General features: G+C 46.4%; 5 protein-coding genes, 2 long non-coding RNA genes and 3 other non-coding genes across 12 annotated transcripts; 7 read left to right on the forward strand and 3 right to left on the reverse strand.

The window, feature by feature from the left end:
* Positions 1-6857: 6857 nt before the first annotated feature.
* On the forward strand, positions 6858-35562 carry CALCOCO2 (calcium binding and coiled-coil domain 2). The gene is made up of 13 exons (XM_059147737.1): positions 6858-6969; positions 14454-14643; positions 20813-20915; positions 21062-21195; positions 22209-22334; positions 25594-25682; positions 26467-26536; positions 27135-27257; positions 27521-27607; positions 30096-30191; positions 32722-32857; positions 33944-33972; positions 34502-35562. Exons 2-13 carry the CDS (start codon positions 14464-14466, stop codon positions 34676-34678), a joined length of 1350 nt encoding a protein of 449 aa, XP_059003720.1. The 5' UTR covers positions 6858-6969; positions 14454-14463; the 3' UTR covers positions 34679-35562.
* LOC131817297 (U2 spliceosomal RNA) lies at positions 17355-17539 on the forward strand. Its single transcript, XR_009348480.1, has one exon. It is a non-coding gene; the product is annotated as a U2 spliceosomal RNA (small nuclear RNA).
* Positions 28566-29436, forward strand: LOC131815784 (uncharacterized). The gene is made up of 2 exons (XR_009347849.1): positions 28566-28988; positions 29263-29436. It is a non-coding gene; the product is annotated as an uncharacterized LOC131815784 (long non-coding RNA).
* Positions 34230-43843, reverse strand: LOC131815785 (uncharacterized). The gene is made up of 3 exons (XR_009347850.1): positions 43687-43843; positions 36962-36998; positions 34230-34319 (listed from the first exon to the last, which is right to left on the reverse strand). It is a non-coding gene; the product is annotated as an uncharacterized LOC131815785 (long non-coding RNA).
* Positions 43844-67987: 24144 nt separating this feature from the next.
* LOC131817300 (U2 spliceosomal RNA) lies at positions 67988-68169 on the forward strand. The gene has a single exon (XR_009348483.1). It is a non-coding gene; the product is annotated as a U2 spliceosomal RNA (small nuclear RNA).
* A 686-nt stretch (positions 68170-68855) lies between these two features.
* Positions 68856-71617, forward strand: ATP5MC1 (ATP synthase membrane subunit c locus 1). 2 transcript variants are annotated; one of them, XM_059147231.1, is made up of 5 exons: positions 68856-68960; positions 69504-69551; positions 70353-70430; positions 70919-71100; positions 71452-71617. In XM_059147231.1, the coding sequence occupies exons 2-5, from the start codon at positions 69513-69515 to the stop codon at positions 71564-71566; spliced, it is 414 nt and encodes a 137-aa protein (XP_059003214.1). In that variant the 5' UTR covers positions 68856-68960; positions 69504-69512; the 3' UTR covers positions 71567-71617. The 2 variants fall into 2 exon arrangements, with proteins under 2 accessions (XP_059003214.1, XP_059003213.1); XM_059147230.1 differs by having other exon boundaries at positions 68910-69030.
* Positions 70961-95112, forward strand: UBE2Z (ubiquitin conjugating enzyme E2 Z). Its single transcript, XM_059147226.1, has 8 exons — positions 70961-71100; positions 79824-80679; positions 82655-82727; positions 84643-84830; positions 87215-87326; positions 89812-89924; positions 90683-90773; positions 93062-95112. The coding sequence occupies exons 2-8, from the start codon at positions 80357-80359 to the stop codon at positions 93230-93232; spliced, it is 1071 nt and encodes a 356-aa protein (XP_059003209.1). The 5' UTR covers positions 70961-71100; positions 79824-80356; the 3' UTR covers positions 93233-95112.
* Positions 95113-96437: 1325 nt separating this feature from the next.
* On the reverse strand, positions 96438-105467 carry SNF8 (SNF8 subunit of ESCRT-II). 2 transcript variants are annotated; one of them, XM_059147228.1, is made up of 8 exons: positions 105312-105467; positions 104899-104949; positions 101393-101531; positions 100403-100507; positions 99636-99708; positions 98553-98694; positions 97660-97734; positions 96438-96667 (listed from the first exon to the last, which is right to left on the reverse strand). In XM_059147228.1, the coding sequence occupies exons 1-8, from the start codon at positions 105363-105365 to the stop codon at positions 96530-96532; spliced, it is 777 nt and encodes a 258-aa protein (XP_059003211.1). In that variant the 5' UTR covers positions 105366-105467; the 3' UTR covers positions 96438-96529. The 2 variants fall into 2 exon arrangements, with proteins under 2 accessions (XP_059003211.1, XP_059003212.1); XM_059147229.1 differs by lacking the exon at positions 97660-97734.
* Positions 105468-110446: 4979 nt separating this feature from the next.
* GIP (gastric inhibitory polypeptide) lies at positions 110447-115452 on the reverse strand. The gene is made up of 6 exons (XM_059149016.1): positions 115370-115452; positions 114610-114712; positions 112830-112976; positions 112243-112332; positions 111438-111539; positions 110447-110593 (listed from the first exon to the last, which is right to left on the reverse strand). Exons 2-6 carry the CDS (start codon positions 114693-114695, stop codon positions 110584-110586), a joined length of 435 nt encoding a protein of 144 aa, XP_059004999.1. The 5' UTR covers positions 114696-114712; positions 115370-115452; the 3' UTR covers positions 110447-110583.
* Positions 115453-127079: 11627 nt separating this feature from the next.
* Positions 127080-127186, forward strand: LOC131817193 (U6 spliceosomal RNA). Its single transcript, XR_009348384.1, has one exon. It is a non-coding gene; the product is annotated as a U6 spliceosomal RNA (small nuclear RNA).
* The last annotated feature ends 12443 nt before the right edge of the window (positions 127187-139629 follow it).

Consider the following 139629-nt stretch of genomic DNA (forward strand, 5'->3'; position numbering starts at 1 on the left):
GTGGACACCTTGTAGGCTGCCTGCCTCTTCTCCCCATAGTCCACTCCCCTGTCACTCAGATGCTCCAGATACGCACCAGCAAGGACAGTGAGCATGTATGTCTGTTTAAACTGCAGTTTCAGGAGCACCTGGGTGGCTCAGTCGGTTAAGCATCGGACTCTTGAATGGGGCTCAGGTTATGATCTCAGCGTCATGAGATTGAGCTCTGAGTAGGGCTCGAGAACAGGCAGAACTCTGCTTGGGATTCTCTCCCCCCTCCCTCTTCTGTCCCTCTCCCTGCTCGTGCACTCTCTCTCTCTCAAATAAATAAATAAAATCTTTTTAAAAAATAAATTTCTGGGGCACCTAGGTGGCTCAATCGTTAAGTGTCTGCCTTCAGCTCAGGTCATGATCCCAGGAACTTGGGATTGAGCCCTGCCTCGGGCTCCCTGCTCTGGTAGAAGCCTGCTTCTCCCTCTCCCACTCTCTCTGCTTGTGTTCCCTCTCTCGCTATGTCTCTCTTTCTGTCAGTGGGTTAAGCCACTGCCTTCGGCTTAGGTCATGATCTCAGGGTCCTGGGATCGAGTCCTGCGTCGAGCTCTCTGCTCAGCGGGGAGCCTGCTTCCCTTCCTCTCTCTCTGCCTGCCTCTCTGTCTACTTGTGATCTCTCTCTGTAAATAAAAATCTTTTAAAAAATGAATAAGATCTTTGGAAATAAATAAACAAGTACATGAGTGAATTTCAGTTGAATAGAGAATTTCCACGTCTGTTTGGCTTCCCCATACGTACATACATATCCTATTAAATCTGATTCTCTCCCGTAAAATAAATTTAAACTCCATAAAAAACCCAGTTCCCAGTTGCAATAGCCACATTTCAAGCACTCGGTAGCCACATGTGGTTAGTGGTTACCAGATCAGATAGTGTAGGTAAGGAGCATTTCCGTCACTGCAGAGAATTCTACTGGACAACACTGCTGTAGATGACTATTCCCTCCATGTCAAATTTTGTTCCCATCCCTTTTTCTGTGGCCAAGCTTGTTATTCAAGTAAATCAAATGTCTCCTTTGATAAAGACTCTCTCTTTGACCAAACTTTAGTCACTTGGGCTCCTCTGAGCCCTCTTCTGGATGAGGTCTCAACCTTGGGCTTCTGTGTCTGTCTTTGCCAAGTCTGCAGCTGGGGTCCTGGGGTGCAAGGGCACTGGGTTCTGGGACCCCCCAATAGACCTGGTGCTTCCACTTACCACTGACAAAATCCAAAGGCAGAGAGACAAGTCATGGAGAAACAAGAAATTTTATTTCAGGGAGGCCAACATGAGGAAGTCAGTGCACAGTCTCAAGGACTGCCACCAAAGTCCTGAAAATAGTTAGAGGTTTAGATAGGGAAAATGTGAGAGAAAGGTTGGTGGTACAAACAGGTGGGCAGTAAAGGTCAGGTCGATCATTGTCTTGGGGGTTAGCCCTGTTGGGTGCTGCTGGCTCTGGGTGGTCCTTGTAGCTTGGAGAGGGGTGGGGTAGTTTCAGTTCCCATAGCGGGATGCTTTGCCTGCAGGGTCTTTTGCCTGAGTTAAGAGATAGGTGGGAAAGAACTTAATTAGAAAGTACAGACTGAGGTCAAAATGGAGGTAGTTGAAATCCTCTTTCAAGTCCAATTTCAGCAAAAATCAGCTTAGAGAGAATCCTTATTTATTTATTTATGATTTTATTTATTTATTTATTTGACAGAGAGACACAATGAGAGAAGGAACACAAGCAGGGAGAGTGGGAGAGGGAGAAGCAAGCTTCCCAAGCAGCAGGGAGCTGGATGTGGGGCTCCATCCCAGGACCCCACGATCGCAACCTGAGCTGAAGGCAGACGCTTAACCACTGAGCTACCCAGGCGCCCCAAGAATCCTTATTCTTGAAATTTGATCAATCCTTAGTCTGCCTTCAGCAAGAATCCTATTAAACCAGTTCAGGAAGAATCTCCCATTCTTTTTTTTTTTTTTTTTTTTTTTAAGATTTTATTTATTTGGGGTGCCTGGGTGGCTCAGTTGATTAAGCAACTGCCTTCAGCTCAGGTCATGATCCTGGAGTCCCAGGATCAAGTCCCACATCGGGAGTCTGTTCTCTCTTTGACCTCTCCCCTCTCACACACTCTCTCTCTCTCAAATAAATAAATAAAATCTTAAAAAAAAAAAAAAAAAGTGTTCTGGAGGAAAAAAAAAAAAGATTTTATTTATTTGTCAGAGGGAGGGATAGAGAGCACAAGCAGAGGGAGCAGAAGGCAGAGGAAGAAGCAGGTTCCCCCTGCCAAGCAAGGAGCCCGATGCCAGGACTCAGTCCCAGGACCCTGGGATCATGACCTGAGCTGAAAGCAGATGCTTAACCAACTGAGCCACCCAGGCGTCTCAGAATCCCCCATTCTTGAAGTCTCCTCTTGTAATTTTCCGTCCATTGACTCCCTCATCCTCCCTAACGGCTGTAAATCCCCACTTGTCCTCATTTTTTTGGGAACTAAGCACAGTCTCTCTCCCCTTTTGTAATGTTCTTATTGCAATCATCCCAAATAAAATTTTCCTTACTGTTTTAATAGGCTTCAGAATAATTTTTTCTCTAACACCTTTTTTTGAAACTTTAAAATTAATGCCATGCTACCTTAACACTGTGTAATCCCTCTTCTAAAGCCACTATCATGTGGCATCATACTCATTTATGCCCTGGTCTTCCCTTATGGATTACTGAACTCTGGTACAAAGAGTCTAGTGAGTGTCACGATTAGGACCAAAGTGGCTTGGATCAGAATGCTTGGTATAGAGCCTACTGATAACACTAGCCAGGTGAGCCTGTGCAAGTAACTGTACATCTCCAAGCCTCAATTGTCTCATCTGTGAAATGGGGGTAGTAAAAGGGCTTCCCTTATAAGGAGTAAATGAGAAAACCCACTGTTTCAGGCACAGAATAACTACTCCCAGCCCCAGTCTTTGTTTGTCTCCATTCCTAACACTTGAAGATAGAAATGGAGGTATGAGTATGAGTATCAATTCCCATTTCTTCACTATCCAGTTGTACTTGTAGCTCTCCCTTGACACTCCTATCAGAAATAAATCAGACTAATTTTTTTTATTCTATGCTATCAAATTTAGCTTCCCAAAGTATCACCAAAACAACCTTCTGATAAGACAAAACTGAGGGACGCCTGGGTGGCTCAGTTGGCTGAGCACCTGACTCTTGATTTCAGCTCAGGTCATGATCTGAGGGTCCTGGGATCCAGCCCTCTGTTGGGCTCCACGCTCAGTGGGGAGTCCGCTTCAGAATTCTCTCTCTCCCTCTGCCCCTCCCCTCCTTGAAAATATAAACCTTTTTTGTTGTTGTTAATTAACATATAAGGTATTATTATCCTTAGGGGTACAGGTCTGTGAATTGTCAGACTTACACACTTCACCGCATTCACCATAGCACATATCTTCCCCAACGTCCATAACCCAACCACCCTCTCCCTATCCCCCCAACCCCCAGCAACCCTCAGTTTGTTTTGTGAAATTAATAATTTCTTTTTTTTTAAAGATTTTATTTATTTATTTGACAGAGAGAAATCACAAGTAGTCGGAGAGGCAGGCAGAGAGAGAGAGGGAAGCAGGCTCCCTGCTGAGCAGAGAGCCCGATGCAGGACTCGATCCCAGGACCCTGAGATCATGACCTGAGCCGAAGGTAGCGGCTTAACCTATTGAGCCACCCAGGCGCCCAAATTAAGAATTTCTTATGGGGGACCTGGCTGGCTCAGTTGGTTAAGCAACTGCCTTCAGCTCAGGTCATTATCCCAGCGTCCCAGGATCGTGTCCTGCATTGGGCTCCCAGCTCCACAGGGGGGTCTGCTTTTCCCTCTGACCTTCTCCTGGCTCATGCTCTCTCTCAAATAAATAAAATCTTATATCAGGGAGATCATATAATAATTGTCTTTCTCTGACTGACTTATTTTGCTCAGCGTAATACCCTCTAGTTCCATCCACATCGTTGCAAATGGCAAGATTTCTTTTGATGGCTGCAATATATATATATATATATATATATATATATATATATATATATCTCACATCTTCTTTATCCATTCATCTGTTGATGGACATTGGACATCTCGGCTCTTTCCATAGTTTGGCCATTGTGGACATTGCTGCTATAAACATTTGAGGACACTTGCCTCTTTGATCACTACATTTGTATCTCTAGGGTAAATACCCAGTAGTGCAATTGCTGGGTCGTAAGGTAGTTCTATTTTTAACTTTTTCAAGAACCTCCATACTGTTCTCCAGAGAGGCTGCACCAGCTTGCATTCCCATCAACAGTGTGGGAGGGTTCCCCTTTCTCCACATCCTCACCAGCATCAGTTGTTTCTGACTTGTTAATTTTAGCCATTCTGACTGGTGTGAGGTGGTATCTCATTGTGGTTTTAATTTGTATTTCCCTGATGCCGAGTGATGTGGAGCACTTTTTCATTTGTCTATTGGCCATCTGGATGTCTTCTTTGCAGAAATGTCTGATCATGTTCTCTGCCTATTTCTTGATTGGATTATTTGTTCTTTGGGTGTTGAGTTTGATAATTTCTTTATAGATTTTGGATACTAGCCCTTTATCTGATATGTCACTTGCAAATATCTTCTCCCATTATGTCAGTTGTCTTTTGGTTTTGTTGACTGTTTCCTTTGCTGTGCAAAAGGTTTTGATCTTGATGAAGTCCTAGTAGTTCATATTTGCCCTTGCTTCCCTTGTCTTTGGCGAAAAAATAAATCTTTCTTAAAAAGACAAACCTAAGATTATTCTTACCTTAGTGAGAATACACCATCTTGGCAAAGTTATAGTACCAGCTTGGGGCAGAAGGACAAAACAGTGGTATTTATTGAGACTTTGAAGTTTGGTTTGGGGAAGGGGTGGATCTTTCAATGTGAGGGTAGAGGCAAAAGTTGAGTAGGATAGGATAAGAGTCATGATATAACAGCTTGGGATTGGTGGGCACAGCCAAACAAGGATTTTGAGGCCAGGGGTTCTAAGAGTCTTGAAAAGTATAGAGCTATCATCATGTGATGCTTTCTATTGAAAAATTGGTGGCTCTGGGATGCCAAGGTGACTCAGTCAGTTAAGCGTCTGCCTTCAGCTCAGGTCATGATCCCAGGGTCCTGGGATCAAGTCTCACATCTGCTTCTCCCTTTCCATCTCCCCCATGTTTGTGTTCCCTCTGTTGCTATCTGTCAACTAAGTAATCTTTTTTTTTTTTTTTTTTAAGATTTGACAGAGAGACCTAGCAAGAGAGGGAACACAAGCAGAGAGAGTAGGAGAGGGAGAAGCAGGCTTTCAGCGGGGGAGGGAGCCCAACATGGGGTCAATCCCAGGACCCTGAGATCATGACCTGAGCCGAAGGCAGACACTTAACAACTGAGCCACCCAGGCACCCAAAAATAAAATCTTTTTTTTTTTTTTTTAACTGGTGGTTCTTCTAGGCGACTTCTAAAATGCACAGTGGATTCATTTGCATTTTTAACATCCAGGCAAAAAAGTTCCATGAAATAGTTGTATTAATATGGATGGTATGGTGTGTGGGTGTAGGAGATGTCAATAATAAGGGCTTTTTTAAAAGCTAGTAAGTAGGGTCCCTGGGTGGCTCAGTGGGTTAAGCCGCTGCCTTCAGCTCAGGTCATGATCTCAGGGTCCTGGGATCGAGTCCCGCGTCGGGCTCTCTGCTCGGCAGGGGTCCTGCTTCCTCCTCTCTCTGCCTGCCTCTCTGCCTACTTGTGATCTCTCTCTGTCAGGTAAATAAATAAAATCTTTAAAAAAAAAAAAAAAGCTAGTAAGTAAAATTAAAGGAGATATATCCAGGAGACTGAGGACACTTATCCCTGTAGACAGAGTTTAAAATGGAAGAGCATAATTTTGGTGACACAGAAGGTGATTTGAACTTTCAACAAAACCCCCAGTCAAAGTTTGCTGGCTTACTATTTTCCGCCATCCATTCTTCTCAATTGAATGCCACCAATTTTGTGCTAAGGCAGTATAAGGAATGCTTATTCTTCTGCCTGAAATGTAAAATGTCTTCAGGGGCATAAATTCCCCAGTTAGATGGCATGGAAAATTTCTTTCCAGAATTAGATGGATACTACACCTTGGAGAAGAGGCACTTCTAACCACCCATAGATAGCAATTGCAGTGTTAAAGAAGTAATTACTCTGACACTTGTTAAACCACTAAGAGAGGCTTTATCTAGGAGTATTGCCATAGGAACATTACAATAGATAAAGATTGCACTCAACTCCAAATACAATAAGGACAAGTGGGTGGAAAATTACTAAGAAAAGACATCAAGGGTGGGGGAGGGGGATTCCTGCCATATCGACTTAACAGGATACTTGTTGAAGACAGGCCAGGGATTGATCACTTATCAAGGATAAGGCATTCCCTCTAATGACTTTATTCTTATTGTATTTAAGAACATTACCTTGGCAGAGTTAATGCTAAAAAATAATTTCTTTATAGGAAGGGAAAGATGAAACACAGAAACAGGGGCATCCAGGGAGATTGCTGGGTCTCCTTTAGGAGCAGGTGAAGTATGACTAAATGCCAAAGAGGGTCTCATCTGTAGGGCTCTTAGTGAAGTGCTATGTAGAGGCAGGAGAACAATGAAGATGACCTCCAGATGGCCCTTTCTTGTTCAGGACTGAAAGAAATAAACTTCTGTTTTTTTTTTTAAGGTAAGTAAACGGCTCATTCTAGGGGAAGAAATAGGCTCCTTGGGGAACTCTTCCGGATGAACGAAAACCACATAGTGCAGCGAAGCACCCGTGGGGCCCAGTCACCTGAGCACTACAAGTCCCAGCAAGCGCCGCTGCAGGGGCGGGGCTTGGTAGCCGTTGTGACGTAGTGGGCGGGGCCAGATGAGATCGGCTCTCCCCTGGGCTTTTAGCCCCGCCCCTGTGCCTTGCTCTGCCCTGTTGCTGTTGCGCCGACGCCGGCTGCTACCCCAGGTGAGTCCCTGGAGTGAAGGAGGGCAATTAGGGGCAGTTGGGCCTTCGGGTTCTCCAAATTCAGATTTCCACTCTTCAGAAAGGACCTTGGGCAGGCAGCGGTGCGGCTGGTTTCGGTTTTCACTTCCTTTCATCCTTACAGGGTAACAGTGTGTGTGTGTGGCGTCATGGGGCCCCTGGAGCCCCTTCCGCGGCCTTGGAGGGTCGAGGGCCAGTTTTCTCCCGAGGAGGGCAGAATTTCAGTGCTTGTGGCCGAGTGGCAGGCTCCTTGAGCAGAAGGGACCCCTCTGACGGGGGTCGGGGGTCCTGACGTCACGGCGTCAACGCCTCCCTCCCCCCCGCGGCCCGAGGTCTCGGTAGTTACTTAATCCCTGTCCTTGAGAGCATCAACATCGCTGTTTGCTACGAGGCCGAGTTACACGCTAGGCAAGTTCCCGTCTCTTTGGGCCTCAGTTTCCCTGTCTATTCCCTGATCGCTAGGGTCCCTTTCCTTCAGAGGAGGCCTTCTCTAATCGGAGATATTCTAGGCAGAACAAAGAGCAACTGGAGAGTAATGACCTGCTTCTTTACCGCTGATCTCCGGAAGCCCCTCCCCACCGCTACCGTGAGCCCAGTTTGGGGGCTAACGTTCCCCCATTAAGATTTCAGCGCCTTCCGGGCATGTTAACTTTTTTCTATCACTTGGATTCTTCGCTCCCGATGCAAGCCAACAAGTGGTCATTGCTGGTGCTGAGTAGAATAATACAGATGCTGTGTATTATAACCTACTTCCCTGGTTGCAAAAACCATCAAAAACCGAGGACTTTCAGTGTCTTTGTAGATTATATGTAGAGTACATGATTAGGGACTATCCAGGTGCCTCACTTTCACAAATATTTCCAAAGGGCCTCTACCTGAAACTCTACCTTTTAGCAGGTATGACAGCTGTGGAGTGAAAAGGACCCCAAGAAAGGTGATTAGAGTTACATAGCCCTAACAGGTATTATCTTTCAAGTCAGATAGTACCTCTAGGGCTCTTTAAACACTTTGTGCTTGTTGATACAATGCCGTGGTTCCTTATTTCCTTAGATGAAAGGAAAGACTGTTAAAACAACCTCTTTCACTTTCTTTTTCTTTCACCTAGGATCATCATTATAGCTGGAAGGTTTCTTGGAGGTTTTCTAGCCTGATCCGTGCGTTTTACTGATGAGGATACTGAGGCCTAAAAGGAGGTTGTGCGACTTAGCCAAGACGTCAAAGCTAGTTAGTGGCAGACCTAAGATAGGAACCCAGGTCCCTTGGCTCCCAGCCTGGTTTCCCTTTCCAAGGCACTTCAAACCCGTCACCGCCCATGTGACTTCAGCGGTTAGCCCTGTCACCCCTTTTCAAGGAAAAAGTGTACCATCTCAGTTAAGTTAAAGAGAGGATTAGAACACAGCGTTGAGGCTTTCACACAGTTTCTTCTGGTTGCCCACATCTCATATCCCATGACTGTTTTTCTTTCCTTCTCTCCTCCTGCTGGTACTGCTGGCGTGGGATGTCAAACAAGCGGGGGCAACCAATCCCAACAGTTGTTAGTGAGGAGTATTACAGGCCTCCTGGAGGTATACACGTTCTCTAAGGCACTCTGAAAGATACTAGGTAAAGAACTAAAACGAACTTGGAAATTTGGGTTTAGAACAAGTAGCTCAAGGGGTGCCTGGGTGGCTCAGTGGGTTAAGCCTCTGCCTTTGGCTCAGGTCATGATCTCAAGGTCCTGGGATCAAGCCCCATGTAGGGTGCTCTGCTCAGTGGGGAGCCTGCACCACCCTCTCTCTCTGCCTGCCTCTCTGCCTACTTGTGATCTCTCTCTCTGTCAAATAAATAAATAAAATCTTAAAAAACAAAACAAGTAGCTCAAGAATTTAAAGACAAGGGACGGTGGGTCTTTGCTTTTGCTCAGGGCCTTAGGAGCTACTGTCCAGGTTCTCTGAGGGTGGTTTTGAGCAAGCATCTCTTCCAGGGCCGGGAGGAGTGAGATTCAAATCAGTTCATCCGTTTTGCTAATGGCTACTAGTTTAGAAAGTTACATCAGCAGGATGAAGGAATTAGATGAAATGCGGTTTGGATTTTTTTGCTTATCTTTTGTTTTTACTGTTCCCAGATGAATTTATTTGCATTTCTTTCTTGGCTGTGGGAACATTCGGTTTCCTTCTGTGAACTAATCCAGATAAACTACTGATAGTCTTTGATTTCTCTAAAACATGTGCCCACAGGCATAAAAGGCTAAGGTAAAAATGTTGAGCATACTCTACTGTAGAACTTAAGTTGTTTTTTGGGTTTGTTTTTTTTTTTAAGATTTTACTTATTTATTTGACAGAGATCACAAGTAGCTACAGAGGCAGGCAGAGAGAGAAAGAGAGAGAGGTGGGGGGCGTGGGGAGCAGGCTCCCTGCTGAGCAGAGAGCCTGATGCAGGACTCAATCCCAGGACCCTGAAATCATGACCTGAGCCAAAGGCAGAGGCTGAACCCACTGAGCCACCCAGGCACTCCAGAATCAGTTATTTTTTAATAAGATTATTTCCTCTTCGTGGTTCACACAAAGGGGAAAAACTTTAGGAAAATTGGTGAATTGACTTGGTCGTGTATTTGCATTGTTAGAACCTGAACCAGGAAGGTTTATAATATTTTTAAAAATTTTCTGCTAAAAAGCATATTAGTATATTTTACAGATTGGCTCCGAGCAGAGGCTGAATTAGCTGTTCCTTTTCTTCAGGAGAATGTGAGAGAATGTCTGCCCTCATGGAACAGTCCTGGGACTAGTATATTAGGCTTGAAAAGCTCATTAGATGAAAATGTGTCAGGTTTTCATAGAAGCCAGAAGCCGGTTCGGGGGACTCATTTTAAAACATGTTGCCTGTTATTGCATACATCCTCTGAGGACCCTAATCCGTTTGGAAACTGAGCTGGAAAAAAAAAATCAGAGTCCGAGTAAAGTGCTTCTGACAGTCCATAGACTCTCTGCATTATTTCCCCCTACTCAGTGGCTTGCTTTTGGACATCCCCGTTTGTTTTCCCTGATCACTCATGTGGCTAGTCTTGGGCATGAGAGTAAGAGGAGGGAATTAGGTTGAATACCATCCCATGATTTCTAGGGGGCCTAATTCATCCCCCTGCTTTTTTATGACTCCATAGCTCTCCAGGCTTCTAAATTTAACTTTTGCTCTTTTCCTACTTCTTTTCATTTCCCTCCATGGATATGGTCAGAACTAGAAATGGTTGGCAGACAGGTTCTATAGTGGAAGGAGCAGTTAAAGAAGGGGAAGTTGAGGGGCGCCTGGATGACTCAGAGGGTTAAGCCGCTGCCTTCGGTTCAGGTCATAATCTTAGGGTCCTGGGATGAAGTCCTGCATCAGGCTCTCTGCTCAGCAGGGGGCCTGCTTCCCTCCCCACCCCTCTACATACACACCTCTCTCTCTCTCTCTCTCTCTGTCTGCCTCTGTGCCTACTTGTGATCTCCGCCAAATAAATGAAATCTATAAAAAAATAATTTAAAAAAAAAGAAGAAGGGGAAGTTGATGCTTAAGTCATTCTGCTTTTTCTTCCATATCCTCTCTGTCCCCTCCACAAATGGTCCTTTCTGGACTGTTTTGACAGCAAGGTGATTTCCCCAGCCATTGTCAGAACCTATTTCCCCCAAAGAATCTGATACTGGGAGGGAGGAAAGGGTTTTAAGGGTCACTGACCTTAAAAATTAATAGTAGATCCCTTCCTTCCAGGAAAAGTTAAATGAGGTAACTCCTCACTGACCCAGTTCAGATTAGCTTGGTTATGCTTGTGGCCTTTCACCCTGTGGCCTTTTCTATTTTCAGCTTTGGTAAGAAGCAGAGAAGCAAAGCCATGGCTGCTCTCCACTCCCAACTCCTCAACCCCTTCCCCACCAGTCTCAGTAGAAGAGAGTTTCCTATTTCAAAAACAATTGAATTCCAAATACCTAGAGAGCCACTAGGTGCCCTCTGAGTCATCCCAGGAAGGTGATGAGATCTCTGAAATGGGAAACTTCATGGAATTTTACTTTCTAAAAAAATTTTTTTGGGAGCACCTGAGTGGCTCAGTGGGTTAATCCTCTGCCTTCAGCTCAGGTCATGATCCCAGGGTCCTGGCATCGAGCCCCACATCGGGCTCTCTGGTCAGCAGGAAGCCTGCTTCCTCCTCTCTCTCTCTGCCTGCCTCTCTGCCTACTTGTGATCTCTCTCTGTCAAATAAATAAATAAAATCTTTTAAAAAAATTGTTTTTTTAAATTTTTAAAGATTTTATTTATTTATTTGATGGGGGGGGCAGGTCCCCACTGAGCAGAGTGCCTTGACCTGAGGACCCCGAGATCACAACCTGAGCCGAAGGCAGAGGTTTAACCCACTGAGCCACCCAGGTGCCCCGGAATATTACATTTCTAATAAGGAACCAAGACAGTGGACTTTTCCATATAGATGATTAGGTGTTCAGATGGATGAAAAGAGCTAGTTTCCACTGGCTATACCTACACTCAGGCCTCAGAAAATGAGCTCTTTTGTGCCTGTGTGTGTGTGAGTGTACGTGTGTGCGTGTGCACACATGCGTGTCCTTTCTTCAGTGTTCTGTTCATGAGCTTATAGATTGATTGTTTTTCTAGTAGGAAAGAGGGTATACGGAGCCTTCATACCCTTGGCTGGTCTTGCCTTTGAGAGTAACATCCATTTGCAAAACAGCTTGCCAGAGTTTGAGTGTGTAGAAGGTGGGTAATGGAGTGTGAATTTTATGGGTCCTTAAGGAAATCAAATCTGTGCCTTTTGTTTTTTTGGCACTGTGCCACTCGAACCAGCTATGCCAGCTGAACCAGCCATACCAAGAATTGACATAGCACTTGGAGATTATCATCTCTTCACTCTATTTTAGAGAAGAGAAAGCTGAGAAACAGCAGCTTTTCCAAGGGTATCCCACAAATGAAGAGCAGGGCTTAAAAAAGAATTAGCCCCATGGTTATTCCCACCATTGTTTACCTACAAAGCCCCTTCCTTTCACTTTTTGATGAATCCCATGCATTTCACTTATTCTGTGAATAGTTAATCAGCAATTACTATGGGCTAGGCATTATGTCATGTATCCAGGAGTGATCCTGTTAGGAAGCAAAAGAAGGGAGAGTTGGGCACTTAGGTTAATTAAGAGACAGGCCCCGAAGCCACTCTTACCTGAGTGTTCTTTATGATCCACAGACAACAGATTAAGTCATTTTACAAGCTCAGATGAAAACTGCTCTGTGCTGAGGACAGAGGGCTATGCTGACCTCAGTAAGACTTGAGACTCCTAGGAAAGCGAGGGGTCTGCAAGCTGAGAACTCTGCCTACCCTCCCTTAGCATCCAACAGATCACACAAGCAGCTGCTTATATGAGGAACTAGTTCTGACCTTGACTGGAATGTGACCACCCCCTTCCTCGGAAAAAGTGATCTGAGGTTTGAGGTTAAGGATGTGGCAAATTGTCACAAACCAGAACGCTAATACATTTCTTGGTTCCTTAGCTCAGTCCCAAGAACAGATAGTTCAGTGCCACCAAAAATCCCCTTGCCTTCTCTATGAGAAAATTGACTACTAGGGGAGTTGGAAGAGGAGGCCTGGTTGCTTAGAGTTCGAAATAAAAGCAAGAAATAAGTAGGGTCAGGCAGGACTAAAAGGGCTGTGTTTTTTGGTTGTACTTATTTTTTAAAAAATTGAGTTGTATACCATCTCCCAACATGTTCCAGCAGCCGAATTTGTAAGGGATCACGTGGTAGTCCCCTGTATGCAGCTCTCCTTCAGCCTCTGTATAACAGCCACGATATTGTTTCCATTTCCCCATGAAATCCTGGGTTGAGGATCCTGGACTCACTAAATGTTAGACTCAGGGAGCATTTAGAAAATGGAACACGTGACTTTGAGAGGCAGGAAGTGTCAGATCTCAGCAATTCAAAAGACTTTATTTCTTTTCTATATTGTTTTTACCTCCCCGATAGTTTGCCATCCTTGATCACGTTCTATCTGTACTGTGACCTGCAAAATACAGGTTATATCCCCAGTGTTACAAATAGGAATCCGACTTGCCTGCTGTGCTCCAAACATGGGCAGCATCTCTCTCTCTCTCTCTCTCATTGCTTTTATGCATGCCATTTCACTCACCTGAAATTTCCTCACCCCCAAATCCTAAGGCTCATCTTCCTTGAGGGCTTTATCCAGGACTCTTCTCACCCCTTAAAGTTCTCCGTCATTTTCCTAGCCAGTTTGCATCTCTCCCTCTTTTGAACCCCAGAGCACTTTGCATTGATTCCATTCGTTTGCTGGTCACTCATTTTCTCATCCAATGGCCATATTGCATCAGGACCCTTCCAGGGCGAAGACTATGCCAGAAAACAAAACAAAACACCCCACAATGTTAAGAAAATCACTAACATCTGGCAAGCCCTTTCTTCTTGCAGACTCTGCTCGTACGTTATTCTATCATTCTATGTGTTTCTGCTTTGTGTGATTCTATGGCAGGTAGTGATTTAAAGGCCTGCCCACTTTACATTATTTCAGTTAATGTTCATGAAAAACCAAATGACATAGGTGTTCATAGCCCCGTCTTGTAGATGAGGCAGCAGGCAGAGAGCCCAGCTGATGACGTGAGTTGCTCAAGCTCATGCGTTTATAGGTAGTGAGGCTTGAATTTGAACTTCACCATTCTGGTTTCAGAGCCCATGCTTGTCTGATATGCCTGTGCATATGAGATAATCTCTCAACCCTCCCTTTCTTCCTGCACCCATGCCCAGCTCCTAGCAGAGTGCCTTAATATGTATGTGCAAGGACTCGATAGTTACAGGATGAATGGAACTGAAGGTAGAAGCCGAAATGTAGAGCAACTGATATTCAGAAGTCACAGGACTTGATGAGATAAAAAATCAAGACTCTAGGTCTTACTGTTCCCAGCTCCTAGGCTGCCTTGCTTATTTAAGGCATTAGAAGAAGTGCCACAGGGCGCCTGGGTGGCTCAGTGGGTTAAGCCGCTGCCTTCGGCTCAGGTCATGATCTCGGGGTCCTGGGATCGAGTCCCGCGTCGGGCTCTCTGCTCAGCAGGGAGCCTGCTTCCCTCTCTCTCTCTCTGCCTGCCTCTCTGCCTACTTGTGATTTCTCTCTGTCAAATAAATTAAAAAATAAATGAAATCTTTAAAAAAAAAAAAAAAAAAAAAAAGAAGAAGTGCCACAAACAGCCATGAGCAGAGGGTATGTGAGGTATGAGAGGGTGGTGGGGCCTGTGGCGGAGATCAAAGACATTCTTAGAAAGTTCTTGTAGCATAGGAAGCTATGAATGCAAACTGACTCAAAGTGAAACAGAAAGCAAGTTGTATGGTCTCAATCCCTGTCAGGCTTTTGCTTTTCCTGACTCGCCTCGAATGGAATGTTCCCTGGGTGAGAGCCCAGAAATCTCCCAACATTGCAGACAACTCTAAGCCTTATTCTATCCTGTATCTCATAACAGGACGCCCACCATGGAAGAGACAGTAGAAGATCCCCCCACATCAGCTGTCTTGCTGGATCATTGTCATTTCTCTCAGGTCATCTTTAATAGCGTGGAGAAGTTCTATGTCCCTGGAGGGGATGTCACATGCTATTATACGCTCACCCAGCATTTCATTCCCCGCCGAAAGGATTGGATTGGCATCTTTCGAGTAAGTGGTTAATTTAGTACCAAGTGACTGGGAACTAGAGGTGACTCTTCATTCCTGACTGTATGACTGTCTGTGTGTTATAAGCATTTTGCATCTTCTGTCTAGTCTTTTTTTTTTTTTTTTTAATCTATTTATTTGAGAGAGAGAATGAGAGTTTTGGGTGTTGCACAGGGACAAGCAAAAGTCCCTGTTGATCAAGGAGCTCGACACAGGTCCTCACTGAGATCATGACCTGAGCCAAAGTCAGATGCTTAATTGACTGAGCCACCCAGGTACTCCCCCCACTGCCTTTTTTTCTGGTCTGGCCATTTAAAAAAATTTTTTTTAAAGATTTTATTTATTTATTTGACAGAGAGAGTACACAAACAAGGGGAGCAGCAGAGGGGGAGGGAGAAGCAGGCCTCCGCTGACCAGGGAGTCCAACTTGGGGCTCGATCCCAGGACTCCAGGATCATGACCTAAGCCAAAGGCAGACGCTTAACCCACTGAGCCACCCAGGCATCCCTGGGCCAATTTTAAAATCCTAAACTAAATTCCCTGTTACTTCCCTACTTCCACCTTCACACACCAACATGTGCTGTGGGACTCAAGTTTTAATTTAACTTTAATTTTAATTTAAAGACCAAATGTAAATGTTTTAAAATTATCCTATTTTGAAATACTCATCTATGAATTGACTAGGATGAATGGCCCCTTATGTAATTTCTGTGACCTTAAACATTGCTTTCTTACTTAGAAGAATGTTTAACTTGTTTTAATATGAGTACTACAGGGTGCCTGGGTGGCTCAGTGGGTTAAGCCGCTGCCTTCGGCTCAGGTCATGATCTCAGGGTCCTGGGATCGAGTCCTGCATCGGGCTCTCTGCTCAGAAGGGGGCCTGCTTCCCTTCCCCTCTCTCTGCCTGCCTCTCTGCCTACTGTGATCTCTCTCTGTCAAATAAATAAATAAAATCTTAAAAAAAAAAAATGAGTATTACATATCTAAAAAGGAGGTTAAGAAGTTACTGGGTTTGACATCCTGCATCTAAGAAGTTTGTTCCTGAATAAGTATGACTTGTTTCTTTGTAAAGATTTCCATGGATAGAAATTTTCTGAGGTCCCTCAGGGACCTCTCCTAGTGCCTAACACCCTGCCAGTTCAAGTACAGAAATGGTACTTTGTTTTAGTATAGTCAGCTTATTCTCTGCCTCCCTTTCTTTCTCCCCCTATCTGTGTCTCTCTCCATCTCTCACGTCACACACACACACACACACACACACACACACACATAATGATAGATCTTCCTATTATATCTAGAGACAGGAGATAAAGGTCAAATTTAAGTAATTTATACTGCTGAGTTCCAGCATCAGTGACCTTTGTTTTGATATCTCCGTATGTCATGTGATTGTTTGCCTTGTTGTTCATCCTGAAACCAGACATCATTCTTGATTGCACTGTGGAGGAGCTCATGCTCGTTCCATCCCTCATAGAGTTACTTTTCCATAATTGTTTGGAATTCTAAGCTAACTAATGGAACCGTGGAAGCTGGCATATAGAGGCAAGGAGAGCAGACAATCAGAGACCCACTGGCGAGTATCAGGGACACCTCCTGAGACTCAGGATATGGACTCGTTAGACTAAAGGATGTCCTGACACACTGGACTGTTTCCTATTTTGGAAGATGATTCTTGTTTTTTTTTTTCTTCTCCACATGTAGCAAAACTGTCCAGTAGAACTTTCTGCAACGGAGCTGTCCTTCACTGTCCGGTACAATGGCCTCTAGCCGTTTGTGGCTGTTGAGCACTTAAAATGTGCCTAGTGAATTAACTAAAATTTAATTAATTTAAATTTAAATGGCCTCATGTGGCTAGTGGCTATCATTCTGGACAGTGCAGATAGAGATAATTAAGAAAGAGGACAATTTGAAAATTGCTTGTTTGCCTTTGAAATGTAATCTTAACCCCCCCCCCAACAATTATATTTCTGTTTTGTCTAGACTGGTTGTACTTTCCAGCGACTTAGCAATTTCCAGTGAGGACTTGACCATAAACCAGATGAAAATCTTACGCTTTTTAAAAACAAATGTTTAGGGGCGCCTGGGTGGCTCAGTGGGTTAAAGCCTCTTCCTTTGGCTCAGGTCATGATCTCAGGGTCCTGGGATCGAGCCCTACATCGGGCTCTCTGCTCAGCAGGGAGCCTGCTTCCCTTCCTCTCCCTCTGCCTGCCTCTCTGCCTACTTGTGATCTCTTTCTTTCAAATAAATAAATAAAATCTTTAAAAAAATTGCTTCTCGGGGCGCCTGGGTGGCTCAGTGGGTTAAGCCGCTGCCTTCGGCTCAGGTCATGATCTCAGGGTCCTGGGATCGAGTCCCACATCGGGCTCTCTGCTCAGCAGGGAGCCTGCTTCCTCCTCTCTCTCTGCCTGCCTCTCTGCCTGCTTGTGATCTCTTTCTGTCAAATAAATAAATAAAATCTTTATTTTTTTTTTTTAATTTTTATTATTTTTTTTTAAAGATTTTTATTTATTTATTTGACGGAGAGAGTTTACAAGCAGGCAGAGAGGCAGGTAAGAGAGAGAGGAGGAAGCAGGCTCCCTGCTGAGCAGAGAGCCCGATGCGGGACTCGATCCCAGGACCCTGAGATCATGACCTGAGCCGAAGGCAGCGGCTTAACCCACTGAGCCACCCAGGCGCCCAATAAATAAAATCTTTAAAAAAAAAAAAAAAAAAAAATTGCTTCTCAGCCTTTTGGCTAAGATCAAGTGTAGTATCTGTTCTTATCAGTTTAATATCTGATACATCCTCTATCTGAGGACAATATATTAAATGGATTTTTGGAGTAGGGAGTTGGAGCTTGCTCTATCCACTTCACATGTCGGCCTGGCATTGCAGTACCTCCAGGAATAGTGCACCCTCCCCACTAAAATAGTAAGTAAAAGATTTGTTCAGTAAATAAATTAAATTAAATGGAAACAAATGTTTAAAATAATTTTTAAGGGGCGCCTTGGGGGCTCAGTGGATCAGACTTCTGCCGGCTCAGGTCATGATTCCAGGGTCCTGAGATCCAGCCCTGCATCGGGCTCTCTGCTCAGCGGGGAGCCTGCTTCCGCCTCTCTTCTCTGCCTGCCTCTCTGCCTACTTGTGATCTCTCTCTTTGTCAAATAAATAAATAAATCTTAAAAAAAAATAATTTTTGAAAAATGCCTCTGTATTTGGAGTGCTTTGTGCATTTCAGAGACAGCGCAGTGATTCCATAAAGAAAACCATTAATACAAAAAGTGGCCCCTTGTGTTCATTATCCGTAAAGCTATTGACCTGAGCAGCTACCTAGAAGCCTGAAAGAAAGTGTTAGGAGAACTTAGTAACACAAATTTTTATCTTAGAACACAAATTTTTAAGAACATATGATGCGCCATGTCTTTGATGAGGTTTTCTGTGTGTGTGTGTGTGTGTGTGTGTGTACGTGTGCGTGCGCGTGTGTGTGTGCTCACTGAGCCTCATGATCCAGCAGCACCCTCAGACTGGGGGTGTTACCTCGTGCACAGATGAACAAAATGGATATACTCAAGGTGGTGACTTTCCCAGTGAGTAAGTAGTAAATGAGTTTGTTTCCTAAACCTCGGCTTTTTTTTCTCTTCTGAATTCATCTGAACAGCTGGTAAATTAGAAAATTAAGAACTGATTTAAAGTGTTATCTTCCGTATCTCCCTTGGAAAGCTCACCTGTGTAAGCTTTTTATTTTTTTAAGATTTTATTTATTTATTTGACAGAGACACAGCAAGAGAGGAAGCAGAAGCAGGGGGAGTGGGAGAGGGAGAAGCAGGCTTCCTGCTGAGCAGGGAGCCCGAGGCGGGTTGGGCTGGATCCTGGGATCCTGGGACCATGACCTGAGCCAAAGGCAGACACTCAACAACTAAGCTACCCAGGCGCCCCTCACCTGGTGTTGTTATAGTGCAGTCTCTCTCTCTTTTTAAAGGTTTTATTTATTTTAGAGAGAGAGAGCGAGAGCAGGGGGAGGAAGGGCCAGAGGGAGGGAGAGAATGTCAAGCAGACCACACGTTGAGTGCAGAGCCCGGTGCATGGCCCAGTCCCACGACCTGAGCCAAAATCAACAGTTGGACACTCAACCAGTGGAGCCACCCAGGCGCCCCTCTTTTTAATTTTATTTTAAGTAAACTCCACACCACACATGGGGCTCAAACTCACAACCCAACCCCGAGATCAAGAGTCGCACGCTCAGGGTGCCTGACTGGCTCAGTCGGCAGAGCTGCACAATCCTTGATCTCAGGGTTGTGAGTTCAAGCCCCACATTGGGGGTAGAGAGCACTTAAAAAATTTTTTTCTTTCTTTCTAATTAAAAAAAAAAAAAATTGTGTTCTCCATCAGCTGAATCATTTGCAGTGCTGGGCTCAACCATATTCTTTAGCTCCTCAGCAGTCCCAACACGGGTCCTTCCTGGTACCAGGCAGGCACTTGTGAACTGGTTTTGAATGTGCTGTGCTTCGTCTTCTCGATACAGTAAAAGCTACCAGCAACGATAGAGCCTAAAGTAGGAGATACCTTTCCTGCCTTTAGTGCACAGTCCTGTGCTCCAGTTACCCTTCCCCTGGACATTTAAATATTTCGAGGGGCTCCAAGAGGGGACGTGTTGTGCCACGACAGGCCTGCCGGGCCCAGGACCACGCAGGTGGAAGGGCCAAGGGCAGAAGTTGCAGGTGCCCAGAAGCTGTTTCCCTATTCCAACACTGCAGTAATTCTTGGGCCTTCCCATATGATATTTTGGTCACAGTGCATTAAGAAACTCCAGGATGTGAATGAAGACTCCATAAAATTCCCGCTTCCTGTACCACCACAGGCCGCGGCGGCTGTGAGCTGCTTACAGCAATGGGGTGTGTATTAATGAGACACTAAAACATGCCCCGGTATGTTCTCAGGCGCTTTCAGTGTAGCCTTTTCAACCCTGCACTGATTCCTTCATATATAAAAATGGAATTTATTTTTAGTTCTTGTTCCTCCCACTGAGCTCAGGCAGGGTCAAAATATGGCAATAAATGCAATTTTGCTTCTCATTTGCTGAGTGCTCTCCCCTCGAAGACACAATGGTTCCCTTTCTAGTCTCTGGTGTGCCCTTATCTTCCAGATATGGCTGGAGCCATCTTTTACCCCTCTTCACATTTACTGAGAGTATTTTCCACTTAACTAGCTTTCTGCTCTGAGGCATATTTTACAGTATCCTTATATCGTGACTTACTGCATTCAAGACCTGGAAGAGGCCTCTGTGACCACCAGATTGTTGTCAGTATCTGCCACCAAAAAGCCTTCATTAAGGTCACATTAAGAAAAATACTGACGTGGGGCGCCTGGGTGGCTCAGTTGGTTAAGAGACTGCCTTCAGCTCAGGTCATGATCCCAGAGTCCTGGGATCGAGTCCTGCATCGGGCTCCCTGCTCCTTGGAGAGTCTGCTTCTCCCTCTGACTTTCTCCCCTCTCATGATCTCTTTCACTGTCTCTCTCTCAAATAAATAAATAAAATCTTTAAAAAAAAAAAAAAAAGAAAGAAAGAAAAAGAAAGAAAGAAAAAAAAACTGACGAAAATTCTATAGACTGGACTGTTATCTGGGACCTACCTCATAATCTAAAAACCCTTTTGCCCCTCCACTCCTGCATGCACATGATTCAAAACCAGCATTTTTAAAAATGCATGAGTATAACCAGGTCAGTGTGGGTGACAAGACTGGCCGGGACACAGGAGAGGACTGACCCACAGAGACAGCGGGTCAGAAGGGCTTTCTGATTAAGAAGTTCTAAGAACACTGTTGGGAGAACGTAGTGGGATCAGAGTCACAAGCCCAGAACTGTCTTCACTGTGTTCCCCAGTCACTCACTGTGCTCTTGTCTGAAGTGGTGACAGGATTTTTGGAACCTTCGTCCTGGGTGTCGTGTCAGTTTTCATTTCCTTCTGAGCCAGGTATTCTGAATGGGGAGTATGTGTGTGTGTGTGTGTGTGTGTGTGCGTGCATACACGTGTGCACATGTGTGCCAATTCCTAGTTGTATCATAAGGGACTCATTCTGTTGTATTTTCAACATAAACAAATGAAAAGTAAGTGCTTTTTAAGGAGACCTCGCACAAATAAGGGTTTTCCCTGGAGCACTGTCAGATGCTGAGTGAGAGCCTTCTGTCATTGCAGGTGGGGTGGAAGACAACCCGTGAGTATTACACCTTCATGTGGGTCACTTTGCCCGTTGACCTAAACAGTGAATCAGCCAAACAACAGGAAGTCCAGTTCAAAGGTGAGAAAAATCCTGGATCAAAGGTGTTTGAAGACAGCCCCTAAGACTAATTGAGCTGAAGCTTTCTGGGGCAGATAAAAGACTGGCAGACTTTTAGTTTTCTTAACAGACCTTATTTTGGTTTAAAAATCATTTTGTATTTTCAGCTTATTACCTGCCCAAGGATGATGAGTATTACCAGTTCTGCTATGTGGATCAGGATGGTGTGGTCCGGGGAGCAAGCATCCCTTTCCAGTTCCGTCCAGAAAATGAGGAGGACATCCTGGTTGTTACCACTCAGGTCTGTAAATATCTCACCCCCATCCTTCCTGCCAGTAAGAGTAGTAATTTCAGGATAGGGTGGAATTGGGATCAATAAAGCCTTTATTAAATGTCTTAACAGATACTATGGGGAGAAATGCATACAGTACCCACTCAAACCTACTCAGGAATAACTTAGGAACGTTGAAAAGAATCACAACAATAAGTGGTTCCTCCTTTCTCAAAAGCTGCTGTAACTCAGTTGGCATTCAGTTATTTCCTTAACTTTGCCAGTTGCTTAATTTTGGTCATCTGCGCATATTACCACCACAGTAAATTATAAGCTCCTTTGGGGAGGGACGCACCAAATATGCCTTGTATCTTTCAGTTCTGTCTTTATTTTTTTTCTTAAGATTTTATTTATTCAACAGAGAGCACACAAGTGGGGGATGAGGGAGGGGGAAAAGCAGACTCCCCACTGAGGAGAGAGCCCGATGTGGGATTGAGATCTTGACCCCGTCTGAAGACAGATGCTTAACCGACTGAGCCACCCAGGCACCCCATCTCTCCATTCCGACACAGAGCCTGTCCTACTCTGAGTATTAGATCCATTTACTTACTCAGTTATTTCACAGGACACCCTCTTTCCGTCCAGCACTGTGGTAGGCAGTGAAGAATCAATTAAATCACTTGGTTGTCTTGGCCTCTAGGAGCTAAGTCCATTAGGAGAGACAAACAGTAGTAAGTGTTTGCAAGAAGAATCTACATTCTTCTGTTATTCCACCTTTTAACTCTTTATGGTCTTAATTTTGTTTGTCTTTCTCTCTTGGTAATGACAGGCTCAATGTTGCATTTATATGGACGCGCCTCCATTATCCCCTATCCTACATACTGAGCAGGTGCTCCCATTCAGGGGACACAGATGTCGCTGTTGAGTGGGAATCCACCAGACCCTCAGCATCCCAGCCCATGGGAATGTTCCACTAGAGGGACTTGAATATTTTATCAAGCTATAAAGGGTCAAATATGAATTCATGGGATGCTCTTTCGTAGGGTGAAGTGGAAGAAATTGAGCAGCACAATAAGGAGCTCCGCAAAGAAAACCAGGAGCTGAAGGACAGCTGCGTCGGCCTCAAGCAGCAGAACTCAGACATGCAGGCTGAGCTCCACAAGAAGGAGGTATGGCTGCTAGTGAAACACGAACCTGAAAACAAACAGACAAACAAAAAACATGAACCTGGACCACAGAGGTCAGAACTGGATGGTGTCTCTTATACAGCCTCACCTCTTTTGCTTGTGATCTTACTCTCCTATACTAATATCTTTGAATAGGCACCGTGTTAAAATTTTTATATGGATTACTCTATTTAAACTTTGGATTAGGTACTGTTATTACCCTGATTTTACAGATGAGTAATCTGAGGCTTAGAAGGATACATAATCCCTTATATGGCTAATCTGTGATGGAGCCAGGATTCAAACCAAGCAGTCTGACTCCTGCTTCCTGGTTGCTATGTAGAATGTAATCTCTTCGCTTTGGTTCGCTAGACTGTGGACCTCGAGAGAGTAGAGAGTATAAAAGCAAGGCTGCAGGTTATCCAGACTCTTGGCTACTTCTCTTTTGAAACATCCTTCCAGTTAACAGGTGGTAATTGAGAGTTGATAATGCAAGGAGCTTTAAAGAAAAGAGTCTTCTCTTGGGACTATAAACTAATTACACTGAGGTCGTACCTTTTAAGTTCCAGAACATGCAAACCTTGGCAGTCACCATCTGTAGAGCCCTTGATCTACAGGTGAGCAAACTGAGACCCCAAGGAGAGTGGAAGAGGTCAGGTTAGTGATCACACTGGGCTGGGACCCACTTCTCTTGACTCCCAGACAGACTGTTTTTTAATACGTTGCTGTCACACAAATGCCTTGTGTGATGTCCTCAGCCCTGGGCTGGTTGAGAAGTGTGGGTAACAGGTCCAGGCTACAGATCTGGCCTCTTCCAGGCAGTTAGATAACAAACAGGTGGCAGAGGTACAATTCAGTCTGTCTGTCAAGAACCAGTATCTGGCCACGAGCCCTACAGCTCACCTGCCAGGTTCTAGCCAAGGAATCAGAGGGTCTGGCTTCTCAAGTTAGCTCTCCTACCGACTTGCTACAAGTTATGATAACACAAGCCAGTATTTATTTAGTACCTACTATGTGTACTACTAGCGAGGCACTGTAATTAAGCAGATCGCTTCACTTAATCCTTAAAACCATCCAACAGCTCAGAGAGGTTAGGTGACTTGCCCAATGTTACAGTCAGCTCATGACTTTGAAAGGAGCTTGGATTTGAGCTCAGACTTCTCTGATATTAAAACCCATGTTTTGGGGCACCCTGGTGGCTCAGTGGGTTAAAGCCTCTGCATTTGGCTTGGGTCATGATCTCAGGGTCCTGGGATCGAGCCCCGCATTGGACTCTCTGCTCAGCGGAGAGCCTGCTTCCCTCTCACTCTCTGCCTGCTTCTCTGCCTACTGGTGATCTCTGTATGTCAAATAAATAAATAAACTCTTTTTAAATAAATAAATAAAACCCATGTTTTTTAGGAATTAAAATTAAAAACAAGAATGGGGAAGAAAACCCATGTGTTTTAGAGCCAGGACCATTCACTGGTTAAGAACCCCATCTTTGGAGTCACACAGACTTGTTCTCCCACTTAATGTCTGATGAAGCAGTGGAAATTTTTTAACATCTCTGAACTTCAGAGATTGATGAGCATAAAAGAGAAATTGATGATACTTGTTTTCTGAGAGACTAGTACACGCATGTTCATAACACCATCTTTCCCAACAGCTAAAGGGAGGAGGCAGGTGTCCAGTGACGGATAGAAGGATACACGTTGTTTAGCATGTAGATAACAATGGAATGTTATTCAGCTTTAAAAAGGAAAGAAGTTCTGACACATGCTACTAAATGGATGAACACCAAGGACATTAGCTGGGCAAAATGGGTCAGACACAGGGAAACAAATAGCATGTGATCCCACTCAGGAGGTACCTGGAGTAGCCAGCTTTGCAGACACAGGAAGTAGAGTAGTAGTTGCCGGGAGACGGGTGGGTGGGGAGAACAGGGAGTCAGTGTTTTCACAGGACAGAGCTTTGACTGTACACATGAAAATAGTTCTGTGGGTGGTTATAGGGCCGGTCATACAACAGTGTGCATGTGCTTAATGCCGCTGAACTAGGGGCTTAAAGTTGATGGAAGGTGGGAAATTTTATGTGCATATTCCTACAATTTTTTAAATTATTATTATTATTATTTTTTAAGATTTTATTTATTTATCAGAGAGAGAGAGAGAGAGAGAGAGCAAGCACAGGCAGACAGAATGGCAGGCAGAGGCAGAGGGAGAAGCAGGCTCCCTGCGGAGCAAGGAGCCCGATGTGGGACTCGATCCCAAGACGCTGGGATCATGACCTGAGCCGAAGGCAGCTGCTCAACCAACTGAGCCTAAATTATATTTTAAAAGGATGATAAATGTATAAATCTTAGAGCTAAAAGCAGGGAGTTGTTATTGATGCACGAGGCTGGCTTTGGTACAGAATGGAGTTGGGGGGAAGAAAGCAAATGTGTAGCCCTAGTGCCAGGGCCGCTAGCCGCCTCTGGCTCTCCCAACACTTGAAACATGGCGTTTTGTGATGCACCATAAGCATAAAGGGTATATCGGATTTTAAAGACGTATTATGAAAAAAGTTAAAATATTTCCCTCTTATTTACATATTGAAACAATATTTTAGATATATTGGGTTAAATGTACTATTAGTAAAATTAAGCATAGCTGTTTCTTGTTGCTTTTTATTTTCATATATTTATTTTTTTTTAAAGATTTTATTTATTTAACAGAGAGAGATCACAAGTAGGCAGAGAAGCAGGTAGAGAGAGGGGAGGAAGCAGGCTCCCTGCTGAACAGAGAGCCCAATGCGGGGCTCGATCCCAGGACCCTGAGACCATGAGCTGAGTTGAAGCCAGAGGCTTACCCCACTGAGCCACCCAGGCACCCCTCTTTGCTTTTTAAAATGTGGCTCCTAAACTTGAATTACATATGCAGCATCCGTGAATTTCTTGGCCAGCACCTTTCCAAGAGAAAACCCACTTTATTTCATTTGCTGCTGTGTCTGTAGTGCAGGAACAATGCCTCATATGCACTCCTTAAATATTTGTTTAATGAGTTAATGGACAAATACAAGCTCCAGTGGAAGAGAAATTAAGGTGAATGCATTGTGTGGAGAAAATAGATTAAGAACAGTTTAATATGGAAACACCTTTCCTTGGATATTTCAATCACCGTTGTGTCATGACATTGAATAAGGGCCTGAAATATAGTAAATGCTCAATAAATACTTGTCAGCTGGCCTCGGTACTAAAAAGTGTCTTAGAAATGGTCTGTTCCTTTGATGTCTCAATCTGCAGGAGGAGCTGGAAACTCTGAAGGGCACCAATAAGGAACTGGAACAGCAGCTGAAGGTGCAGAAGGACCACTGGGAGACCGAGCTGCTCCAGTGAGTGATTCCCAGAGCGGGGATCTGCTGTGTTCCTGGGTGTCACAGATGAGATCTCCAGAGCTCATTAGACAGTCTTCCTGTTAAGGCAGTGATAGGTGCGATTCTAGGTTGGAGCATTAATATCCGAATGGTAAGGTGAAGTAACCTGAATTCAGTTATTAATGTGAAATGTCCATTACATGTGGCTTGAGGTCAGGAAGCCGAGAAAGGACTGAAGAAGAATGGATTTTTTTTTTTTAAAGCTGGTGTTTGGGCGCCTGGGTGGCTCAGTGGGTTAAGCCGCTGCCATCTGCTCAGGTCATGATCTCAGGGTCCTGGGATCAAGTCCCGCATCGGGCTCTATGCTCAGCGGGGAGCCTGTTTCCCTCTCTCTCTCTGTGCCTGCCTCTGCCTACTTCTGATCTCTCTCTGTCAAATAAATAAATAAAATCTTTAAAAAAAAAAAAAAAAAAAAAGCTGGTGTTTTGTTTTCTTTTTAAAGATTTTATTTTATTTATTTGACAGTCAGATCACAAGTAGGCAGAGAGGCAGGTAGAGAGAGTGGGGAAGCAGGCTCCCTGCCGAGCAGAGAAGCCAACCCGGGGCTCCATCCTGGGACCCTGAGATCATGACCAGAGCCGAAGGCAGAGGCTTTAACCCACTGAGCCACCCCGGTGCCCCAAACAGAAAGGATTTTAAACTAATTCCACAGCCTTAGGGCCAAGGCAGCCTTCACTCATTGAAGGCCCAGGGGATCTGACCCGGAATCAGCCTATCTTTCATGCAGTCCTCTTCTCTACAGACTGAAAGAACAAAACCAGAAGATGTCCTCAGAAAATGAGAAGATGGGAGTCCGAGTGGATCAGCTCCAGGTGGGTAACGAAACCTTTGCCCAAGTGTATCATCTTACTCTGCCCGCGCTGCTCCGTGAGTTCCGCTGTGGGGGTGCCTAACGGTCAAAGCGCTAGTCTGCAGGTTCACGGAGTTTTCTGTTCTGGACCCCCCCTCCCCCCACACACATACCGTTACTCTTAAAGTCCCGGCCCTCAAGAACTGAATAATTCGTTCAGTTTATATTTATCATGAATTCTTAAGATGGAGCACTGTCACCTCTACCACTGCTTTTCTTAACTTTTTTTCTTTTAGCTACAAAATCTCTTCAAAGTCTTTCTCAAAAGCCTAGAATGAAAAAAAAAAAAAAAAAAGCTGGAATGTAAAGCAGATACCAGCTGAATCACTATTGGTTTTAGGAAGCTGTGCCTTAAAGAGGGGTGTGTTGACTTTTCCTCATTTGAGTCTTGGGCGCAGGGTGTGAGGGAGAGCTGAAAAGTGGGCGTTCTAGGGATATTTGGCAGTCAGGAGTTGCCAAGGAGTACGCATTTCTTTGTGTGAGTGTACATTAAACAGCATTGTTACTGTTCAGTTTTCTTCCTTTTATATCTTGATTATATTCGCTGTTTTTTGCTTTAGGCCCAGCTGTCAACCCAAGAGAAAGAAATGGAGAAGCTCGTACAGGGAGATCAAGATAAGACAGAGCAGTTGGAACATCTGAGGAAGGAGAATAGCCAGCTCCTCCTCACTTTGGCTCAACAGGTAGAGTCACAAACGGAACCAACATTTTTAGGCATTCGCGAGAAAATACGTACATGGTTCTTTGTTTACTCTGTCACATACGCCTACCATTGGTGGCTGTGGGAAAGGTCTCAGAGGAAGCCCTCTGAGATGAGGGAGCTCATGGCTCTTCTCAGAAACCTAGGAAGAGACTTGCCTCTCTCTCTGCGGGCTGCTCGCTCATTAGCTCACGTGCGCGTGCCTGTGCTGGCCCAGCAGTGGTCCTGACATCTGTTTTTGTGCAGAGGGAGCACCAGAAGAAGCTGGAGCAGACCGTAGAGGAGATGAAGCAGGAAGAAGCAGCTGCCAAGAAGAAACAGCAGCAGTTAACGGCACGTCTGTCTTTGGATGGCTTTGTGGGAGGGAGCCTGCGGGAAGGAAGGGATGGGTCTATTTTCAGGTGGCAGAAAGGATAAAAAAGACAGAGGAGAATAGCATTTACCCCTGGACATCGTCCCAGAAGGACAGAGAATTTGTCATTTGCAAAACGTTGAAGGAGAGGTGGCCGTTCCTACTGTGTGATGAATGGCGGAGGGAGATTGAAAGTACTTCGTGACAGGTTGTCCAGTAGAGCCTTGAGCCAGGAATCACCCAGAGTCACCCCTAATCCTTTCTTATCATGGGGGCAGACAAATGAATAATGATAAAGTCAAGCTCTATGGTTAGGAAATATTACAGCAATCAAAATTTTTGTTACAATTAATATAATATTAGCAATTATCATTCTAAATTCTTCCGAGCTATAGTAATGTAGTAGTGAAAGCCTAATTGATAAATTTCTAGAATAGCTTGTTGGAAAAGAGGCCTCGTGGTGATGACAGGTGCCAGGAAGCCCCATTTTCTGAATTTCGCAAGGGTATGAGAAACCCTGCTGTCTGGATATCCAGCTGTTGGGATAAGTCATATCATTCACTCCCTTGGCCATTACTCAGTCAGTTAGAGGCGTCCCTCCCATATGTAAGCTACTAGATACCATCGCATGAAAAAGAGGAGAACAAAGTTAGAAAAGCAGCTGCTCACAGGTTGAGTTTGGCCCCGAGAAACTTGTTATTTAGCCTAGCTGGTGTTTTTCAAAAATCGAATTGGTTGCCAACAACTAAAAATGGGAACACTTCCCATTTTTAAAAAAATGTGTATTTCTAGCTTCTTGAAAACTTGGGGGGCTCTGGCAGCCCAGAGCCCCCATTCCCACACAGCAGCAGTGCCCAGCCTGGGTGGCTGCGGTTCCCTCTAGATGGGCCCCATGTTCTCCCCTCCCCCACTGCCTCTACCGCCGCCCCCCCCCCCCCCCCCCGTGGCCTTCACCTCCGCCTCTCAGCGACGTCCCGGGCCTGGCCCCCCCCCAGCACACCGCAGCTTGTGGCCTCTGCTGTAGCGAGAAATCACTATTTCACATAAGCTGCCGCCCTTCGAAGGTTTGAACCTCCTTGTGGCAAGTAGGGGTTTCCTGGGTTTCCGTGGTCTATTTTTCAAGACCCAGGGGCTCGATTCTTTATTCCTCACATACCCAGAGCGCCCCTAACTGTGAGGATTGTGTATCTTATGCTTTAGGCGCCTAGGAGCAAGAAAACAGCAGTGGAGGAGCAGTTAGTACAAGAGGTGGAGCGCCTAAAGGCAAAGGTAGAGGCCGGGAAAGCCTGTTTCTTAGAGAAGTACAAAGAGTGTCAGCGACTCCACAGGCAGATCAGGCAACTCAGGGCGGCTGCGCAACTGGTAGGTGCCAGAGCTCAGGGGGCCCAGGAAGCCAGGGGTGTGAAGGTCTGCGGTTCCTAGACCAAAGCCCGGAGGACTGCCCACCCTCATTGAGGAGAAACACTTCTCTTCCTGTTAAAAAGAGGAGGGATGAAGTGTGTGGCCAGAGACCAATCTGGGGGTCCCCGGAAGTAGAGGCCCCAGTCCAGCCATGGGTCTCAGGGAAGGTGGTGGTAACCATTGAGCAGGTTTCTGTGCAGACTCAGATAGCCCTTTCTTATTTCTGCCTTTTGAGGAAGTGAAGCAGGACCCGAAGAGCCAGCAAGAGCCCATGGGGATGGGGAGCCGGGAGCCTGCAGTCAGCTCTGTCATCGGGTAGCCCCTCTCGCATTCCTACCTCAGGGTCGGCTAGAAGCGCACAGCAGTTTGGGCACCAGCGTTCAAATAAAAAATCTTGGAAAAAAAAAAACACCACAACTAGTAGGATTAGCTTAAGTGTGTCTGTGAGGTATGTGCACGTGTCTGTCTGTAGGTAGGAGATGGGAAGCACGGACGCATGCCTGCCAAGTGTGGGGTTTATGAAGTTAGGTCCACCTGTCACAGCGGGACGCCCAAGACCTCAGTCCAGGGTCCTTGTAGCCTTGGATAAGCGCCTTCCGAGGTTCCTTGTTCCTCAGTGTTCCTTGAGTCCAGATGCCTGTCCTCACTGGGAGGACGTCCCATCAACTTAAGTCCCTCACGCTACATTGAGTGAGGTGTTTATTCCAGACCAAGATGCGGGTTTCCATGGTTGGGTGCTGTTCAGTAGGGCTCCGGTTAGCCCTAATTCTGATAAGTCAGTCTTGGGGCTTTTCCCAAGTCCGTCTTTATGACTTTTCCCCTCTTTGGTCACTTTCACTACCAGCTTAACCAAAAGACATCAGCATCTCTGATGCCGAGCCAGGCCTTCAGGCATTTTGTTAAACCATGGCATCACCTCCGCTGTGCGCCCCCACCGAGCTGCCTTCTCCCCTCCTCAGTCCCATCACGTGGGGAAACCAGACCCTCCGCAGGCCCCTTGTGGTACCCCACCCTGGATCCAGATTATAGTATGTGAGCCTAATCCTAACTGGTTTTTGTTATTGACAGGATGAGAACTCGGGCCTGTCAGAAACACTGAATGAGAACAAGATCGTATGTAATGTTCTACAGAGAGAGAAGGAGAGATTGGAAAGAGAAAACGACGTGAGTGTGTACAACAGGGTAGAAAGTCCAAGGTGTTTTGTTCTGTTTAAAGATTTTTTTTTTTTAAAGATTTTATTTATTTTTTTGACAGACAAATCACAAGTAGGCAGAGAGGCAGACAGGAAGAGAGAGGAGGAAGCAGGCTCTCCATTGGAGCAGAGAGCCCAATGTGGGGCTCGATCCCAGGACCCTGGGATCATGACCTGAGCCGAAGGCAGAGGCTTTAACCCACTGAGCCACCCAGGTGCCCCTAAAGATTGATTGATTGATTTGAGAGCGAGTGAGCATGTGGTGGGGAGGAGCAGAGGGAGAGGGAGAGAGAGAATCTTAAGCAGATTGCACGCTGAGCACGGAGCCCAGTGCAGGGCTCTCTCTCACGACCCTGGGATCATGACCTGAGCTGAAATCAAGAGTCGGCGGCCTAACTCACTGAGCCACCCAGACGGCCCTAGAAACCCCAAGGTTTTAAGGAGCAGGAGGAGGGTAACCCAGAGATGTGGTGATTAACAAGTTAAGTAAAAGAGCCCTTTCTGGGACTGTGGGTGAAACCGTTGCTCCTATGAGTAAATTTAATCTAGTCCTCATCTACCACGAACCCTCTCTTGGTTCTGTAACTGAAACTTGTTTGTCCTGGCAGTAGTCAGCTTGAAAGGAACACCTTGACGGAAGATCTATCTTAATTCATTTTGCTCTTAACTCCCCGCCTGTAGTAAGTATTGTCTTTGTAGGAGAATATCCGACGTCATTTCTAGGCTAGCTGAGGGACCCCTTTCCTTCTGCGTGACTTTTTCCTTTTCTTCTGCTTCCAGACCAGGGTAGTAGTGACGGCCTGTGCCTGCCCTGGACCCGTGGCCGGCTCCTAATAAAATGCTCTGCGTTCCTTCCCTCACTCATTCATACATCTCTTCATTCATTCATTCATTCATTCATCCAGGCAGTATTTATCTTCTGCTGTGGGTTAGACACAAGCTATTCTTGGCTGATTGAGGATGATGGCAGCAAATAAAGAAGCTGCACCTCGGGACGCCTGGCTGGCTCAGTTGGAGAAGCGAGTGACTCTTGATCTCAGGGTTGTGAGTTCAAGCCCCATATTAGGTATAGAGATTATTAAAAACAATAAATAAAAACTTAAAAATAAAACAGTACTTAAAGGCACTTTCCTGCCCTTGCATAAAGTCAGGTGTCCCAGCACTCTGGCTTATAGCTCCTAGATCTGCACCTGCCACGGTTCTCCAGCTTGCCCCTCTCTCTAAGCCTTCAGGGCTGTGCCTCCAAGTGATCATCTCTGGCTTTGATTATGTCATTTATATCGATGCCTTTCAGCATTATAGGGGCCTTAGGAGTCTGTTTCCGTCATCTTCATCCTCTTGATTTAGATAAACAGAGCTTGACTTTGAAATCTCTATTTTCGGGCGCCTGGGTGGCTCAGAGGGTTAAAGCCTCTGCCTTTGGCTCAGGTCATGATCTCAGAATCCTGGAATCCCTGCTCAGCAGGGAGCCTGCTTCCTCCTCTCTCTCTCTCTCTCTCTCTCTCTACCTGCCTCTCTGCCTACTTGTGATCTGTATCTGTCAAATAAAATCTTTAAAAAGAAAAAAAAGAAATCTCTATTTTCTGGAATAGTCTGATGGGGCGGTGGGAGGGAGGGAAGAGGACACACACAGTTTGCAACAGGGAGGAAAAGAGCTGATATTTGAAAGCTTTGTTAAGAGCTATAGTAAAGCCCTCTTAATAGAGATGTGAAGAGGAGTTTACTTTTTTTCTAAGAACTTTTGGGTCGCCTGGGTGGCTCAGTGGGTTAAGCCGCTGCCTTCGGCTCAGGTCATGATCTCAGGGTCCTGGGATCGAGTCCCACATCAGGCTCTCTGCTTAGCAGGGGGCCTGCTTCCCTTCCTCTCTTTCTGCCTGCCTCTCTGTCTACTTGTAATCTCTGTCTGTCAAATAAATAAATAAAATCTTAAAAAAAAAAAAAAAAAAAAAAACTTTTAAAGCGCAGTCTGTCCTCCATGTAGCTTATTCTGTCTCATTCTCTCATTCCCCCCCCCCTTCCTCCTCTCACTCTCTCTGTTGGTATATCCCTTTGAAAGGATAAAACACGAAGAAGGGAAAATTGTATCAGATGAATATTCCATTGTGTAAGACAATTATCCTAGGAAAGAGACTAAAAGAAGCATTTTGCTCTCAGTAATGTGCAGCAGCTTCGCCCTTGATATAGGTCCTGCCCCCCTCATCTGTGCACACAGCGTTTGTACCCCATCTCGGTTGGTATGTATTTAGAGACTTAAAATTCTTTTTTGCAATTAATCGAAACAAAATTCAGTATACACTTAAATTCAAGTGTAAAGAACTCAGATCTTCCTAGTGCGGAGGCTGCTACTTCCCCTTTAGAATTACGACTTGTCGGTTCCTGGGATTCTCCAGCACCACACTGTTCATGGAGAAGTACCTGTAACGGGCATCCCCTAGCCAGTTGCTTGTGGCCCTCCTTTGTTGTTGTCTTCCAACGTGTGTCTCTAAACATTCTCTCCCTAGCTTTTGAAGAGGGAGAACAGCAGATTGCTGAGTTACATGGGTCTGGATTTTGACTCTCTGCCCTATCAAGCGCCTACTTCGGATCAAGGAGGTGCTGGACAAAACCCAGGACTTGTCTATGGAAACCCATATTCTGGTAAGGCAACTGCCGTTGGAGCTAGAAGGCCCTTGCCTGCATCCCTTTCCCCCACTAATTTTTTTTTTCTTTTTTGTGGTCTGAGATGCTAATTAAGACCAGTCTCATTGTTAAGACTTGCTGGGCAGAAGCCGAGGACCCAATAGAAAGATTGCCAGGCGAGAAGTGTTAATTGAGAAATAAATCTGAATCTAGAAGACGCAAATCAGATCATTCGCCTAGAGGCAGCAGACACAAATTGAGTCCCGTGGCTATATTCCAAATATATAAATCAGAGAAATGTGTCTATGTAGAAGATATACACATACAAAGCTGAGGAAGCTAATTAAGGTTTGGAAATGGAAGCGTAAGAGGTGGGGTATGCCGCCCAGGAATGGGCAGTTAGGGCAGCCTCTCGATGGCCTGACCCAGGGTAGCAGGAATGTGCCCCACAGAGAGCCCGGGGTGGTTTAGAGGACAAGAAATGGGGATGAAAACTAGTCTTGTCACTCAAGGATGGAGGGTCAGATTGTTCTTGCCAGGGACAAGGGAACAGGGAACTTTCCCTCTTTTTTGTCTCCAAAAGTGGTAGAAGACCTCGTGTCCTTTTCTTGGACAGTTTAAAGGAGTCATATTCTCCTTGGAGTCACAGTCAAATCTTTACAGCAGGCAGGAGTATACATTTATTTTCTCTTTAAAAATATTTTTAAGCGTTTTCATTTAAAATACCAGGTTATGTGGCTTCAGTCCTAAAATCTATTCTCAGATTGTTTTCTTATTCTTATTAAATTGTGACTTTTTATTTAAATCTCATTTTGCCCATACTGAGAAGAGGTTGGGTTTAGGTTTTTTTGTTTTTTGTTTTTTCTGATTCTGTAGCATACACATGGCTATCAAAAGTCTCATTTCATTATTTTTTCCTCTTTTCCCTTCAGCATTGACCTAGATCCCCTCTATCAGCAGTTAATGGTACACAGAGAGAAAGAGTCAGAGGCAGTGGGGAGAAAGGGAAGCGAAGGGGTTACAGAAACCAGCTAACAGATCATAGCTGGAGAATCCAGGGATGGTATTTCTCTCATTGAATGAAACCTTTTTTATGATCCTCAGGTATCCAGGAAAGTTTGGCCCCAGGCCTGGTAAGTATGCGAATCCGGAGACTGCCCACATCAGATCCTTGAAAAGTGCCCCTTCCTGCTCCAGTTCATGGGAGAACCATAGGGAGACTGGTTCATTTTGATACTCCAGAAGTCCCCTGGATCAGCTGGGTTAAACCTCAGCTGAGGGAGCCCGTTGAGGTGGGGAGAAGAAAGCCCAGTTCGCCCCTCAGCTTTCTGCTCCTGTGACCTCCGCCTGTGAGCTGAGGTTGGCACCAGAACTAGGGAGCAGATGTGAACTAGGCAGGCAGCCCAGCAAGGTGTGTCCGCTGTCCCCTCCGGGCTGGAGGCTCTTCGAACGCTGTAACAAGTTGTAGGTCCTTTCACTCCTGGGGTAGAGAAAGCCTCAGTGAGTGTCTCCCAATGTGACTTCATTCATTCACCCTCTACTTCTTGAGCACCTGCCATGTGCCAAGTGGTACGCCCCTTGCTGAGGATGTAACAGAATATGAGACGTGGCCTGGGCTGCAGAGAGCTACACCTGTCCTCACGCCTTTGCTCTTCCTCCCAGCTCGCCATCAAGAGATGCCCCACCTGCAAGTCAGACTTCGCTGATGACATTTTCGATCACACCTTGGAACAGCAGCGCATGCAGACCCTGTGTCTCAATTGTCCAATCTGTGACAAGAGCTTCCCAGCAACAGAGAAGCAGATCTTCGAAGACCATGTGTTCTGCCACACTCTCTAAGTGTCCCAGACGCGTGGATCTATACTGTGCATCGATTTTTATAGAGTAGAACCTATAGCTTCTACTTAGAGCTCTGACCCACGATCCTGCCTAACATGAAATTCCTAGGGATTTAATCAGTCCTGGGGCCCTACGGGTGGAGTCGGAGTCATGGTGATTATCTGCAGAGTAGTGGCGAGGCCTGTCACTTCCATCCTTGTGGGTTACTACCTTTTAAATCCCATAACTAGCTGCACCATCCTCACGTCTGGTGCCCCGCCTTCTACAGGTCTCCAGTACAAGGGCCCTGTACAAGCAGTCGAGCTGGCCCTTCTTTCACAACAGGCTGGACTTGAGTACTAAGCAGTTCATTTCCAAGTTGTCCCAGTGCCCTTCAAGGTCAGGCCTTGAGTGTGTTCATTGTCGGTTCCCAGTCTTAACCATGCAGCTGGTGATCGAGCAGAGGTTGAGAATTTCTGCCGCCTCCTCAGGTCTCTCTCTCCCACTGATTGCATTTAAACAAGCCACAGATGGCCACCACAGAGAACTCCGACATCCCACTGGGATACCAAAGGTTTCTCATCTTGACTTCTCAGCACCCAGCAGAAGCATCTTATTCCTGAACTATAGACACAAAGTATTTCATTCACAGAAAGCCTTCTCTCTCTCTGGATACCTCTGTTTGGCATTTTCTACTCTTCGATCTTTCCTGTGCACATAACTGCACATAACCTTTATTGTAAGTCCGTACTTAATGATTAGTAGGACTTGTTAGAAACTGTTGGGGTCTGCAACTTTCTGAGCAGGTGAGTTTGACTATGGATAAGTCAGAATAAGAACTATTGTTAATCTCTTTAATACTAAAAATAAACTCGTCCTATCTCGGGGACATTGTTCAGTTTAAACTGGGTAATTGGGCTTTCTGGTCCTTTGTTTTAAGCGTCTGAGAAAAGGAACCAACAGGCTAATGGGAATTCTAGAGCCCACCAGTCGATTTCACTTGTCTTAACTAGTCAACAAGAGTGTCCTGGCAATGACCTGGAGATGGAGAGGAAGGTGGTGGAACATTCGTTCGAGCAGTCTGGAGCCCTGGCTTCCTGCTCGAACCTTCCACGCACTTTGTGAAAGGGGTCAGTGTGCATTTGGGAACCCTTTATGATCTAGGTTCAATTCCCTCCATTCAGATCTGCCTAATAGAACGATAAGAACCATTTTCTCACCACCACCCCCAACTCCCCCACCTCCCACCTCAGGATTGAACAAATGGAAATGACTCCAGGAAGTCAACCAGCTGGTCCCTCTAGAGACTTCTGCAGAAACTTCTGAATGATGTAAACCTTGATGTCACAAATAAGGTTGAGTCAACTTCCTTCTGGGGCTTTCCCTGATGTGAGTTATGCCTTAGACTAGCTGTCTCGTATTGTCCTAGTCATGGTTCCTTGTCTTCATTTCTCCTTTGATAAAATGAAGATGAAACTACACTCCGGGGGCTTCTGGGCGGCTCAGCTGGTTAAGTGTCCGACTCCTGATTTCGGCTCAGGTCATGATCTCTGGGTCCTGAGATCAAGTCCTGCCATTGGGCTCCACACTCAGCAGGGCGTCTGCTTGGAGATTTTCTCCCTCTGCCCCTTGCCTGTGCTCCCTGATTCTCAAAATCTTAAGAAACCACTCTCCCTCCTCCTTTATCACCTCAAGGAGATGTCTCTTGGACTCAAGGCTTTTGCCCCTTAAGAATCCTGTGGCATTAAGACTAACTCCAGTAGGTGCGCCTGGGTGGCTCAGTTGGTTAAGCCACTGACTGGCTCAGGTCATAATCCTGGAGTCTTGGGATCAAGTCCTGGGCTCAAGTCTACTCCCCCTGACCTTCTCCCCTCTCGTGTTCTCTCTCTCTCAAATAAAGTCTTTAAAACGAAAAAAAAAAAAAAGACTACGATACAGAAATGTAATGGGGAGATGGTACCACCGTTTTCCTGGCAGACACCCTCCCTCCCTGCAGAATTGCTGCTGCTCCCCAGATCGGTCCAGTGAAGAAGTGCAGTTTCATTTATTTCGTACTCGTCAGCTCTTAATTAAGCACATGAATGGAGAAGAGCAGCAGTGCACATAATCCGAATGAGTGAATACCATTTTCTGGTGAATTACCGACCCCTTTGCCCCCGCTACCCTGAGGGTTACCGTGATTATCAACAGCAGCAGGAGCCCTTCCACAGGCTTGGATTGAAAACCCGAGTGTTAATGATCCTTTTTGCTGGATGTAAAACAAAGCATCTTTAACCACTGTTCATTATCCCCAGCTGCTCTTACCAAGGCTTTGAAGGGGAAATTCTGCTCCAGGCAGCTCCTAGGGAAAGGAAACAATCATTCTTCTATAATCCACTCCTCACCCCAGCCTTCTGCTAACCTCCTCGCACCCACACGTTAACGGCTGTAAAATACCTGCAGAAAGGAGCAGGAAGGTGTGGGAGCAAACCACATGTGCCTAAATTGGATTTTAGCATCTTTGTATTTACGAAACAAGCTTTCTTTCCTCATTCATCACTTCTAGGTCTGATATTAAAACATTTTTGCATTACTTACACACTCAAGTGACGGGCAGTAGGGGAAAAGTCAGCTGGGCACTCTGTGTGTGTGTGTGTGTGTGTGTGTATGTGTGTGTGTGAGAGAGAGGTGAGAGGAAGTGAATTAAAATCAGAAAAGAGAGGGGCACCTGGGTGGCTCAGTGGGTTTAGCCTCTGCCTTCGGCTCAGGTCAGGATCTCAGGGTTCTGGGATCGAGCCCCGAATCGGGCTTTCTGCTCAGCAGGGAGCCTGCTTCCCCCTCTCTCTCTGCTTCTCTGCCTACTTGTGATCTCTCTCTGTCAAATAAATAAAAATCTTAAAAAAAAAAAAAAAAAAAAAAAACAGAAAGAGTTGGCAAGATATTCCGGAAGCCTAATGCCCCCCTCGCCAGAACACCTGTGGCTTCAGCCCTTTTCCTTGGTCTTGCTAAAAATCGGGATGACATGAAACGGCCTTGATGTTTCAACATCCTTCCCTGCGATTTGGGTTATCTTCGGCAGCGGCAGTGGACCACAGCGAGCTCAGCTCTAACATGGTCTCCTAGCAACAAACGGTAATGAGATGCCAGGCCCGGCCTGAGAGATGCAGACTGCCACCTAGGAAAAAGCAAACTGGCCTCGACATGGGGATCTTGACCCAGAGACCCCCAACTGCCCAGAGGTAACCGACAACGGGCCACAGACGCTGGGCCACAAGGCCCAGCCTTCCCAGTGGCTCTCATGTAAATATTAATACTTTGTCTCTGCACGCATGCTTCCTAGTTCAGACCGTGTTCATATATTCCACATCTACTTTAGTAATCTCTGAAGCAGCTATTAACTCCCTTTTTTTTTTTAAGATTTTATTCATTTATTTGACAGAGATAACAAGTAGGCAGAGAGGCAGGCAGAGAGAGAGGAGGAAGCAGGCTCCCCATGGAGCAGAGAGCCCGATGCGGGGCTCAATCCCAGGACCCCGGGATCATGACCTGAGCCGAGGGCAGAGGCCCAACCCACTGAGCCACCCAGGCGCCCCTTAACTCCCATTTTTATAGATGAATAAGTTGGAACCTGGAGAAATAACTTGCTAAAAGTTGGAACAACCCAAATGTCCCTCAATCGATGAATGGATAAATAAAATACAGTGTATCTAGAGGATGAGATATTATTTGGCAAAAAAAAAAAAAAAAAGATCGAGAGGTATCTGGCTGACCCAGTCAATGGAGTGTGTGATTCTCAATCTCCGGGTTGTGATTTTGAGCCCCACATTGAATGTAGGGATTACTCAAAAATAAAAATTTTAAAAAGAGGCACCTGGGGGGGTGCCTGGGTGGCTCAGTGGGTTAAAGCCTTTGTCTTCGGCTCGGGTCATGATCCCAGGGTCCTGGGATCAAGCCCCACATCGGGCTTTCTGCTCAGCGAGGAGCCTGCTTCCCCCTCTCTGCCTACTTGTGCTCTCTGTCTGTCAAATAAATAAAATCTTTAAAAAATAAAATAAAATAGGCACCTGGGGGGCTCAATTGGCTAAGCAGCCAACTCTGATCTCAGTGATGTGAGTTCAAGCCCCGTGTTGGGCTCCACACTGGGCCCGGAGTCTACTTTATTTTTTTTTTCTTTTTAAGATTTTGTTTGACAGAGATCACAAGTAGGCAGAAAGAGAGGAGGAAGCAGGCTCCCTGCTGAGCAGAGAGCCCGATGCGGGGCTCAATCCCAAGACTCTGGGATCATGACCTGAGCTGAAGGCAGAGGCTTAACCCACTGAGCCACCCAGGCACCCTTGGAGCCTACTTTAAAAAAAAAAAAGGAATTGAGTAACTTGCTTCACAACATGGAAGGACCTTGAAAACATGCTAAGTGGAAAAAACCCATCCCAAAAGAACACATAGTGTGTGATTCCATTCATATGAAACGTCCAAGATAGGCAAATCTGTAGAAACAAAACAGATGAGTGTTTTCCTAGGGCTGAGGGTTGGCTGGGGCAGGGGGGGGACACTGGAGAGTCACTGCTCAGCTCATGGGTATGGGATCTCTTTTGGAGGGTAAAGAAAATGTTCTAAAATCTATTGTGGAAATGTTTGCACAACTCAATACACTACAAACTACTGAATTACACACTTTAAGTGAGTGAATTCTATCTCAAGTATCTCAAGTTCTATCTCAAGTATTTTTAAAAGGTTAGAGAAAGGGCATCTGGGTGGCTCAGTCGGTTAAGCATCTGCCTTCGGCTCAGGTCATGATAATCCCAGGGTCCTGGGATCAAGTCCCACATCAGGCTCCTTGCTCAGTGGGCAGCCTGCCGCCCTGCCTCCCACTGCTGCTCCCCCTACCTGGGATCTCTCTCTCTCTCTCTGTCAAATATACAAATAAAATCTTAAGAAAAAGAAAAAGGGTTAGAAAAATAACTTGCTCAAGTCATCCATCCACTGACTCAAGGTAGAATGTCTTACAGACAAGGTAGAATGTCTTCATGTGGGCTGGGCCCACATTACCGGATTTGGTTAGAGTGTACTTATTCCAGGAGAGCCCGCTGCCACAGCAGCCTGGGGTTTTCCCCCTCTCTTGGGCTGGAAGCAAGCAGCAGCTTTGGTCATGACGGAATCAAGACGAACAGGGTCAGGGCAATCATCAGTAGTCCACCATTTGGCCAGCAGCTTTAGTGCTCTCTGGGAATATCTATTCTGTGGAGATGAATGTACCCAATAAAGTTGGGGGAGAGAGTCACCAGCCACAAATTTCAGATAATCACATTAAGGGAGCCAGCCTGCTCTGCCTAATGTTATTACTTTCTCCCTGTGGAAAGAAGGAATATGACACTCCAGGGACTAAGTCTATTGTTTACTCAGTCAATCAACATTTATTAAGCACCCACAGTGTGCAGAACGAGCACAGGGCCAGGATTTTAAAAAATAGAAAATTTTTTCCCTTGAGGTAGGTGCAAGATTAATGAAAACAGTCCCTCTGTCCTCAGGGAATGCTTAAACTGCTGGGAGGGAGAGGCTCAGGGTTCAGGGGTCTCCTAACCTGATGGGGAAAAGAGACAGTCACCCACGAAAGCGATTTAAGGATACAAAGATAAGGGAAGTCTTCTCACAGACTGAGGACAAGAAGGGCCGTGAGACCTGAGTGTTAACAAAGGTGCGACCAAGACCCAAGTCAATGATGTCTGATAAGAGAGCTTTTGGGGACACCTGGGTGGCTCAGTTGGTTAAGCTTAAGCATCTGCCTTTGGCTCAGGTCATGATGCCAGGGTCCGTGGACCGAGTTCTGCATGGGGATCCTTGCTCAGTGGGGAGACTGCTTCTCCCTCTCCTGTTCCCTCTTGCTTGTGTTCTCTCTCTGTCAAATAAATAACTTTTTTTTTTTTTTTTTTTTTTTTTTTAAGAGTGCTTTTGGGAACACTTGGGTGGCTCACTGGTTAAGTGTTTGCCTTCAGCTCAGGTCATGATCTCAGGGTCCTGGGATCCAGCTCAGCGGGGAGTTTGTTTCTCCCTCTGCCTGCTGCTCCCCCTGCTTGTGCTCTCTCGCTCCCTCTCGCTCTTGCTCTCCCTCTGGTAAATAAATAAATACAATCTTTTTTTTTTTAAATTATTTTATTTATTTGACAGAAAGCACAAGCAGAAGGAGCTGCAGGCAGAGGGAGAGGGAGAAGCAGGCTTACCTCTGAGCAGGGAGCCTGATGCGGGGCTCGATCCCAGGACCCTGGGATCATGACCTGAGCCAAGGGCAGATGCTTAACCTACTGCGCCACCAAGGTGCCCTAAGTAAAATCTTTTAAAAAGAAAAAGTCACAGGATGGAATATTACTCAGCAACAAAAAGGAACAAACTTGGATCCATGCAAAAACTTGACTGAAGTCTCCAGAGAATTATGCTAAATTTGCAATACATTTTACATTACATGCTTTTTATTTCCTTTACTTAACACTCTTGACTTCAACATTAGAGAGACAGAGACTAGACCAGTGATTGCTGGGGCTCGGCTGCAGCTAGGTTCGGAAGGAAAGGGAATGGGGGGGATGGTCTGAAGGGCTAGGCCAGGGGTCCTTGTGGTGACAGAGCTGCACCGTGACCCTGCTGGTGGATAAGAAACCTCCATGCGATACAGCTGCGCACACATGAATGAGAACCAGTAAACTGGGACATCTCAGTTGACTGTCGGGTGGTACCCGTGTCAATATCCCAGTTGTGAGATTAGACCAAAGTTTTCCAAAATGTTGGGGGAAACTGCATAAGGGGTACATAGGATCTCTCTGTACTGTTTTCTGTAACTGGCCTGCGAATCTACAATTACCTCAAAATTAAAAGTGTTATTTTAAGGGGGGGGGGCACCTGGGTGGCTCAGTTGTTAAGGGTCTGCCTTCAGCTCAAGTCATGATCCCAGAGTCCTGGGATTGAGCCCTCTCTCACCATTTCTCTCCCTGTCAAATAAATAAATAATATATATATATATATATATATATATATATATATATATATATATATTTTTTTTTTAATTTTAAAAATTTAACAAAAGAACAGGAGCATCGAGAGAGCAGGTTGGGATGAAGGAACTGCTGTCGTCCATGTGATGAGAGCACAGTGTCCCCTGCGGGGCACAGGAAGAGAAGAGGCTGGAAAGAAGGTTCAAACCTTTTTATTTTATTTATTTATTTTTTAAGATTTTATTTTTTTATTTGACAGAGAGAGATTACAAGTAGGCAGAGAGGCAGGCAGAGAGAGAGAGAGGAGGAAGCAGGCTCCCTGTGGAGCAGAGAGCCCGATGCGGGACTCAATCCCAGGACCCTGAGATCATGACCTGAGCCGAAGGCAGTGGCTTAACCCACTGAGCCACCCAGGCGCCCCAGGTTCAAACCTTTTTAAAAGACCTTTTTAAAAACCAAGAACATTTGAAATGGGGCGCCTGAGAGGGCTCAGTTGGTTAAGTCTCTGCCTTCTGCTCCAGTCATGATCTCAGGGTCCTGGGATCGAGCCCTGCATGGAGTCCATCAGACTCCCTGCCCATCAGGGAGTCTGCATCTCCCTCCACCTCCCCCCAAGCCATGCTCTCTCTCTCAAATAAACAAATAAAATACTTTTTTAAAAAGAATGTTTGAAATGCATGAAGTGCGGAGAGAGTCAAGTATAGTTCTAGCAAGCAAACACAATCACTACTAATATATCCAGCTGTTTTTTTTTCCTATAAGCTTAAAAACAAACAAACAAACAATTTTTTAGATCCGAGTGCACAGGTAAGGTGCCTGCCTTGATTCCCAACCTAAGCATCCTTCTCTAAATCCCCCAGCTGCGGGGAATGTGTTCCTCCAGACCTCTGCGAGGATCCCCCAGCAAGCCTGCGGGAGCGTGGCCCTCTGGACCTGGGGCCCTTTCCTGCACCTCCTCCCACGGAAGCTGCCGCCCTGCTTTGGGCTGGATAAACACCAGGCACTTTTCCCTTTCCCTAGGTCAATATTTCACATCCGTCTTCATTTATCTTCAACATCTGCTTGGTGGGAAGGGGAGGTCGTGTTCTGCCCTCCCACCTCTGACGGCCTCCGCTCTGTGCCCTACCCCCAGCTGCCCCTGGAACTCATCATTATCATATTATTTAAATCCAACACATATTGAGTATTTGTGCTATTGTTATCTTTTTTTTTTTTAAAGATTTTTATCTGTTAGAGAAACAAAGAGAGCCCAAGGAAGGGGAGGGGCAAAGGGAGAGGGAGAGGGAGAAGCAGACACCCCGCTGAGCAGGGAGTCCTACAGGAGGCTTGATCCCAGGACCCCGGGATCATGACCTTAGCCAAAGGCAGACATTTAACCGACTGAGCCACCCAGGTGCTGCATTATTCCCTTTTTTTATATATATATATATATTTTTTAAAGATTTTATTTATTTATTTGACAGAGAGAAATTACAAGTACACTGAGAGGCAGGCAGAGAGAGAGAGAAGGAAGCAGGCTCCCTGCCCAGCAGAGAGCCCGATGCGGGACTCGATCCCAGGACCCTGAGATCATGACCTGAGCCGAAGGCAGCAGCTTAACCCACTGAGCCACCCAGGCGCCCTTATTCCCTTTTTATAGAGGATGAGGAAGGTGGCAGAGCCGGGCAGGCGGGGCCAGAGCGGGGGGGGGGGGGGGGGGGTGTTAGGTGTGTAACGCTCCTGTTTGGGGAAACAGCAACACCCCCCCCCCCGTGGGGGATGGGAGGGGTGGGTGTGGCGCCGAGCCTGCCTGACTTCCTCTCACCCCGCTGTTCTCCCCTCTGCAATTAAGTTCATAGTCCAGGAAAGTCCCAGCAAGTGGCAATGACCGTGAAACTTTCCTGGAAGATAAGAACTGCTTGGCCAGAGCCTCCCTCACCGCTTACCGGCCCCCTTCAGTAACCCTTTCTTGCCAGGCTTTCCAGCCTACCGTCAAGTCAGGACAAATCCTTCTGAAACAGCCCAGATCCCCATCATCCCCATCATGGGGACTCAGCCCCACTGCCCCCACCCCCGCAACACAACCCCACTGACCTGCCGCTCAGCCCCCACTCAGCCCAGGAGAAGCAACCATCATGTTCAGCAGGATGAGGGAGATTGAGGCAGGGTGTTGGAGTACTTTTAAAACAGAAATGTACCCGTGTCCAGGAAATTGCTCTAAGCGGGCACCTTGGCAATACAGGCGCTCTGTCTCCTGCTCATAAACCTGGGCAAAGCCAAACAGATCATCTGTTTATCAACTGCCAGTGGATTCAGGAAGCCAAACAGCCTCACCCATCCCCAGGAGGACTTCCTCCAGTTCCCAGCCTCCAGAAATGACCACTCCCCTCACCCACCCCCACCCCGCCCTTGGGAAGAAACCAAGGAGTTTTTCCAATATGCTCAGGGCTTCACACCCTTTGTTGTGGGTAAATTCTTCCTGGAGCCAACTTCAGTCTCTGTTCCTAGAGCCCGGAACAATAGGATTGTTTCTGTTTTGATGCTTTTGCTTTGGATCCTAGTGAGCTAGTTGGCATTGAATGCTTGCGGTGGTGGTAAACCTGTGGGGTTAAGCACTTTGTATTTGGTGATTTTAATCCCCACAACAAGCCATTGATCTCAAAGGAATGAATGAACAATTAGTGGTTAAAGATGTCATTGATATACCCATTTTATTTTATTTTATTTATTTATTTATTTTTTTAAAGATTTTATTTATTTATCAGAGAGAGAGGGAAAGAGAGCGAGCACAGGCAGACAGAATGGCAGGCAGAGGCAGAGGGAGAAGCAGGCTCCCTGCTGAGCAAGGAGTCTGATGTGGGACTCAATCCCAGAACGCTGGGATCATGACCTGAGCCAAAGGCAGCTGCTTAACCAACTGAGCCGCCCAGGTGTCCCGATATACCCATTTTAGAGATGGGACATCAAGACAGAGAGGTTGAGTAAATTGTCCAAGGTCATACAGTAACCGAGTTGGGATTTGAGCTCAGACAGTCCGACTTCAAAGCCCATGAGCTTCATAATTAATGCTCTATGTCTCACTAGTTTTCACCCCCATCAACCTGCCATTATTCTCCTTTGAGCCAGGAAACCTACAACTGGTGCCAAAGAAGCTGAATAGAGTTATTAGGGACCAGACTCCAGGCTGGCTTCCTTCCCATCACTTAAGGCCACCTCTGACTAGGGCCACACCAGCTGCTGCCTCTGGACAACCGTGTCTTGCTCCCACCCTTCTCGACAAAGTGGTTTCCTAACCCTGACTGGAGGACTGTGCTGGATGTTCAGGAAAGCTCCAGCCGACTGGCGGCCCCGGTCTCAGGAGGAACACGGAACCCCTATTTGAGGCGAGGTCTTGCAAGGGTACTATGACCATAGACAAAGGGGCCCCTATTTCAAAACAGCTGGGTTTGCTAATTAAAAACTGATGAAGTTCTAGAACCTAGGTGAGGTTTGGTGGGCTGAGGTCCGGAGCTGATGACCAAGAAAGAATTCTTGAGACATCTTTGGTGCAAAATGGTGGTTTATTAAAGCACGGGGACAGGACCCGTGGGCAGTCAGAGCTGCTGCTGCCCCGGGTTGTGAGGGTAGGCATGTTATATGCCCTGCTGTTGGGGGAAGGTGAGGGGAAGGGAGGTGTCAGTGGAGTTTTCATATGCTAAAGAGGGCCTACAAGGTGCTAGGACGTTCCAGGCCTGCCGGAGGCCTTGCCCTTGCTGCTGGATCAATGTTGTCTTTAGACCAGCCATTAACATTAAGATAGTTGGGAGACTTTTTGGTGGGGTGTCACAATCCTGCTATCAATAGTCTTTGTTAGTGAGATTTAGAACATTTGTAAGCCAAGGGAGACTCCTGTCTAGCAGGATTGTGAGCTCTGCAAGTTAACTATTTGCTTATTGTTCCTGGCAGTCAGGGCTGCCTGAGGGATGCTACACTTCTGGAGGGGAAAGGGTGAAGAGGGGGTGCAAGGCGCCAGCTTTTGCTTTGTCCTCAGCCAGCCTCCTGCTCCCTCATCAAAAACCACTTCAACCAAACATGCACTCAGTAGTCTTGTTGGGAAGTCAGCATTGAATTCCTTCAGAGGAAACAGCAGAGGAAAACAGCCCGTGTCTCCGGTGTCCTTCCCTATCCCAGCTCCCTGTGAAAGACCCCTCCCCTAGAAGATAGATAGGATAACTAACCGCTTGTTTGCTTTTCTGTAAACCGCTGGCTTTTAGGTATAGACCAGGTTATTAATTAGGTTATTAATTGCTTATTAATCGTTCTTTTGCCCTTCTGTAACCGCTTGGCTTATAGAAATAATAGAGACGCCATGATGGCATTCCTACCTTCCCCCTTCTTGTTCCCCCTCCCTGCCTCTCTCCTCCCGCGCGCGGGCCCTCAGAACCAATCAGCTTGTTCCCCCTTCCCGCCTCTCTCTTTGCGCGCGCGCGCGCGCGCGCGCGCGCGCGCGCACACACGGGTCCTTAGAGCCAATCAGCAAACTCCACCTATGCCTTTTTCAAAAGTTCTGTCAACCAATCAGTTGCGCCCCACCCAAAACTTGTTTGTACCTGTCTATAAAAACCCAGCACCACCCCAGCCGGGTGTGCTCAGCTAGCAGGCGCGTGCTGACCACCCGCAGGCGCGTGCTGACCACCCGCAGGCGCCTGCGTAACAATAAAGAACCTCTTGCTGATTGCATCCAGTGGCAATGTTGGATTCTTGGGTAAGGGGATCCGCGGGTCTTTCACCTGCACACCTCATAAACCACCCCGTCTCTAGCCCCCTGGGTCTGCGGCCGGCCCCACGTTCCGGCCGCCCCACATCTGTGTCTCCATCGAGGAGGCTGGCTAGTCGAGTACCTTGGTCAAGAGCCCAGACCCTGGGGTGCCTGGGTGGCTCAGTGGGTTAAAGCCTCTGCCTTTGGCTCGGGTCATGATCCCAGGGTTCTGGAATCGAGCTCCGCATCGGACTCTCTGCTCAGCAAGGAACCTGTTTCTTTCTCTCTCTCTGCCTGTCTCTGCCTACTTGTGATCTCTGTCAAATAAATAAATAAAATCTTAAAAAAAAAAAACAGCCCAGACCCTGGGACCGGACCACCTGGCAACAACTTCAGGCAAATTATTGGGAATTTAAGTAAATGAAATACCACCCCTCTTCCATCTCATCTCAAGATCGGGAAAGGGTGGTTGAGGGCAGCCTTTGTTACCGATCCTTACCTTCCCGGGCTTGGCTCCAGAGCCCTCCACAGGAAGGGGGGCTCTGGTCAGGCAGCCTCTGACCCAGCCACTCAGCGGCTGAGCTCCGGAGAGATGCCCAGAGCCCTCTGGTGGGGAGTCCGGGCTTCCACAGAGCACTCTGGTGGGTTTACTCCCTCCCAGACCCTTTTCAAGGGCATCCAGGGCCCTTGACACTTGTGCCCACATTATGTCAAAAATGCTCAGAGGCATACCCATCCCACATGCAGTATGATTTCGAGACAAACCATACAAACGGGACAGCTGCAGATTGGCTGAGGTTTGGTTTTGTCGCCATTTACTGTAATACCTATGAGTTTCCATTTCGCAATCTTCTCTTTTTATTTTGAAACCAATAACATCATTCTATATTTCAACCATGATCTCTAGGCCTGCGCCTACGTATCTAAGGGATGCAGGGCGGTGCCTCTGGCACCTGAACCGGCTTGGTTAGATCCTGGGTTCCAGAGCTTGTCCACTCCAGAGCCCACCGGGACCACACACACCCTACCTGTCTTTCGCACCCACTGATCTCTCCACAGATTTCTCCCCAATAACCAAAACTGGAGCACTCTGGTGGGTGCTCCAGTTATTTTGTAAGCCAAAATAACACAAAGGGAAGAAGCAATTATTATTAATTTATATGGTAAATTCGTTTAGGCCTTTGTGATACCTTAGGACACTTCTTGCAAAGGGATGCACAAAACAGATGGAGAAAAAGAGCCCTGGAGGCTGCCGGGTGCTGAGATGCTGAGTGTGGCTGAGAGGAACCGTGGCAGGGGGAGTTTGGGGCGCCGTGCTGCTGGGGGGTGTCTTCCCTACAAGACTAAGGTTGAGCAAGGGCTATTTTCACTCCCCCCCTCCCATTTTCACTTTTTTCATAAAAGCAAAGATCCTCTTTGGATTTCTTTCAGGTAGTGAAAACAACTACTACTGTAGATCTTTCGGAAAAGTGAAGTGGTCTGATGACTTTGGAAAAGCGTGAACACCTGTGTCTACGACTTTGCCAAAGACCGAAAGGAAGCAACTGGGCGGGGGTGGGGGGTGGGCAGAGTCTCAAGAAGCCGCGTGTGGTGTGACTGCCCTCTAGAGGTTGCGCCGGGAAGGTGCAGGTGGGGAGACCCCTGTCCAACAGGGTATCCAACCCACCGCTCAACTCACTGCCATTTACTAAGCACCTACCTGGACCAGGCCCCGTGCACCTGCTCTAGGAACAAAGGCTAACACAAAGAGGCATAAAGCTCAGCCTTATCCTCCAGGAGGTCACCATTTTGTTTATGGCCGCTGCAAACACATAACCCACAATGACAGCTCGGTACAATGAGTACCCTACCAGCAGTGTGAACCAAGTTCTACGGGAGCACGGGAGGGGGGGGGGGGGAGGATGGGAGTAAGTGTGGAACAACAGGGGGAGGCATCACAGGAGAGGTGACATTTAACCTGGGCCTTGAAGGACGAGTAAGAGGGCCAGGCTGCCCTGGGGAGGAAAGGCATTCTGGGTAGGGGGACTACATGAGCCAAGGCAATGCTCTGCTGAGGGGCAGGCTCTTGGGGGGCTGGTGACAGGTGTGGTGTGGCTGGAATGCGCACAGTGTGGGACAGCGCGAGACCCATCTCGAGAGGCAGGTGGGGCGGACAGTGAGGAAATTCCCATTTGAAAAACAAAAATGTGGGACGCCTGGGTGGCTCAGTTGGTTGGACGACTGCTTTCGGCTCAGGTCATGATCCCGGAGTCCCGGGATCGAGTCCCGCATCAGGCTCCCAGCTCCACGGGGAGTCTGCTTCTCCCTCTGACCTTCTCCTCGCTCATGCTCTCTCTCACTGTCTCTCTCTCAAATAAATAAATAAAATCTTTAAAAAAAAAAAAAAAAAAGAAAAACAAAAATGTGATGTTTCCGACCAGATGAGAGGGAGCCATGACCCAGCTGTGCAGAAAGTCACAGCATCAGGAGGACTCAAACATACCCAGGAGCATGACGTCAGATATGGAGACACAGCAGCTGTTCTCAAAGGGATACAGTTGAAAACATGAGTGCTGAGCCCATGGAAGGGGGAGCCCCATGTGAGTGGGGGTGGGACAAAGCAGGAGAGGACCCAGGAGAGCCCTCTATCCTCTGGGCACATCCCACATAAAATGAAATTTATGTACAGACTACGTACAAGTGGACTGGCGGGTGACTGGCTTTCCCACCAGCTTGCTGCGAGACTTTGAGCAAGTCACTTCGAGTCATTTCTTCAAGACGGAGACAGTTTCCTCTTCCCTAAAAGGGGACTATCAACATAATACCTCCACCAAGGTATTATTAATACCACATATTATAATAATACCACATATAGGGGATGTTTGAGGATTAAAGGAGATAAAAGTATGGAAAGGACGTCCTTAACTTGGTGCCCAGCATATGGTAGAAGCTCAGTAAATGTTCGCAAGTTCCCACAATTTTATTCTCGAAGCTCTTGTCTTCTATATTAACTCCTACTCCTTAGTTACGGCTTTCCCCCCATACCCTCATACCCTTTAAGTCTTTAAAAAGAAAGAAAGAAATTATCTCTGTCTGACCTAAGCCGCTGTGCCTTGGGGCCTCTTTGTTACAGCAGCATAATGCATACCTTTAAAGAATACAACATCTTGGGCGCCTGGGTAGCTCAGTGGGTTAAAACCTCTGCCTTCAGCTCAGGTCATGATCCCCGGGTTCTGGGATTAAATTAAATCCGCACTGGTCTCCCTGCTCAGTGTGTAGTCTGCTTCTCCTTCTCCCTCTGCCTGCTGCTCCCCACGCTTGTGTTCTTTCTCTCTCTCTCTCCCTCTTTCAAATAAATACGTAAAATCTTAAAAAAAGAAAGTGCGCAAAGGCGTGAGGTGATAATTTACTCATACACAAAAAAAGCTCTACAAATGGCCTTTAAAGATATGAAAATGTGGTCAATTCACTCACTGAGAAATGCAAATTAAGACCACACTGTAGGGGCACCGGGATGGCTCAGAGGGTTAAGCCTCTGCCTTCAGCTCAGGTCATGATCTCTCAGGATCCTGGGATCAAGCCCCACATTGGGCTCTCTGCTCAGCAGGGAGCCTGCTTCCCCCCTCTCTCTCTGCCTGCCTCTCTGCCTACTTGTGATCTCTCTCTCTGTCAAATAAATAAATAAAATCTTTTTTTTAAAAAAGATGATAAACAGTAAACATAACAATTACGTTTGTTAGAGTCATAATAGAGCAGTACGCTGTAGCACCTGGGCCGCTCAGACTTTGGATTTTGGCTCAGGTCATGATCTCGGGGTCCTGGGATTGGGTCCTCTGCACTCAGCAAGGAGTCTGCTTGGAATTCTTTCTCCCTCAGCCCCTACCCCCTCCCCTCTCTCAAATAAATAAATATTATATATACAGAGAGAAAGATCACAAGTAGACAGGGAAGCAGGCAGAGGGGGAAGGGGAAGCAGGCTCCCCACTGAGCAGAGAGCCAATGTGGATGCGGTGCTCTATCCCAGGACCCTGAGCGGAAGGCAAAGGCTTAACCCACTGAGCCACCCAGGCGCCCCAATAAATATATTTTCTAAAGGTGCTAAATACTATAAAGGATATAATAGAGCTAAGGAAGGAGTTTGGGGAGAGTGGTGGTTGTAATTTTAAATAGGGAGGTCAGGGCAAGCTTCATGGAAAAGGCAAGCTTTGAGCAAAGACACGAAAAAACAAAGACAAAAAACAAGGCGTGAGTTCCATGGACTTAAAGGGGAAGAGCAGGAACAGGCCCGGGTGTTCAAGCAACAGGAGGGGAGCACTGGGGAGCGGAGGCGCAGGGGCCGTCAGGCAGGCGTCGGGGGACCAAGGGGGATGGGTTTTAGGACTTTAGCTTTCGTTCCAAAAGAAATGGCAAGCCCGTGCAGGATTTTGAGCAGAGGCATGACGTAATGTGTGTACATCTTGAAAGGATCTCTCAGGCTGCTGGGCGGGAGGAGGAGAGATGTTAAGGTTGTAAGGAAAAGCAGACGTGTTAGGCATTCCGTGCAGTGATACAGATGAGAAACTGGAAGCGGCTGGAACCAGAGCGGTAGCCCTGGAGGTAGCCAGGAAAAGTGGCCAGACCCTAGATGCATTCTGGAGGCAGAACCAGCATGGTTTCCTGGGACGGAATATAGGGCGTCAGAGAAACCAGCTTTGTTTAAAGGACAGAAACAAACCCCCCAAAACCAAACTTCAGATCTCTCCAAAGTATCTTCCCGTTGAGCCCCCTCTGCTGGACAAATGCGAAATTGCCTCCCTTTTAAAAGACCACGGACTGCTGCGGAATGCAAAAGTGCAGGTTAATTAACCTTCCAGGCTGATTAGCGGAGAAATGCTCCCCTTAGACATTTACACACACCTCCCTATGCGTAACATTCATACCCTGGGTCTAAGACCCTTAACTGAAGAGGAATTGGTATAGATGAGCAAAGCACCCTAGCCAAGCCAGGTTCTGACTCTTGACTCTTTACCAGGCCTGGGAATTATCAAAGAAACATAAGATTTCTGGTTTGGGCTTTATAGCAGAGACCCCCCCCCACACACACACACACCAAATAAAATGCTCAGGCCAGCAAGGTTTTATGGGAATTATAGCACCAGCAAGAATATGTGTACAATGCTGGCAATCAGAGGTCTGAGATTTTCTTAACCAATGTTGCTGGGAGACTCCGTTCCAAAGCACATCAAAAGGGTACCAGCAGTAGTAGGACGTGAAAGGCACAATCCTCACAACTCCCTGTAGGAGACCCTACCCACTGGTCTTCTTTGGGACAGTCTTGAAGGATGCAGGTTGTACAAAAGCCGTCCTCCAAGCGGGTAGATCATAGGCACCAAGGAATTCACTCCAACTGCACAAAGAGTTAGTTACATGACAGCACCTGTGCGATTTGCTGGTTCTGTCATTTACCTGCACAGACTTGTTCAGCAAGATAGAGCACAGCTTCTAGATCAATGGCCAAGTACGGCGCTTTCATAGAGCCTTCCCACTAAATCCTTTGCTTAAGGGTACCTACTATGGTCGTCTTTTTTCTTTCCCACTACTGTATATGAGTAATGGTTAATGGTAGGTACTCCCAATCAGAACTAAAATTGGAATTTTGTTAGGGTTGGTAATGTAGAGGGAAATATACCTTATAATTGATGCTAATGTGAGCATGGATGTTTAGGAATATTTTGTGTCAGGAAAAATGCAAGAAAATTAGATGAACACCGCTGATGGTCACAAAACAGTGTGAATGTGCTTAATGCCCTCGAACTGTAATGGTGCGTAAATGTAAGTGGTTAAGTTGGAGGTGCACCTGGGTGGCACGGTTGGTTAAGCATCTGGCTCTTGGTGTTGGCTCAGGTCCTGATCTCAGCGTTGTGGGATTAAGCCCTGCATCAGGCTCCCCGCTCAATGTGGAGTCTGCTTAAAATCTTCTCTCCCTCTGCCCATCTCCCCTGCTCACTCTCTCTCTAAAATAAATACATCTTTTTTATAAAAATGGTTAAGATGGAGGGAGAGAGTATATTTTAAAATGGCTACAATGGTAAATTTTATGTGGTGTGTATTTTTAAAGATTTTTTAAACTTTCTTTTCTAAATTTTTTTAAAATTTATTCATTTGAAAGAGAGAGAGAGAGCACAAGCAGGGGTGAGGCAAAGGGAGAAAGAGAAGCAGAGTCCCCATTGAGCTGGGAGCCGGACATGGGGCTCCATCCCAGAACCTAGAGATCATGACCTGAGCTGAAGGCAGATGCTTAAACGACTGAGCCATCCAGGCGCCCCTCATTTGACATTTTTTTAAATCATGAGAGAGGGAGGAACTGGGCTGGAACTTGGAAGTTCCAACAACTTCATTATCTTTGTGCAAAGATAATGACAGATATAAGTTGTGGATAAAATGAAATACAATAAACCCAGGTGCTCCGAAAGGACTTGACACTACACCTTCACAAAGGAACCAAGTGTCCGTGAGTCTGTCCTGACACTTTGCATCAGCAGAGAGCTTTGCTGCGTGGCAGGAAGCCCACGTGAGCATCAGGGAACAAGAACTCCTGTCCTTTGCAAGGGTCCCTCTGGCTGGGCCAACAATCAAATTGACATGAGACAGATTAACAGGAGAAAATCAAATTTAATAGCATGTGAGTGGGGAATCCACACAGACGTGGAACTTCCAAAGACAGTCAGGCAAAATGAGGTCTATATGCCATTCCAAACTAAAGAGAAGGGGTAGAGGTCTGGGTAAAGGTCTGGTAGAGGACTTCAGAGGGAATTCACAGGAGAGTGGAAAAGGGTCATTGTTTGGTGAACAAATGTGCGCCCTGCCAGACAGATGGGTTCTCGGATAATACTCATCTCTGCAAATAATCCTTATTCTGGAAAGACCCTCCAGTTATATGCAGTTAAGGGAGGGGCAAAAGTTTGTATTGAGCTCATAGGATCTCCATTGCCATCAGAATAACCTTCATGGCAAAGTGGCCATCTTGGGGTGGCCTGCCCTTTGCCCCTACCTGAGCATAGGGTGGGGCAGGTGGATATTATACTCAACGCTTAGTCTGGAGATGACAGAGTGATGTGGAGCCATACCGAGGTGAGACTGAGCCTGAACTACAAGTCATTCGTAGGTTACATACTTGGGGAACAGCCACCTCATCATGGTGCCTCTGGAAATGAGCTGGACGTGGATGATTTTTAACTTTGGGAACATGAGTTGTAGTTGTCTTTGAGGTGATTGGGTCGTGCTTAGTGAGCTCATCTTGGGCTGTGCTGGGAGAAAGATGTGTGCATGTGTGTGTGCGTGCACACACACACATGACTAGACAACATGGTGAAGACCTTTTGGGGTGTCTGCTTGGTTAGGACTCTTCACTTACCCTTTTCCCGAGACAACCCCTCAAGACTTGATATGACTCCAAGTCATATTTGAAAGGTTTTTTTTTTTTAATGTCTAAATGCATAGATTCTAATGTCTTGATTTCTTATTTAATTACATTGTGGTCTGAGAGTGTGGTCTGTGTGATATTGATTCTTTGGTATTTATTGAAGCTTATTTTGTGGCTCAGTAAGTGGTCAATTTTTATAAGTGTTCCATGTGTGCTTGAAAAGAATCCATATTCTCTAATGACTGAGTTCTATGGAAATTCAGTAAGTGAAGGTAGTTAATTGTACCCTTCAAATCTTCTTTACCCTAGTTAATTACTGGTCTGCTAGATCTGCCTATTACAAATAGAGATGTGTTAAATCTCCTATCATGCTGATGAATTTCTGAATTTCTCCTTATAATTCTGTCAGTGTTCACATTGCATGCATATTATTAAATGCATACAGTTTAGAACTACTATAGTCTCTTTATGAATTGAACCCTTTATTAATATATATGTGACCCTCTTGTCTATAGTAGTGCTTTCTGCTTTACAGGATATTGTGCCCGATATTAACATACTCACCGAAGACCAGCTTCTTGATCCCAGGACCTTGAGATCATGATCTGAGCTGATAGCAGAGGTTTAACCAACTGAACCACCCAGGTGCTGCCCCCCAGATAACTATGTTCTTAAACCCACCCCAGTCATTTTTCACACCCAGGGATCCACAAAATTTCTCTTGTGAAGTTCACCAATCACCTCTAGGCTTCCACATTCAGAGGTCAAGTCTAGACCTCATCTACTTGATCTTTCCTTCCTTTCTTTTTATTTTTCTTTTTAAGATTTTATTTCCTGGGACACCTGGGTGGCTCAGTCAGTTGGGCGTCTGCCTTCGGCTCAGGTCATGATCTCAGCATCCTAGAATCTGAGTCCTGCATTGGGCTCCTTGCTTAGCGGGGAGCCTGCTTCTCCATCTCCCGCTCCCCCTGCTTGTGCGCTCTCTCTCTCTCTCTCTATCAAATAAATAAATAAAATCTTCAAACAAACAAAAACAATTATTTATTTATTTGAGAGAAAGAGCATGCACAGGAGCAGGGGGAGCAGGAGAGGGTGAGGGAGAAGCAGACTCCCCGCTGAACTGGGAGTTCAATGTGGGACTTCATCCCAGGACTCTGGGAATCATGACCTGAGCTAAAGGCTGTTGCTTAACCAACTGAGCCACCCAGGTACCCTGATCACTGCCTCCTTAAAACACACTTCAGGGGCCTGGGTGGCTCAGTGGGTTAAAGTCTCTCCCTTTGGTTCAGGTCATGATCTCAGGGTCCTGGGAACAAGCCCCGCATTGTGCTCTTTGCTCCGAGGGGAGCCTGCTTCCACCTCTCTCTCTGCCTGCCTTTCTGCCTACTTGTGATCTCTGTGTGTCAAATAAATAAAAGGAAATCTTAAAAAAAAAAAAAAAACTCTCCATTTGACTTTCAAGACAACACTCTGCTTTAATTATCCTCCTACTTCGCTAACCATTCCTTCTCAGCCTCCTTTGCCAGTTCTCATTTCCCTGACCTCTCAGTATTGGGGTGCCCAAAGCTCCCTCCTTGAACTTCTCTATCTATACTCATTCTTTTTTTTAACCTTGAACCAGAATGTATACTTTCTTCTGAATTTGTATGCCATTTATTTATTTATTTATAAATTTAATTTTTTTAAAGATTTTATTTATTTTTTTGACACTGAGAGAGCAAGCGAGAGAGAGCATGCAAGCACAAGCAGAGGGAGTGGGAGAGGAAGTAGCAGGTTCTTCACAGAACAGGGAGCCCGAAGTGAGGCTCAATCCCAGGACCCTGAGATCAATGACCTGAGCTGAAGGCAGACACTTAACCAACTGAGCCACCCAGGCACTTCTATAAATTTAATTTTTTATTTGAGTATAATTAACATGCAATGATACACTAATTTCAGGTGTACAACATAGTGATTTAATATCTCTATACATTATCCCATGTTCACCCAAGAGGTACGTTTTTATCATTAACTAATATATTTGGTCTTTCAAAGTAAATGTGTAATACATATGATTTTGTACAACTTCGACAATGCAAAAAAGTAAAAAATAGATTAATTAAAGCATCTATTACTTTACAACCTAAAAACCCAGAGGAAATCAATGTTTTGTTTTGTTTTGTTTTGTTTTGTTTTTAAAGATTTTTATTTATTTGTTTGAGAGAGTGAGAGAGAGAACGTGAGGAGGGGGTGAGCAGAGGGAGAGGGAGAAGCAGACTCTCCGCTGAGCAGGGACCCCCAACGTGGGGCTCGACTCCAGGACCCCAGGACTATGATCACAGCCAAAGGTAAAGGCTTAACCGACTGAGCCACCCAGGCACCTCAGGAAACCATTGTTAATAGATGTATCTTTCAGATTTTTCTGTTTTTCTCTCTCTGTCTAGGAGTTGTGACATGCCATTAAAAAATATTTACATATCACTTCGATCTATTTTCCTCCATATTGTCGTGTGTATTGCATGTATGTGTGATATACATGTATATATTTATAATTGTAGTTAAATATACATAGCAAATTTACCATTTTAAACATTTTTAAGTGTACAAATTAGTGGAATTAAATACATTGACATGGTTGTATAGCTTAGAAAAAATTTTTTTAATCTCTAAACTTTTCACAATTTACATAACATATAATTCGACTACTTGAAATTTACAATTCAAGAGTTTTTAGGATATTCAAAAGAGTTGAGCAATCAGCACCATGGTCAGGTTTATTTATTTATTTATTTATTTATTTTTAAAGAATTTATTTATTTATTTGACAGAGAGAGATCACAAGTAGGCAGAGAGGCAGGCAGAGAGAGAGGGGGAAGCAGGCTCCCTGCTGAGCAGAGAGCCCGATGCGGGACTCGATCCCAGGACCCTGGGATCATGACCTGAGCCGAAGGCAGTGGCTTAACCCACTGAGCCACCCAGGCACCCCATGGTCAGGTTTAGAACATTTTCATCATTTTGTTATTTTTTAAAGATTTTATTTATTTATTTCTTTGACAGAGAGAGATCACAAGTAGGCAGAGCAGCAGGCAGAGAGAGAGGGGGAAGCAGGCTCCCTGCTGAGCAGAGAGCCTGATGAGGTGCTCAATCCCAGGACCTCAAGATCATGACCTGGGCCGAAGGCAGAGGCTTACCTGACTGAGCCATCCAGGCATCCCTGGCCATTTATATATTTTTGAAAGGGAAATGTCTCTTCAGATCATTTGCCTATTTATAAATTAGGTTTGGTTTGTTTGTTTGTTTACTGAGTTATAAGAGTTCTTCATATATTTTACACTTAAGTCCCTTACTAAATCTATGATTTGCAAAAATTTTCTTGTTTATGTGGGTTGTCCTCTCACTGTCTTGCTGGTGTCCTTTGAAACACAAAAGGGTTTAATATTAATTATGTCCCATTTACGTATTTTGTCTTTTGTCATTTGTGCTTTTGGTATCATATCTAAGGAAATACAGCCTTAATCCAAGGTCAGGAAGATTTATACCACTTTTCTTCTAAGAGTATTATAGTTTTAGCTCTATGTTTAGGTCTGTCATGGATTTTTTTTAAAAGATTTTACTTATTTATTTGACAGATAGAGATCACAGGTAGGCAGAGAGAGGAGGAAGTAGGCTCCCCACTGAGCAGAGAGCCTGATGCAGGGCTCAATCCCAGGACCTCAGGATCCCAGGCAGAGGCTTTAACCCACTGAGCCACCCAGGCGCCCTGGTCTGTTGTGGATTTTGTGCTAGTTTCTGTACCTGGTGTGAGGCTGGGATCCAGCTTTATCCTTCTGTGTGCAGGTATCTGGTTTCCCTGGCACTATTAGTTGACACAGTATTCTTTTCCCTATGGAGCTGTCTTAGAACACTTTTTTTTTAAAGATTTTATTTATTCATTTGACAGACAGAGATCACAAGCAGGCAGAGAGGCTGGCAGAGAGAGAGGAGGAAGCAGGCTCCCTGCTGAGCAGAGAGCCCGATGCGGAGCTTGATTCCAGGACCCTGGATCATGACCTGAGCCGAAGGCAGAGACTTTAACCCACTGAGCCACCCAAGTGCCCCTGTCTTAGAACCCTTTGTGCAAATGAGCTGACTATAAATGTAAGGATTTATTACTGGACTCTTCCTTTTTTTACCTTGATCTGTCATCTCTCCTTACACTAGTACCACACTGTCCTGAGTACTGTCACCTGCAGTAAGTCTTGAAATTGGGATGTATGAGTCCTCCAACTTTGTCCTTCTTTTTCAAGATTGTTTTCAAGATTGCATGCTTTGAATTTTCTTTTTTTTTTTTTAAAGATTTTATTTATTTATTTGACAGAGAGAGATTGCAAGTAGGCAGAGAGGCAGGCAGAGAGAGAGAGAGAAAGGAGGAAGCAGGCTGCTCCCTGCTGAGCAGAGAGCCCGATGCGAGACTCGATCCCAGGACTCTGAGATCATGACTTGAGCCGAAGGCAGCGGCTTAACCCACTGAGCCACCCCGGCACCCCCATGCTTTGAATTTTCATTTGGATTTTAGCATCAGCTCTTCCATTTTTTTTTTTTAAAGATTTTATTTATTTGTCAGAGAGAGAGAGGGAGAGCGAGCGAGCACAGGCAGACAGAATGGCAGGCAGAGGCAGAGGGAGAAGCAGGCTCCCTGCTGAGCAAGGAGCCCAATGTGGACTCGATCCCAGGACACTAGGATCATGACCTGAGCCGAAGGCAGCTGCCCAACCAACTGAGCCACCCAGGCGTCCCGCATTTCTTTCTTTTTTTTTTTTTTTTAAGATTTTATTTATTTATTTGAGAGAGAGAGAGTGCAGAGCCAGAGAGAGAGAGAGCAAGCACAAACAGGGGGAGGAGCAGATCACAGGACCCCAGGATCACGACCTGATCCAAAGGCAGATGCTTAACCAAATGAGCCACTCAAGCACCCCCTAGCTCTTCAATTTCTCCAAAGAAGCCAGCTGGGATTTTCACAGGGATTGTATTGAATCCTTACTGCAAAGAGTCCCTTCTATTCCTAGAATTTGAATTTTTTTTATTGAATTCATTGAATTTTTTTTATCATGAAAGTATGTTGTATTTTGTCAATGCTTTTCCTGTATTTATGGAGATGGTCATGGGGTTTTTGCTCTTTATTATATTAAAATGCTATATTGCATTAATTGTTTAGTGTGTTAAACTAACCTTGCATTCCTGGGATAAATGTCATTCTGTAATGGTTTATAATCCTTTTTATATGGTGCTGGATTTGATGTGCTAGTATTTTGTTGAGGGCCCTTGTGTCCATATTCATAAAAGATATTTGGCTTGGGGTTTTCTTGTGATCTTATTATCTGGTTTTGATAGCAGTGTACTATAGGTTTCACAGAATGAGTTGAGAAGTGCTGCCTCCTATGCTCTTCTATGTTCTTAAGAGTTTGTAAAGGACTGATGTTAATTCTTCATTAAGCATTTGGTAGAATTAATGGGTGAAGCCGTCTGGACCTGGACTTTTCTTTTCTTTTTTTTTTTTTTAAGATTTAATTTATTTATTTGATAGAGAAAGACCCAGCAAGAGAGGGAATACAAGCAGTACGAGTGGGAGAGGAAGAAGCGGGCTTCCCACCAAGCAGGAAGCCCGATGTGGGGATCTATCCCAGGACCCTGAGATCATGACCTGAGCTGAAGGCAGAGGCTTTAACCCACTGAGCCACCCAGGCGCCCCTAAAATTTCTTTATTTATTTGACTACTCTCTACATCCAGTGTGGGACTTGAACTCACAACCCTTGCTCTTCCAACTGAGCCAGCCAGGTACCTCAAAATTTCCTCTTTCTTCTTAAGTCAGTTTCAACAGTTTGTGACTTTCTAGGAATTTGTCCATGTCATCTAAGTTGTCTAATTTGTTGGAATATAATTGTTCATAGTATTCCCTTATAATCCATTTTATTTCTATAAGGTCAGTAGTGATGCTTCCTCTTTCACTCCTGTTCTTGGTAATTTGAGTCTTCTGGTTTTCTTGGTTACTCTACCTAAAGGTTTGTCAATATAGTTAATCTTGGGATGCCTAGGTGGCTCAGTTGGTTAAGCGTCTGCCTTTGTCTTAAGTCATGATCCCAGGGTCCTGAGATCGAGTCCCACATTGGGCTCCTTGCTCAGCAGGGAACGTGTTTCTCCCTCTCTCTCTCTCTCTGCCTGCTGCTCCCCTGATTATGCCCTCTTTCTTTCTCTGGGAGGCTCAGTGGGTTAAAGCCTCTGCCTTCGGCTCAGGTCATGATCTCAGGGTCCTGGGATTGAATCCCGCATCGAGCCCTGCATTGGGCTCTCTGCTCAGCAGGGAGGCTGTTTCCCTCTCTCTCTGCCTGTCTCTCTGCCTACTTGTGATCTCTCTGTGTGTGTCAAATAAATAAATAAATAAAATCTTTTAAAAAAATAATAAAATAAATAAAAAACATAGTTAATCTTGCCCAAGAATCAACTTTTAGTTTTGTTGATTTTCTCTACCATCTATTTTCTATTTCATTTATTTTCATGTTATCTTTTTTTTTTAAGATTTTTTTTTTTTATTTGAGAAAGAGACAGAGAGAGAGAGCATGAGAGGGTAGAAGGTCAGAGGGTGAAGCAGACTCCCCGTGGAGCTGGAGCCTGATGTGGGACTCGATCCCGGGACTCCGGGATCATGACCTGAGCTGAAGGCAGTCGCTCAACCAACTGAGCCACCCAGGTGCCCCTCATGTTATCTTTTTTTTTTTAAAAAGATTTTATTTATTTATTTGTCAGAGAGAAAGAGAGCACAAGCAGGCAGAGTGGCAGGCAGAGGCAGAGGGAGAAACAGGCTCCCTGCCAAGCAAGGAGCCCAATACGGCACTCAATCCCAGGACCCTGGGATCATGACCTGAGCCAAAGGCAGCCACTTAACCAACTGAGCCACCCAGGCATCCCTATTTTCATGTTATCTTTATTATTTCCTTCTTTTCTGCTTGTTCTGGGTTTAGTTTGCTTCTCTTTTTTCTAGTTTATTTTATTTTATTTTATTTTATTTTATTTTATTTTATTTGACACAGAGAGAGAGAAAGAACAAGCAGGGAGAGTGGAAGAGGGAGAAGTAGACTCCCCGCTGAGCAGGGAGCCCGATGTGGGACTTGATCCCAGGACCCTAAGATCATGACCCAAGCTGAAAGCAGTCCCTCAACCAACTGAGCCACCCAGGTGCCCCCTTTTTTCTAGTTTCTTATGGTGGAAGAGTGGGTAATTGATTTGAGATCATCCCTCTTTTTTATTTTATTTTATTTTTTTTAAAGATTTTATTTATTTATTTGACAGAGAGAGAGATCACAAGTCGGTGGAGAGTCAGGCAGAGAGAGAGAGAGAGAGAGAGAGAGAGAAGCAGGCTCCCTCTGAGCAAAGAGCCCGATGCGGGGCTCAATCCCAGGACACTGAGATCATGACCTGAGCCGAAGGCAGCGGCTTAATCCACTGAGCCACCCAGGCGCCCCATCCCTCTTTTTTAATATAGGTGTTAACAGCTGTAAATTTACCCTTAAGCACAGCCTTAGCTGCATCCTATAAAGCTTGGTACATATGTTTTCATTTTCATTTATCTTAAAGCATTTTCTAATTTCTCTCATGATTCTTCTTTGACCCATTAGCTATCTAGGAGCATATCATTTAATTTCCACATACTTGTGAATTTTTTCTTTTGGGTTAAATAGACATTTCTAGTATGTCATTTTAATTCTCTTGTTTCTTTCACTGTATTTCCTTAGTTATTATTTAATGGCTGCTGTGGGGATTTCAATTAGCAGCTTAACTTAAAACACTCTACTTCAAATTAATACTAACTTAATTTCAATAATATGCAAAAACTTGGGGTGCCTAGATGGCTCAGTGGGTTAAAGCCTCTGCCTTCGGCTCGGGTAATGGTCCCAGAGTTCTGGGATCAAGCCTCGCATCGGGCTCTCTGCTCAGCAGGGAGCCTGCTTCCCCCTGCCTCTCTGCCTACTTGTGATCTCTGGCAAATAAATAAATAAAATCTTTTTTTAAAAAATAATAATAATATGCCAAAACCTAACTCCAATATGGCTTAATTCCCTCACTCTCCTTTGTATACTTACTGTCATACAAATTATGTCTTTAGATATTATAAAGCCCTTTAACACAGCTTTATAATTATTTCTTATGTAATTGTCTTTTAAGTAAGACAGAAGAGAAAAAAGTTACAAACAAAAACACATTATATCGTCTTTTTTTTTGAGAGAGAGAATCTTTTTTTTTCAAGATTTTATTTATTTATATGACAGAGAGAGAGATCACAAGTACGCAGAGAGGCAGGCAGAGAGAGAGGAGGAAGCAGACTCCCTGCTGAGCAGAGAGCCTGATGTAGGGCTCGATCCCAGGACCCTGGAATCATGACCTGAGCCGAAGGCAGAGGCTTAACCCACTGAGCCACGCAGGCGCCCCCACATTATATCGTCTTTTATATTTACCTGTGTGCTTACACTTACTAGTACTGTGGGTATGAGTTATTGTCCAGTGTCCTCTCATTTCAGCCTGAAGGACTCCTTTTATTATTTCTTATAGCTCAGTTCTGCTAGTGATTAATTTCTACTACTGATTAATTTCTACTATAATTTGTGAAGGATAGTTTTGCTGTCCTTCAACAAAGCCCTGCAGAAACCTGAAAACTTATTCAATTTTAAATAATAACAAGTTTGGGATGTGTGGGTGGCTCAGTCAGCTAAGCATCTGCCTTTGGCTCAGGTCGTGATCCCAGTGTCCTAGGATGGAACCCCACATCAGCCTTCCTGCTCAATGGGGAGCCTGCTTCCCCCTCTCCCTCTGCCACTCCTCCTGCTTGTGCTCTCTCACTCTCTCTGTCAAATAAATAAGTAAAATATTTAAAAATAGATAAATAATAACAAATGCATCAGGGACCCTATGTGCCAAGCACTGTTCTATGATTTTACTTATTTATTTGACAGAGATCACAAGCAGGCAGAGAGGCAGGCTGAGAGAGAGGAGGGGAAGCAGGCTTCCCGCTGAGCAGAGAGCCCGATGCGGGGGCCGATCCCAGGACCCTGGGATCATGACCCGAGCCGAAGGCAGCAGCTTAACTCACTGAGCCACCCAGGCGCCCCAAAATAAATAAAATCTTTTAAAAAAATTGTGTTATCTGAAATTCTTGCCGTTTGCTGCGTGTTCTCATCTTTGCTCCTTGTGGATTATTTCTTTATGGAGATCACTTTTTCCGTTATTGTGGCAATCCTGCCTGGGTCCAAAGAAGGAGTTTCACACTGTTTTAGCTCAAGGGCATCTCTAGTCCAGCACCACTTTTAATTGCCAATTCCTTATCTTGGACATTCCTGGACAACAACGTATAGATATTTTTTTCTATAATGTGGTTTTATAAGTAATCCGATGCCCAAATGGGGCTTGAACTCTCCCCGCTGACGTTGAGTCACATGTCCTACCAACTGAGCCAGCCAGGTACCCAACAGGGCATAGGTTGTTTGTTTGTTTTTTTAAGATTTTATTTATTTATTTGATAGAGAGAGACACAGCAAGAGAGGGAACAGAAGCAGGGAGAGTGGGAGAGGAAGAAGCAGGCTTCCCACTGAGCAGGGAGCACCATGCGATGTGGGGCTTGATTCCGGGACTCAGGGATCATGACCTGAGTCTAAGACTCAGTCTTAGTCTTTTTTTTTTTTTTTTAAGATTTTTATTTATTTATTTGACAGAGACAGATCACAAGTAGGCAGAGAAGCAGGCAGAAAGAGAGGGGGAAGCAGGCTCCCTGCTGAGCAGAGAGCCCGATGCAGGGCTCGATCTCAGGACCCTGAGACCAGGGCCTGAGCCAAAGGCAGAGGCTTTAACCCACTGAGCCACCCAGGCGCCCCCAGTGTTAGTCTTAGTCTCGAGTCTAATGACTGAGCCACCCAGGTGCCCCAGGGCATAGATTTAAATTCAAAATCAGCATAAAATATAATCCTGTAGTTACAAATTCTTAGGAAAGGGGTGAGTGTGTGTGTGTGTGTGTGTGTGTTTCACCCAGAGCAGGGAATAGGTAGATAAGCTTCCTTGTTGCCTCCCTGTGGATGGATTTTTTTTTTGGGGGGGGGGTCCACCCATCAAAGAGTATAGCCTTTTGAGGATCTTAGCTTTATTTGGAAATTTCAATTCCGGCTCCCTTTCTCACACAGACCCCAAACCCTTCTGTCTTCATGGAGGGTTAAAACTCAAGCCCCTTAATGGGGCACCTGGGTGGCTCTGTCATTAAGTGGCTGCCTTCAGCTCGGGTCATGATCCCAGGGTCCTGAGATCGAGCCCCACATTGAGCCCCGCATTGAGCCCTGCATCAAGCCCCACATCGGGCTCCCTGCTCAGCAGGGAGCCTGCTTCTCTCTCTCCCTCTGCCTGCTTGTGCTCTCTCTCCATCTCTCTACTAAATAAATAAAATATTTAAAAACAAAAAAACAAAAAAAAAAAAAAACACTTTACTTGAAAAAAAAAAAAAAAACTCAAGCCACTCACTTCCTGCAACTAACACTCCTTTCTCTATCCCACCATATTCCCAGCCATGGCTGCTTCAGTTTAATATAACATGTTTACTGCTCTGGTTTTATGTTCTTTCTTTGTTTCCGGTCCCTAAGGATTTTCCTCACTTTCTTGTGAGGCCAGCTATGCATTTAAAAGCCAGCATTTGGGGCGCCTGGGTGGCTCAGTGGGTTAAGCCGCTGCCTTCGGCTCAGGTCATGATCTCAGGGTCCTGGGATCGAGTCCCGCATCGGGCTCTCTGCTTAGCAGGGAGCCTGCTTCCCTCTCTCTCTCTCTGCCTGCCTCTCCATCTACTTGTGATTTCTCTCTGTCAAATAAATAAATAAAATCTTTAAAAAAAAAAAAAAAAAAAAAAAGCCAGCATTTATCACCATGAGTCATCTTTCTCTTTAACCCCCCCTCCCCCAAAATCCTTCCTTTTATATTTGTTGCTATTGTTGTCCCAGAATATATCATTACCAGCTGGGTCATTTAGGAGAGGAGGTGTTTTTTCGGACTATGGAAAATTGGTAATTTAATATGATAGAGAACACATTTTATTTTAGCTATCAAAAACAAGGCCATGCATTTAAAAATATATTTGTCATATTTTTTCTTTCAGTAGCATCTTTAGGTGTTGTGTCAGAGGACTCAGAATATTTAATTTAGTTGTAGTGCCAGAAACGGAAGAGCAACAGTCACATTTGTGCCATGTCATGGCCATTGCTGACTGGTCTAAGATTGGATACACCAACTCTCCTGTGTTTTTATACATGTTGTTCGCTGTGCCTGGAATAGCCGCATCCATTCTCACCCTCTCCCCTGACATATCTAGCTAACTTATATTTATCCTCAAAATTCAACCCAGAAATTTTTTTTTGTTTTCAAAAAGGCCTCCCTTGGTTCTCTCCAGAGGAAGTTAGTCTCTCCCTTTTTTGTATTTTGTAGGTAGTTTTCTTGTGGTGCCCATGAAGATGATTCGTTTTAATGATTTGTTTGCATCGTGATTTTCTTGCTAGTTTTGAGTTTGTTTGGGGTGGAAACTGGTATTATTCATCTGTGTTCAAAAATGTTTGTTGAAGTGAATTTCTAGTGAGGAACTGGGCTTAAAGGAAGAAAGAGAAGATGTTGCAATAAGACTCTAGGCAAGAAAGGAGGGTTTTAAGAGTCAGAAATGCCTTTGGAAAGAGGGCCCACCTGACTTATTATCCACAAGTTTGCTCTTTGCCACCTTCATCAATAGCATTTCTGCCTACACAGCAATCCTCTGAGTTCCCACAGTTTTTTTTGGCCCCTCCAAGAAAGCTTGTCTCCCCCCAAGATGCCAGGGCCAGATTTGAGGTTTCCCAACTACCTTTCACTTCACATCCACTGCTGGTTACTAGTACTTTTTAGTTCAATAATGAAAAGTCCACCTCCACATATACTATCTCATTTACTCCTTAAAACAATCTTGTTGAAAAAGGAATATCTCTCTTTTATAGATGAAGACTGAGTCTTAAAGAGATTAAGAACCTTGCCCCAAATCACACAATAATAAGTGGCAGTGCCAGGATTTGAAACCTGCTAGTTAAGACTTTAAGATTCACATTGAACGGCCTGAATTATAGTAGGTCAAACTCGACAACTTTGAGTGTATGCTAGGAGTACAGCTGTATGACAAATCTGTATTTGAAAAAAAAATTAATACATGTAGACAGAGATAATCCACATGAAAATATAACTTTTCTTTTTTTCCTTTTTTAAAAATTTTATTTATTTATTTTAGAGAGAGAGAGAGAGAGCACAAGCAGGGGGAGCACCAGGCAGAGAGAGATGGAGAAGCAGACTTTCCACTGAGCATAGAGCCCAATGTGGGGCTCGATCCCAGGACCCTGGGATCATGACCTGAGCAGAAGGCAGACACTTAACTGACTGAGGCACCCACATGTCCCCAAAATATAACTTTCTTTCTTTCTTTTTTTAGATTTTATTTATTTGACAGACAGAGATCACAAGTAGGCAGAGAGAGAGAAGGGAGGAAGCAGGCTCCCTGCTGAGCAGAGAGCCTGATGTGGGGCTTGATCCCAGAACCCTGAGATCATGACCTGAGCGAAGGCAGAGGCTTAAACCCACTGAGCCACCCAGGCGCCCCAAAAACATAACTTTCTTTAGAGTAGGAACAGAAAGAGAACATTCACCAGTCACCAACTTATGCCTCGCATTTATTTTATTTCGTATTTCTATAAGGCAAGTAGTATTAACCCTTTTTTACATGTTCCTAGGTTTTAGGAGGCCCAAGAACCTCCTTAGCCATTAGGTTAAGACTTTCTGCTTTGGACCCAGACACACTTGGGTTCAAATACTGACTTTAGTGGTGCCTGGGTGGCTCAGTTGTTGGGCGTCTGCCTTCAGCTCAGGCCATGATCCCAGGGTCATGGCATGGAGCCCCACATTGGGCTCTCTGCTCTGCAGGAAGCCTGCTTCTCCCTCTCCTACTCCCCGTTTGTGTTCTTTCTTTCTGCCAAATAAATAAAATCTAAAAAAAAATATATATATATATACTGACTTTACTTCTTTTTTTAAGATTTTTGTTTATTTATCTGAGAGAGAGAGCATGCCTAAGTGGGAGAAGGGGCAGATGGAGAAGCAGGCTTCCTACTGAGCAGGGAGCCTGAGGCAGCTCAATCACAGGACCCTGGGATCATGATCGATCGCAACCCCAGACAAAGACAGATGCTTAATGAACTAAGCCACCTATGTGCATCCTGACTTTACCTCTTCACCAAAGATGTCAAACTGGAGAAAGATATTCTGTGAAATGAAGTAATCTGTAAAATGGGGATAATAATACCTACTTAAAGGGTTGTTCTAAAGATTAAATCATCTAAGAGCTGAAGGAATTTTAGCACAATACTTGCCATATGATGAGGCCTCAACCAATGGTAGCTTCTAACACTAAAGCCAAGAAAGATTTGGTAATTTGGTAATCTCAGACACAGGTGTATCCATTTATATGGCAGAGCCATGCCAGGAACTCAAGCCTGTGTTATCTCAAAACTCCACATTCATTCCTGGGGCGCCTGGGTGGCTCAGTGGGTTAAGCTGCTGCCTTTGGCTCAGGTCGTGATCTCAGAGTCCTGGGATCCAGCCCCGCATGGGGCTCTCTGCTCAGCGGGGAGCCTGCTTCGCCTTCTCTCTTTGCCTGCTGCTCTGCCTCGCTGTGATCTCTATCTCCGTCAAATAAATAAATAAAATATTAAAAAAAAAAAAAAACTCCACATTCCTTCCATTTTACCATGCCAGCAAGCTATCCTAATCTCCGTCATAAAATATTTTTCTAAGAATCCAGAGGTCTAAACTTTCAGATTAGTATGATTTTTAATCTTTTGCTGTGATTATAGACTCATAAAAATATAAATCAACCTTACTACACTATCCAGAATTAACTATTAGTATTTTGTTTTATTTTCCTCCAGTCCACATTGTTTTCCGGAAAGGTTTCCTAACTCAGAATTTCACTGGCAATAGTATAAGATAGCGCCTGGCTTACACTAATAAAAAAATTCTGAGGGGCGCCTGGGTGGCTCAGTGGGTTAAAGCCCCTTCCTTTGGCTCAGGTCATGATCTCAGGGTCCTGGAATCCAGTCCCCCATCAGCTCTCTGCTCAGTAGGGAGCCTCTGCTTCCTTCTGCTTCCCCTCTCTCTCTGCCTGCCTTTCTGACAACTTGTGATCTCAGGCTGTTAAATAAATAAAATCTTAAAAAAAAAAAAAAAAATGCTGATAGCTTTTAGGCCTTTTAGCTAATGTCAAGTGTTATATCTATTCTTATCAGCGTAATATCTGACACGTCCTCTATCCTAGAACAATATATTAAATGGATTTTTGGAACTAGGAGCTAGAATAGGACCTTGCTCCATCCACTTCACTTCTGTTTCTTTGATTAGCGAAGTTAAATATTATTTCCTTGAATGTCTATTTCTACTTTAGCGGACTGCCTGTTCCTATCCTTTGCTCGTTTTTCTGCAGGAGTATTAAGTGTTTTATCCGTAGAATTTGCTTTTTGCAATACAAAAAAAAAAAAAAAAAAAAAAATCTTGCTGGTTGTCCATGGCTTCAGAACTCTGGTGGAGGCCCACAAAGCCGCGGTAGCCCACTAGTTAACTTTCAAGGCCAGCGGGAGGCCTTTATTTTCCAAGGCGGAAGGAAGGCTTCCACGAATCACGAGGGCGCGAATTGCTGCAAAGGCGTTGGCTCTCCGGGCCTCGGGAGGTCTTCTCGCGGGATCCCAGCCGTCCTTGGGCCTCCGACCTGACTACAAATCCCGACATACAACGTGCCTGAAGGTCCAAGCGCACGAATGAAGGCGTATGTCCAAGGTCATGTGTCTGTGTGCGTAAGGCGTCTCGTCATCTCTCCCACGCCTTTTTCTGCGGCGTCCACCTTGGCAGCCATTTTGTGCGGCAGGTTCTGGAACCTCTGAGCCCCGCGGACTCTATGGTTGAGCATTTCAGGGGCTGACCAATCGGAAGCTAAATCTCCGATGAAAACCCCGCCTTCCCCCGCATGAAGGCGGGAACTGCCACGAAGCTCCTGTGGAGAGAGAGGAAGAAGCTGCGGAAAGCCAATAAGAAAGGAGGACTTGAGGATGTTAGCCAATGAGGATGCGGGAGGATTGCGACCAATGAGACTGGGGGGACATCGGGACACGTGGGTGGGGGAGCTGAGTGCTGAGACCTAGAGCTAAAGCCGGGAGGTGAGTCAGTCACCTTGAGCGGGGCAAACGCTGTGGTCGGTGTAGGGACAGCGGGGCAGTGGGAGTGCAGGTGACTCGGGGTCGGAAGGCAGCGATGGGCAGGGGCGTGTGCTGGGCTGTGTGAAGGGGCATTTGTCCCCCGGGCCGGGAGAAGCGATGGTTGCCTATATCCTTAACAATTAATGTTAATTACCAACGGTAACGAGCGATTAACTATCCCCACTGAGGCGGGCCGAGAACAGCTGTGTAACATGGGCAGCACTCTGCCTCCAAAAGTCTTCCCTGGAGACCACCCTCTTTAGCAACGTTTTCTTATTGGGGTTTGGGCCCTCCTTCCTCTACTGAAGATCCCCGTGACCTTCCTTTGCAGACCCTTTCGCGCTGTCCCTCTGACCTCTAATGCCCTCCTCAGCTGGGGCACGGTGCAAGGAAGAACGTGGTGGTCCAGGGAGGGAGGACGGACGGGGTGAAGGGGACGACCGAAGGTCGCCGCTGTACGCAGACGACTGGGCTGTGAATGAATCTTTATTTTTTCCTCTGCAGACTGAGAAAATGCAGACCACCGGGGCACTACTCATTTCTCCGGCTCTGGTAAGCTGCGGCTCCGGGGTGATCTGTAGTGCCAGATGTGGGACCTGTCGACATGTAATGAATGACCTGAGAGAAGCTTGGCATCCAGATGTTGTTGGCCTTTTGGCGGGGAGGGTGTAGTGATGCAGTTAACCCCTGTTTATTTAGACCTGTAAACCAAGCTTTCTTGGCTTTGGAGCGTGGTCAGAGTCTGGAGATAATCTTGACACCCAGGCTGGCTTGGCGGTAGCCAGACAGCCCACTGAAGCAGTCAGTCAAGCTTGGCCAGAACTCTGCAGGTGATTCCAGTGTTCAGCCATGTTTGAGAACCACTGCATTTTGTCGGCATGTTTCAAGAAAGCTCCGTTGCAGGGAGGCTCTGCTTAGCTGGTGGTTCGAGGAGCCTCACCAGGCTTCTTGACCCAGTCCATACGGGGTGTGTAACAGTGAGTACACTCTAACAAAATAAGATTTCCCCCTTCTGATTCTTTGGGTGATCCGGGTGCAAACCCTCCCTGTCCCTAGTTTGATGTTAGTGTGGTTTCTTCCCTTCTGGGATAGTGATCAGGGCTGTGCCCGTAGAAATGAACTTTGGTACCTGGGTTTAAATGGGAAAGTTGCCACTGCTAACTGCACCTGGGTCTTGGACAGCTGTCTCTGGTGTAGGCCTGTCTGGTAGAAACAGGAATGCATTAATTGACCTTGAAACACATTGGGCGCTTTTTCTGTTTATAATCTTGTCATTTTTGACACAATTTCAGCATCTAGGTTTTCCTGTTTCCCTTGCTTGATTTGGAGGAATGTATTTTTCTGATTTGACAGATTCGCTGTTGTACCAGGGATCTAATCAGGCCTGTGTCTGCCTCCCTCTTGAGTAGGCCAGACATCCCAGCTAAACAGGTAAAGGACTCTGGGCCCTCCTGTAAATTTCCCCAGGGGCACCTGCCTGGCTTAATTGGTAGAACGTGCAACTCTTGATCACGGAGTTGTAAGCTCGAGCCCTACATCGGGTGTAGAGATTACTTAAAAATAAAAATCTTAAAAATTTATTTCCCCAGCGAGGGGTTCTTCAAGATAGGGACCTTATAATCCAGAGTGGGAGGACAATTAGAGAATCTGTGGTACTTTAATAGCTCTTAGCTCTAAGTACCCTAAGGTGAACATTGTAGGTGAGAAGTTTGCAAAAATGAAGTTTCCCTAACCTACAAAATTTCCCTGGCCCTATCGGGCCTGAGGACTGATTCCCAGCATGCTCTGCAGTCTTGAGCATTCTCTTCCTACCAGGCAATTTGCCAACAGTTTCAGAGCCCAGGTGGGTTGAGTGAGGGTATGGGAGTCAGCAACCTGTCCTGTGCCTCACTACCTCTCCTTCCCTGCTTGCCTCCCAGCCATCCTATAGCAGCAACTCCCCGCTCCAGGTGGCCCGACGGGAGTTCCAGACCAGTGTTGTCTCCCGGGACATTGATACAGCAGCCAAGTTTATTGGCGCTGGGGCTGCCACAGTTGGTGTGGCTGGTTCAGGGGCTGGCATTGGAACAGTGTTTGGCAGCTTGATCATTGGCTATGCCAGGTAAGTTTGGGGGTGGCCTAGAGCATCTCCTACCATAAATTCCACCCCATTTGGGAGAAGCCTCAGCAGGAGCTCCCGCTAGCTCAGAGTTGATTCCATCGACCTCCTGTTTTCTCCAGTGATCTCTGAATCAGTATTTAGATATGTCTCCAACCTGGCTGTATTAAACTTACCATGTCGGTACTCTGCTTACCTGTCTAAATCCCCAGGATATATATAGGTTAGGCCCTCTCCCAGTTTCAGCAGCCTACCCCACCCCCCCGCCATTGGCCCACTCTTCCTATGTCCTTCACCGCCCATGCCCTCACCCCTTCCTCTCCCCTGGCTGGCATCGATCTCTGTCCCTGGCAGGAACCCGTCTCTCAAGCAGCAGCTCTTCTCCTATGCCATTCTGGGCTTTGCCCTGTCTGAGGCCATGGGGCTCTTCTGTTTGATGGTCGCCTTCCTCATCCTCTTCGCCATGTGAGGTTCCATGAGGGTCACCTACCCGCCCCTGCTGCTTCGACTTCAGGCCATGCCGACTTCAGGCCATGCCGGTGCTGGAGTGTGCTCAGCTTTACCATTAAACACAACGTTTCTCTAAACCCATATGCCTGTGCCTCTGTCCTTTGCCCCTATGGAGGGTCTTGGTGGAAAGCTGGGACAAGGGAAGTGGGAATGGGTCATCCGTTCGTGGTTTGCAAATCTTCAGGGCTGAGAAGTGGCACTGCCATGACCTGAGAACATGGAGGGTTCCCTTTATTTCTCAGAGGGAGCATGGATTTCTCCAAGTAATGATAATTGGTGGGTTTTTTCCGTTTGAATTTAATAAAATAATAATGTGTCATTCTTGAGGGGCCTAATTTGCACCAAGCTCTGTTTTAATTAGGTATTTCTTTTCTTTCTTTTTTTTTTAAGATTTTATTTATTTATTTGACAGAAATCACAAGTAGGCAGAGAGGCAGGCAGGGAGAGAGAGAGAAGCAGGCTCTGCACTGAGCAGAGAGCCCGATGTGGGGCTCGATCCCAGGACCCTGGGATCATGACCTGGGCAGAAGGCAAAGGCTTTAACCCTCTGAGCCACCCAGGTGCCCCTAATTAGTTATTTCAACAAACGGTTTATACCTGTTTTACAAATGAGGAGACCAAGCCTTGGGGCAGCAAAATAACTTGTCCAACATCACAAGAGTTGGGCAGTGGAAGAACTGGGGATTCCACCTCAGGCCAGCCTAACCCGTTAACTGCTGTGCTGTCCCATCTGTTTTTGTGACGGCCCCACAAGCAGGGTGGCACCGATAGGGAAACAGTCCCAAAGAAGTGATGTAGCTGATTGGAAATGGAGGCGGGCCTCCATCTGCCTGCCTTTAGTCCCACTTGTAAGTTTCACTTTCATTCTTAGATGAAAGAATGAAAGACACTTTTTCTTAGAGTGTCTAAACATTCTAGAATAAGCAGATGAGGTACAGTTCCTGTTCTTGGAGAATTTATAGTCTTAGCCTTGCTGGGGGAAAAAAGGGGTGAGGGGTTTTTTTGGTTGAACCAACCAGTAAATTGTTTAGAGAGCCTTGCACAGCATCTTCCTTGTGGTTTCAGTCTTGGCCCAGCAGGCTTCCCCAGCTTGGCTAAAGCGTGACTGATAACCCAGGGAAGAGAGCGCTCAGCTGGTCTACGCACAACCACTGCTTCTCTAAGCCCCAGCATGAGCTAACCGTAACAAAATAAACACAGAGGTGCTGGTTAACAATGATCTATCTCAAATTGGATGGTCTCAAAAGGGGTAGAAGTAGGGACCCATTTTGTGAAAGCCTTATACCTCCCTTTCAAAACTTCTGCGAAATGGCGAAACCAAGAATATTCCTATCCAGCTGAAGGTTAGCTAGCAAAGAGGGTTGAAACACCAAAAAATGTGAATTAAGAAGAATGGATACTGGGGCGCCTGGGTGGCTCAGTGGGTTAAGCCACTGCCTTCGGCTCAGGTCATGATCTCAGGGTCCTGGGATCAAGTCCCGCATCGGGCTCTCTGCTCAGCAGGGAGCCTGCTTCCTTCTCTCTCTCTCTCTGCCTGCCTCTCAGTGTACGTGTATACCTTGGGATCAAGCCCTGTGTTAGGCTCCCTGCTCAGCAGGGTCCCTGCTTCTCCTTCTCCCTCTGCCCCTCCCCCCTTCTCATGCGCGCGCTCTCTCTCTCTCTCATAAATAAATAAAATCTTTAAAAAAAAAAAAAAAAAAAGAATGGATACAATTTCCATGCAACTAAGGAAAGTCTGCAAGTATTTAAGTGCTAAGCATCCTCCTAATAGTCTTGGGGAAGGCAGGGAAATCTAAGATCCTGTCCTTAAGTAGTTGGGGGCATTAAGAGTGGAAACCTTGAACAGTGTCCCACATTGAATATGTGGATACAAAACTATGTGCTATAGGTGAGGGAGAGCAAGGAAGTCAGTGGGGTAATAACCTCAGCTAACACAAGAGCTCTTGGGGGTCAGGTGCAGTGCAAAGCATTTTCTGTGAATGGCTTCCAACATCCCTATGAGGTCATTTTTACAGTCAAGGAAAAAGGCTCAGAGAGGTGAGGTGACCTATGAAGGTCACACAGCTGATTAGTAAAGCTGGAATTCAAACTCCAGAACCTGTGTTCTTATCACTGTGCTGACTCACCTAAGCTTTACCCAAGTTCACTGACATGCCCGGTAGCACACAGCACACAGCACATCAGCAGTTCCAGTCCCAAGTCCATCTGACATTCATTCAACAATCATGGTCTCATATCACAGGATTTTTCAGCCTTGGCACATCTGGGGCCAGATAATGTGCATTGTGTGGTGGTAGGCAGCATCCCTGGCCTCCACACCCCCAAGTTGTGACAACCAGTTAAACACCCAAATGTCTCCTGATTGGGGGCAAAATCACTCCCAGTTTAGAACTACTCATCTCCCATAATCTGCTGCTTGTCCTCTTTAAGTAATTCTTAAGGTTGTCCCCAACAAGCTACTATTAGAAGCTGAAGCAGAGGGGCGCCTGGGTGGCTCAGTGGGTTAAGCCGCTGCCTTCGGCTCAGGTCGTGATCTCAGGGTCCTGGGATCGAGTCCCGAACGGGCTCTCTGCTCAGCAGGAAGCCTGCTTCCTCCTCTCTCTCTCTCTCTGCCTGCCTCTCTGCCTACTTGTGATCTCTCTCTGTCAAAAAAAAAAACAAAAAAAAATCTTTAGAAGCTGAAGCAGAGCCCAGGAATCATAGGGCCAAAGAGAAAGAATGGAACTCAGGTTGAACTGGCAACTGAGGTATCCCCAAGGGAGCAATGGATTAAACTGGTAATGTTAAAAAAATGGAATGTAGTAACCCTTCGGGATGTCAGGCCGACATCTTTGCCAGGTCACTCTAATGGTAAATCAAGGAGCAGCAGCCTCCAGGGAAGGTGATTCTCTTGATTTCCTGTGAAGCTCCAGGAACCTAATTTTTGGCCAAGGGGCTGGCAAGGATTTCCCTTGATCGTGAGCTCCAAACAGCCTTGGAGTTGCTGGACTTACAAATCCAAATCAGCAAGTTTGGGAGTGTAGTTGGCCTAGAGAACCCTAGAGAGTGAGGGGAGAATGCTGCCCCACCCCAACAAGGCTAGTTAGCCAATTACCATTGCGATTCTTTAGGGTCTTTAGGGGGGAACCATCTTGCTTAATGCAAAATACTTACAGAGATGTATGATTCTTCGGTGAGGATCCACTGTTTTCATTATACTTCAGAGGCAGTGACCAAAAACAATTAGTACCTATTCCAGAAGAGCTCAGCATGGTAGCAAAGAACATAGAGGGGAATGCAAACACATCCCTGCCACTTCTCAACTGGGTAATTCCCCTGAGATTCGATTCCTCACCTCTAAAATGGGGATAAGAACAATTCATGGTGGTGGGGACAATAAGATAATACAGGTAAATGTATGCAAATAATGATAATACATGTAACATATGCATTGCAGTGTTAATGAGATACATGTACATTCCATGTATTCAGAGAGATGTAATAACACCTGTATTCCTAAATTTTTTTTTAAGATTTTATTTATTTATTTGACAGAGAGAGATCACAAGTAGGCAGAGAGGAGGAAGCAGGCTCCCTGCTGAGCAGAGAGCCCCATGCGGGACTCGATCCCAGGATCCTGAGATCATGACCTGAGCCAAAGGCAGCGGCTTAACCCACTGAGCCACCCAGGCGCCCTGTATTCCTAAATTTTTTAAAAGGGTACCTGGCTGGCTCAGTTGGGAGAGCATGCAACTTTGATCTCGGGGTTGTGAGGGTTTTTTTGTTTTGTTTTGTTTTATTTAAGATTTTATTCATTCATTCGACAGACAGAGATCACAAGTAGGCAGAGAGGCAGACAGAGAGGCAGGTGGTGTGTGTGTGGGGGATGCAGGCTCCCCGCCGAGCAGAGAGCCCGATGCGGGGCTCCATCCCAGGACCCTGGGACTATGACCCGAGCCAAAGGCAGAGGCTTTAACCCACTGGGCCACCCAGGCGCCCCTCGGGGTTTTGAGTTTGAGCCCCACGTTGGGTATGGAGATTACTTTAGAAAAATTGAATCTTTTTTAAAAAGTTATTTAATATTGGGCGCCTGGGTGGCTCAGTGGGTTAAGCCACTGCCTTCGGCTCAGGTCATGATCTCAGGTCCTGGGATCGAGTCCCGCATCGGGCTCTCTGTTCAGCAGGGAGCCTGCTTCTCTCTCTCTCTCTGCCTGCCTCTCCGTCTACTTGTGATCTCTCTCTATCAAATAAATAAATAAAATCTTTAAAAAAAAAAAAAGTTCTTTAATATAGCTATTATCACTTGTAATCAGAAGCCACAAACTCCCAGTCCAAGCTCTGATTTTTAATTTTAGTCCAGGTTTTATGACCTGGATGGGAATTCATCTATCCCTGGCATTGAGCCCAGAACAAAAGACTGGGCCTTATGTGGGGGAAGGACTGCTCCTGAGGGACATAGAACTTTGGGGAAGGGGAGAAAGATCTTCATGATTTCTCCTCTTAGAGTTGAGGCATATCAGTGACCTGGACTCTGTGACACTTGCTGGCCTCTGTCCTTGGGGGAGGACATTTGTCTAGTTGCTATGAGCAAGGTGTTACCAAACTTTATCGCACTAAGAGATGGCTAGACGCAGGGAAGTCCGACGCTGCGGAGGAGAGAGGCTTGGATCCAAATTCCTGTAGGAAGACAGCTTAGTTGTGTCATCCATCCCCAGAAGACATGGGAGAGGTTCCAGAAGGCACACTCTTGCCCTCTAGCCAAGCTGCCAGAAAAGCAGCCAGAAAAAGTCAGTAAACACTGGACTGAGCAATTCCAGCTTCTAACACTCTGCTGCTAGCCTCTCCTTGGCCTTTCCTCTTCCCTGGCTTAGAGTTACCTGGAGCTCCCTTAGAAGGTGGCGAGTTGGTCCTTTAAGCAGCTGCCATGCTCTAAGGCCCTTCGGGCCTTGACTTGCAGATTCCTTGTGCAAGCCTGGCCCAGCCTTTTGAAAAGAAAAACAGGCATATCTGAGCAGGAGGAGGGGCTGAAATTCTAGAGACCCATGGCCAGGGGAAGGGCAACTCGCTGCCCTGTTCTCATTTCCGCTCTGTTTGCCATGTCTGCAGCATTCACTGGATGTCAGTTCGTGGAGATACAAGATGGTGCTCCATGTTTTCTGCCCTCGAGTATGTCACACGTAGTAGCTAGACAGGGTAACCAAACCAGAAAAGTAAAAAGTAGTATGTGCTGCAATAAAGGTATGAATCACTCGAGGACAGAGTAATTCTAAATGACTAATAAATAGTAACAATAAGAATACACCCGGAGGTGCAAATCATGGGAGAGAAAGTGGTATTTCAGCCTGCATTAAAGATGAGTCAGAATAGTAAGAGTTAATAATTATTGAACATTTACTCTGAGCAGGTATTGTGCACATTAGTTATCACATTATCTCTCTCTTTTTTTAAAGAGTCATTTATTTACTTTAGAGAGAGAGGGTGTGAGTTGGGGGGAGGGACAGAGAAGAGGGAGAGAGAATGCTAAAGCAGACTTCCCGCTGAGCATGGAACCTGACGTGGGACTCAATCCCAGGACCCCAAGATCATTACCTGAGCTGAAATCAAGAGCTGGCCGCTTAACCAACTGAGCCACCCAGGCGCCCCACGTTCGCTCTTCTTTATAGCTACTATCATTTTACCAATATTACTGATGAGAAATAGAGGCTCAGTGTTTCAATAACTAGGATTTCCCCTGGCAGAGTAGAGGGAAAGAGTATTCCAGGGAGAAAAAGTTTGAGCAAAGGCCTGGAGGAGAGACCATACATGGGCAAGTGGGATGCCCATTGTTCAGAAAGTGCTTGACACTCTACAAAACGCTTGTAGAACTGTCACACTTAATCCTCAGAAAAACCCTAAGAGGTAAGAATTAGCACCATTCTGTGGATGCAGAAGTAGTCTCAAACAGGCTATTTGTAAGTGGTACAGATTAAAAACTGGAAACTCTTCTGGATCCAAGATGTTTTCTGTCCACTGAAAACAATAGTCCTGTAGTAAGGAAAGAACCCCATGCAGGAATCCTCTTGCCCCCGGGGCCATCTCGGGGCCTCTGCAGACTAGAATCATGGAGGAGGGATGGAGTAGTGTTTTTCTTTGTAAGGTTATCAGTGAGTTGACTTTGACCACCTTACTAAATGAATAATAACCAAACAAAATTCCAGAATCCTTTAAAAATGAATAAAACTTAGTCTGAATAGTCAATAGATACACAGTACAATATTAAAAAGGTACCCATCCATACACACACCTTGGCCCACCTTGTCAGTGATCAAACCATCTGGAGGCAACCACTGTTACCAGTTTTTTGTGTATCCTTTCATAGATATTCTGTTATCCTTATGACTATGGAGTGGTAAAATGCTAAACCAACAAAACATGAAATCTGTATAAAATATTGTGTTGATTCATTTCACTTCACGTTAAGTACCTAAGCTATACCAGGCCCCCTGCTGGGTTCACAGACAGTACATGCTTGAGAGCCCCAAGAGAGCGAGTGTGTGCGCGCGTGTGTGTGTGTGTGTGTGTGTGTGTGTTGTGGGGTAGCGGTTGGGAGCAACAGGTAACAAAGGACCACATGAAGTAAAATTCAGTCAATGTGGGAGAGGTCCAGGCTGTGACAGTATCACACAGCAGTTAAAACGTTTTCTCTGGAGGGACGCCTGGGTGGCTCAGTTGGTTGAGCAGCTGCCTTCGGCTCAGGTCATGATCCCAGCGTCTTGGGATCGAGTCCCGCATCGGGCTCCTTGCTTGGCAGGGAGCCTGCTTCTCCCTCTGACTCTGCCTGCCACTCTGTCTGCCTGTGCTTGCTCTCTCTCTCTGTCAAATAAATAAATAAAATCTTTAAAAAAAAAAAAAAAAGTTTTCTCTGGAGTCAGACAGATTGGGCTTACAGCCCCAAATCTGTTGCTTGCTCTCAGTGTGACCCTGGTTAAGTGACCGAATCTCCGTAAGCCTCTGTTTCTCCATCTGTCAGAACGGACTAATAATAGTACTTACTTCATAGGGCTGTTGAAAGGAACAAATAAGACAAAGTATACAAAATGCTTGGCACATATTAAGCACTCAGTAAATGTCAGCTAGAGAAACAAAATTTTTATTTTTTATTTCTTTAAAGATTTTATTTATTTATTGGACAGACAGCAAGAGAGGGAACAGAAGTAGGGGAAGTGGCAAGGGAGAAGCAGGCTTCCCACTGAGCAGAGAGCCCGATGCTGGGCTCGATCCCAGGACCCCGGGGATCACTACCTGAGCCAAAGGCAGATGCTCAATGAGCCACCAAGGCACCCCAGAAACAAATTTTTAGTCTCAATAAGTGCTGGCTATTATCCACTCAAGTCTATGGTCCCTTATTGGAAAATTCAGGAAACAGTGAAAAGTGTACTTTTTCCTAAAAACCAGATGGGCAGCCAAATAAAACACAGAGGGAGGTTATTTGTTTGATGTACTATGGATTTTCACACGTGTACCCTAAATTAGTAAGAATATCCATACATTTTGCTGTCGAAATATCAGTTTGGTTACTGGGAGGTGCCCCCAGACCTTACTGGGAGTGTTACTTTCAATTCTGAAATGCGTCTGGGCAAGAGTTTCCGGACAAGATTATGAGCCTGTGTTGTTGCTAAAAAGAAAAGAGAAAGTCTATTTTAGAAGGCTTCTGTGTTTCTTAGTCCATAGTATGCTATTTCACCTTACAAATCCCAGGAAAGCCCTGAGGAATCCTCCCAGGATTTAAACTCACAGCCCCGGGACGCCTGGGTGGCTCAGTTGGTTGGACGACTGCCTTCGGCTCAGGTCATGATCCTGGAGTCCCGGGATCGAGTCCCGCATCGGGCTCCCAGCTCCATGGGGAGTCTGCTTCTCTCTCTGACCTTCTCCTCGTTCATGCTCTCTCTCACTGTCTCTCTCTCAAGTAAATAAATAAAATCTTTAAAATAAATAAATAAATAAATAAACTCACAGCCCCTTGATTCCTGTATATTCGAGGACTTGTGGGAAGAAAAAAGACTGAGCTTGGAGTCAGGAGGCCTGATTTTCTTCCTTTTACCGAGCTTCTCTAGGTCTGTTTCATTATCCCTATGGCAACGCCTAGCAACAGTGCTTGGCATTTACTAGCCCCTTCATAAATGTATACTGAATAAACTCTAAAACGAGGTAGTTTTTCGCTCGCCGGTTCTGATTCCTTCCTTTTGGTTCTGTTGCAGGAAGGGGGCAATGGCAGCCTGCCCTCCGTGGGTGACGGTGCGGGAAGCAAGGATAAATTAGAGGTTTTCAGACAGCAAAGAGCCCTGAGCAAGTCGACTCATCTATTCAGAACCTTCCCCAATGAAGCTCTATTCCCTCTCCTAGCCCATGGACAGGACCGAGGAGGGTCTCTTCCTTCCTTCCTCTCCCTGCCACACTTGAAAATTAAATATTGCACGTCACTGGGCTCTCAGCCGCACCTCGGCGACTCCGCACGCTTCAGAGCCTCCTCCCGCAAAGCGAGGGCCAACGCCGGCCCTGGGCCCCGGCTCCAGTTCCCACCCCCTCTCGTCCTGGAGGACCGTGGGTGGACGCTCTTGCAGAACGCCTCTCGCTGGTCGGGCGGGGGTGGGCGGAGCCAGCGCCGCCCGGGCTGTGGAAGCGGAGGGTGGGGACACTCTGGCCCGGCTCTCGGTGGTGCGGGAGCGGTAGGGAGCAGCGGCCGCTCTGGTCGGCGGACGTGCTGCCGAGCAGTCCCGGAAGCGAAGCAGCGATGGCGGAGAGTCCAACTGAGGAGGCGGCGACGGCGACGGCGACGGCGGGCGCCGGGGCGGCGGGCCCCGGGGCGAGCGGCGTCGCCGGTGTTGTTGGCGTTAGCGGCAGCGGGTTCGGGCCGCCTTTCCTGCCGGATGTGTGGGCGGCGGCGGCGGCTGCGGGCGGGGCCGGGGGGCCGGGGAGCGGCCTGGCTCCGCTGCCCGGGCTCCCGCCCTCGGCCGCTGCCCACGGGGCCGCGCTGCTTAGCCACTGGGACCCCACACTCAGCTCCGACTGGGACGGCGAACGAACCGCGCCGCAGTGTCTACTTCGGATCAAGCGGTGAGCCGGGGTTTTTCCTCCCCCAGCCCCGAGCTCCGGGGCTCGACCTTCCCCGCCCCCCCTTTCCCACTACACCCCTCCTCCGCCCGCTGCCTCCGCGCTTCCCTCGCGGCGGCCCAGCTCCAAAGCCCACGTCTTACCAGCCCGAAGCGTCGCGATCCAAGTCCCCTCTCCCCCCACCCGCAGCTCCACACGCACCAAAGCCCTCCTCGCGTGCCCAGGTCCGACCCCGCCCCTCGGCTACCTCCCTTGAGCCCTCCGTCTCGGTGCCGGACACCCTCCCCCATACCTCCCGCCCGAAACCCGACCCTTTCGCGCTTCAGCAACACCCCCTCCCGCCTTCCGCGCCGCCTCTCTCCCCCCTTCCCCACCCCAGCCCTGCTAGATGCTGCCCGGAGGCCCCACCCATCGCCCCCCCCCCCAAGCCCCGCGTCGTAGCCTCCTGAGCCCCGTTTGTAACACACGTAGAGCTTGGTTTTCGTGGCTTCACAGTCGAGACCAACCTTTCTTTTTATTCCCCATGTCCTCAAACCGACTCCCCAAGTCTAGATCGTTTCCCTCACATACCTGCAGTCTCCCCTTGAACCACTTCTCCAGAACCCCAACGCTCGCCACTCTCACACCTGTTCCGGGAATGCAGACTTTTTCCCCCAGTCTCACTCTGGCTTGTATTATCCCACTCAGGACTTTCTTGTATTTTTTCTTCTCCGTCGTCTGGTTTACTTTCCTGAAGCAAATATACCTAATTCAGATAGAGGAACAAAGGCCCAAGTCCTTTCTGTGCTTATTTCTTGGGTGACTGATCTTGGATCCTATCATTTAATAGATAATGTTTCTGCAAAAATGCTTAGCGTAGTACCTATTGCATAGGGAAAAAGTAATGCTTTTTGACCGCTATTAATTCTGAAACCTGTTTCCTGATGACCGGTCTCTACCTCTCCCTGTGCCCCTCCACTGCAGCCATACTCACCTAGGTAATCTCACCGCCCCCCACCACCACGCTCCAAGTCCCTTCAGATGTCTCTGCTTATCTTTCAAGGTTGTAATAACCATTAAACAGCACATTGTGTGTAAAGTACCTGGCCCAGTGCCTGACACAGACACCAGCTCTGTTAGGGTCCAGCAGGGTCGCCACCTCTAACTTCAGAATCTCAGCACTCCCTTCTACTCCTGTCCTCCATCCCCTTCAGTCTGCCAGTCCTGACTTTGACCTTTGAGTTCTGCCAATACTTCTTTCCTCTGCTCTCTCACTTGTGTGCACTTTACATCCCTATGTACCCTACCAAGCATCTTCCCACCTAGAATGTCCCTTAGACCCGCGCTCACAACGGATGCATTCTAGATTGTGCACGACAACCTACAGATCCTCTCTCTGTAGTAGCCAGTGCATGTCATCTTTCAGATGTGAGTCCCAGCGATTTCAGAGGGTACCCTCTGCAGTCTGAAGAGATCTCTACCCTGTTGGTACCCTGGGCAGGAAGACCATGATTGCTCCTTGCTAGCTCACTTGTTATATAGAATCCCTGTGCCAACAATGGTCCACTGTCTACGGGATTCATTTTTTTGATGGAATTGATTATGTTTTCCCAGTTCCTGAACAGTCTTCGTTTAGCATTCAGTCATAGTACCTGGGAGTCTCGGAGGTGGGGAGTGAATGAATTGCCTGTGGGAGGAAGAGAGAGTAAATGGGATGTGGCTTTTCCAGGGTGACATCTGATGCCATTGGGATCTCTGATTTTTCCCCCCTCCCCCTGAGGAAACAATGCCCTTTTGATAATAATTTGCTCTCTGCTTGCCTGACAAGTACTCAGCTGAGATTTCTCAGCCAACAAGACAGTGTGCACATTTGTGGTACCAAGCACCACTTTCTCAAACCCTGGCCTCATTGAGGTGCCACCAGCTGTCCTACTCAAGGGATTCCCCTTTTTCCTCCTCTCCCTCACTCCCTTCCCCACCTCCTCTTGGTGTTATACAGGGATATCATGTCCATTTATAAGGAGCCTCCTCCAGGAATGTTCGTCGTACCTGATACTGTTGACATGACTAAGGTATGTAACTTGGAGGGGGTTGAGGGCTGTTGGGAAGTTGGGCCCAGAAAGTTGGAAGAGCCTAAAAGATTATCCAGCTCACATCTCTGACTACATAAATGAATAAATCAAGATCCCAAGAGAATAAGTGGCTTTCCCAAGGTCACACAGTGAGGTGGAGCAGAGCCTTGAACAGGTGTCTTTTACTCAGGTGTCAGTAGTTCTGGTTGACTTGGAAAATCCCAGTTTATGCCACTTGTCCCAGCTTAACTATTATTAGGGTACTCTTTCACTCTCAGAAATGCACCAGTTGGGCTGATAGATGGCATAGTCATTCATTTCATCCCAATTTTTCTCTCATCCTGTCACTCTTGACTCTTAAGTATGATGCTGTAAATCACATGCAGAGAAGATTGGGGATGGGGCCGACCTGAATGAACAGAGTTTATACTCAAATGGGCTTGTTTAGGCTCCTATCCTCACTGGTTGCTTTTGAATATCCTTTCCACCCCAGAGACCATTCCTGTCTTGTCCTCACCACTCAAACACAGAGAGGCTGAAATTCCTCTGACTTAGATACTCAGGCCTCTCTGTCATTGAGTACTCTACCCTCATTTAAACGCTCTACCTTCACTTAAACTGACGGGAAGAAATCAGATTTCCTAAATCTAGTATAGTTTAAATGAAACCTCTCCATAGTTTCAAATTTCTTAGAGTAAAAGTTCAGACATTGTGTTGTTGGTATTTCTGTTTTGTTTCAAATAGGTTTCCCTGTCAATTGATTTTTTTTTTTTCTTTTTATGTGGTTGGAAATGTTTTTCCTGGGACATCTTGTCCTCAGTCAAGTATCAGTGTTAATAATACTAGTTCCCCGGGGTCCCAGAATTGATGTCCTATTGATGCTATTTGAGCTTGCTATTCCAAAGGACTGAGGGCTAGAAGATAATCCGCGGTGCCACCAGGGCAAAGTAGGGCCTGAGGCATTGCATTGCAGGTCCTTTTTCGTCTTGCTGTTTAAATTCTGAGCAGACCTTAAATGCCTAGCAGCCTTTGTAGGAGAAGAAATATAACAGAGTTTGTTCAGGTTTTCCTCCTTTCAGGAAGGGAAAGTTTGTTCAGTAATCGTGGCTGGAGGAAAGAGTTTAGCATTCTGTTCTAAATGCTACCGATCTGTTTTCTTCTTAAATTAACCAACAGTATTGGGGAAATTTCTGAGGTTGGTTGAAGGGCTCCAAATGGACCCCGAGTTTTCCCCATTTTTCTTTCCATCTTTGGCACAAGTTGGATACAGCCTGAGCCGCATCATCCACAGTAGGTTTGATCCTCTTTGGAGGCAGCAGACCCCCTAGGCATCACAGCCTCAGCTCTGCGCCCTTACTGGCCCCGGTGCTGTGGCCGCCAGTCCCTGGGCTCTTTTCCATTCAACTTACCTCCCCTTTCAGCCACATAAGTGGAGGGTGGGGTCGCATCACACACCTGTTTTACCCATTTCCTCGGTAAAAATAGATACTCGTTTCTGAAAATTAAACGTGCTAGGATAATATTTTACAGGTGCATATTTTAATGTGTGCAGTGGTGTGCCATCTAGACTTGTCACATACGGCACTGATGAGGGAAGTCTAAACAAAAACCCTGCTGCCGGGGAGTTCTAAGGGACACTCAAGGGTCATCTTGGATCGGATTCACTTTTCACCTTAGGCTCGAACTGTAGAATGTAGCCCCCGAGTCAGATGCCACTCCACCAGAATGGGGTTTCTTAAGTTCCAAACCTGTGTATCAGTGCGAGTGAGTCCCGGCTGCTCCTCCTGCACGGTGAGGGCATGGAATACAGATGCCAGCCGAAGGGCCTGCTTCTGGTGTGGGGAGCACGTGGAAGCCAGGCGGGGTTGGGATGGGACATCACCTCACAATTTTGAGATGGGGTTTTATTTTGCAGATTCATGCATTGATCACAGGCCCATTTGACACCCCTTATGAAGGGGGTTTCTTCCTGTTCGTGTTTCGGTGTCCGCCCGACTATCCCATCCACCCGCCTCGGGTCAAACTGATGACAACGGGCAATAACACAGTGAGGTTTAACCCCAACTTCTACCGCAATGGGAAAGTCTGCTTGAGTATTCTAGGGTAAGAGGAGACTCTTCTAAGTGGCCAAGTTCGTTGTTAGCAAATAATTGCTCTAGGCCAGCCTTTATCAACTGGGGTTCCTCATCTGAACCACAGAACACAGAAAATGATTGGAGGGACTGTCACCTCAATTCTCCTCAGGATGGTACACGACAAGTATCATTCTAGGCGCCAAAGAGAGAAGTTCATTTATGACCTACGATGGCTGCCTTAGCGAAGTGCTTCTCCCCGAGCTGCACCAGCACCCGGGCGCTTGCAGCCCTGCGGACTCTGGGGTTCCAACCCCGGCCTCCTGTGTCAGAAACTCCAGGGGTCGGGTTCCACAGTCTGTGTCCTCCAGGCCCTCCGGGTGATTGGGGTGCACGCTCCAGCTTGAGAACCACTTCTTTAGGGCATCGGGGCTTGATTCTCTCCCGAACGGGTTGAGAAAGGCTGCAGATCTGTGCCATGTACGATTGTGGGTGTCTTGTTTCTGAGTCTCTCAATGAGTGGCTTTGGAGGCGGTGGTGGTGATGAGGATGATATGATATTCTAACATCTGAATGAAAAATGTCTAAGGTTGGAAATCACATCAGATGAGAAACACGAGTTTCAAGTGCATTTTGTTTTCTGGGCACTGCTGAGATTTTTGCTTAATGCGGTTCTCATTGGTTCCCTTTTAATTGCCTAGGGGTGTTACAAATTCAGAATGGAACCGTCTGCTGATGTTTTCTGGATCTGTCTTGTTCGTGTGATCTGAGTTTCCCCTGGGGCAGAGAATAAGTGCAGGGTGAAGTTGGGAAAGTCGCCCAAACTGGGGGTGCGTTTTCTTTCTTGTCTAGTGTGTTTCCCAAGTGTGGGGTCGTGGGGGAGGGGTGGGGGAGGGGGTAGGCAGCTGACCCAACCTGAGGCGCAGCTTCTTTTATTGATTTTTTTAATCTCTCTGATCCAGGGGTATGTTCTGTGATGGTGGCAGTGAGGAAGTCCTTCACAGGAGGTTGTCCTTCAAGAGGTCCTTTATGTTGTTAGGGTATCTGTCTCTGCGGGTAGGACAGGGGTATACATAGCCCAAGGTGGTGAGGATACTCGGTGGTTATTTCTGTATGACATCTGTTCGAGACAGGGTTTTTGTTCAGGTTCCCCATTAGGCCAGTAGGAAACAACTCTGAACGAACCTCAGCTCACAGTGGAACCAGGGGAAGTAAGATGGTGGGGTACAAATGGCCGAAGCCTGTTGGGTAGAAAAGGAGAAGCTACCCTGAACTTGAATCTTGACCACGAGGAATCACAGGGTAGAAAATTCCCATGTGTTCTTAGTCGACTGTTCCCTCTGTCAGCCTCAGTCCTTTCCTCCCTACGTAGAAAAAAAGATTGGGACTGCCTTACTGACGAAAGAAACGTAACGAAAATTTACCCTATTGGCTTGCCTCTCAAATAGGTGAAGTCTTAGTGGAAGTCTTAGCGCAGGGTCTGGCTTTCCTGGAGGAGTAGAGCTAAGGGGAGCAGGCTGAGAGGCTCGGAAGAGCGAGCCTTGACGATGATGATGATGATGATGATGATGAGCTTGCTTAACTGGGCTTTCCTCAAGCGTAGCAGGGAAAGGGAATTGGCCAGTGAACTTGAGCAAGCCAGTCCTGGCTTAGGTTGTGTTCAGCTTCCAGATCAGGTGCCACCTCTTCAATTGAGCTAAAAAATGCCATTGTTGTCCAAGTCGCGTTCCTCCTCCCAGGATCTGGTCAGGTTGATAGAAGAGAGGAGCAATTCTGGTGCTTATGTTTTATTCGGGATGGCTTCCATATATTATTTCAGACCCTCCTTGGGTCTGACCCTACTCCCTTCCTGTCCTTTGGCAGAGTCCTGTAGTCTTCAGAGAGTCTGACACTCTGCGGGCTGATACAGGGCAGGATCCCTGGTCATCAGCCCTGCTACATGGCCTTGAACCAGATGGCTGTATTCAGGCTCCCTGCCCCTCTGTGCTCAGCTTCTGTCTCCTCACTAACTCCTTCACCACCTTCCGGATTTAGGATTTACAGAGGTTAACACTTAGGCTGCGTTTGGTACTGTTTTCATACCTTTTCTCTTCCATTTTGATAATTGGAACCTTCCCTGGCTACTGTTTATTTCCTAGTCGGATGAAAATCACTTCAAAGTTACAGGGCTTGCTTTACCCTCTTTTCTGTTGTCCCACTTGATAAGAGGATTAGGCAGTTGATTGATTTCTGGTGAATGAGGGTGAGACAGGCTGGGGAATTCCAGAGCATTAATAGTGAAAGAGAAATGTTTGGTTTAACTCACTGACGCGGGTGCTGCCAGGCCCCAGGGTGCTGGTGTACTAGTGTTTCTGTGGTGGCCTTCACCATCGCTCTCGGCCTCACCCTCTTCCCTCTGTCTGCTGTGTTTTCCAGTACGTGGACTGGCCCCGCCTGGAGCCCAGCCCAGAGCATCTCCTCCGTGCTGATCTCCATCCAGTCCCTAATGACTGAGAACCCCTATCACAATGAGCCTGGCTTTGAGCAGGTAAGGCAGTGGGGGGAGAGGGGCAGCTGGGAAATGGAGTACTGAGTTTGAAGAGCTCTGAGAGGTGTGCTTAAGGGTCTTGTTTGTTTGTTTGTTTAATGTCACTATAGGAGAAAAAAGGAGCTGGTATGTGTGCTCCTTAAAAATATCTTTTTTTTCCTTGTAACTTACAATACTGTTCGGTTATTTCCATTTGACTTGGATTAATCTACAAGGTGGGAATCAGTGGAGTCCTCTGGAAATTAATTCTAAGCCTGCTTTTGGGGGCTGTTGCAACTGGTGGGTTCTTCTCTATGTGTCCATTCTCCCAAAGTCCCCTTAAGGTACTTCCTGGAGTGACTCCTGTTCAGCCGGGTGTTTTTCCGGAGTTACAGAATCCTGTTACCTGAAGAGCCAGAGGACCTGGTCATTTATTAGCTAGTGGGGCAAGAACATTGCAGTCAGCGCTGCCAGAGAGAAGGGAGAGGAAAATTGCGTTTTCCAGGGGTATGCTATGTGCCAGCCGCTGCCAAATTTTTGTGTATATATATATTATCTTATTTAACTTTCACACTATCTTGAGGTAGGGGCGCCTGGCCAGGTTAGTCAGAAGAGCAGGCAGCTCTTGACCTTGGGGTCGTGAGTTTGAGCCCCACTTCGGTTGCAGAGAATACTCACTTGGGGTAAATGTTATCCCCATTTTCAAATGAGATATTGGTGACACGGACAGGTTAATAACTTTCGCAAAGATACATAGATAATGGTAGAACCCAAATTTGCCCTGGAGCCAAGAGTTTTTCCACCTTTCCAGAATGCCTTCCAGGATTACTCTGAAGTACAGGGGAAGAGTTCCCATCATAATCCCCAAAGATTCTATTTAGGTGACTAGAACAGTTTAACTAATTTTTAAAATATTTGAAGTAATGCTAACATTGACGGTTCATTCATAGACCTGAACAATAGGAAATACTCTTTAAGAGGGAATAGAAGTTAGTCCCAAAATCTCCTTTCCAAACAAATAGTGTATTTGATTTTAGGATTAGGTAGAAATGGAAAAGGGCCTCAATGGCCAACCAGGGAGCTGATTTGAAGGTCTCTCCTTTGTTTGGAAATTCAGGAACTATGACTTTTATTCTCCCAAACGTTACTGGTCCACAGCCACAGGTCCCTGGGTGCCCTTTTTCATAGCCCCCCAGGCAGAAGGAAGTGGCCAGCTGTTTGTTTCTTAGCAGTTAACATCCAGACAACTCACTTCTTTCTTAAATAACTGAAATGTCTTAATGTCAGGAAGGATACACTTGTTGGGCACTACACAACTTCGAAGATCGTGGAGCCTGGTCGAATCACCACCCTCATTTCTCTTCCCCACTGTTTTCATATGCTGCTTGCTGTTTACCAAAGTAGTGATTGACAGTCCAGCTTCACAGACATCACGTGTCATCGAAAGGAAAATAATGCAGTTTCATGTCCAACCTGACCCACTGAGCTCAAGCTAGTAGTTGGCGTGCTGACTGACAGGTGGTGAATACTATGCTTTTCCTAAAAAAGTTGAACGTATCCCATGGCACCCCTGTGAGCCCGTTATGGTGCATTTTGGAAACCATGGTAGGAGAGTGAGGGTATATATGTCTTTCCTGCTCATGATGTGTTTTAATCAGAGACCAAGGTTCTGGTTGTCAGGTTGGTGGTAGGGGTACCATTGCGGAGTAGAGGAAGAGTTAAAAGGACTGGAGACAGGGTGCCTGGGTGGCTCAGTGGGTTAAAGCCTCTGCCTTCGGCTCGGGTCATGATCCCAGGGTCCTGGGATCGAGCCCCACATCGGGCTCTCGGCTCCGCAGAGAGCCTGCTTCCTCCTCTCTCTCCCTGCCTGCCTCTTTTGCCTACTTGTAATCTCTGTCTGTCAAATAAATAAATAAAATCTTTTAAAAAAAAAAAAAAGGATGGGAGACTGTGCTCCCTTCTGTCTCTACCCACACATTCATATCGGCTTTCTCAGTCAGTATTGGAGTTTTCTTTTGGAAACTTCAGGTTCTACTTCCAATAGGTTCGTAGTAGTTGATTTCAGTGATGGTGGAATCCTGCAGACATAAAAAGGAGTTAGCCGGAAAGCATCCAGATATTTACAGGGGTTTTTACTGAAACTCTTAATGTCACGTTTACCCTTTGGTCCCATCACCATTCTTAACATTTGGTTCTTTCCCATTCAGTCTTTACCTCAGAGGCCTCTCATTTCAGCCTTAGGAATCTGATGGGTCTAGTTTGCTGCCTACAGGCCGGGTGACCTGTAACAGAGGATGGGTGTTGGCACACATGGGGGGAGGTGAATGATCTCAGAAAGAGAAACTCAGTTGCTCTTCATGGATCTGCCGTAGTTGGAAAGGTATCTTTTAGGTTTGTTTACTTGGTTCACGCGCCCCACCCCACGTTAATCCCGACGTCTCCTCCTGTTGACTTTTCTCTTTGCCTAAATTTGTACTTGGGCACTCTGGTGTCTGTTACATTACAGGAGAGACATCCAGGAGACAGCAAAAATTACAATGAATGTATCCGGCATGAGACCATCAGAGTGGCAGTCTGTGACATGATGGAAGGAAAGTGTCCCTGCCCTGAGCCCTTACGGTAGGTGTATGCCAAGAGCGCACACTTGGCACTTTGGTTTTGCTGTTGGGAGGCTTAGCTCTGAGAACCTTTGGGGCAAAATCCACTATTGGGCACCAGGGGAGATACAGAAAAACATAAAGCTTTGGTTCCCGTTTTCAAAGAGTACTGTCTAAGGATCACTCAAGAGAAAGTTGAGCAAGCTGCTCTGTTCTAGGAGAGTGCCAAGACCAATGGGAACGACATGGCCGTAGCCTCCAGTTTGCTGAGGGCCGGGACCTAGTGAAGAGCTTTACTTGTTCTATAACCAAATGAGGCGTAGAGCCCTTCATAATGAATCCACTTCTCAGTGTTGGAGTTTACTCATAAATGTATATTAACAGTCACCCTCCTTTAATAATCCCTGAGGTATAAGAGCAGTCTTGGGTTGTCAGCTTTCTTTTTCCATTGAAAGATCTTTGTGAGGGGGCGCCTGAGTGGCCCAGTCAGTAGAGCATCTGACTCTTGGTTTCAGCTCAGGTCGTAAGATCGAGCCTTGCGTCGGGCTCTGCAGTCAGCACAGAGTCTGCTTGAGATCCTGTCTCCCTCTGGCCCTCATGTTCTCTCTCTCTTTCTCTCTCTGAAAATTTTTTTTTTTTTTTTTTTTTTTTTTAAAGGAAGGTCTTTGTGAGATGCCAAATCTGGGCTTGGGAACTCTAATTGGCAGTAAGGTTAGATGGTGAAGGGATAATTCCTTCCCCACCACGTTCCTAGCTCAGGCTTCTCTGCTTGTTTTCCAGAGGGGTGATGGAGAAGTCCTTCCTGGAGTATTACGACTTCTATGAGGTGGCTTGCAAAGATCGCCTGCACCTTCAAGGCCAGACAATGCAGGTAACGCAGCCCCTGCCACCAACTCCAGAGGCCGCACGGCAGACTCCATAAAATCCCTCCCCAAGGATAGCATCTGCAGCTCTCAGAGAAGTCAGAGCCGACAGGAACTTGTCATTTAAGTTGCTGTGGCCCAGGGAGGAGACCGCCCTGCCTAATTGCTGTGGAGTTGCCTGTCAGTCTTGCCATCAACTAGATGCTCATGGGTAGAGTCTGAACCATCCTGCTTTCTAGCCTGGAATGCCTCCCCTTCTTACATTCTTTTCAAACCATGAACATTCAGCCCTCTCAGACTCCTAGTGATGATAAGGGTGAGTTCTCTACTGAGTCCAGTCCCTGGCTCAGAGGGGTGCTCAGAGATTGAGGCTAGGGAAATGTTGGGTATGTGCTCTTACATGTTGAAAGACTCCTGTTACGAAGACAGTAAGCATTTGTTTACTTCTGGCCTCCATTGGAGAAATGTGCTTCCACTTCCAGTTGGAATGCAGGATTTAAGCTTCCTCTGAAGAGGAGATTCTTGGGGCATCTGGCTGGCTCAGTCGGTAGAGCATGTGACTCTTGATCTCAAGGTCGTGAGTTTGAGCCCCATGTTGGGCATGGAGCCCAACAAAACAAAACAAAAAAACAAAACAAAAAAAGATTCTTATGAAACCAAATTGTTAACATGCTCCAATATAAAAGACCTGGTTGGTAAGAGGGTGAGACACCTCACCAACCAACCTGTAAGGACTGGTTCCTTGGTCTTTTGGATCATTACCTGTGGTTTTGCTTAGGTTCGTGCTGACTTGGATGAATGACTGAGGCCACTTAAAGTTCTCTCCAGCTCTTCCTGAGCTGCTTCCCCCACCCAGGCCGCACCAGCAGCAGTAGGAGTAAATGTCTTCCTTCCTCAGCTGCTGCTCAGAAATGGTAGTTGCCCTGTTTTTTCCTTCAAGGCTTTCCCACCCATCTGCCCAGTTAAAACTCAAAGGGCAGGGGCGCCTGGCTGGCTCCGTCGGGAAAGCCAGTGTGACTGTTGATCCCAGGGTTGGAAGTTTGAGTCCCATGTTGGGGGTAGAGATTACTTTTTAAAAATAAATAATTAAAATATAAAACAAAAAAACCTTAAAGGGCAAGGCCAGATCAGCATTAACTTGTTCCCGACCCCTTTTTCAGAGTCCATTGTAGGTGATGCCTGCCATGCTTTGTGCCCCATCAGGAATTCTCACTGCTGGCATTCAAAAGCATTTCCAATATTCACTCTGTGGAGGAAAAATAACTCGTGATGAGAGAAGGAAAGGGAAGAGCAGCGTCTGGGGAGGAGGGAAGTGGGTGGAAATGGAGCCAAGGATGAAAAAAGGAAGATTTGAAAAATGACGGCTCCAGAGTAAGTGTGGAGTTCAGCCTGTGGGGAACGTAACCCTGAGAAGCAGAAAGTGTGGGCTACAGTCACAGTGACTGTGACTTCTGTTCACTGGTCCCCGATCATGAGGGTGATGTGTGGGCAAAAGTGTGGAAGGAGTCTATGTGGGAGAAGCAGAATGTGGGAGGGAAAAATCATGTACCTTTTTGTGACTCAAGAGGTCTCCACTTGTCTAAACCCTGGCCGTGCACTACTTCGCCGCCATATTCTCTGTGTAGCATTTACGTTCCTTGTGTTTAGACTCTCTGCTCCCACCCTGGTTATATTTGAGATTTTAAGGACACTTAACCCCTTTCTAGAAAACTTAACGGAGATGTTCGGTGTAGAATGACAGGGACTGAGATCAAGGCTGGGCAGCCCTAGAGTGATGCGTACAAAGTGGACAGGGAGGTGTTGACAGGTCTCTCCAGAAGAGTGGACGGGTGCTTATCTGGAAGTCCCAACTCCTGAGTTCCAGACTTGCCTGTGATGTTGGAAAAGCAGATTTCCCCTTTTGAATTATAGGAAAAGAAAAATGATACTTCCCTTTGTATGGTTTTTATGAAGTTCATTGCGAACACAGGCACACATAATGGTCACAGTTCTGGTCTTGAGTTTCTGTTTCTTGCCTGTCTCCCCTTTCCTGTAACCCTCTTCTGCATAGTGGCATGCTTTCAGGGAACAAAAACGTTTGAATGTTGTCCCAAGCCAGACATGTCTGGGTGGCGGTTAATGTGCCGTAATATTTCTAAGCAGAGGGTGCGCTGTCTGCTGTTGGGATCGAGCGCTCTACCCTCTGCCCCCATGACTCGGAAGTTGACCATGCGTCCAACATGGGCCCGAAGCTGCTTTCTAGGGTGAGCCCTCCAGACTCGAATCTTCCATCCTGCTTGTCTCCTTTCCCCCACAGGACCCTTTTGGAGAGAAGCGTGGCCACTTTGACTACCAGTCCCTCTTGATGCGCCTGGGACTGATTCGTCAGAAAGTGCTGGAGAGGCTCCATAATGAGAACGCCGAAATGGACTCTGATAGCAGTTCGTCTGGGACAGAGACAGACCTGCACGGGAGCCTGAGGGTTTAGACCCTGCTCCCTTCTCCCCTCCCCCCACTCAAGGGTCCCAGCAACGTCCCTTCCCCCCCACCCCAGGGATGGAGAGGCACTGTGTATCTCCCTCCAAACGTGACGTCATCCTGCAAGATGGCAAGAACCAAGCCAGCTCGGATCCCAGGGTGTGGGAGTGGGGAGGCTGTTCCTGACCTGACCTCCCTGGCTCTCGAGCATCCGGGGCTGTGTTCATCCCATAGCAGGGGCCAAGGTACCGACGCAGGAGCACCCAGGGTGAGGGCCTCTGGCAAACACAAGCGGCTGACACACCTCTCGGCGGGGCCAGATCCTCAGGGGGAGGCGGGAGACAAACTGTAATTCCAAGAGGGAGCGTGCCCACATGATTGAGGGGGATATCTGGAAGGGAGCTTTGGGTGGGGACTGTCTGTGACACTTAAGCAGTCTGGGTGGTTGTCTGTCTGTCTGCAGTCTTGAAGCAGGGCTTCCCGATGCCCTTTTCCTCCCTGCCTCTTCTCCCAATACTTCCCATGGGCCAGCATAATTTTGTTTTTCCTAATTTATAGTCACTGTTCTAGACAGACCAAAGAGAAGGAACAGTGGTGGAGTCTAGGCTGCTGATCAGTGAGCTTTACCTAGCACCTGAGCACCTTTCTCCTCTGCCCGCCCCCATTCCCTCGCCCATTTCCAGATTTAAGACAGAAGGTAAATGTGACTGGGATGGAACTGAGGTCCTGGTAGAGCCTGCACAGGCACCATGAGAAGCTGATTTTGTTCCCGCAATCACTGATTTGAAAAGTTCCCAACACAGCCAGCTGCTGTTTGTGGGGTACGAGAGCCACTACATAGAATAGTCTTTTACAGATGTTCCTAAATGCTACCCACGATGAGGGTATTTCCCCTGAGGGTGGGGTGCAGTGGGGAGACTGATGCTAGTCCTCTTGTGTTCTGTTTGGCTGTCCTTGTGTATTTTCACCCTGGCCTCTAGTTACCCCCCCAACCTCCCTTCCACTTCAATGCCCAGGGACTTGTGGGGAGCAAGGGTCGCCAATGGCAGAGGGGCTGGGACTGTGGGCCCCGCTGCTTCTCTTGCCTCTCTGCCTCCCGTCCTTCCCAGCTGCTCTGTCACTGGCTCTGATGGCTGTTTGCCTGGCTGTGTTGCTTCTCTGTCTGTATCTAGCTGCAGTGATCCTTTAGCTGGTTGGCTCAGAAGAATGTGTGTTAGGCGCCCTGTGGTACTGGGCACTGAGAAACTCCAGCCTTCCCCTTTTTGGTGTGTTCTCCCCATACTTTACAGATTCTTACTGTTAGGGCTCCCAGTGGGGTGTTGGTGATCCGTGTGACGCAGGGCCTCAGTCAGTATCCAGCCGCGTGTATGGGAGAGGATGACTTGGGCCTGCCCTGCCCGCTGCTGTGGAGGCTTCTGCCTGCGGGTCATGGGACTTCCGGGGAGTTCGGAAGGGGTTGGGCACGAAGGAGAATGTCCAGCTTGGGAGGGCAGGAAGCAAAGAAACTGGACAGGAAGTGGGCTTGGGGAACGGAAGTTTATCTCGGATACCTAAGGCTGGGTCTCTTAACAAGGAGACTTAAAGAGGGACCCCGCTGCCAATTTCCCTCTTCCATTCCCAGAGCAAGTACAGGGCTTAGCAGAAGGCCCTTGGCCTGTTGGTCCAGTGGTTGTCTGTCATCCATTTAAGTGTTCCCACTTTCAAGTGACAATCCTCTCCTTGGCCCTGCCGTGGGCAGAGCATGTCTGGCATACCAGCCTGACTTTTATGCCCTAATCTTGAGTTGAGGAAATATATGCACAGGAGTCAAAAGAGATGTCTTTATATCTGACTGTACATAAATGAAGTTTTTTTTTTCTTTTTGGTGCAATAAAGTTTGTTTTGGCAGAAGGAGGAAGCGCCTGTGGGTGTGGGAGGGTGTGTGTCAAGGGAGACTGGGATCCTTCAACAACCACACCTCTCACCCAGGTCTGAAACTGCCAGGGAGAAAGTGCTCGATGCATTGTCTGGAGGCTGGAAATTCCGGTTACAGGGCGTGGGTGGAAGCAGGGCGGCCAGGGATGGGTCTCCAGCCAACCAGAAGTAGCAGGGCCTTTTCTGAGACCAAGTCTGGCCATCAAGGAGAGGAATGCCATTTTGGCCTCAATTGCTTCAAAGGAGCTCCTTCACAAACTGGGAAGGGAGTATGTCCTCCAAGGACAGGCAGATCTAGACTGTATCCCTGGGTAAGGAAAGGGCATCTTAAGTTCTGGATAATCCAGACCTCACTTGATTTTCGGATATCTGGTATGGAAACCAGCTCTTAGGAATTCTGCACGGACTGATTCATGCAGCCACCTTCCTTCTCTACTTGATATAGAAAGGCTCTAGCATTCTGGTGCAAAGGCTTTCCCTCTTGGCTGACCCCGCAGCAAGGAAGACATTCCATGGGACACAGCCAGCAGTTGCTGGGCAAAACCACGATGCGGGAAGGCGAAGGCCCGCGTGCCAGTGCACTTGGGCTCTGGCTCCTCACTTTGCCTTTTAAACTGGTGGCCTGCGCCCAGTGAGTTAATTCAAAAGGAGACCTACTCCCTGAGCTGATGAAAGTGGCCGTGAGGATTTAAGTGTGTTTAGAAGAAGGCACAGGGTAGGTGTTCAGTAAGTGATGCCCTTCCCACTGCTAAGGCAAGAGGGACCTAGTGATCACGGGAGGGAGAGCTGGTACGAAACTCAAGGACTAGACTATGTCCACTGTTGGTCCATTCCCCTAGGTTCCATTGTTTCCTCTAACCACCATTTTACTTTGACCTCTACTTTCTTCACATTCAGCCAAGTCTGTCAGAACCTGGAAGCTCCAGAGGAAACTGGAGGAGACTGAACGAGTGGCTGTTACTGGTCCATTAGGATCTGCTCCCTTGAGATAAACATTTTTATAAAGACAAGGTTTGAATTAACGGGCTGTAATTTATGTCCCAGGACTACCAATAGCCAAGAGACTGTCTAGCCAGGAGATGGACTGCCTTCATTCTAGATCCATCCCTACCGTGAACTTGGTGGTGACCCATGCAGGTCATTTCGTACGTGCTCGCTATTCTCTGTGCTGCTCAGGTTAGCCTTACTGGATAAATGAGTTTTTCTCCAATAAAAGATGCAATGTGAAGGCACTTTAAAAAAAATAAAATAAAATAAAATAATGGGTGAAGAGTATTGAGGAAAGAAAAAACTTGAAACTCTTTAAAAAAAAAGTTATTCAGGCTTTATTCACACCAGCAGCTCTGCCCTCCTCTTCCTGCCTGTTGCTGGGGCTCCTTCCACACTGCCAGAGTCAAGGGAGGGCTTCTCTGGCCTCCTCGGCTGTAATCTCCTGGGCGTAGAGGTCAGTGAAGAGAGCCGGCAGCCAGTAGCGGGCCTCCCCTGGGGCCTGTAGGTCCAGCCAGGCCAGCCCTTCCTTCAGCAGGTGTTCCTGGAGGGAAAAGGTAGGAAGAGTCGGAGTTCCTGTCCGGTGGACAAACGACCCCCAGACCTGTTTTGGCATCAGTGGGGTTTTCAGACTAAATCTACACGAGTGCCTTCACACCTTTACACAACCAGACTGGAATTCCAGGTTCTGTTTGGCCCTGACCTTTGCCTGAGGTGCAAGAGATGCTACCAAATCACTTAGCCCGTGCTGGGAAGGAGGGTAAAGACCAGTAGTGTGGGATGTTGGAGAAGGACTCGGGGGCTGCAGAGACGTCTGTCCTGTGGCCTGAAGCAAATCCCTGATCCCAGTTCCCTGAAGCAAAATGGACACCACTGTTGTAATTATGTTTCCGTTAACTTGTGGGTGAACCTTCATGGACAAGTTATTGGAGGGACTCTCTTAGTTTAGAATGGACTGGCAATTCTTACAGCCAGAAATAGGCTCAAGATGGGCCCGGTTGTCCCCAGCAGCAGTAAACAGATGTTTATGTTACCCTGCTTTCCAGAAAAAATTAAGTCTATAGTTTAATTGCCTGGATAAGGAAGAAGGTATGAAAAGCCAGAATTACATTCTCCTGCTACTACTCATCGGCCTCTCACTAGCATCACGAGATCTGTCTATAGAGAACACTAACTATATAATACACAGTGTAATAGTATGCCATTATGGGTATGTAATTAAGTAGGTAACAATTCCCTTTACTCTGTATTGACAGTGTTACTTCCAGTACAAACCGTATGAATTGTCTGACCAGGCTTGACAGGCTGGGGGAGAGAGGAGGTACTGGTGACTGGCCTACGCAGAGTTAGAAGCCTGCCTCTGAGTCGGACCTCAGGGGCACCCTCAGAGGAATGCGGAGGTTGCCTTGCTTCTCTGTGGTGACAGCAGCCTTCAAGGCGAGAGGCTAGCAGAGCAAAGCTAAAGTTTCTGCCGGTGTGCTGTCTATCCACCCATCTGGGGCCCGTCTCTTCTGGCCCATTCCAGAATTCACATACCAGCACTTGACGCGCTCGCTCGGTCTCCCATTTAAGACTGGCTTTGATATCACTGACAGTCACATAGCCATTTTTCTGGAGGAAGGAGGAACCAGGGAGTCAGTTAACAGTGGACTTTCCCTAAGAACCCAGCGTCTGCCCGGCAACAACAGACCGACCCAGACAGGAGGAAGACCTGCCCTTGAAGCCTAAGAGCAGGGGAAAAGAATGTTTAGAAACCCAACAAAGAGAGAGAAGCGACTTTCAGGGTGACAGGTTCAGTCTTAAAAAATGGGGTCCCTGGTACTAAAATACTAATTTAGACTTTCTCCGAGAACTTCAGAGTATGACAAGATTCAGAATAATTCACTGAAAGCAAGAAATGGTGACAATTCCCTGGCTCATCTTACCCGTTCCCCAGTAAGAAAAGCTCTTCCTTATTTAGTTTTGTTTTCCATTATCGGATTAAGAAAACTGAACATGTCTTCCCTCGATCTGGGGTAAGGAATGGGGAAGGAGGGGGTACGCTGAAGGCATGCCAAGGGACAGGGGACTGGCAAACGAGATGAAACGTTTATTTGGAAGAACCCATTCAGAGTGTAGTACTCTGAAGACCTCAGAGAATCGGTCTACCCAAGCAAATCCAGCCTGCTGTCTGCATGTCTGTCTGCTCCACTAGACTGTACGCTCCCTGAGAGCAGGACCTCTGGTGCCCGCCGTTCTGCCCCCGACAGCCTGGCCCGGTGCTTTGCGCTGTAGCTGCTCAATAAATGTCTTCTAAATAAGCACCGGTGTGAGTCGTGCGTCCACTGGACAGTCTCAGTGGAAGACCTGAGTCTGTGCTACTCCCGAAGTCTGTAACCCCTACCCGGGCCCCACCCCCGCCCCTGCGGCCCCCAGAAGGCAGCAGGTACCTCTGCCAGCTGCAGCACCACGGTGTGGTCCATGTTGAGCTCAGCCGGGACGGACTGAATGAGGTAGGTGCCGCCCACGGGGATGATGCCGAAGCCAGTGCCCAGCGCCTTCAGTTTCTTGATGGCCCTGATCAGGTCATCTCTGAGGGAAGAAAAAGCCGCTTAAAGACCCCTGGCACAGCAGACCCAGCCGCGACGCAGTTTCAGCTCTGGCCTAGCGGGGACCCCCTGACAAGACTCAAACAGCTGCATGATGGTCAGTGACCTCAGTAAGAAGGCAGGGCCAAGGGGTACCAGATGGCGCTGGGACACTACTGGGAGATGGTACAGGAATGGAGCAAAAACCCGCCCACAGGAGCCCACCAGGGAATGGGAACGAAGGAGCTCCACGGAACAGATGACAGGGAGCAGCGCAGACTGTGGTAGAAAGGAAACCGGAAACCATGCATGCATTTCGCATGCATTTTATAGACAGCGATCCAGCTGATGATCGCCACTGGGAAATTCAGGCCCGCTCCTGCCAGATCATCTGGTTTCCCGTTAACAACTGAACTCGAATTAGGGAAAAAGAAAACCCACAAAACCATGTGTAGAACCTATATGCAGCCCACATACCGACAGCCTTTTTTTTTAACCTTTTCTCAAACTGAAGTTCTGCATGGAGGCTGCTAAACCAGATCAACATGTACCCCGCCTTCTGACCCCCACTCCATTCCCCAGCCTTCCCAGATGTGTGCACTAGTCTCCTTCACCACAAATAGCTCAATATTAAGCCCTAAGAATGTAAAAAAAAAAAAAAAAAAAAAAAAATAGTAACAATACATGCATACATGTGGGGAAAAAAATGCTTAGAAGAAAATACACGAAAATGTCAATAATTGTAATCTTAGTTGAGAAGTAATGGGTCATTTTTGGTTCTTTAGGTCTATATTTCCCGTTTTCTAAAACGCAGGTTTTCTGATCATAAAGAAGAACAAAATGATCCTGAAAGCAGCCTAGACATGTGAGCAGTAAAGAGAAACGATTTTCATATGATTTTTAAAGACCTTTCCATACTCCAAGGGGTTGGGAGGCAAGACCTACTGGCTGACGTCCTGCGCGAACTTGCCCCTTCCTTTCAACACCTGCTGGTGCAGCTCCTCGAGGGTTATCAGGCCTGTGCGAGCGGTGAGGAAAGCAGGGGGAGGGTGAGCTTTGTGGCTGAGCCAAACCAAACCAAATCCAAAATACAAATTATTAAGATGGGGGTGCCTGGGTGGCTCAGTGGGTTAAGTCGCTGCCTTCAGCTCGGGTCATGATCTCAGGGTCCTGGGATCGAGTCCCACATCGAGCTCTCTGCTCAGTGGGGAGCCTGCTTCCTCCTCTCTCTCTCTCTGCCTGCCTCTCTGCCTACTTGTGATTTCTCTCTGTCAAATAAATAAATACAAAAAAACAAAAAAACAAATTATTAAGATGACCCTACTGGATGACCATTTTTAGGTCACATTTTGGGGAGCCAAGAAAGTGGGCAACACCCCACCCTGGAACACCAGGACACACAGTTACTAATCTTAAAATCATAACCTGGGTATGTTGTGTATCGAGGGAAAGGCCTATTTCCTACCTCCCTATAATTTTCTATAATCACCAGGGGCTAAGAACCTGCTGGGCAAAGCTCTCTAGGGAACAGAGACCATCACTCAGGCAGTTCCATTTTTCAACCACATGAAGCCGCTAAGATGCTTCTGAAGACCTAAGAGCTTCTCGAGATCTTATTGGCCTGCAGTCTGCAGGATGGAAAAGATCACCTTTCAAGGTCTTCTCCCTCCGAGAAGTCCAAAGCCCAGCACTCAGAACTCAGCCAGCCTCACCTCCATTCCGGTGCTTCAAGGCCAGGCACACCTCAATAATTTGGACCCCCAGCTCGTAATAGAAATCCCCCACGCCTAGCATCTCAGACCAAAATCCTTTTCCAGCTGAAAGAAAGAAAGAAAAACAAAAGCCAGGTTATAGGTTAGTTTCTATCCTTTCTTTTCTCTCCAAGCTAGATTAAAACATCTACCCCGTGGGAAGCGTTCCCTGCCTAGCCTAAGTCCTGGGGTTCCATTTACTACTCAGGATCCTCAAGACAGTTGAACTCTTAGGAAGTCTTCCTAAAAACCAGCTTGGACAGTTGGCAAGGGTGGGCAATCTAAAAGGCATTTCTGTTTCGCTAATTCTGGCTCAGAACACTATAAAAATGAGTCTTCCATTACCAAATTATACAGTGAAATACAATGGGACAGAGGGTCTAGACAAGGCTGAGAGAAACCATCCGCAGACCTGGCCTTCAAAAATCCACCAGAGACAACAATTCACTGGGGAAAAAATGCAGGTTACAGAGTAGTAATGACAGCATAATCTGATACGTTAGAAGAAGTTTATAAATGGGATGCAGGCACCCAGAAAGCTACCTCAGACCGTTAATGTTTATCTCTGCAACTACAGAACAGAATCTGGAGACTCGTACTTTCTTTTTCTTTTTTCTCATCTATTGACTGACTCCAGGATGACATGCTACTTTCATTAAAACTCAATTATCTTTTTAATAAAGGGAAGAAAGTCCACTGTAGGTCACGACTCACGGGAAGGCCCGTACCCTGGCTACGAGCCCGAAGGCAACGTCTCCAGCTTCCCCCTCACGCTGCGCACTCAGCCATCCTGCTGGGCACTCCCTGGAGACAACAGCCTCTGGCTCTCCCTGCAGGCCCTTTTTGAAGGGCCTTCTGGAAGATGGCCTAGCCACAGCGCTGACAGACGGCAGAGCTGCTGGCCCTCTGGAGCCCCAGGAGAACACCGCAGCCCCGCACACAGCTCCTTACAGGCCAGTGGGTCCACCCCGATGGTGGCGCACATGTCCTGGAACTGCACCCGGAACTCGGGATTCTTCCGGATCTCCTGCTTGTGCTTGCTGGCGAATTCCTCCAGGTTGCTCTTGAACATGTCCAACTGCTTCGACATCTGTAAGGTGGACCAGGGGGAGGTCAGGGGCAGCCTAATCAAGTGATAACCCGATGCCAAAAGTAAGTTCCCGGCCCGGTGTTAGGGCAAAGGCTGAAATAACCTACCTCCTCCAGGCCTGCCATGACGCTATTTCTTGTTCCCTTTCTTGCTCTGCGGGGAGCCTGCTTCTCCCTCTGCCACTGCTCCCTCAGCTTGTGCATTCTCTTTCTCTCTCTCAAATAGTAAAATCTTTAAAAAGATTGATGTATCTTAACTCGAGAGAGTGAGAACACGCACAGGCACACACATGAACAGGAGGAAGGGCAGAGGGAGAGATCGTCAAGTGAACTCTCCACTGAGCATGCAGCCGCACTGGGGGCTCAATGAGATCACGAGCAAACCAAAACCATGAGTCAGACGCCCAACCGACTGAGCCACCCAGGTGCCCCTATTGTTCCCTCTGTTTATCTCTAACTTTCCTTCATGTTTCTGTTGTCAGCTGGATTGGCATGCCATAATGTTTCCTCAATTCTGTAACACACATTTTTGGGGGCTCCTGGCTGGTTCAGTTGGTAGTAGAGCATGCAACTCTTGATCTTAGGGTTTTGAGTTTGAACCCCAAGATGGGTAGAGAGATTACTTAAAAATCTTTGGGGGTGCCTGGGTGGCTCAGTAGGTTAAGTGGTCTACTCTTGGTTTCAGCTCAGGTCATCCCCTCGGGGTCGTGAGACTGAGCCCTACCTGTCTCTGCACTCTCCTTGGAGTCCGGTTAAGACTCTCTCCCTCTGCCTCTTCCCACCAGCATGCTCTATCTCTAAAATTAATAAATAAATCTTTAAAGTATAAATAAAATAAAACATTTTAAAGATAAAAAAATAAAACACACATTTTCCCCCCACATGTTCCTGTTCTAAAGTTGGGATGCATCTAACAATTTTAACTAATGTAATACTTTTTTTTTTTTTTTTTTTTTATTAAAGTGTCTTTTTTTTAAGAATTTATTTATTTATTTGATAGACAGAGATCACAAGTAGGCAGAGAGGCAGGCAGAGAGAGAGAGGAGGAAGCAGGCTCCCCGCCGAGCAGAGAGCCCCACGTGGGGCTCGATCCCAGGACCCTGAGATCATGACCCGAGCCGAAGGCAGAGGCCTCAACCCACTGAGCCACCCAGGCGCCCCTAATGTAATACTTTTTTATTTTCCCAGAGAAACTGCTACTAGATTGAAGGTGCACCCCAGAATCCATTTTGTCTTGAAAATGAGAGGGCACCTGGGTGGCTCAGTGGGTTAAGCCTCTGCCTTCAGCTCAGGTCATGAACCCAGGGTCCTGGGATCGAGTCCCACATCAAGCTCTCTGCTCAACAGGGAGCCTGCTTCTCCTCTCTCTCTCTGCCTGCCTCTCTGCCTACTTGTGATCTCTCTCTGTCAAATAAACAAATAAAATCTTAAAAAAAAAAAAAATGAGAGAATGTGGAGGCATCTGGGTGGGTCAGTTGTTAAGCATCTGCCTTTGGCTCAGGTCATGATCCCCAGGATCTTGGGATCGAGCCCCACATCGAGCTCCCTGTTTGGTGGGAGGCCTGCTTCTCCCTTTCCCACTCCCCCTGCTTGTGTCCCCTTTCTCTCTGTCTCTCTCTCTCTGTCAAATAAATAAATAAAATCTTTTTTAAAAATTGAGAGAATTCAGCATTCAGAAAGAAAGAAATCTTCAGCCACTGACAGAAAGGTTACACAGGAGAGAAAGGAAGCCTAGTATGAATTAGGTTTGCAGTGATTGTTGACTCTTTCAGTCATGGACCTTCTTGGGAATCAACTCTAAGTAAAGAATCCCAAAGGGAGGGACGCCTGGGTGGCTCAGTTGGTTAAGCAGCTGCCTTCGGCTCAGGTCATGATCCCAGCGTCCTGGGATCGAGTCCCACATCGGGCTCCTTGCTCCGCAGGGAGCCTGCTTCTCCCTCTGACTCTGCCTGCCACTCTGCCTGTGCTCGCTCTTGCTCTCTCTCTCTCTCTCTGACAAATAAATAAATAAAATCTTTAAAAAAAAAAAAAAAAAAAAAAAAAAAAAAAAAAAAAAAAAAAAAGAATCCCAAAGGGAGGGGTGGGTCTCCCAGATTATATTCCAAAGCTAAATACAAATGGTTTGGGGATTTTCTGACTTATTTGTAGTATTCCTTCTCTTTCCCTAATTAACAAAGCCTATGTTCCACCCACCAAGAGTAATCACTCCTGGACCAACATCTCCTTGTTTGCTACATTTTATAAACTAAAACATAATCACCATTTCCAGTTGATTCCTGTATGTCATCTCCCCTATAAGTAGGATGTTTTGTTTCTTTTTTTTTTTAATATTTTATTTATTTATTTGACAGACAGAGATCACAAGCAGACAGAGGCAGGCAGAGAGAGAGGGAAGCAGGCTCCTCGCTGAGCAGAAAGCCTGATGCGGGACTCGATCCCAGGACCCTGAGATCATGACCTGAGCCGAAGGCAGCGGCTTAACCTACTGAGCCACCCAGGCGATCCAGTTTCTTTCTTTCTTTCTTTCTTTTTTTTAATAAATAAATATGTATTTATTTTAGGCGGAGAGAGAGAGCACAAGTGAGAAGGGCACAGAGAGGAGAGAGAATCTCAAGCATACCCACCACTGAGTGAGAAGCCCAACACCAGGCTTGATCCCACCACCATGAGATCATGACCTGAGCAGAAACCAAGACTCAGACACTTAACCAACTGAGCGACCCAGGCACCCCTGAGGTGGGAGATTTTGAAGAGCACAGCCCGTGTCTACTCTCTTTCCTCAGTACAAGGATCCATTTCCTTGCTTAACTGTTTCTGCCTCTTCTTTACCAGTCCCAGAAACTGCGTGAACTCAGGGCATGAAAAGGGAATCACAGGCACCGCACCCCATCACTGACACACACTTTTGGTATGCACCTAGATGTGACAGTGGTGGTGATAGGCCACACAGGTTTAAGCCCTATTTTCATGTTATTCTTAGGCACTTGAGGTGAAAGTCCCCAAAGACCTAATTCAAACAGCTCTACCACCTACTACCCATGTAATCTTGAATAAATCACCTGAATGTCGTCAATTCTAAACTGGGAAGAATAGAGTTCCCTCCTGGTAGGATCGTCAGGATGAACAGGATAGTGCATGTAAAAAAAAAAAAAGACACGTGCCTGGGACGATATAAGCATGCAACGACTCAAAGATGTTAGCTATCACTCTTATTAGCAAGTCCCATAAAAGATCTGAGCAGCCCGGAAGCCGAGATTTGCCAAATACCCTATTTTTAGTTCAATCCAAACAATCTAGTTCACATCAGAGGTGCCCTGTCCAGCCTAGTCGGGTCTCCCTTCCCGCCTGGAGCCCTCCCACCGACTCACCTGGGCCAGCTGGTCTTCCGCCAAGACAGTGCCTCGCTCCTTATACTTGGCCTGTCAGACAAAGAGACCAATGTGAGTTGAGAGTGGGCGCTGGGGGCTCCCACTTGTACTGCCTCCGATGAAGTATGAGAAGAGGAGGGTCTCTCTTAAATGGTTTTTCTTAGGGTGAGAGATGAGGAAGTAAAACAGACGGCTAGTCTGTAGTCATATTTGGGGACGCGGGGGAAAGGGCTGGTGGATCTGCGAATGCTGACATTCCAATCAACTGGAAACTGAAGAAAGTCAGTTTCCCGAGACCCGAAGAGCCCGTGTCAGATTCTGATGGGGGGCGATTTGAGGGTACAGAGCTCTCTCCGAGACTTCCAGTCTCTCTCCGGTCGGGGATAGCTGTAGGTCGGCCTTCTTCTCCTCACCTCGGCAAGCTTCTTCTTGGCGATGGCGCCCGCTCCCACCCCGCGGCGATGCATCCCCACCCTGGGTCCGGGGGCCGCCCCGCTGCCGGGACCCCGGGTCTCCGCGTCCCGGGATCCGCCGCCGGCTCCCAACGCGGAAGCGCGGGGCACGCGTCATCTCCGCGCGCCGGAAGCTACGCGCCGACTTCCTGCCGCGGGGCAGAGCGGCCCCGCCTTCCTCTGGTGGCCAGGACTGGAGTAGCCAGCCCCGCGAAGCCCCGCGGCGGGGAGGACAGGCGAGTGCAGATGCTGAGCCGCGGCGTCTTTGTCGCAGGCGCGCTCCCCACCCACGTGGGCGCCTCGGAGCCGTAGCACGACTGACGCTCGCCGCCCCCCGGGCTCCGGCTCCCAGCCGCCTACTATGGGCCAGGCGTTGAATCGGCCCCGAAGCTTCCAAATAGAGCATGGAGCACAACCCGTCAGCTCTAGTGGAGCCTACCTGTTGGAGTCACACGCAGAAACTCTAAGACCTTACAGTTAAGAATTTGGACTCTGGAATTAGATAGCCGGCTCCATAGCTCACTTCCACTGCAGTGGGTCCAGTCACTTTAGCCATAGTCCTGAATCTCTTGTGTTCTAGTGTCCACAGTATATAGAGTAATACCAACTCATGAAGTTGTGAGGATGAAGTGAGAAAATTATGACAAAGCGTTTAGAGCGATGCCTGACATATAAGTAAACATCAGTTATGATTGTTACTCAGCGAATTTGGAGTGGAATCAGCCCTCTGTGTGTTTAGAAAGCACCATAGGCGGTTTCTACAGCGTTGAGCCCAACAAAGCAGCTAACGAAGGATTCTTAAGCCAGGAAGCTGTTACTTGACTTGTTAGATCAAATTCCTGTTTTGGAAGAATTAGTGACAAATGGGGCGCCTGGATGGCTCATTCCCTCAAATGTCTGCATTGGGCTGTGGTCAAGATCTTGGGGTTCTTGGGGCGCCTGGGTGGCTCAGTGGGTTAAAGCCTCTGCTTTCCGCTCAGGTCATGATCCCAGCGTCCTGGGATAGAGCCCCACATTGGGCTCTCTGCTCAGTAGGGAGCCTGCTTCCTCCTCTCTCTCTGCCTGCCTCTCTGCCTACTTGTGATCTCTGTCAAATAAATAAAATATCTTAAAAAAAAAAAAAAAAAAAAGATCTTGGGGTCCTTGAATTGAGCCCTGCATGTGGCTCTCTGCTCAACAGGGAGGGTGCTTCTCCCTCTACCCCTTCCCCGACTTGTGCTCTCTCTCTCTCTCCCTCCCTGTCAAATAAATAAAATCTTAAAAAAAAAAAAAAAAGTGACAACCTAGACTTAAGTCGGCCATAGCAATGCAACCTAGAAACAATGCAAGCCAGCACTAAGATATTGGCCATGAAGTAGAGAGAATGCAATGGTTTCAGGAGATATTTGGAGGGCAGAATGGTAAAACTGGGGGCGCCTGGGTGGCTCAGTGGGTTAAGCCGCTGCCTTCGGCTCAGGTCATGATCTCAGGGTCCTGGGATCGAGTCCCACATCTGGCTCTCTGCTCAGCAGGGGGCCTGCTTCCCTTCCTCTCTCTCTGTGATCTCTTCCCTTCCTCTCTCCTACTGTGATCTCTCTCTCTGTCAAATAAATAAATAAATAAATCTTTAAAAAAAAAAAAAAAGAATGGAAAAGAATGGTAAAACTGGTAAGATGGAAACAGAGTGGGTAGGGAAAAATGCTCTTTTCTGTCTTGGGCAGCAGGGTGGTGCCATTCAGAGAAGGGGGTGTGGGAACAGGGACTGAGACCACAGGATGAAGCTGGGGAAATAATTAAAAGTGGTTTTGAACAAGTTGAAATTGAGGTCTCTGTGACATCACAAGAGAGACAACCAATGGTCATTTGGATGTATTAACATAAAGGTCTACAGAAAGCGCTGGGCAGAGCTACAGATCCAGAATCATCAGCAAGGTGAAATCACAAATGTGAATAAAGTTACCAGAAGTTTCAAGTAAAAGGGTTAGAAGAGGACGTGAGCAGAGATTGATGACAGGATATGTAGCCACCGCTTTGGACCCTGAGGGATTATGGAACCATGGCTCAGGTCCCTGACCTGAGGATTTCATGGAGCAGAGCAATCATACCAGCCTTGAGCTGCCTGCTTCTGGATGCTTACAAGAAAGAGAAACAATGTTCTGTCTTACTAAAGCCACTGTTGGTTACCCAAACCCAGGTGTTTTTCTGTTATTTGCAGCAGAATCTAGAGTTAGTGGGTGTAAGGACCAAATTTCAGATTCATCCTCAGACATACACTTAGACACTGAGTTCTATAGATAGTCCGAGTCCCCTTAGAAACAAACTTCCCTAGACACAGATTTGCTCTTCCAACACGTACCAGCCATCTCCTAAAACACTGACCTTCAATAAACCTACCCATGCCTTTCTGCAAAACAACATGTAGCCCCTTACGTACACACATTTACCTCCTATTCTCATGTTCTTACTACACTGCTCCCTAACACAAAAATTTGATCTTTCCCTGATTCACTGACACACACAGACACACCTGCCTCGTTTCTCACTCTTTGACTCACACAGTATAACCCCTTAAGATGCATGCACTGAGGGGCGCCTGGGTGGCTCAGTGGGTTAAAGCCTCTGCCTTTGGCTCAGGTCATGATCCCAGGGAGCCTGCTTCTTCTTCCCTCTCTCTCTGCCTGCCTCTCTGCCTACTTGTGATCTCTGTCTGCAAATAAAATAAATAAAATCTTTAAAAAAAAAAAAAAAAGAAAGATGCATGCACTGATCCTTCACACTCCTTTCTTAAAATTTATTCATACCCTCAAATGAACACACACACTCACTCTCGTAGGTACAAACGTTGGCCAGAGACACACCTGGTTACCACACTCAAGCAGACACACTCCTTCCCTTATTCAGACACATTTGTTCTCTTTCATGATTTTAGAGAAAGTATGTTGACCAGTAATGTGCTGGTAAATGTTTAACAACAACCTCTCCAGGCTAGGAAGGAGGAGCTCTGATTTACAGCATTTGTCAATTTTCACGGTGTACTCTGGCCATGGCCGATTTCAAGCTAACAATGATTTTACAACCTGCTCACAAAATGCCTGACAATTGCACAATGGCTCTCAGAAGCGCTCTGCTCCAGTATACTCTGAATGCCGACCATCTCACATGCTGTCACTTGCTTTAAGTGACTCACTGGCCTTAGCCACAGGGTGGCTGAGAGCAAGGGACTTTAATTCTTTACCTCATGGAGGCAGTGTAGTGCATGGTTAACAGCTAGTATGTTACTATCTTAAAAGCGCTGTGATGAGGCTTTAAATGAGGTTTATAGAGAGCTGAGCATAATGCCTGGCCCGTAATAAGGACATTGTACAAATTTATTCTAAACCTTTCTGATTCGCTCACCCCCAAAGACACCCAAGGCTCCAGAAATAGAGATCCAACCAACTTCTCCCCAAGACAACTTGGGGTTCTTTTTTTTTTTTTTTTTTTTTAAAGACAGCTGATTCTACCATAGAGATTCACTAAACTATATCTTCTGAGCAAAGGCCTAAATTGTGTGGTACACACTCTGCAAACTCAAGGAGTTTAGAGGAAAGAAAACCTAAAATGTCAGAGCACACCGGCAGCCCTTGGGCAAATTCAGTTCTCAAAAGTGTTTTGTTGGGTCAGCAGAAAGCGTGTCTCTTCCATTTTCACAGTCCCCATCCTTCCCATTGTCTTACCCCCTCCCCACTCTGCTCAGTTATGCCACAGGCCCAGCCCTTCAGCCAATCCAGCTTGCCACTCCCTGATTGAAAACAAATATCCTTATATTTTTAAATTGAGGTTTAAGTGGGTAAATGATAATCAAAGTTAACTTACTGACCATTTACTTTGTGTCAGGCACTATCTTAATTAATACTTCAACCCTAGGAGTCAGGTACTTCCGAATCTTTTTTTTCACAGACAGGAAACAGGCTCAGAGAGAGGAACTAACTTGCCAAGTCACAGACCTAATAAGCAATTTGAGTCTTTGAATCAAGGTGTGTTTGACTCGTGTCTACTAAAATGTGACAAGATCAAGGGGAGAGAGGACATTCCAGGCCAGATAGCCCAAATGAAGGGGGAGGAGACAGGACTGCCTTCCGCGGATACCAGGCATTGGTTTGAACACTGGCAGATAAAGGTATTGATTTTTGGACAAACTGATTGGGCTCTTTCCCTTCACTCCCCCTCCCACCACCCCAGGATAAGCCTGGAATCCTGCAAAAGAGGGTTCTCGTAACTGGTCTTTGTTTCTCACTGCCATCCTAGTTCATCTCCGTGTGTACTCCTCACTCATGACGGTGTGGGAATGAAAGTAACTCTTCAAACCTGCCCCTGCTCAAAATCCTTCAGGACCTGCCCCTGCTCTGAGGATAAAATCTGAAAAGTTTTAACATGGCCTTTAAGACCCTTTCTCTGCCCTCCCTTCGAGCCTGATTATGCTAATCTCCCCATTGTTGGCAGGGGAGGGGTCCCCTTTGTGCGAATAACATTGAGGTAATGTTTATTAAGGCTCTCCTCATCCTTTGGCCATCTTGTCCTCACCATCGCACTCAGCTTGAATGTCACTCTCTCAAAGAGGCCCTGAGACTCCCTACTCCATTTAGAGGAGGCTGCTCTGTTCTCATAGCACTCTAGTCTTTCTTCACATAGCTTTGCATTGGCGCAATTATTATTATTATTATTTTTTTTAGAAAGGGAAGGAGGAGTCGAGGGAGGAGAGAGAGACTCTTAAGCAGGCTCCAAGCCCAATGCAGAGCCTGAGGCAGGGCTTGATCTCATGACCCTGAGATCTTGACCTGAGCCAAAATCAAGATTTGAAGGCTTAACCAACGGAGCCACCCAGGCGACCCTGCATGTTACATGATTATTAATGTGTGTGTGTGTGTGTCTGTGTCTATAAATTCTTCGGGGACAGGAACTGTGCCCATTTCCATGATTGCTGTGTTCCCAGCAGTTAGCACAGCCCCTACCTGTACTGGTATTTGGAGAGTAAACAGACGAATTACAGATGCAGGTGGGAACCATATCTCCTTTTCATTGGGTGACACACGCTCACAGACAGACAAACGTTGACAGTGCTCAAGCAGACATTTGAGTAAGTTTTGACAATGAGGACAAAGATTTATTTCAGCTTAAACTTTATTGGTTTGGCTTCTCTTGGGTACCCTGGAGTGGAGCTGAGTCCTGAGTGAGCGAAGGGCAGAGTCCGGGCTGGAGCTGGGTTTGGTATGAGTCACTGAAATCTGGGGAGAGTGGAAGGCAGAGGGGAAGTGGTTGGAGAGGGGGGTCACTATCTACTCGGAGTCAGCAAATTAATTCATCCTAGTCCCCAGCCAAGGTTCAATGACCTTTTTAATTATAAGTAATCAAAATGTTTTCAAAAAGCAACCACCTCCGTTTGGAGAATTTCTCATACTCTCCTCCATTGCTCCTTTCCTGCCCTCTACCAGAAGCCATCAGATCTACTCCCTCCATGCCTCCCTAGCTCGCCAGCATCAAAGCCTGAAATGTATTCTGGTTTCCAAGCCTCGGTGTCTGCATCTTGAATGAGGGTCCCGTCTCATCCCTTAGGTAGATGGGTTCCTTCGTGGCATCTGGCCACCCCTTGCTTCTGGGACATAACAGATTAAAGGACCTCCTAGCTGGCAAGATGGGTTCCAGAACCAATGAGACCAACAATGGCTACAGACAGGGGCAACATGCCTCCAGCTCCAGGGGCCATGGGACAAGGGTACAGAGGGAGAGCTGAGAACAGATGGGCAGCTTGGCTCAGGTGTGCAGGGGAGGGGAGCGCAGCCTCTCACCCAGATAAGGTGGACATCCAGAAGTAACAACAGCTGCCAACATCACTGAACTCCTCCTCCCGCCATGTTGCTCTCAGCTCTTTCCTCTGATGATCTTATTTAAACCTGACAACAATCCCACAGAAGTGGTCTGAATAAGCCTTGTTTTCTTGAGAACACTGAGTTTCAGGGAGCCTTGTTGGTTTGCTAGCATGTCCTGGGGGGCCGATCCGAACCCATGTCTGGCCCCAAAGTTCAAGTTGTAAGCGCGACACGAGACGCCCGAAGCCACCAGACAGCCCACCTGCGCCTGCAGACTTCCATCTGATCCACCATCCAGGCCAGCAGCTCTCGAATCAGTAAATCCCTGAGCAAGTCTTCATCACTGGGGTTCCTGGGGAGGGAGCTGCCAAGGAGAAAGCCTCAGCTGGGCTGGGCTGTTTGAGCCTGGGCCCCACCCAGAGTGAGTAAATACAGGGCTTGGGGCTCCCAGGGGCGGCTGGGGTCCGGGGAGGGAGTCAACACAGCTGCCTCTCCTTATCTCAGCTTTCCAAGCTCCACCCTGACTTGTGGGCCCGGGAATAGGGGTTCTTCAGTGTAGGAGGCACCCCACTCACCCACCTCTGAGAGCATCCCCGAATGCATCCCCAAAACCCAGGAGATTACTTTGGGGACAGTCACTCTTTAGAATGTCCACAGATTGCTCAGCTTCCCCAGAGAGGGGATCACTGATGTCAAGGGACTGGCCTTGAAAGGGTCCCTGTTCCTCAAACAGCCTTCCTGAGGTCTTTCGGGGAGAAGTAGGGAAGCCAGTTCCTGATGTCCCCCTGAGGTCTCTTTTGCTGCCCTCCTCCTTGACTCTGCACACCAAGTCATCAATCTTAGGGACTCTGACCCCAAACCCCTCCTAGGACTCCAGCCCCTATTCCTCCTCTGCTTCTCCCTTAAGCTCAGGCTGGCCTCCAGGAGTTTTTCCAAGACCCCTTTCTGAACCAGGAGTGGAAGGGGATGCTTATCTGGGGGCCCTGACCCACTCTGGGGTCTGGGAGAGGGAACAATGAGGCCCTGCCCCCCTTCCCCCCCCCACCCCCCCCCGTGGGCGGACTCACCCCTGCTGCTCCCTCTCCTCCTCCTTCCTGTCAGATTGATGGGCCAGCTCCAGGGCCCCGGCCTCCCTCTGGGTGATGTTGTGTTTCCAGCTGGTAGGGTAAAGATGCCAGAGTGGGTGGGGCTGGGAGGCTCCAGATGTTCCCCAGTCCAAAGCCTCCAATCTTTTGGGACCTTAACCCAAGTTGCCAAACAAACCTCCTTCTCGGCTCAGCTGTCTACCAGGCCAACCGAGCAGACAGGACGAGGTAAGGGACTCAGCCAAGAGAAGGAAGAAGGACCAAGTCCCAGGTGGCCACCACTGCCGGCAGCTCTGCTCCCTCTGCAACCCTGTGGGGATCCTCCGGGAGCCCCTACCTCTTCCCTGATCCCTCTCCTTAGAAGGAAAGGAGTGGAAAATTGCCTGGGTCCCACCCACCCCCCCAGACTGGGCAGGTCAGGGCCACGGTGTCGCCCAGCTCCCCGTTGGTGCCTCAGTGAAAGGCACCACATGGAGTCATGAGTCACCGGCCCATGTGGCCCATGTGGCACCCTCAAAGGAAGGTGCGGACAGCCCCAGGCACAGGAAGGGGCATGTGCTTCGACTCACTCGTTCTTCTTCCCCTTCTGCGCCAGCAGCCAGTTCACAAAGTCTTGCTGGCGGATCTTGTCCATGGCTATACTGTAGTCGCTGATGAAAGTCCCCTCCGCATATCTGGGGCCTCGAGGTCGGGAGCTACTGACCTTCGCATGGACTCTGAGGGGCAGAGGGAGGAGAGAGGCAGAAGCCTGGACACCGCAGGAGGGGCAGGAGGTGAGGGGAATCAGGAGGCAGGGCCAGGTGGTCCTCACGCACAGGAGGGTTTCCTGGGAGTCCATTTTTATGGAGAGCCCTGCCTTTTTTTTTTTTTTTTTTTAAAGATTTCATCTATTTATTTGAGAGAGAGACTGTGAGAGAGAGCATGAGTGAGGAGAAGGTCAGAGAGAGAAGCAGACTCCCCACGGAGCTGGGAGCCCGATGCGGGACTCCATCCCGGGACTCCAGGATCACGACCTGAGCCGAAGGCAGTCGTCCAACCAACCGAGCCACCCAGGCGTCCCCTTTTTTTTTTTTTTTAAGTTTTTTTTTTTTTTTTTTTTTTTTTTGGACAGAGATCACAAGTAGGCAGAGAGGCAGATAGAGAGGAGGAAGCAGGCTTCCTGCTGAGCAGAGAGCCCAATGCGGGGCTCGATCCCAGGACCCTGGGACCATGACCTGAGCAGAAGGCAGAGGCTTTAACCCACTGAGCCACCTAGGCGCTCCTGGAGATCCCCTCTTGTCTAGGCATCAGGCCCCTGGGACTTTATCCTCAAGCTCAAGAACCCACTTCCCGCAGCCTCAGTGTGTGCGACTCTGGCTTGGGGCAAAGAGGCATCCGGGAAGAGGACTGACTTCAGTTCCTTCCTTCACTCTTCTTGCCTGCTCCTCTCCCCACCCCACCCCACCCCACCCAGCCCCACCCAGCCCCACACCACCCCCGCCCATTCAAGGCTTTGTTCCCAGTTGCTAGGAACAAGAGTGAGCTCTTCCGTTACAGCCCTCGCTGTGGGGCCGGTCCTCTGGAAGGCCTTTACTACACAGACTCATTTGATCTTCATCTCCTCTATGAGGTAGACACTATTTCTATGACCTTTTTGGGAATGAGGAAACCAAAGGGCGGAGAGATTTTCTGGCACATCTCTTAGGGGGTAGATCTAGGATTTAGCCTTAGGCGGGCTGGGTCCAGGTCTAAGTTCACAAGCTCCTTGCACCTGTCCGATGGCCCTGCCTCCCATCTACACGGCTGCCTGGACGGCCAGCCCTTGCATCTGACAAGGCACAGCTCTCCACTCAGACACGTCTCTCTCGGTCCTCCAGAGCACACAGCCCCCTGCTCCATGGGCTTGTGACACTCTGCTCCCCTCCCCACCACCGGAAGTGCTCAGGACAGTTGACAACTCCCCTACGTGGTTCCCAGGAGGCATTTGGGGACCCCTCAGCCCTAATATATATTCTGTGGCTGATGTGCAGGGGGCCGCTGCACAATTTGATCAAATGCACACGTAAGCGAATGGTCAAGGCTTCCATTAGGAAGGGAGACGCTGTCATCTCCTTCACACCTTTAACCACCGAGAAGTCCTTCCAGAAATCTAACCACAGTCTTTTCTGTGGTAACAGTAGCTTATTATAAAAACTCCTGGGTTCTGTGTGTATTCTCCACCCGGCCTGCTGGCAGGGTTTCCCCTCTGGCTTCTTTCCTCTTGGCTTGGGGATTCTTCCCTTTCCCACCTCCCCCCACCCCCGAAAACCAGAACTGGGTCATTCTTCCCAGCCTCCTCCTCTGCGCCGGACCCCTCCCCTGCAGCCCTACCTGGAGTGACCATCTGCCTTTTCTCCGAGCACCACTGCCAGGAGCAGGGACCCCAGCAGCAGACTGAAGACCTTTACAGCCACCATCTTCCAAGGGTGATTTCCTTAGCAAAGAGAGAAGAGAGACCGGGATGAGGGCAGGATGCGTCAGGGCCCGTGTGGGTTCTGCAAGTGAGGGACACTGAGCTCTGGATGAGGGCATGGGGGGCAAGGTCCAGGCAGAAGAAAGCAGCCCAGACCCATGTGCCTGACAGCCCCCTGCCCAGCTCTGGCGGCTGGACCTCACATGTATGTGGTTTGGTGGGTCTCCCTTACAGCCTCCAGAGTCCATAGCAGCCCGCCTTCTAGCTGTCGGACTGGGCGGTCACCTAAACCATCACAGCCCTCTTGCCCCAAGTGAAAGCCACAAGTAGGACCATTCTATCCTCTCCTTCTCGGGCTTCACTCTTTCTACTCTGGGAAGCTCTTCCCGGGGTGCCCAAACATGTCTGGGTCTAGCTTTGGTTTTCAGGGCTTGGGAGGAAGGCTCTTTACTGCTCTTCACCCTTACTGAACACCCCTGGGGGGAAAAGGGGCCAGATCTCGCTCGTCGTCCTGCCTTCATCACCTGGGTGTTACAGGAATCCTGAGAGCCACCTTCTTATTTCTCAGGTAGAGGAAGAGAAAGTGAGAGGCAAGGATGGCGAGCATCTCTGGGTGCTAAGATCTGCTGCCTGTCCAGTATCCCGTCCACCCACCCTCCATCCCGGCTGCTCGCTCACCTGGCTTTCTTCCCGACTCTTCCAGAAGGACAGGGCAAGGGTTTCTTCCTCCTACCTCCTGGTCCTTTGGAGCCTGTCTCAAGAAAGTCTCCCGCAAGTCCTTTATATCCAGGCATCACAGACCTGCTGATTAGCCTAAAAGCGTCTTATCTCAAGAAATTAGGTAAACAGTTCCTGCCACATTAAGTCCATTTTACGCGTAATAAAGTTGCCCTTTCCACCTGAACTGGGCTAATCGATGATTAACATTTGGGTATCTCCAGTTGCCAGGAGTAGGGGGCAGGCCACCTTACGCATCCCCTTCCTTCTCCCCCATCCTCGCTTCGCAGCACAGGACCCCCAAATTCTTCTAACCCCACCTCCTTTCCAGGTGTCCTCAGAAAGGGTGCCTTGGGTGAAGGGAGACTTAGGTCAGGTGGCACTAGCTGGGGTAGGACCGCTCCCACAGGCAATAGTCTACCCCTCCTTGGGTCTGAGACAGGGGGGCACAGTCATTGGAACCCCAGTTTTGGATAGTGACCCACAGCTCTGGCAGTGAAGCAATGTCCCTGCTATGAAGTCTAAGGGAGTGTCCCCACCGGCTACAGAAAGGACTGGAGAGTGGGAGGGTTGAGGGACCATGAAGGATGGGGACTTCCTGGGGTAGCTGGGAACCGGAAACTTGCAGTCAAGCTGCCTTTCGGCCCAGGGGCAGGACAGAGTGGGAGAAAGAGGTACACTCACCCCTTGGGAACTTGAAGGAAGGTGGGCAGCTGCAATTCTATCTGTAAAGATTTATGACACCCAGTGTGGACCTGTCTCTGCCATCAGACTGGGGTACCGTGAGTTCATGCTATGCCTTTTGGACTGGGGGCTCTCCAGTGCTGGGGCTTTGTCTCCCCCATCAGACTGGGGGCTCTCTGAGATCAGGAGTGTGAATCAGCCAGGGCTATCTGTTCCCCATCCTATGAAACTTCCTGAAGCTATGGCCCATGTCTGCCCCTTAAAAGGGAAACTCCTCCAGGGGCACCGGGGTGGCTCAGTGGGTTAAAGCCTCTGCCTTTGGCTCAGGTCATGATCCCAGGGTCCTGGGATTGAGCCCCGCATTGGGCTCTCTGCTCAGCAGAGAGTCTGCTTCCTTCTCTCTTTGCCTGCCTCTCTGCCTACTGGTGATTTCTATCTGTCAAATAAATAAATAAATCTTTAAAAGAAAAAAAAATACTGCCAAATACTGCCTCTGCCTTTCTCCAAGTGCTTAGTACATGCTTCTGTGCTCAGAGCTGGGTTAAGAAGGAGCAGGGGAGACCTCCAAGACCTCCAAGGCCCTCAAGGCCTCCTTCCTGGGCCCTTCCTTCTCCACTCACTGTAGTACTTTGAACCATCAACAACCAAGCTCATGCTCTGCTTATGAGCTCCAGGATCTAATAAAGGCCACTTTCCTTTCCAGGTAAACTGTGGCCAGGAAGCAGCTCCAGCATGAAATTAAGTGCTTGTGTGGGATGAGAGGTTACTGGACCGGGGGGTGCAATTCACTTCTGCTTCCTAGAAACCTCGCCCACCCACCACCCATTTTATACAATCTAGAAAAACTTCTCTCCGGGCAAGCTCTCCAAATTCCATCTCCCGGCTATCCACAGGCAGTGATTACATGTCATTTCAGATTTGGTCTCCGAATGGGATGTGGGGGCGCTTGGGATCCCACTTCCTGTTGAGCCACAGTTAATGGGCTCAAAAGGGTTTGTGTCAAAACCTGGGCACCCCAAGCAGGGTGGATACCATTCCCTGGAACCCCTAAGTCTAATGCCAAACCAGAGTCAAGGAAGGTTCTAGAATGGGTCCCTCCATCTCTGAGTGCCTGCCTCATGCCCTGGGGATTTGTTTTTGGGGCAGGCTGCTCTGAAGGCCAGTTGTGCCTCAAATTCTCACACACACCCCCTTGGAGGGGACCTCTCTGCAGCCCTCAACCTGTGTCCCTTTGATCTTTGGTTCTCACACCCTGCAGTGGACACACTAGGGAAAATGTAGCCTGGGCCCTGGAGGAGGAAGGATTCTGGGGAGAATCTGGGGAGGGGATCAGAGAAATTGCCAGAAGCCCAGGGGAGTCCACAGCCTCCACCCCTAGAGCATATTGGGAAGCTGGGGAATGGAAAAGATGGCCTTCTGGAAGTTTCTAGGGAATGGAAGGGCCTGCTGCCCTTGATCAAAATAGTTCAATAGGGCACCTGGGTGGCTCAGTGGGTTAAGCCTCTGCCTTCCACTCAGGTCATGATCCTGGCGTCCTGGGATCGAGTCCTGCTTCAGACTCTCTGCTCAGCAGAGGGCCTGGTTCCCTCTTTTTCTCTTTCTCTCTGCCTGCCTCTCTGCCTACTTGTGATCTCTCTCTGTCAAATAAATAAATAAAATCTTAAGAAAAAATAGTTCAATACTCTACTGGCAATTCCACCAGCCTGTCCAAACACCATGAGAACTGCCCTGGTGTGCAGGGGAGGGAACAGGAAGGGGGCTTGGGCAGACCCTCAGCCCACTGGGGAGAATTTCCAGGATGTGAGGGGTCAGGGAGGTCAAAGGGGATGGGAAAGCAAGAGGAAGCCTGGATACAAACAGGCCCAGACAGGTGGAGAGAGCTGGGGTGCGCGAGGGGTGTCTAGGATACATGGAAGCTAGGCCATCAGTGCAGGATGGGGCGATAGCCATATGCTTGCCAGACACCCCAGGGTCCTGCTTTCCAGACCCTCCTGACTTCTGGACCCAGGCCCCAGGATGAGAACTGACTGGAACCGCAGAAAAGCCATGGGGCTTGCTGGCTCTACCCTCTCCCCATGGTGACTCACCACCCCCTCCGCAGCCCCAGGGTCACCGCAGACATTCCAGACCAAGCTCTGCAGCCAGGCCAGGGTGACTCAGAGGGCTGACTGCAGCCTCCCTGCTGGGGACTCTGCTTCAGACCTCTTGGTCTTCAAGCTCCCCGGCTGACTCAGAAGGCAGACATCCCTCTCCCAGCTCTCCTACACCAGGTGGCAGATTTATACTTCTTCTCCTGCAGAGGAGACAAAGAGACAAACTTTGCTGAGTCATCGGGTCTGTCCTGATTCCTAGAAGGGTCACCTCCAGCTTTCCTTGCCGGTCGTACTGCAAACACAGTCGTGGTCCCAAACATTTTTGCCTACATCCAGCCTCAGTACCCCTCAGGCCAAGATAAACACTTTTCAGGGGGATCTTCAAGAAAGAATATATTTAGTCAAGAGGATTGTGCTAACTTCTTAGGTGACGGGTGGTAACTACATGTATGGTGGTCTGCATTTTGTAATGTATACAGTTGTCAAATCACAATGCTACATCCCTCCAACAAATATAATACATCAATTAAAATAAAGAATTAAAAGAAAGAATAAAGAAATAGGGGCACCTGGGTGGCTCAGTGGGTTAAAGCCTCTGCCTTTGGCTCAATTAAAATAAAGAAATAGGGCACCTGGGTGGCTCAGTGGGTTAAAGCCTCTGCCTTCGGCTCAGGTCATGATCCTGGGGCGGGAATCGAGCCCAGCATCCATCCAGCTTTCTGCTCAGCGGGGAACCTGCTTCCTCTCTCTCTCTGCCTGCCTCTCTGCCTATGTATGATCTCTGTCAAATAATAAATAAAATCTTAAAAAAATAAAACTCCCCATTAAAAACACGGAAGATACTATTTACAACTTCTCTTGGCCGTCTGCTATACGGAATCAGTTTGGAAGTCCCCTCTCAGCTCTAACCCCAATCCTTCTTGCTGTTTTCAAAGACCATATTTTGTCTGCTTTGGTTCGTCAAGAAAAGAGCTCAGCCCTTAGGAATCGTGACCTAATCCATGGGAAGAGAACTGTGGAGCCGTGATAGAATGGGGAGCGGTGGCCACAGGGGCCCTCACTTCCAGAGAGGCAAGAGCTCGTGGAGCATTTAGGGTGAAAGGCCAAAGGGCAGGGCCTCCCAGGGAAAATGGCCTTCCTGACCCCTTCTCTGTCCCCTAGGAGTGTCTCCTAGGGGACAGAGGTGAGGAGTGCCAAGGGAGGGCTTCCCCTTCATTTTCGCTGCAGGGAGACAGCTTCCAGGGTCCCCAGTGAGGCCCCCCACCACATACTCATGCCTGCGGTGGGTGGGGGAGGGTCTCCTGCAACCTCAGCAACCACACTTTTCTTTAAGGAGATTAGCCTCTGGGGCGGAAGAGGAGGATTCAAACCCTAGCTCCGCCCACCAGCCTCTCCCTGGTGAGGTTTGGACTTGGGCAGAACCCTGATCCACTCTGAGCTTGTAGCTTGCCCATCTCAGAATTGGAGATAAGAAAACACAATCTGGGGAAAGCCCTGCCATGCTTGATCTCAGGGTAGTGAGTTCAAGCCCCACATTGGTATGGAGCCTACTTAAAGAACAAAGAAAGAATCTCCTCTTCCCCCTCCCACCCCCCACAAAAGAAAACCAGAATCAGTCCTCCTTGCTTCATAGGTAAGTGTGGCATTAATATCTTGTTAACGTGAAGGCATCCTGCCAGTGTTGGCGGGTGGTTTTCTCTAGAATGATCTCCTCCATCTTAACTCTATGGTGAGCAGGCAGATGAAAAAACAAAGCCAGGCCAGGAGACTCGGTGGCTTTTAGTTAAGCCGCTAAGTGTCTGCCCTAGGTTCAGGTCCTGATCTCTGGGTCCTGGCACAGAACCCCAAGGGCCAAGCTACCTGCTTACCAGGGAGTCTGCTTCTCCCTTGCCTCTGCCCCCCCCCCCCTCCCACTTGGCTCAGGCCCATGCACTCTCTCAAATTAAAACCAACCAAACAAAACAACAACCCAGGCTGACTCGGCCCCTCACCTAGCAAGGAGAAGGTTTATGAAATTCCCTGTTGGGGTGAGGGCCCTGTAGACTGACCCTCTGGTGCTACTAGCTGGGTGGGTGATTTAGAGCAACCCGCTCTTCCCCTGCTGTGGTTCCCATTTCTGTAAAACGGGAGTATAAAGTTCCTACCTCAAATAATTGACTGGGGGCGGGGGTGCCTGGGTGGCTCAGTTGGTTAATCTGCTGCCTTTGGCTCAGGTCATGATCTCAGGGTCCTAGGATAGAGCCCTGAATCAGGGTCCCTGGTCGGTGCGGACTCTGCTTCCCCCTCTCCTTTTCCCTCTGCCCCTCCCCATGTTTGTGGTCATGCTTTCTCTCTCTCTCTCTCTCTCTCTCTGTCTCAGATAAAGACAGAATTGGTTTGGGAAACAAGTACGCTGAGCAGATACATTGTGTTTCATCATATCTTGATACATTACTGATCTCTAGGTGGGTAAGAAATCACTCGGAACTTAAGCAGTGCAAAGCAACAGAACATTCGCTATCTCACACTGTTTTCTAAGACTGGGAATCTGGCAGGGGCTTAGCGGGGTGCTTCTAGCTCAGGGTCTTCAGGAAGCTGAAGTCAGCTGTCAGTGGAGTTGCAATCTCAGAAGCCTGGGGCTGTAGATCACCGTCGTTGGAGCTCTTTCCCACGGACTGTAGGCTGAAGGCTTCAGTTCCTCACCACGTGGACCTCTCCACGCTTCTTCCCTTGGAGCAAAGTCATGCACTTAAGACGAGTCTAAGTGAGGGGTGCGTGGGTGACTCAGTCATTGGGTGTCTGCCTTCAGCAACGGTCATGACCTCAAAGTCCTAAGATGGAGCCCCTGCTCAGTGGGAAGCCTGCTTCTCCCTCTCCCGCTCCCTCCGCTTGTGTTCCCTCTGTCACTGTATCTCTCTCTGTCAGAAAGAAAGAAAGAAAGAAAAGAAAGTCTAAGTGAAATTCACAAATGACATACAATCCTTCAGCTTTATGCTACTGGTCACATAGACCAGCCCTGGTATGATGTGGGAGGGAGTGCGTAAGGCTGTGAATACCAGGAAGCAGTGATCATGGGGGGCCCCCTTAGAGGTTGGCTCGAATATACCTAATATACCCTAAAAAATATTAACTATTATTGTTATTATTACAGAACGTCCTAGATTCATGAAACATTTCTGTTCATCGCCATGAACTCTGGCCATTTAATGCCTACTTATATTTATCTCAGTCCCCTTCTCTCTGCAAGAGTAAGAACTGAGATGATTTTGTACACAGAAGACAGATAAACAAGATATTTCTCTAATATTCCACAAAGACCAGCAGAATACAGATATCAGAATGAGTTGTATTCCAAGACAGACCTTGCTAGTCAGACAGAAAATACTGCATGGTATATACTTCTACTACAAAATGTTTTTGTAGTATAAAACAAAAACTCAGTCAGTGGCTCAGTCAGTTAAGAGTCTGACTCAAGGGGCGCCTGGGTGGCTTAGTGGATTGGGGCGCTGCCTTCGGCTCCGGTCATGATCTCAGTGTCCTGGGATCGAGCCCCGCATCGGGCTCTCTGCTCAGTGGGGAGCCTGCTTTCCTTCCTCTCTCTCTCTGCCTGCCTCTCTGCTTACTTGTGATCTCTCTCTCTGTCAAATAAAATAAATAAAATCTTTAAAAAAAAAAAAAAAAAAAGAATCTGACTCAAGTCATGATCTGGACCCAGTCCTCCACTCCTGTTGTCAGACTCCAAGCTCAGCAAAATCTGCTCGTCCCCCTCCCTTACCCCTCCCCTGCCTTGCCCCTCCCTCTCTCATTCTCTCTTTCTCATAAATAAAATCTATCTATTTATTTATTTATTTGTCAGAGAGATCCAGAGCACACAAGCAAGCAGAGTGGCAGGCAGAGGCAGAGAGAGAAGCAGGCTCCCCGCTGAGCAGGGAGCCTGATGTGGGACTCGATTTCAGGAGACTGGGATCATGACCCGAGCCGAAGGCAGCAGCTTAACCAACTGAGCCATCCAGGAGTCCCCATAAATAAAATCTTTAAAAAATCTTAAAAAAAATTTTTTTTAACCTGTTGTTTATCTGAAATTCAAATTTAACTGCACATATTGTACTGTTATTCGCCAAATATGGCACCCTGGCCCTAAAAGTTTTGTAAAATCCCATAGCATGGGATGCCTGGGTGGCTCAGTGGGTTAAAGCCTCTGCCTTCAGCTTGGGTCATTCATGATCCCAGGGTTCTGGGATTGAGCCCCGCATTGGGCTTTCTACTCAGCAGGGAGCCCGCTTCCCTCTCTCTCTGCCTGCCTCTCTGTCTACTTGTGATCTCTGTCTGTCAAACAAATAAATAAAATTAAAAAAAAAAAATCCCATGGCTTGGGGGACGCCTGGGTGGCTCAGTTGGTTAAGTCTGCCTTTCACTCAGGTCGTGGTCCTAGGGTCCTGGGATTGATCCCTGCATTTGGCTCCTTGCTCAGTGGGGAGTCTGCTTCTTCTCGCTCTACTTGCCAGCTCCTGCCTCTTGTGCTCTCTCTCTTAAAAAAAAAAATTGGGGCGCTTGGGTGGCTCAGTGGGTTAAAGCCTCTGCCTTCGGCTCAGGTCATGACCCCAGGGTCCTGGGATCAAGCCGGGCATTGGGCTCTCTGCTCAGCGGGGAGCCTGCTTCCTCCTCTCTGCCTGCCTCTCTGCCGCTTGTGATCTCTGTCTGTCAAATAAATGAATCAAATCTTTAAAAAAATTAATTAATTTAAAAAATAAATAAATGAAATCCCATGGCTTGGGGCACCTGGTTGGCTCAGTCGGTAGGGCATGTGACTCTTGATCTCAGGGCTGTGAGTTTGAGCCCCACATTGGGTGTGGTACAAATAAAATCCCAGTGCCTCAGTGATATTCCCAGAGACTCCGATGTCATTAGCCTGGAGATTTTTTTAAAGCTTTCATTTAAAATAATTTAAACTTACAGAGAACTGGGGTGCCTGGGTGGCTCAGTGGGTTAAGCCTCTGTCTTCAGCTCAGGATGTCATCCTGGGGTCCTGGGATCGAGCCCCGCATCGGGCTCTCAGCTCAGCAGGGAGCCCGCTTCCTCCTCTCTCTCTGCCTGCCTCTCTGCCTACTTGTGATCTCTCTCTGTCAAATAAATAAATAAAAATCTTTAATAAATAAATAAATAAATTAGCTTACAGAGAACTTACAAAAATAATACAAAGAACTTCAATATACCCACAGAGACACCAACTTCTAGCATTTTGCCACTTTGTTCTATCATTCCATTATTTATCTTATAAACATATGAAAGTCAATTACATACATTATGTTCCTTTACCACTTCACATTTCCATGCATATTTCTCTGTGTGTGTGTGTGTGAGTGTGTGCACGCAGAAAGGTGTTTTTTTTTTTTTTTTAAAGATTTTATTTATTTATCAGAGAGTGAGAGGGGGAGAGAGCAAGCACAGGCAGACGCAATGGCAGGCAGAGGCAGAGGGGGAAGCAGGCTCCCTGCTGAGCAAGGAGCCCGATTCGGGACTCGATCCCAGGACGCTGGGATCATGACCTGAGCCAAAGGCAGCTGCTTAACCAATTGAGCCACCCAGGCATCCCGAAAGGTGGTTTTATTAAAGCACAGGGACAGGACCAATGGGTCCAGAAAGAGCTGCTGCCTCATGTATATTTCCTAAGAACAGGGATATTCACACACATAACCACTATTAGTACAATGATGAAATTCAAGAAGTTCAACATTAATATAAAGCATATAGTCCATATTACAAGTTTTTCAATTGTCTAATTATCCCAATAATGTCTTTTAGGGTATTTTGCTTACTTTATCAGATTCAGTCCAGGGTCATGTATTGTGTTTGTCATGTCTCCTATTTTCCTTTAACAGTTTCTCTCTTAGCCTTCCTTTGTCTTTCATAATACTGACATTTTTTAAAAAAAGAGATTTTATGGGGTGCCTGGGTGGCTCAGTGGGTTAAAACCTCTGCTTTTGGCTCGGGTTGTGATCCCAGGGTACTGGGATAGAGCCCCATATGGGCTTCTCTGCTCAGCGGGGAGCCAGCTTCCTCCTCCTCTCTCTCTGCCCACCTCTCTGCCTACTTGTGGTCTCTGTCTGTCAAATAAATAAATAAAATCTTTAAAAAAGAGAGAGAGAGATTTTTTTTATTTATTTGAGAGAGAGAGAGGGCATGGGGGAGGTGGGGGGAGAACAGAGGGAGAGAAAGACGCAGACTCCCTGCTTAACAAGGAGCCCACCTACGAGGCTCAATCCCAGGACCCTGAGATCATGACCTGAGCCGAAGGCAGATGCTAAGCCGACCGAGTCACCCAAGTGCCCCTACACTGACATTTCTGAGGGTCCAGGTCAGTTATGTTATTGAATGTTTCTTAATTTGGCTTTGTCTGCTTTTTCTTCCATCTTAAATCAGGTTATACATGGTAGCCAGAATACTATAAAAATTAGTCTGTCCTTTTCAAGGTATTGCATTTAGAGGAACAAGATGTCTACCTGCCCATGACTGATGATAATTTTGACCACCCAAAATTTTGTTCAATTTTCCCACTATATAGTTACTATTTTTCTCCTTATAATTAATAAGCAACTGACAGGGAGACACTTTAAGATAATGTAAATATGGGACACCTGGGTGGCTCAGTGGGTTAAAGCCTCTGCTTTCAGCTCAGATCATGATCCCAGGGTCCTGGGATTGAGCCCTGCATCCAGCTCCCTGCTGAGCAGGGAGCCTGCTTCCCCTCCTCTCTCTGCCTGCCTCTCTGCCTACTTGTGATCTCTGTCTGTCAAATAAATAAATAAATAAAATCTTAAAAAAAAAAATAATGTAAATATCCCTTTCCTCATCAGATTTCCCCCACCCTCAGATTTAACAACTATTCGTCTTTTTTTTTTTTTTAAGATTTTATTTATTTGGGACGCCTGGGTGGCTCAGTTGGTTAAGCAGCTGCCTTCGGCCCGGGTCATGATCCCAGCGTCCTGGGATCGAGTCCCACATCGGGCTCCTTGCTTGGCAGGGAGCCTGCTTCTCCCTCTGCCTCTACCTGCCACTCTGTCTGCCTGCGCTCACTCTCGCTCCTCTCTCTCTGACAAATAAATAAATAAAATCTTAAAAAAAAAAAAAAAAAAAAGATTTTATTTATTTATTTGAGGGGCACCTGGGTGGCTCAGTGGGTTAAAGCCTCTGCCTTCGGCTCAGGTCATGATTTCGGGGTCCTGGGATCGAGCCCCGCATCGGGCTCTCTGCTCCGCAGGGAGCCTGCTTCCTCCCCTCTCTCTCTGCCTGCCTCTCTGCCTACTTGTGATCTCTGTCAAATAAATGGATAAAATATTTAAAAAAAAAAGATTTTGTTTATTTATTTGAGAGAGAGAGGGGTGGGGGAGAAAGAGCATGAGCAGGAGAATAGGGGGAGAGGCAGAGGGAGAGGGGCTCAATGCCAGGACCCTGAGATCACGACCTGAGCCACCCAGGCGCCTCACAACTATTGATTCTTGCTTGAACCCATCTTTACTACAATGATGGAAAATGGTTATTTTCCCTCCACAGTATTGGGGTTTCTAAAACAGCATTATCAAGGTATAGCTGACACATAATTAATGGCACATATTGAATGTAAAGTGTACAGTTTCATGTTTTAATATATGTCTTCTTCCATTAAACCATCAATACTGTCAAAGGAGTGAATATTGGGGCACTTGGCCAGCTCAGTTGATAGAGTATGCAACTCTTGATCTTGGGGCAGTGAGTTTGAGCTCCATGTTGGGCATAGAGCCTACTTTAAAAATATTGGGGCACCTGGGTGGCTCAGTAGATTGAACAACTGACTTTTTTTTTTTTTAATAATGATTTTATTTATTTACTTGACAGGCAGATATTACAAATAGGCAGAGAGAGGGGAGGGAAGCAGGCTCCCTGCTGAGTGGAGAGCCGGATGCCGATGCCGGACTCCATCCCAGGACTCGGGGATCATGACCTGAGCCAAAGGAAGAGGCTTTTTTTTTTTTTTTTAAATATTTATTTATTTATTTGACAGGCAGAGATCACAAGGAGGGTCCTGGGATGGAGCCCTGCGTCCGGCTCTCTGCTCAGGTGAGAGCCTGCTTCCCTTCCTCTCTCTCTGCCTGCCTCTCTGCCTCCACTGAGCCACCCAAGTGCCCCAAAGGAAGAGGCTTTAACGCACTGAGCCACCCAGGCATCCCTGAATGACTGACTCTTGATCTCCACTCAGGTTTTGATCTCAGGGTTATCATTTTAAGCTCCATGCCTACTTAAAAAATTTTTTAAAAATAAAGTAGTGAACATACCCACCATCCCCTGAAATTTTCTGAGCCCTTTCTCTCCTAATCACCTCTTCCAACTGCTGACTTGCTTTCTATTACTATAGATTAGTTTGTATTTTCTAAACTTTTATATAAATAGAATCATATAGTATGTATTCTTTTCTCTGTCTGGTTTCTTTCATTCAGCATACTGATTTTGAGTTTCAGTTGTAACGTGATCAATAGTGTACTCTTTTTCATTGCTGAATAATATTCTTCATCTTATGGATATGTTACACTTGGTTTATCATCTACCTGTTGATGGACATTTAGGTCGTTTCCGGTTTGGGCTATTACAAATAAAGCCACTGTGAACATTTGTGGAGAAGTTATTTTATGTACATATGCTTTCCTTTTTCTTGGGTAAATACCGGGGATTGGGATATGTTTAACTTTAAAAAAAAAAAAAAGATTTTATTTATTTATTTGACAGAGAGATCACAAGTAGGCAGAGAGGCAGGCAGAGAGAGGGGGGTAGCGGGTAGCAGGAATTCCCGCTGCGCAGAGAGACCAATGTAGCGCCAGCCAGGCGCCCCTAAACAGACATTTCACAGGTCAAATGTTACAACCACTTCAGAAAATGGCTTGGCAGTGCTTGCGTCAGCTGCACATGTATTAAAATTGGAATGATACAGAAGAGATTAGCAAGGTTCCCGAATGAAGGTGAGACACAAATTCGTGAAACGTTCTGTATTTTTGATGTAATTGACATTTGATAAAGTGGACTCGTGAACATGAACAGCGGACGTTCACTCTTGCACTGAACAAAGTCTCTGACGTATAATTAAAAGTTTTTATTGAGCTCCAGGGGAAGAAAAGAAAACAGTTTGGCAGCTTCTTAAAAAGTTAAACATAGGGGCGCCTGGGTGACTCAGTGGGTTAAAGCCTCTGCCTTCAGCTCAGGTCATGATCCCAGGATCCTGGGATGGAGCCCCACATCGGGCTCTCTGCTCAGTGGGAAGCCTGCTTCCCTCTCTCTCTGCCTGCCTCTCTGCCTACTTGGTGATCTCTGTCTGTCAAATAAATAAATAATATCTTTAAATGTCTGTTTACATTTTTTTACCCATTTTGGGGAGAGAGGGTTATTTGTGCTCTTGATACTGAGTTTTGAGAGTTCTTTACGTATTTTGGATACAAGTCCTTAATGAGATGCATGATATACAAAATGTTTTTCTCCCAGTCTGTGGCTCATCTTTTCATTCCCTCAACGGTTACCTCCTAGAGGCAAGAGGAGTTTTGTTTCTTTGTTTGTTTGTTTTTTAAATTACAATTTATCAATTTGTCTTTTTGAATTTTGCTTTTGGTGGCATATCTAAGATAACTGCATAACTCAGGGTCACAAAGGTGACCCTCTCTCTCTCTCTGTGTTCTCCTAGGAGCCTTGTAGTTTTTGTCTTTACAGTTAGTTATATGACCTAAATGGTTAAATTACATGATTGAGTTCATTTTTATATACAGGACGGGATGTGGAAGGGAATGTATTTTTGCATACGAATATCCAGTTGTTTCAGCACTATTTGTTGGAAAGATTATCCTTTCTCTGCTGAGTTGTCTTTACATCTCTGCATAAAATAAATTGTGATAGTGGTGCCTGGGTGGCTCAGTTCGTTGAGCATCTAACTCTTGATTTTGGCTCAGATTATTATTTCAGGGTCCTGGGATTGAGCCCTGTGCTGGGCTCTGCACTGAGCAAGGAGTCTGATTGAAGATTCTCTCTCTCCCTCCCCCTCTGCCCGTCCCCCTGCTCTCACTCAAGTAAATAAGTAAATAAATAAATCTTAAAGAAAAAATTGTGGGGTGGCTCAGTTGGTTAAGCATCTGCCTTCCGCTGGGGTCATGATCCCAAGGGTCCTGGGATCGAGCCCCACATCTGTCTACTTGCTCGGCCAGGGAGCCTGCTTCTTCCTCTCCCTCTGCTTGCCACTCCCCCTGCTTGTGCTCTCTCTCTGTCAAATCATAAATAAATAAAATCTTTTTTTAAAAAGTTTTAAAAAGTAAAAAAACAAATTGTGATATATGTATGGGCTACACTAGGATTTTTTTTTTTTTAAAGACGATTTTATTTATTTATTTGACAGAGAGAGAGAACACAGCAGGGGGAACAGCAGAGGGAGAAGAAGAGGCAGGCTTTCCACCAAGGATCCCAGGATCATGACTTAAGCCATAGGCAGATGCTCAAAAGACTGAGCCACCCTGGTGCTCCTAGGATTTGTATTTATTTTTTTAATTAAAAAATTAAAAAAAAAAAGATTTTATTGTAGGGGTGCCTGGGTAGCTCAGTTGTTAGGCATCTGCTTTTGGCTGGGCTCATGATACCAATGGATTCCTGGGTTGGGCTCCCTGCTCAGTGGGGAGCTTACTTCTCCCTCTCCCTCTGCCTGCTGTTTCCCCTACTTGTGCTCTCTCTCTCTCTGTGTCAAATAAATACAATAAAATCTCTTTTAAAAAGTACTTATTGGGGGCGCCTGGGTGGCTCAGTGGGTTAAGGCCTCTGCCTTCAGCTCAGGTCATGATCCCAGGGTCCTGGGATCGAGCCCCGCATCGGGCTCTCTGCTCAGCAGGGAGCCTGCTTCCTCCTCTCTCTGCCTGCCTCTCTGCCTCCTTGTGATCTCTGTCTGTCAAATAAATAAATAAAAATCTTAAAAAAAAAAAAAAAAGTACTTATTGGGGCGTCTGGGTGGCTCAGTGGGTTAAGCCTCTGCCTTTGGCTCAGGTCATGATCTCAGGATCCTGGGATGGGGCTCTCTACTCAGCGGGGAGCCAACTTCCCCACCCCCTCTCTGTCTGCCTCTCTGCCTACTTGTGATCTCTGTCTGTCAAATAAATAAATAAAATCTTTAAAAAAAAAATGGCTCCCTTCAATTAAAAAAAAAAAAAAAGTATTTATTGGGTGCCTGGGTGGCTCAGATGGTTAAGCAACTGCCTTTGGCCCCGGTCATGATCCTGGAGTCCAGAGATTGAGCCCTGTGTCGGGCTCCCAGCTCAGCGGGAAGTCTGCTTCTCCCTCTGACCCTCTCCCCTCTCATGCTCTCTAATTCTCTCTTTCAAATAAATAAATAAAATCTTAAAAAAAAAAAAAGGATTTTACTGTATTTATTTTTTTAGGATTTTGTTTTTAAGTAATCTCTACACCTAATCTCTACATGGGGCTTACAACCCTGAGATCAAGAGTCAACATGCTCCGACTGAGCTAGCTAGGTGTCCCCAAAATATTTCATTTTGTTATTTTTTAAAATTGTTATCTATTTATTTGACAGAAAGAGAGACAGCGAGAGAGGGAACACAAGCAGGGGGAGTGGGGGAGGGAAGAAGCAGGCTTCCCACTGAGCAGGGAGCCTGATGCTGGGCTGGATCCCAGGAATCTGGGAACATGACCTGAGCTGAAGGGCAGATGCTTAACAACTGAGCCACCGAAGTGCCCCAATATTTCCTTTTATTTTTATTTTTTAAAAGATCTTATTTATTTATTAGAGAGTGAGTGAGAGTTCACGTGTGAGCTGGGGCAGGGGATGGGGGAGGGGAGGAGAAGCAGAAGGAGAGGGACAAGCAGGACAAGCACACTTCCTGCAAAGCATAGAGCCTGACACGGGGCTCAATCCCACACCCCTGAGATCATCACCTGAGCCAAAACCAAGAGTCTGATGCCCAACTGACTAAGCCACCCGGGTTCCCCTAAAATATTTTATTTTATTTTTAAAGATTTTATTTATTTATTTTTTGACAGACAGAGATCACAAGTAGGCAGAGAGGCAGGCAGAGAGAGGAGGAAGCAGGCTCCCTGCTGAGTAGAGAGCCCCACTAGGGGCTGGATCCCAGGATCCTAGGATCATGACCTGAGCTGAAGGCAGAGGCTTTAACACACTGAGCCACCCAGGTGCCCCTAGAATATTTTACTTTTAAGTAATCTCTGTACGTAACAAGGGACTTGAACTTACAACCCCAAGATAAAGAGCTGGATGCTCCTGGACCGAGCCAGGCGCTCCATGCGCGAGGATTTTTAAATGTGCTCATGTAAGGGCAAGAGCAAGGACCCGGGATCCAGGACAACTAGGCTGGAACCCTGGTTTTGTTGCCTATCTGTAGCAGAGTTGAACCTATAAAGTAGAAACCATGAAGCCACCCTGTTGGGGGTTTACAGCATTTTACAACATCCTCTCCTCTCTTCTTGACTCTTTAGCTCTTCTCCCGGGCACAGACCAGGAACTGGGAAAGCTGGTCCTAAGGAATGTTTCTCTAACCCTAGGCTCTCCAGATGCAGGATCTAAGAAGGAAGGAAAGAAGGTGTAACGAGCACAGTGGTATCCTTAAACTGTTTTCAGTCAGTTAGGATATCTCATGCAAATCAGACATTTGCTTCAGGCAAGGCTGTATGGACAAATTCCAGTTCCAAGTCCCTCTACTTTCGGTGGAAATAGTTTAACTTCTTGCCACTTGTGTAGAGAAGCTCTGCTTAGCCACTCAATCTATAAGCAATTTATTACCTGGTCTGGAATTTTTTGATAGACAATATTTTTCAAAACATTGGGCTCATGGAAAAGTAATAAATGAGATCTTAGTTGATGGACATAATGGAAACCGCTCACTTAGAGAAAGGAAACAACATGGTCCTGCCCTGAGGTTTCTAGTGTGCTGAGAGGCGTGATCTCACAAGAAACTCCCAGACGGATAAGGCAGAAATAGGCTTCAGCCTCAGAGGTTTCCAGTGAATGAAACAAACATGTTCGTGCATTGGGAGTTGAAAGGAACAGTGTATCTTCAAAAGGTCCAAGACAGACTGGGCAGGTGTGAATCTGGGTGCTTGGTTCCTGTTTACCATGCCGGTCCTGAGTTTCAGTACGCACCATCTCAGTTTATTATGAATACATGTATAATTAATCAGACCTTTAGCTAAAGTCAAGCCACATCCGTGATTGATCAGGGTGAGTTTCAGTTAACCCTCAACCTTGGCTGCTAATGGAAGGAGATTTCTGGCTGCATCAAGAAGAGTGGATGATCCAAAACTATTCCCTGTTTGGTTTGTGAAAATATTCTGGGGTGATTCGTTTGAATATCCATTTGACTTTTTTTTTTTTTCACTTTGTTATAAAAACGTAATAGTGTTAGAAATCCTGAAAAAATACAGCAGAGTCAAGAGAGAGAAACAGGGAGAGAGAAAAGAGAGAGAGAGAAACAGACAGGAATAGAGAGGAATCCACTAATCCTAAAGCCAGAGTTACTATTAACAGTGTTTTTCAGACTTTTTAGTATTTCAATTAATTTTTATTATGAAATATTTATATTTAACAAAGTAGTGTAAACTGTACATGTATAGTTTCAAAGAATGATAAAGCACTTGTGTGGCTATCACTCAGTTTGAGAACTAGAACATTCATCCCCAGTATCTTTGAAGTGCCCTGTGAGATCCTTCTCTATCATCCCTATGCTACTTCCCAGAATTAACACATTCTGGAATTTTGTTTATCATGTTCGTTCTTTTCTTTTCCTTTCCTTTCTTTTCTTTTCTTTTCACTTTGCTTTTCTCTTTTCTCTGCTTTCTTTTTTTCTGCAAAAAACTTTATTGTTTCCATTTGGTCCACAGCTTGGGAAACGGCTCCAAAGTGGTTAAAAAGCTGCCCAGCAGTTAGTTGCAGAGGTCTTCATTTGCTTTAAAGTTCAACCTTTCCTGGAGGCATCCCTAAACAACACAGTGTTAGTTTTGGATATTCTAGAACTTCTGTGAATGGAACCATTATGTGCATATTCTTCAGTCTCTGGGTCTTTGTTTTTGTTTATTGATCAGAGTTGTGAAAGTCACTCACATTGATAAACATTGCAGAAGTTCCTTTATTATGATTGCCCCCAAATTCCACCGTATGACTATACTCAGCTTTTTATTTATTTATTTATTTTTAGTAACGACTTTATTTATTTGACAGACAGAGATCACAAATAGGCAGAGAGGCAGGCAGAGAGAGAGAGAGGGATAAGCAGGCTCCCCGCTGAGCAGAGAGCCCCATGTGGGGGCTCGATCCTAGGACTCTGAGATCATGACCCCAGCTGAAGGCAGAGGCTTAACCCACTGAGCCACCCAGGTGCCCGTATACTCAGCTTTGTTTATCCATTCTTCTTGGAGATGGACATTTTTTTTTTTTTTTTAAAGACTTTTTATTTATTTATTTGACAGACAGAGATCACAAGTAGGCAGAGAGGCAGGCAGAGAGAGAGGAGTAAGCAGGCTCCCTGCTGAGCAGAGAGCCCGATGCGGGACTCGATCCCAGGACCCTGAGATCATGACCTGAGCCGAAGGCAGCGGCTCAACCCACTGAGCCACCCAGGCGCCCGGAGATGGACATTTGTAGGGTTTCTAAATTTTGTTATTATAAGCAATGCTGCTATGAAATGTTCTTGTACACATTCTAGGTATCCATATGTAAGAGTTTTTCTAAGGTAATTTCTAGTCTTTAATGTACACGTAGCTTTTGTCATTGTGGCTAAGATGGTTCCAATCACACAGACTATATGAGCACAAATATTAAATTTTGTGTTGTGATATGCATTTTTTACATAAACTTCCCCTAAGTTTTTCTAAACCCCTTTCAAACATAATGTTTTAAAAAGATCTTTACCTGGGGCACCTGGGTGGCTCAGTGGGTTAAAGCCTCTGCCTTTGGCTCAGGTCATGATCCCGGGGTCCTGGGATCGATCGAGCCCCACGTCGGGCTCTCTGCTCAGTGGGGAGCCTGCTTCCCTTCCTCTCTCTCTGCCTGCTTCTCTGCCTGCTTGTGATCTCTGTCAAATGAATATAAAATCTTAAAAAAAAAAGAGATCTTTACCTGTTTACTTACTTTTGAGAGAGAGAGAGAGAGCACGTACATGCGTATGCACAAGCAGGGTGGGGATGCAGGGAGAAGGAGAAGTGGGGAGCCTGATGTGGGGCTCTTTCCCACGACCCCGGGATATTGACCTGAGCCAAAGGCAGACACTTAACCAACTAAACCTTGGACATAATTTTTAATGGCTGCATAATATTTTACCAACTGGCTATGTTTGAAGTTATTTGAAGACTTCCCAATAGCATTTCTATTGCTAACAGTTTTTTTCCTTAACAGTGATAAATACTATCTTTGTTTGTTTTTTTGTTGTTCTTGATATTTTGAAAAGGCTAAAATTTTTGTCTTTAAAAATCATGGTATTAAAAAAAAATCATGGTAAAGGTCAGGCTCCCTGCTCAGGGAGGAGTCCTGCTTCTCCCTCTGCCCCTCCCCCTCACTTGCCAGCGTGCTTGCTCTTTCTTTCTTATTTTCTTTTTTTTTAAAGATTTTATTTATTTATTTGACAGAGATCAGAAGTAGGCAGAGAGGCAGGCAGAGAGAGGAGGAAGCAGGCTCCCTGCAGAGCAGAGAGCCCGATGTGGGGCTCAATCCCAGGACCCCGGGATCATGACCTGAGCCAAAGGCAGAGGCTTTAACTGAGCCACCCAGGCGCCCCTAAATAAGATCTTTCAAAAATAAAAAAAAGGTAAAATATACATAACATAGGCGTACCTGGGTGGCTCGGTTGGTTGACCCACTAACTCTTTGATTTTGTTCTCTTTCTCCCTCTGCCCCTCCCGTTTGTTCTCTCTCTCTCAGATAAATAAATGTTTAAAAATACATACATAAAATTGTTAATATTAGCCATTTTTAAGTGTCTTAAGATTCAGTAGCATAACAGTTTAAATGTTGTGTAACCATCCCAGTACCATCTCTAGAACTTTCCTCATCTCAAGTTGAACCTCCATACACTAGCTCTCCACCTCACACATTCCTCCCAAGCCCTAGTAACCATTATTCTACTTTCTGCCTCTATGAATCTGACTATTCTAGGTACCTCATACATATTTATCCTTTCTACCTGGCTTATTTTACTTAGCCTCATGTTTTCAAGGTTCATCTATATTGTAGCAGGTATCAGAATTTCCTTCTTTTTAAAGGCTGAGTAAAATGTTCTATATGCGGGATTTTAGTTAGAAAAATTACTCAAAAGTGCAACTTCTGAGTCAAACAATATGAATTTTTAAAGGGTTTTGTTGCCTTAAAATTGTTCTCCCACATAGGCATATGGAATGTTTTATTTCACTATATTCTTGCTAGTAATGAGTATTATAAATTAAAAACAAAACAAAGCACTTTGCTATTTTCATGACCTGCTTAAATTTGGCTTTAATTTAGACTGCTATAAAAATTGGTTTGCCTTCTTCTTAGTGTTCACAGCTGTATTGATAGGTAGATATCCAATAAACATCTCTTATGGGAAGCGGCTGTAGCAGACATCCTGGGAATCACTGAGATGGAGGGCTGTCTAGGGGTGACACTCGTGCTTTGGATGACATGCAAAATAATAAATCTTTACATGGTTAATGAGGTGCTGGCTATATTCCCAGAAAGAAGACCCTAAGAGACCTGTTGGCAGGAAATGCTTGTGGACTGTCCCTTGAGATTGTCATCCTGGTTGGATGGCATCAAGGGAGATAAGGATGGCAAAGGGTTGTGCCAACTAACACTGATGGTTGACATTGACTGTCTGAAGCCTTGAGTTGAGAACTCCAGGGCTACTTATCCAGACGCAAGGTGAAGAGATTGCTCATCCACAGACATCTGGAATAGGACAGTCATAGGTACAAGACTAGGGAGACACAAGCCGAAAGATATCCTTTGTTTGCTGTTCTTGATGTAGACCTATCAGCCTTCAGAATGACGGAATTTATGTGTATTTAATCTGATGATTGTAGAGTATAATATTTACAAAAATAGAAATGGGGAAAAAAGAAAGAAGAAAGAGAAAGAAAAAGAGAGAGGAAGGAAAGAAGGAAGGAATGAAAAAAGAAAAAGCATCACAGGCTGAACACAGCATTTTATTTGATCACACTGACCATGTCTTTCCAGATAGTATCAAAAGATACTTACTATATATTTTTGGACACCTGTCAGCACTGTGTTGGGACTCCTTGGGTGATAAATAGGCTGTGCCCTCAAAGATTTGATACACAAAATTCTAATAACACAGTCTGTTATAAGCAATGTAAGACACAGAAAAATGATACAAAGAAGTAAAAGTGTCTAGTGAATGTTCAGACAATAAATGCTGGGAGAGCAGGGAGCTTTGTCCTCTGAATGATATGGATGTTCACCTAAAAGATGTAACAAGCTTTTTATTTTGGTGTACAAAATTACTCAAGCATCTTCCACTTCACCAGAAATAACAGTCTGAATGACAGCAAGTTAGTGATAGAGGGACAGGAAAAAGGAAAAGGGAAGGAATGAAGAAAAGTATAGAAAGTTGGGATAGGTTTATTGATTAAAAAGAGGAAAGACATGGGTTGAGGGGCAGAGGAGCCAGGGAATAATAAAAAGGGGAAGAGAAGTAACAAAGAAAAAAGAAAAATTAAAAAGAGGGTAAAGGTAAAGGGGGAGGAGGAGAGGAATTGACAGTGTCGGGAGTAGCAAGAAAAATGGAGGAACAAAGGGGGGGAGAGAGGGGAGGGGAGGGGGAGGGGCGGGAGGAAGAGGAAGATAGGGAAGGACTTCATGACCCTCATTTCAAAGCAGTTTAGAGATAACTCTAATATTTGTTTTCTACACACTTTGTGTAGAAACACATTTTAGAAGTGAAAAGAAAAACATAAAAATATATTCAACAATTTAGCATATAAATGTTTACCAAATACTTTCAGGTTATGTTGAAGAATGGAAGCTAAGTTGTGTAGATAATTCTTAAAAACTTGAGAGTGTTTCTGGGAGAGGTGTGTAGACCAAAACTCTTTCTATATCGTTAACCCATGAAAATCAGAAATCATTTTAAAACTATATCTCAATTTAATTAAACAACCAAAATAACATACTATTAGGCTGGGTCCCTTTTCTTTGTAAAACTTGTTTGTTTCACGAAGACAGAGGAAGTGTTTTTAATGAGTATTTTGATAATGAGATATTAGTGAAATAGTATGTACATACAATTTTTAAACCTAAATATAAAAAATCATAGCAGCATTCCCTCTTAAGCACTTTGAAATATTTGAGAGAGCTGGGGGTGGGGGGGGATGTGGAATCCTAACTAGCAACAGGAGTAACAGCAATTAATCTTATCATCAGGAATAAAATTTTAAACAAGCACACAAAAACAACTTGCTTTCTAGATAGAAACATTCTTTTAGTCTTAAAAAGCATAGATGTTTTGTAGCTAAAACTGAATGAACTCCCTGCAGTTTGCTATTGTAACTGATGCATTTTGAATTAAAATCATTTGCATACTTAGAAGCTATGTGGATGTCAAGTATCAAATTGTCTTATTACTATTTCTACTTTAAATAATATTGAGGTGTGGGTTCTCTCTCTTTTGTTGCTTTTTCCAATTTGTTTTATTTTGAAAAATAACATTTCCTTTTCTTGAATTCTACAGTCTTCCCCCAAATTAACCTGGGACTTATTTTGCATTTTGTGCCAAGTAGGGACTACACAAAATTGTTCATTATCTTTTAACCAAATGATTTTAGAGTCAAAAAAATGCAAAAAGGCAGTAGTCGTGTAGTGTGAGGAATGTTACTGACCATTTCTTGTACATGTGTCCATAGGGCTACTATGGTGTGGTTTAATTTACTCAAACTGAATTTGGAAACATCCATTTTTTAAAAGTTAACAAAATAAACGATTCCCTTCCTTATCTAAAGGTTTCTACATTGCCAACCTGAGCCAAAACAAAACACTGAGCAGTTTTGTCACACAAGCTGTGTGACCCATAGAAAAACAGATGATTGTTCTTAAAGTTCTTTTTTTCTCTTTGAATCTTTTCTATCTCTGGAATAAACACATTTCTTTTTTTTTTTTTTTTTTTTTTTTTTTTTTTTTTTTTTTTTTTTTTTTTAAAGATTTTATTTATTTATTCGACAGAGAGAAATCACAAGTAGGCAGAGAGGCAGGCAGAGAGAGAGAGAGAGGAGGAAGCAGGCTCCCTGCTGAGCAGAGAGCCCGATGCGGGACTCGATCCCAGGACCCCGAGATCATGACCTGAGCCGAAGGCAGCGGCTTAACCACTGAGCCACCCAGGCGCCCCAACACATTTCTTTTTTAAGGTCTTAAAAATGGAACACTTTTCCATAATAATCTGAACAAGGAAATTTTCCTTTTCTGCTTACAATTCCTTTACATTTTATGAGTTATCTTAAACACATAATTATCCTTATTTATTTGACAGGAGAAAATACTTCATGTGCTTTTAAATTGGGACTAATTTACACTTTTTCAAAGTTTATGGGCATTTAAAAGAGCCACACCAAGACTTTAAGTTGCTAGAAGAAACAAAATATCCCAAAGGCAGTAACAAGGGAAAAACAAGCAAACAACAGCAAAATAAATAAAACCCAAGCAAACAAAAAACAAATTCCTCCAAGAACTGGGAAGTCTCAGTAGTCCTGTGTCAGTAAATGTGAATTCTTTCTTTTTCTATATTTCATAGAAACTGTAATTCTACTTCAAAACTGATTAGGATTCATTAGAAAATAAAACACAGAAATGTTCTATTTTAATATATTTCCCTCCTAAGTGCTTTCCAATTTTTTGTGTCCTCTCTTTTGTAAAATGTGCTGAACTTTTAAAATAGAAAGTCATGGATAAATTTAAGATTAAATAAGAAGTATATATTCTGGGGATTTATTCAAATGAGCTGATTTAAGAGAAGAAAAAGTTATATGCCCCCAAATATCTATTCAACATTACTTACAAAAGTTTAAAAGAATTTTGATGTACATATATCTAAAAATAACGATTAATGATTAACTCACATGTACTGGACTGAATGTTATATGTTGGTGAAAAATGATAGTTATGAAAATTTTGAGGCAGCAATGGGAACCACTTCTGGTAAACAACAAGTGAAAAATGGAGATATACAAATAAGATGACAAAATCTCAAACTATTATCAATGGACAAATATTGGGAAGAAATATTTAAAAATAAAATTAAAATTGTATGATAAGGGAATTGCTGATTTTCTCATGTTATATTTCCTTTTTGCTAAAAAAAAGTTATTTTCTTGCCTTTGGGGTTTTTTTCTCCTCTCTAAATTTGTATGTCCACACTGAAGGAAAATAGATCAGAATCCCATCTTTAAAATGGAGTCAAGTTTCAGTGTTTCTAGATTCAGAGAATTGAATCCTGTTAACTAGACCAAACACTTCTCCAGGAAAAATGAAGAGGAAAGAGGGAGAGGAAGAGGAGAACAAACAAAAGAAAACAAAACAACAACAACAAAATCCCACCGATAATAAATAAGTGGAATAAAATAATAAAAATAATGTTGTTAGAGAAAATAATTTATCCTGCAGCTATGTTTTAAATTCTTACAAACTAAGTTTGATACTACACTGATGATTAATCCTTCTCAAAGAAGCTGTGTAGGGAAAAAAAAAAGGGGGGAAAACAAATACAGTGTTTATTAGTTGTCTTTAATAACAAAAGAAAGAAAGGACAGAAAGGGGAAATGATAAAATTGTGGCATTCCAAGTTGGCCCATTCCTATCCCTACCCTAGGAATGTGAGTCTTGACAAGAAATAACCCTACTCTCAGGTTAATTTTAGTGCTGGGCTCACTCAGAGGGGAGATGAAGAACCAGACAGCATCATTCAGTGCCCCCAACCCCAGCCTAAAATAGCCAGATCAGTGAGGCAAAACTGATTTGGGGGCTAAAAGGGTCTGCATCTCACCCCAGCTGTCTCCGCTCTCTTGTGTTCTTGCAGCCTCTGACTATACACAGAAGCCCTCGGTGGGGGCAGGGGGGAGGATTAGAATTCACTGAAACATCTGATTTCTAAAAAGAACTAATCAGTTTCAATTTAGCAATAGTTGGTAAATTTTTATTTTCACAAATGTGTATTTTCTCCCCTGCTGTCATTGTAAAACATGTAAAAGAAACTAATTTCAGCTAACATTTAGACTTCTATTGTATTTTTTTAAATGGCAAACAGACCTAAAAGTGAACTGAATTCAATGATTACTTTTACAATTTTTGTTTCCCTTTGAATCTAGAGTAGGAAAAGGTGGGCTGCATTTTACAAGAGTTTAGAGGTCTGCATGGAAATTTTTGTGGGGTGTAACTTGCTTTTGTTTTAGGAATAAAGAGATAGAGTA

This window comes from Mustela lutreola, chromosome 15 (genome assembly GCF_030435805.1).
Source record: "Mustela lutreola isolate mMusLut2 chromosome 15, mMusLut2.pri, whole genome shotgun sequence".
Lineage (NCBI taxonomy): Eukaryota > Metazoa > Chordata > Mammalia > Carnivora > Mustelidae > Mustela > Mustela lutreola.

Excerpts from the sequence above, each read along its gene's own strand:
- CALCOCO2 (XM_059147737.1), top strand. The coding sequence starts at position 14,464 with ATGGAAGAGACAGTAGAAGATCCCCCCACATCAGCTGTCTTGCTGGAT. Across the intron at positions 22,335-25,593 it reads CTGAGCTCCACAAGAAGGAG|GAGGAGCTGGAAACTCTGAA; the intron begins GTATGGCTGCTA and ends CTCAATCTGCAG. Across the intron at positions 25,683-26,466 it reads TGGGAGACCGAGCTGCTCCA|ACTGAAAGAACAAAACCAGA; the intron begins GTGAGTGATTCC and ends TCTTCTCTACAG.
- ATP5MC1 (XM_059147231.1), top strand. The coding sequence starts at position 69,513 with ATGCAGACCACCGGGGCACTACTCATTTCTCCGGCTCTG. Across the intron at positions 70,431-70,918 it reads CAGACATCCCAGCTAAACAG|CCATCCTATAGCAGCAACTC; the intron begins GTAAAGGACTCT and ends CTTGCCTCCCAG. Across the intron at positions 71,101-71,451 it reads TTGATCATTGGCTATGCCAG|GAACCCGTCTCTCAAGCAGC; the intron begins GTAAGTTTGGGG and ends TGTCCCTGGCAG.
- UBE2Z (XM_059147226.1), top strand. The coding sequence starts at position 80,357 with ATGGCGGAGAGTCCAACTGAGGAGGCGGCGACGGCGACGGCGACGGCG. Across the intron at positions 84,831-87,214 it reads GTCTGCTTGAGTATTCTAGG|TACGTGGACTGGCCCCGCCT; the intron begins GTAAGAGGAGAC and ends TGTGTTTTCCAG. Across the intron at positions 89,925-90,682 it reads CCCTGCCCTGAGCCCTTACG|AGGGGTGATGGAGAAGTCCT; the intron begins GTAGGTGTATGC and ends CTTGTTTTCCAG.
- SNF8 (XM_059147228.1), bottom strand. The coding sequence starts at position 105,365 with ATGCATCGCCGCGGGGTGGGAGCGGGCGCCATCGCCAAGAAGAAGCTT. Across the intron at positions 101,532-104,898 it reads CGGAAGACCAGCTGGCCCAG|ATGTCGAAGCAGTTGGACAT; the intron begins GTGAGTCGGTGG and ends TCCACCTTACAG. Across the intron at positions 99,709-100,402 it reads CTTGAAGCACCGGAATGGAG|GCCTGATAACCCTCGAGGAG; the intron begins GTGAGGCTGGCT and ends CCGCTCGCACAG.
- GIP (XM_059149016.1), bottom strand. The coding sequence starts at position 114,695 with ATGGTGGCTGTAAAGGTCTTCAGTCTGCTGCTGGGGTCCCTGCTCCTG. Across the intron at positions 112,333-112,829 it reads CAGAAGGGGAAGAAGAACGA|CTGGAAACACAACATCACCC; the intron begins GTGAGTCGAAGC and ends TTACCCTACCAG. Across the intron at positions 111,540-112,242 it reads GAGGAGAGGGAGCAGCAGGG|CTCCCTCCCCAGGAACCCCA; the intron begins GTGAGTCCGCCC and ends TCTCCTTGGCAG.